This window comes from Puma concolor, chromosome D3 (genome assembly GCF_028749965.1).
Source record: "Puma concolor isolate L17-30 chromosome D3, mPumCon1.1.hap2, whole genome shotgun sequence".
Lineage (NCBI taxonomy): Eukaryota > Metazoa > Chordata > Mammalia > Carnivora > Felidae > Puma > Puma concolor.
Window position 1 is genome coordinate 740,720 of NC_141678.1, and position 138,158 is coordinate 878,877.

Consider the following 138,158-nt stretch of genomic DNA (forward strand, 5'->3'; position numbering starts at 1 on the left):
AAAATTTTAAAAAAGTCACAGGATAAAAGTCAATATGCAGACACGTGTTCATTTCCTATACACTAATAACGAAGCAGAAAATGAAATTAAGAAAAAGATATCATTTGCAACTGCACCAAAAACAATAAATCATCTAGGAATAAATTTAACCAACGTAGTGAAGGATCTGTACTCTGAAAACCGTGAAACACCGATGAAAGAAATTCAATATGATGGAAACACAAGGGAAGACATTCCATGCTCGTGAGTTGCAGGAAAAAAATATTGTTAAAATGTCACTACTACCCAAGGCCATCTACACATTTAATGCAATCCCTATCAAAATACCACCAGCATTCTTCACAGAGCTAGGACAGACAATCCCAAAATTTGTACGGAACCAGAAAAGACCCCGAATTAGCCAAAGCAATCTTGAGAAAGAAAACCACAGCAGGAGGCATCACAATCCCAGACTTCAAGCTGTATTACAAAGCTGTCATCATCAAGACAGTATGGCACTGGCACAAGAAAAAGACACTCCGATCAATGGAACAGAATAGAGGACCCAGAAATGGACCCACAAACGTACGGCCAACTCATCTTTGACAAAGCGGGAAAGAACATCCAATGGAATAAAAAGAGTCTCTTCGGCAAGTGGTGCTGGGAAAACTGGACAGCGACGGGCAGAAAAATGAACTCTGAAAGACTCAAACGTAAGACCTGAAACCATACAAATCCTACAGGAGAACAGAGGCAGGAACTTCTGTCACATGGGCTGCAGCAACTTACTCAACACGTCTCCAGAGGCAAGGGAAACAAAAAAAGCAAAAATAGACTGCTGGAACTACATCAAAATAAAAACTTTCTGCACAGCAAAGAAACAATCGACAAATCTAAAAGGCAGCGTAGGAATTGGAGAAGATATTTGCAAATGACATATGGATGAAGGGTTAGTATCCAAAATCTATAAAGAACTTCTCAAGCCCAACACCCCAAAAATGAATGACATTTTAAAAACTGGACAGAAGACATGAATAGACATTTCTCCAAAGAAGACACACAGATGGCCAACAGACGTGAGATGCTCGGTATCACTCATCGGGGACACACAGATGAAAACCATGACGAGACACCGCCTCGCACCTGCCAGAACGGCTAACGGTAACAACACGAGAAACACAGGTGCTGGCGAGGATGCGAGAAAGGGGACCCTCGTGCACTGTTGCTGGGAATGCAGACAGGTGCGGCCACTCTGGAAAACAGAGTGGAGCTTCGTGCAAAAGTTAAAAATAGAAGTCCCCTATAACTCAGTAACCGCACTACTGGGTATTTACCCCCAAAATACAAAAACACTAATTCAAGGGGATACGTGCGCCCTTTATAGGCGCATTACCTACAACAGCCGAAATACGGCAACGGCCCAAGTGTCCATCAGCTGATGAACCGAGAGGAAGACGGATATGGGCAACGGAATATTACTCGGCAATCAAAAACGAAGTCTGGCCACTTGCAAGGACATGGGTGGAGCTAGAGTGTATTATGCTAAGCAAGATAAGTCAGAGACAGACAAATACCATATGATTTCACTCCCATGTGGAATTTAAGAAACAACATAAAGGGAAAAAAAGGGAAACCAAGAAACAGACTCAACCGTGGAGAACACTCGTGGTTGCGGGCGGGACGTGGGTGGGGGATGAGTGAACTGGGGGAGTGGAATTGACAGCACTTACGATGAGCAGCGGGTGATGGATGGAATAGGTGAATCACCACATTGCACACCGGAAACTAATACAACACTACGTTAACTACTCTGGATTAAAAAAAATTAAAAAAAACATTTTTGATGTTTATTTTTGAAGGAGAGAGGGAGACAGAGCATGAGGGGAGAGGGCCAGAGAGAGAGGGAGACACAGAATCCGAAGCAGGCTCCAGGCCTGAGCTGTCAGCACAGAGCCCGACCCGGAGCTCGAACTCACTGACCGTGAGATCAAGACCTGAGCCGAAGTGGGAGGCTTAACCGACTGAGACACCCAGGCGCCCCTGGAATTTAAAAATATTTTAAATGTATCAAACAACAGCAACAACAAAAAGGCACTGGTGGCGAAGACAATCAGTCTCAGCACCGTTTGTCCCCAAACCCACCAGACTTCAGGGGGCACGTGACACTGGTGCAGGTCAGGGCTTGGCTTTAGGTAGATTCGGGTCCACACAAGCCCGCTACCGTGTCCCGACCTCGCCCCACGCGGCCCTGCTCCAGGCCCTGCTCCCCCCACCCCTACCCGCACCCCCACCCGTGAGGCTCACACATGCACGGTACTCACCCCTTCCGTCCGCCGCCTCGGGAGCCAGGGCCCACCTCCCCCCACCTCTGCATTGCGTCAATTGCGTCAAACACGGAGGGAGCCCGCCCACCTCTGAAATCGCTTTGCAGGCGGCCCGGAAGTGGGTGAGAGGCAGTCCCCAGGTGAGCTCGCTGTTCGGAAGTGCCGGGTCTCTGCAGCAAACAAGGCTCCCAGGTGCCTGTCGTGGAGGGGTACCACGGTGCGCGCGCCGGGCTCGGTGCTTGCGAGGCTTCCAGATCCCTCCGCTCTGCCCTCCGGCAGAAGGGATCCACGCCTTCGTGCGGACTGGCGCTTGCAAACAGGCAGGTGCCACGTCCCCCACCGGGCCACGCCTGCGAACCGGCCTCTCCAGACCCTCGCCTGTGCGGCTGGAGCCTGCTCAGTAGGCGCCCCGTCGGCCCGCGGAGGGCAGCTGGGGGTATCAGCCTGTGGAGCGCGGGGGGGGGGGGGTCTGGGGCCACATGCACGGCCTGCAGGCTGGAGGGGCCACCACCCACACCTCTCTCTTGGATGCCCCTCTCAAGCGGCCAAGCGCAGTCCCAGCTTGGAACGGCCGCCTGAGGCTCCGGGCTTACCCTCCTCAAGGCTCCCAGGTGTCTCTTATCAAAGGACAGCACCGTTCGGGGGCTCAGGGCCACCCGGGCCAGACAGTCCCAGTTCCTCCAGCTCCGGCTGAAAGGGTAGCACACCCAGCTAGGCAGGTTGCACCCACCTGGGGCGCAAGTATGTAGGGCACATGCACCCCCTGCGGCCGAGCCTGGAGACGCGGCCACACCCCACCCTCGCCGCGCCCGCTGTCCTGGGCTCCCCTGACCCGGGCAGCTCGTACAAGCGGGATACACACCCCGGCAGCCAGCGGAGCCCTGGCCCCCGGTGGAAATCCGGAAGAGCCGGAATCACCCAGCAGCCTCCACGATGAAAACAGGCACCCCCTCCACCCAAACACTTTCTCAGGCGACGAAACGCTGCAGTCCGTGCCCCCTGCACCTGGCTGCCTGCCTGAGGGGTCCCGGGGTTACCAGGAATCGAGGCTCCCGGGCGTCTCTGGCTGGAAACCAGCCACCCCGGCCCCTCCGACCGAGGCAGCGTGCTCCCCCGCCTTTACCTTTGGGGTGAAATAGGCACAACTGTGGAGCGGAGGGCGCGGAATCGGGCAGAGGCCTGGGACAGCCGGGCGCCCGCTCCCCTCCCCAGACCTCTCCGCACGTTCGCTCCGTTCTAGGCACCCGCGGGGCTCGCACCTGCGCACCAGGCCCCCCTCCCGCGTGTGTGGAGCCGGGGCCCTCTGCCTGTGGAGCCCCGTCCACACCAGAACCACCCGGACAGCCTTCCAGGAGGAGAGATCCCAACCCGAGAATCTCTCTGAGCCAGCAGCTTGAACGCAGCAGCAGTCAGTCCTCTCCGGCCTGTCTGTGCGATGGGCTCCCCGGCCTCTCCAGCCATCAAGGCTCCCCTCCCCGGGTCTTTGGGGGAGGATTCACTAGGATTCACCAGCCCGCTGGCCCCGCCCAGACCTAGAAAGGTAGTACACTTGCCTCTAGACCGGCCTTCGGGGGGGCACATGTGCCCGAGTGTGAACTAAGTCTCTGAACGAGGCCGACCCAGGCCCCAAGCAGCCTCCTCCTGTGACCTGGCCCCTTCCTACAGCCGCCCTGTTCCAGGTCCCAGGCTGCACCACCCCCGGGGCTCGCACATGCGCACCAGGCCCCTCTCCCCCGTGTGTGGAGCCGGGACCCTCTGCCTGTGGAGCTCCGTCCACACCAGAACCACGTGGACGGCCTTCCAGGGCCGGAGCCCTCCCCCCACAACATGTCTCTGAGGGGGCACTGAGCCCCCAGGGTGGTGGCTGCCTGCCTGAAGGGGCCCGGGCTCCACCTCCTGCCCCCGCTTTGGGGCCCGGGACCCCCTCGCCTCCCGGCAGCCGGAACAAGTGTAGAGGGTCCCCAGTGGGCCTTCGGCTGAGCGTGCCCAGGGGGCCCCTCTCTCTCCTCCCGTGTCCCCCACCCATCTCCCGGCCTGTCGGGCTCAGGTCGGCCCCCAGGTTGTAGAGGGGTCACACCCCCAAATCCTGTCTGAGGCAGAGCTGGAAGCGGGGGACAGCCAGTCCCCTTTACGCTGGATGCCCGGTGGACCCCGGGGCCTCCCGGATCACTGGAGCGCTATCCGGCCTGAGTTGGGGTCAGTCGGGGCCCGGGCTCTCCCTGCGAGTCCCCCGGTTCGGGTCCACGCCTCCCCCGTGGCCGGCGGTCCGCGCACACACAGCCGGCCCCTCGGTGTCGTGGCCCCTGCAGGCCCCTGCCCGCCAGCTCCCTCCCGGCCTGTCATCTTGGGTAGAATTCAGGTCGGAGGGAGCCCGCTGCGCACCCCCTTCCTGAGGCAGCAGCCCTCAGCTGCCCGCGGGCCCTCAGCCTTTCCTCGGGAGGCCCGATGGGCTCCCGGGTGTCTGTTCGCCGCCTGCCCGCAGCAGCCCGGCCCGGTCCGCGGGGCAATCCGAGTCCTCCCGTGGGCTGAGCGCTGGGAACCGAGGATTCCGGGCTCCCCCCGCCAGCCCCTTCTTCCCCCCCGCCCCCCGGCCGGGCCTCGTCAGCCCTGCCCCAGGCCCAGCTCCCCGCCTGCGTGCCCACTCACGCGGCCGTCCTCACTGAGTCTGCCCTCCCTTGGTGCAGGCCCACGCTCGGAAACAGGTGGATGCTGCCACGAACCCCCCCGGCCGTTCCCACTGTCCCCCGGCCTGGCTGGACACGCCCTGTTCTGGGGCCTGGCTCCCCTGACCCCCTCCCCGGGCCCGCCCCCGCACAGTCAGCACCCTGGGAGCTGGCCCCAGGCCCAGCGGGGTCTGGCTTAACCTCCAGGATGCAGGGCCCACACTCCGAACGGCCTTCTGGGCTTCCTCGGACACCAAGGCCTGTCGGTCCCTGTGGGGACTGGGTCCCTCTGTGGGGTCTGGGCGCTTCTTCAGCGGTCGAGGCCTCCGGGAGTCTCTTCTCGGAGGGGACCCCCGACCTCCCATGGGGCCATGCCACGGCCGTCCAGATTCCTCCAGGCGTGCCTTCAGGGCGGACACACACGTTTGTGGAGTTGGAGGCTGGAGCTGGGCAGAAGCCAGCGGCACCCACCTGCCCCCTCCTGGGTCCAGCGCCCCTGCAGCCGCCCCCTCGCGGGTGTCTGGGTCTGCCGGTCCCTGCGGGGCTCTGTCGGGGAGCCTGGGCGGTCCGGGCCTGTGGAGCCAGGGCCCGGCCCCACACCCCACAGAGCCTCAAGTGTGCAGTGACCACACGCAGCTGGCATCTTTCGGGGGGGGGGCAGCTCTCCACCGACGACCGTCACCCCCCATATGCACAGGCTGCCCGAAGGGGTGGACGTCTGTTACCGAGCTCGAGGCTTCCTGTGTCTCCTGGGGCTGGCTGCCCAGGCGCTGAGCCAGCAGGACACTCAAGTCCCCTTGCTCTGCCCTCGGGGGTGACGGGCCTGGCCGTGCTACTAAGGCCCCGGAAGAAGGCAGAGGCTGGTCCCCCCTCACCTGCTTGGGTCTGGCTCCCGACCCTGGCCCCACACCGTCCTCTCCCGGCTCCCGGCTGCCCAGACCGTCCACACCCCGTCATCTGGCGTGGCCTTAGGAAACCCCGCACGCCCGTGGAAACAGGCCTTAACCCAAACGCCTGCACGGCCAAGACCACACCAGCCAAGCCACGCGAGCATGTGCCACATCTGGCGAAGCCACGTCGACCTCGACAACACGGACCGAGGCCACGAGCCGCCGCCACGGGGACCGAGGCCACGAGCCGCCGCCACGGGGACCGAGGCCATGTCAGCCAGCGCCACGAGTACTGAGGCCACCCCGCCCTGGCCTCCGGACCCGGCTGCCCTATTCGGTTTAGACCGAGAGCCCCTCGCAGGAGGGGACCCGCCAGGATCCACCGACACCCGGACCCGGCCGCGAGCGGGAGGCGGCGCTGGGTGGGACGTGTGGGTGTGAGCGAGGGGCTTTGCGGGGAAGGTGGGGCGCGGCCCCCGGCCCCCGTGAAGAGAGGCGGAAGGGGAAAGCTGGCCGCCCTCCGCACAGTGCTGCTGACAGAGGTCGCGCTGGCACGTTCACGTTTCTGTGCTCAACAGCTCCGGCCTGAGCCAAGCGGATCCCGCAACAGACATTCCTGCAGGATGTGAGGCCAGGATGGAAGAAATGGTGGTGGGGGGCGGGCAGGAAGGGACCGCTCCGCTGAGACCGAGACCCCGGCTTGGGAAAGACGTCCCGCTTCTGGGAAGCTGGCGCTAGGGGGGCACAGGGTGTCCCCTCCTCTGCGAGCGCAGGACGGGCGGGGCGGGGTTGGGGGCACGGGCGCTTCCGGGATCTTACTCCACACGGTCTCTCCCCCCAGAATAAACCACTACTAAGAATTAACGAGAGGCATCAGCCCCCTGGTTCGCGTCCCCCAGCGCGGCTATCCCGAGGCGTCCGCTCTGGACCAGCTCGATATGACGTGGTGGGGGGCCCGGACGCTCCGGACACGGGGTGTCACATCAGGAAAGACAAGGGAACCAGAGCTCAGCAGAACCTCCTGGTCCTGCGGGACCCCCACCGGCCCTCGCCAGTGACCCCCCCCTCCCTCTGCAGCCCGGGCTCCTGACGGAGCAGAGGGGACGCTGGGCGGTGAACACGGGGTGACGACAGAGGAGCCTAGGACCAGGGCCTGACCCCCAGGAGACTGGTTCCTGTCGAAACCAGGGCCAGTGCCCGGCCGCACTCGCCCTGCCCTGCTCTCGGCTCTCGGCCTCCTGGGCTTTCGCCAGAGCACACGGCAAGCAGGGGGGCGTCCCCGCGTGTCAAGGCCAGGCCAGGGGAGAACAGCACAGACAGGCTGGCCGCCAGCGTCGGGGGCAAAAGTACGCGGTCCTCAGAAAGGTCGCCAAACAGGCATCGTGTTAAGTAGCCATGTCGACACGGGAGAACTGAGTCCCAGTTTCCCCCTCTGGATTCAGAGACGTGGAGTAACTTGTTTGCTTAAAGTGGTCACGTGCACAACTTGTAAAACCATTTCTTTTTTTTTTTTAACGTTTATTTATTTTTGAGACAGAGACAGAGCATGAACGGGGGAGGGTCAGAGAGAGGGGGACACAGAATCCGAAGCAGCTCCAGGCTCCGAGCTGTCAGCACAGAGCCGACGCGGGGCTCGAACCCACGGACCGCGAGACCATGACCTGAGCCGAAGTCGGACGCTCAACCGACTGAGCCACCCAGGCGCCCCCCTTAAAACCATTTCTAAAGTAAGAGTGCCTGAATCAAGGTAGTGACGTGGTGCCCAAGTGCACCCGAGGTCACTGTGACCGGTGTGGGTCATTTCATAAAAACGTGGACCAGTGAATCCAAGATGGACCGCGTTAGAAGGCTCACGTGTGGGGTCTCAGGTGCTCCCAGACTGAAGGAGGAACGTGCTCCAGCCCCGGACGTCAAAAATGCCGTGAGGCTACACGCCCGTGACTGATTTAAGCCTTTAAAAGGAAGCCAAAAGACAAGAAAAGCTAGTAATTGGGTATCAAGCTCCAGCCACATCTGAACATCGAATACCACCCTTGACCGTGGAGCTGGTCCCCGGCGAGGGACAGGAAGGTCACTGCCCGCTGCCAGTGCTGTCCCGGAGGCCCCGGCTCACACGGCAGCACGGCGAGCACAGCGAGAAGCAGGCGCGGGGCTGTCCCTGTCTGAAGGTGACCTCTTCCCGGGAAGTAAGGAACCGATAGGAGGATTAGTAAACAGGAAAGGTCAGGAGAGGTCAGCTGTGCCGCCCCAATGGAAACCCCAGCCACAGGGGCTCCTGACGGCCAAGGTCACTTCCCGGCCACGCTGCACGCCCAGCGTGGCTCAGCCAACGCTGGGCTGTGCTCCCCTCGCCCACAGCGGCCACCCTTACGGCCCTGGATGCGGAGGCGGGGGACCCACGCCGGTGGCTCGGTGCCTACTTCCACGGCAGATGCACTGACCGGGGTGAGTCCCGCCCCTGGCTGCGAAGGGCCAGGAGTACCGTCTACCGTGCGCCCAAAAGACTGGGGAGCTAGTGCTGATCCGCCACAGCAAGGCGTACCACAAATATATGCGGCCAGGAGCGGTTCGGCGCAATCGTGAAAGCCAGTGCAAACCCACAACTTTATTAGAAGCCTAAAGAACACAGGACTACACGTGGCAAGAAGCTGCAAAACTTGGGGATTTAAAACCTTTACCAAACAACAGAAAAGGAAACCCAGATAAATTAGTGAGTTGCGTGGTGGCTTGGGAGGAATCGATATTTAAAGATGTCTGTTCTCCCCCCAAATTAATCGACGAATCCAGTGCTATTCCAAAATAAAGTTCACAGGGAAAAAACTGAACAAAACCCCGAGAAGCTAACCCTAGAGTTCACGCGGAGAAGGGCCAGCAAGGAGGACGAAGTGCTCGCGGCACGCAGGTTCCCCCAAGACCGTCCGGGCCAGAGTGCTCCCACACCTGCCATGCAGATGTCATCCTGAGTCTCCCCCCCCTCCCCCCCCGCTGCCCTCCTGACCTACGGCCTTTCTGTCGGTTTACGGCCTTTCTCCCACCTGAGTTTTCCTCTAGTAGCTTCCAAAGAAAAGGCACGGGAATAAACAGCACGTCTGAAGATGCCTTTGTTCTTGACTGGCATTTGGCTGGGTGTTCTTCCTACCACTTCTTTTAAATGCCCCAAGTCGTTAGGCCTTTTTTCCTGAACATTCTAAGAGTCGGGGATGGGCATCCCGGGAAAGTCTCTGTCTTATTTTTCCTCAATTTTTCAACTCACTGTCTTTTTGTTTTACCTTCTCGGAGATTTTACAAATTTTATAAACTCTTTTAACTCTTAGAGAGAATGTTTATCTTGAAAACATTTATTTTTATTTTAAACACACTTCCTAGGGAGTGATGCTCCAGTGTGGACCCTGGGTCCCTGGAGTCTGGTGCTGCGTTACAGAGGACAGTCCCTTGTGGGTCACTCAAAGGATTACGGCCTTTGGTGGGGAGTGCTCCCCCAGGAGGTACCCACCAGAGTGCTCCCCAAGAGGTGCCCACCAGAGTGCTCCCAATGGGATGCTTCATCAGAGTGCTCGCCAGGAAGTACCCACCACAGTGCTTCCAGGGGGATGCTTCACCAGAGTGTTCCCAGGAGGTACCCACCACAGTGCTCCTGGGGGGTGCTTCATCAGAGTGCTCCCAGGAAATACCCACCAGTGCTCCAGGGGGATGCTTCATCAGAGTGCTCCCAGGAAGTACCCACTACAGTGCTCCCAGAGGAGTGCTTCACCAGAGTGCCCCCCAGGAAGTACCCACCACAATGCTCCCAGGGGGTGCTTCATCAGAGTGCTCCCAGGAGGTATCCCCTCCCAGGGGGATGCTTCCCAGGGGGATGCTTCCCAGAGGTGCTCCCAGGGGAATGCTTCACCAGAGTGTTCCCAGGAGGTATCCACCACAGTGCTCCCAGGAAGTACCCACCGCAGTGCTCCCAGGGGGTGCTTCATCAGAGTGTTCCCAGGAACTACCCACCACAGTGCTCCCGGGGGGTGCTTCAATCAGAATGCTCCCAGGAGGTACCCACCACAGTGCTCCCAGGGGGACACTTCACCAGAGTGTTCCCAGGAGGTACCCACCACAGTGCTCCTAGGGGGATGCTTCACCAGAGTGTTCCCAGGAGGTACTCACCACAGAGCTCCCAGGGGGATGCTTCACCAGAGTGCTCCCAGGAAGTACCCACCAGTGCTCCAGGGGGATGCTTCACCAGAGTGCTCCCTAAGAGGTGCCCACCAGAGTGCTCCCAATGGGATGCTTCACCAGAGTGTTCCCAGGAAGTACCTACCACAGTGCTCCCGGGGGGTGCTTCACCAGAGTGCTCCCAGGAAGTACCCACCACAATGCTCCCAGGGGGTGCTTCATCAGAGTGCTCCCAGGAGGTATCCACCTCCCAGGGGGATGCTTCCCAGGGGGATGCTTCCCAGAGGTGCTCCCAGGGGAATGCTTCACCAGAGTGTTCCCAGGAGGTATCCACCACAGTGCTCCCAGGGGGTGCTTCATCAGAGTGTTCCCAGGAACTACCCACCACAGTGCTCCCGGGGGGTGCTTCAATCAGAATGCTCCCAGGAGGTACCCACCACAGTGCTCCCAGGGGGACACTTCACCAGAGTGTTCCCAGGAGGTACCCACCACAGTGCTCCTAGGGGGATGCTTCACCAGAGTGTTCCCAGGAGGTACTCACCACAGAGCTCCCAGGGGGATGCTTCACCAGAGTGCTCCCAGGAAGTACCCACCAGTGCTCCAGGGGGATGCTTCACCAGAGTACTCCCTAAGAGGTGCCCACCAGAGTGCTCCCAATGGGATGCTTCACCAGAGTGTTCCCAGGAAGTACCTACCACAGTGCTCCCGGGGGGTGCTTCACCAGAGTGCTCCCAGGAAGTACCCACCACAGTGCTCCCGGGGGGTGCTTCAATCAGAATGCTCCCAGGAGGTACCCACCACAGTGCTCCTGGGGGGTGCTTCATCAGAGTGCTCCCAGGAAATACCCACCAGTGCTCCAGGGGGATGCTTAATCAGAGTGCTCCCAGGAAGTACCCACCACAGTGCTCCCAGGGGGGTGCTTCACCAGAGTGCCCCCCAGGAAGTACCCACCACAACGCTCCCAGGGGGTGCTTCATCAGAGTGCTCCCAGGAGGTATCCACCTCCCAGGGGGATGCTTCCCAGGGGGATGCTGCCCAGGGGTGCTCCCAGGGGGATGCTTCACCAGAGTGTTCCCAGGAGGTATCCACCACAGTGCTCCCAGGAAGTACCCACCACCAGTGCTCCCAGGGGGATGCTTCACCAGAATGCTCCCGGAGTGTATCTACCACAGTGCTCCCCAGGGAGCAGAACCTCACTATGGATTTTGCTCCATCAGGAGTCACCCTCAAGGATAACACACCGTTAGAGAAAGTGACCCCTTGACGATGACATCCCTCAGGGCTGTTACATCCTGCCCCGGTGCAGATACCAACTCTCTCCCGCGGGTGCCATTCCACCAGGGGACCTTACCTGGGACGGGGTGAGCACCAGCCTACTCCCCTCACCCTACGGTTCAGTGCAGACTGTGTTTTGGCTTCTCACGCAAATGCTGCATTTACGTGCCATCCCTGGACCCGCAGGTGGTCCTAGTCAAGGGAAGAGCCTGAAATGCATCTCTGCTCAGACCCACCCATGAGTACGTCCCCAGAGCCCTGGGGGCCGGCGGGCCGGCCGCCCTGTGCATCTTCTCACTGCGCTGCTCGGCCTTGGCGGCGGTGTGGTTTAGCCCGGGCCGCTGGGCACAGCGGGCTCCGTGCGAGGCACCCCCGACTCTCCATGGCGGGGGGGGGGGGGGGGGGGTGCCTCTTAGGCTCAGGGCACTTCCGGTCCTGGCTTCTCACCTAACAGGCAAATCCACTCAGGGGGCTCCGTCCGGGCCCCCACTTCCGGACTTCTGGACCATGGACAGAGCAGGGGAAATGGCCCCCTGCTGTTCTCCCCCAGTGGGTGGAGGTGGCCAGTTCTGCCTCTGCCCCCTTCCCTCCCTGAGCCCTCATTTCTCCACAGAAGGGTCACCCGGCTCTGAATGGTGCTGGGGCAGCGGGAACAAGGCCGGCCCTCCACGGAGGTGAGCCGCCACCCGGTGCGCAGAGAAGACTGAGCAGGCAGAAGGGGCGGGACGGGACAAGGGACAGGCCCCAGGCAAAGGCCGGGAGGGCATCCCACAGCAGGAGCGGCCCTGGGGGAGCCAGTCCAGGTGAAGCCGGAGATGGGAAGGTCTAGAAGCCCACGAGGCACTCCGCCCCTAGGCAGGGGTGACCGGCAACCCCGGGGCTCCGCCCAACGCACCCGGCAAAGACCCCCTACCTTCTCCAATGCCACACAAAACACCCAACCACCTCGTGATCGAAATCAAGACTGTATTTATCTTCATTGATTGACACGAGAACTGAATGTTTAAAGCAACCACAGTCCACAGTGGAAACGGGTTGAAAGTACAGAACGGAGCAAATGGCTGCGGACGTCGAACCGACAAGGCTCAAAAGTGCGGCGGACACACGTGTGGCCGCCGGGGAACAGAAAAGGGCGCTGAGGGCAGGGCGAGGCGGCGTTCGAGAGGTTATGAAAGCAAACCCGAAAGCAAAAGGAAATCATGCCAAGGCCTCGGTCGGGGCAGGGCCACGCTGAGAAACGTTTGCTGACGGCCTTTGCACAGGAGAGAAAACACCAGTTACCGTTTCGTTTTGTGATGAACCTTTACTCTTCACTCCTAAAAGTCTGCTTGTCAGGTACAGATTCCGAAAACGCTGCGCAAACGAAACCAGGATCCACAGAAGTGTCCTGCGGCCAGAGCCGGCCAGTCCCAGGGAGGGCAGGGCCCCGGGGCTGGGGACCGGGGAGGCCGGCGTGGCCGCTCCGAGCCTCGTTCCCCGGATGGCGGCCCAGCCCCACCTCAGAGCGCTTGCATAGTTGAAGGGTCGGTGCTGCAGTTAAACTTGCGCGCGTTTCCAACTGACAGCGAGGGGGTTTTTTTTGTGACCGTGTTAAACAAATAACCAGAGAGGTTTCTAGAAACTTTTTATAAAGTCTACCCAGGTTAAGAATTTAATAACGCCATATATTTATATTAACAGACTATTTACATATTTCATTTTTTTTTAAAAACCGAAAAAAATCCTCTTACGCTTCTGCATAATAAGGCAAAAAAAGTTTTGTACATTATTATTATTATTTTAATATATATCTGTAACTTCGGTTCCCAGTACCAAGGGAGGGCCAGGGCCGGCCCTGAGTGGGGGGCCTCACAGTGCGCTGGACAAAATGACCGTGTTTTCTCCATAAATAAGACAAGATCCTGGGGCTCTAGAGAGGGGTCTGAGGCCTTTACATTGCAAATCCGAACTGAAGGTAAAAAAGCAAAAGTTTCTTGTTTTAAGTGTCTAAAGAGCACAAAATTGAAAAAAATACAAATCTATTAAAAACGCTTCTCACCTGTGGGAAAAGATGTACAAACTCGAATTCTCTTCCAGTGGCCTAACCTCAAGCTCGGAAAACGAAAGATCACCCCCAGCAAGGCTGCGGATGAAACTCCCCGACTCCGCGGGCTTCGAGCGGAAAGCGAATGTCACCCCAGGACTGACGGCGCTGTGCTTAGGTTCTAGAAACGTCCACGTAGAAAAGTTTACAGCAGTGCATTTGTGGGAGGGTCTCTGTACAGGCGGCGCGGGGTCCCGCGGGGACTACCGCGCCTCCACCTCCTGGGGGTTGCGGGACGGGGAGTAGTCGCGCGCCTCGGGCCCATGGCCCCCCAGCGGCGTAGTCCTGCTCCGCGGCGGCGGCCCCGGGGGCGTGGGGGGCCCGCCCGCGGCCACCAGCGGGGGCGGCGCGCCGAGCGCGGCGGCGGCGGCGGCGGCGGGCGGGGTCCGCGCCAGGAGCCCGTTGTGCAGCGCGGCGGCGGCGGCGGCGGGCCCGAGGCGCGGGTAGTGCAGGGCGCCCAGCGCGGGCAGCAGCGCGGCGCCGTCGGGCAGGTGCGGGGCGGCGCCCAGGTGCGCGGCCCGCGCGCGCTCCAGCTCCTCGCGGCGCGCCTCCCGCAGGCGCTCGGGGCTGTAGTCGTGCGGCTCGCGGTCGCGGTAGGGGCGCTCGGGGGGCTCGAACAGGGCGGTCGGGGCCGGGGCGGGGGCGGCGGGCAGGGCGCGCCGGGGCAGCTCCAGGCCGCGGTAGGCGTCGCGCAGGGGCTCCCACGCGAAGCCCAGGCGCTCGCGGCCCGCGGGGCCGGGGCCGAGCTGCAGGGGCGCGGGGGCGGCGCGCGGGCGCTCGGGCGCGGGGTGCGGGCCGGCCCCGGGGGGCTCGGGCGCGTCGCCGTCTTCCCTGCGTTCCTCCTTGACTTTCACGTCGCCCTGGGGCCGCTCGGCCGGCGCCTCGGGCGGCTTCCCCGGCTCTCGGCCCAGGAGGCCGGCCAGGCGCAGGCTGTCGCCCAGGGCCGCCTTGCTGTAGGGAGACGGCGGGCGCGCGGCCGGCTTGGCGCCGTCCTCCCTGGCCGGTGAGCGGCTCTCCTTGACGCGGGGCTCGGCCTCGCGCTCGGCAGGGACCCCGGGCCGGCACGGCTCGCCCTGGCCGCGGAGCAGGAAGCTGCTGACCGGGTAGCCCACCGGAGCTGCGGGCGAGGCCCGGCTCAGCAGGCGCGTCTTCTCCAGGAGGTCCCTGGGAGTGAGGAGACAGACACCTCACTCAGGCTCCGCCCAGGAGGCGCTTTCAAGCTGTTTGCTCCCGAGTTCCCACCCTCTAGGACCTCAAGATCCCTCGGGGTGAGTGTGTGGGGGTGGGAGGTCCCTTTAGCACCCTGTCAACACATGGTAACAAACCCACACCCTCACGAAGGACCCCCAACACCCCACGCCTCCCTCCCCTCGATAAACTGCTGGGAAGCCAGCTTTGCAGAGCTCTTCTCGCATACCCAGGCCGCTAGGCCCGCAGGTAGACCCTCAGTGAGGAAGTCGGGCCCAACCAAAGTCACTGGAAGGGGAGGACCCTGGAGTCCCGTCTTGGCCATGGCTGACCCTAGTTCTCCTTCACGAGGCTGAGTCCGGGGACAGGGAAGAGGTCATGGCTGGGGACGCTTCTCTGGTCTTGTCCCCTCGGCCAGCCGGCCACAGCTCAAAAACCCTCAGATTCCAGACTCTGCTGCTGACTCTGGACTAGGACCCCAGCCTAGTCCTGCTGCCCAGGGGCATCCTCCCGGCCAGAGGATTCCCCCATGGGTGCTCCTCCCAGACCCGGCCCCCACCTGGAAGATGCAGGTGGTTCCGTGGCCCTGCTAACCCGAGCTCCCTGCAGAGGGCCTACTGTGGTCAACAAGCCAAGTGTCCCGGCTGCTCCTTCCAGGGGTGGACCCTCCCCCCTCTGGACGGCCCCTGCCCACCTCCTGCCCCATCTGGGGCTCTCCCCCGGCCTTGCCCAGCCCTGAGGGTGCAGCGAGGGGGGTCGTCAGGGCAGAGCCCTGCAAAGCCGGCAGGAGGCCACAGGAGCCGGCTGGGTGCCACTCACCGCTCCCGCTCCTCCCTGCCCTTGTCTGGCTCCCGGTCGTGGTTGGTCAGGGCTGAGACCCGATCGGGGTCCACAGGCTTAGGCCATGGGGGCGGTGTGGGGAAGGAGGGAGGCGCCCGGTGCAGCCGGTTCCAGGCCTCGTGGGGGCTGGGCAGGCCGTGCAGTGCGGAGCTCTCCTTGGGGGCGAAGATGCCGCTGCCCTGAGCTGGAGGGGGGCGGGGTGTGAGGCCGGGATAGCACTGCACCTCTGCCCAAGGAGCCCCATCCCTGCCCAGGGCACCCCGTGGAACCTCAGGGCTGCTGGGGGGGGGGGGGGAAGCACTCCATTCCCACGTGCTGAAGGTGTACCCCAGGGGGACAGCCAGAGGGGACCAGTCGGCCAGGGGTCAGGGTGTGGCCCAAACCCACGAGGAGCTCCGGCGTGCACGCAAGTGAATGGGGAGCAAGCATGGGGGTCACTCACTCAGTGCGTGGCTCCCCAGGCCTCCGAAGGCGTTGCTGCCCAGGCTCCCCAGGCCCCCGAAGGTGCCTGACCTGCCGAACGGGTCTGTGGGGACAGCAGGGCTCAGGCTTCTGCGTGGCTCATGCCAGAGCTCCCACGTGACTCACGTGCACCAGGGCCTGTGCTGTGACTCCAGCAACTGCTACCTATACGACCTGAGGGTCGCCTCCCCACCCACCGACATCCCCCGCCCCAGCCCTGAGGTCTGCAAAGACCCAGGCCGACTTCAGGGACCCGAGAGCACCTACCTGTCAGGTGACCAGAGGTCAGGAAGCTGCCGGGATGGGCCGAGGGTCCGAATGGGTTGGTGGTGGGGTGGGCTGCACCTGTGGGGCGGGGTGGTGGAAGCCTGATGTACCGGGGCCTGTTTGTGGCTCGTTCCCAAGGCGGGGCCACCCCAGCTTCCTCTGGGGATGTGCACACCTCCCACCGGAAGCACGCCGAAGGGGGCAGGTGGCGGTGGAGCCCCCGGGGAAAGGGGCACAGAGAGCCTTCAAGGCTGCCCCTGAAAACGCAGACGGGAACCTCCAACTAGAAGCTAATGTGTCATCGTAGCCACGCAAGCGTCCTGGTGCACAGCGGCCGGTGTCACGGCTGAAGACGGCAGCCCCTCCCGTGGGGTCCCCCGCCACAGCCCACAGGTGTCTGCTCTGCCACTCATCCGTGGCCCTGCCCTGGCTCTCCTGAGACCCCCGACCCCACCCCAAGGGCAGCAAGTGGGGCGCGGGCTCCGAGAAGGGGCGCTGGGTCAAGGGGCCCGGCCTTGCCGCTAGGGTGGGACACACGGCCTCTTTCTCGAGGGTGGGTTTCCGGCGAAGACCAGTGATGAGGCCACCGGTCTCTCCGGCGTCCCCCGTCTTGGGAGACCCCCACAGGGGAGTGTTTATGTTTTTGCTGGGCTGCCGCAGGCACGGAGCTCCCCCACCAGAAAGCTAAACCCAGTCCTGAATGACCCCCGGGCCAAAGAAATCAAACAGGAAATCAGGAGACGAGAAGTGGCTGGCCCAGGGCTAACGAAGACGAACACCAGCGTGGGGGCGAACTGTCGCCTGGAAAGAGCACAGGCAGCGAGAAAAGGCCACCAAGTCAACGGGCAGGCTTCCAGCTCATGCTGTTTGGCGGGGGGCGGGGGGAGGGCAGGGACAGAGAGGGAATCCCCCAGCCATAGCCTCGGGACGCGTGTCCTGGGCGTGTGGACCGCACAGCAGGGCTGCGGCGGGGCCGAATGGGGAGCCCGGGCTCCTGAGCACACCCAGCTCGCGTCCCGGGGGCTCCAGGGACTGAAGCCCAGACGGGGTCTGCAGAACGCCAGTGCGTTGGAGCCAGGGGCGGAGACGAGCCACCGTGCTTGTGCGGCCAGCCCGGGGGACCCTGCCGCGCCTGTCCACCCAGCCTGCCGACGGGCCCCCCTTCACTGTCCACGCGTGTCCGTGCGACCTGGCTGCGGGTGGAGGTGGGCCTGCGTGAAGACGGGGCGGGGGGGGGTGGGGTGGGTGGAGGAGGGTGTTCAGGGCGGGCTCTCTGGACCGGCTGCCCGTCCCTGAGGAGGCACGAGAACCGCGTGGGAGCGCACACAGCCTGGGCCGAGGCAGCCGACCTCGGAAAGGCCTGCTCGTGAGGCCGGGAGCTCGGGTCCCAGGAGGGAGGTTTCTCTCCTTTCTCGGACAGGAGTCCCTCCTGAACCTCGCTCACTCGTGCAGACCCTGGTTCACACGGAGCACCGCCCTCCTGGGAGTGTGGTTTGGGTGTGTGCGGGCCAAGGTGCCCACAAACACCCTGGGCTCTGGGTCCGTGGGCTCCCCTGTGAAGCACGTGTTGTCCCGGGACCCCACAGGACAGCGAGTCCTGCGCCTGGCTTCCGCTGATCTCGCCCCACATGCCTCTCCCCTTCGCCCACGTGCTGCGTCCCTCCCGTGACACGTGCTAGCTGTGGGGGTGACCTCTACTGAGGTGGAAGGGCTCCTCGTGACCCTCGAACCTAGGGGTGCTCCTGGGGCCCCAGCACAGCAGGCCAGTGCGGGGCGGACGCGAGAATTCTCGGGGCAGGGTCCTGCCGTTCTGAGGAAGGCGGTAGCCCTTCCTGAGAGGGAGGCGGGGCTGGGGGAGGGGCAGTCTGGGTGCCGGGAGGACCCCTGGCCCTCCTGGCCTCAGCAGGGACGAGGGAGAGAGCCTGGGCAAGCGGCAGGGACCGCCGGACGGCAGGGTGGGGCAGACTTGCAGCGTGAGGAAAACAAACGCTGCCGAAGCGTCTAGAGGGGTCCTGCTCCGAGACCGGCCAGAGGGAACAGGCAAAAGCGCCCCTGCCCGCCGGACACCCCCTTTCCTCGTGCTCTGGACGGGGCGCCTTACCCGAGCCGGAGAAGAGGGGCCGGGCCAGCTCCTGCGGGTACTGCAATCCGGCAAACACGCCCGGGGCGGGGGGTCTGCTGGACAAGTCCAGCTTGGCACCCACCTCCAGCTTGTGGGGCTCCAGCTGCACCTGCTGAAAGGGACAGAGCGTGCGCTCGGCCTGTGGCCCGGTCGGCCCCTGACCACCACCAAGCGTGCGACGCTACCTGGGCACTGGTCCCAGTGAGGCCTCGTGACTCAGCACGGAGTGCGGCCGTGACAACGCGTGCCGGGCGCAGGAAGTGTTTCGTGAACTGCTCTTTGGAAGCTGTGTGTTTTACGCTAAAGCAGATCTCGATTTGGATGTTGCCTTTTCGTTGGAAATACTTTACCTGGGTTAAGATTTTGCGAAGCTGAGCTGAAACGTACCTACGTTGTTTTAAACATGCTTAAAAGCTCCCCTGTGACTGAATTTGGCATCACTAGTAACATTTAAATTTGTCTAAGTTAAACAAACCGAGAAAGCCCGCGCCTCGGCGCTGAAGGCCACACGAGGCACGGGGGCCGGGTGAGCGCTTCCTGGTTCCGCTGTGGTCCCGCAGCCCCTGCGGCCCTGCCAGCCTCCGGCTCCCCATCGGGGCAGCGGGGGCACGCTCGGTGTGACGGGGGAGGGAACCCCAGCCCAGGCGGGGACACCCCCACAGTGCTGCTGCGTGTGGAGGTCGCCCCGCCCCTTCCCCGCCCCCAGGGTGACACCAGGACACCTGCGGAGGGCAGCACCCGCGTCTGGTGGCAAGCCCCTGCCGACTTCTCGTAGCCCCCGGGATGTGATGGTATTTGAAAGCCGTGCATGGAGGTGGCGTGTGTGACCAGAGATGTGTGGAGGCGGGGTGGGGATGGGGCGAGGCCCTTGGCTGCCCTGCCCCACCACCCTCCCCCCCCCGCCCCCCCCCCCTGGGTGGGGGCGGGTCCCCCAGCTGGCACCACCCACCCCTCCCTAACCGCAGCCTGGGGTCCTCCTGCGTGGTCCCCAGCCAGACAAGGACGCATCAGGGACGCCCTGGCGCTCTGCCCGTCGGCAGCAGGGGCAGCTGGCGCTCACCTTCATCTTCTGCTGATGGCGATAGATCTGCCAGGCGATCTGCACGTGCATGGCACACCACTTGCCGGGTTTCTGTGACGGGGCGGGCCACACACTCAGCTGCACAGCGGGGACCTCTTCACCCTGCCCCCCCCCCCCACCCCCAGAGTCCTGCCGGCACAGGCACCCCTGTGGCCATGCAGGCGGAACCCAGGATCCTCCCCAGCTGCGAGCTTCCCTGAGGCCCCTTCCTCCCAAGGAGGCGTGCACGTCCACGCAGACGTGTGCCACACACTCACCCTGACTGCTGTCCGGTACGGGTCAGACACCTACCGTTGAGAGAGAACAAAGACTTAGGTCCAGGCTCTGGGGGTGGCTGGGTCCCAGGGCTGGCGGTGGGGGACGGACATGCCCCACAGCAGCCACCCCCTCCCCCAGCGAGGGGCACCCGGCCGGCTGGGGTGACCGCAGGGAGGGTCGGGCACTGTCGCACCTACCCCGGGGGCTTTCTGGAGGAGGGTGTGAACAGCACTGGCTCGACCCGTTACCTCGATTGGGTTTGAAGTCTGAAGGGAGAGAACGGGGTGTGAGACAGCTGCAGACCCCAGGTGCCCAAGTCCATCTTCCACACTGCCCCCCCACCCCCACCCCACAAGGGGAAGCCTGGGTTCCTACATCCTCAGCCCAAGGGCTTCTGCAAAGGTGGGAAGGGCATCCCGACACAGCCATGCCTGGGTTGGGGGGCTGAAACAGCCCGGCTTCAGGGAGGGTCAGAGAAGCAAGCCCAGTCCTGCACGGGGCCTCCTGTGGCACAGACAGCCCCGTAGCGGCCACCCCACACGACCTCACCTCTGCCCCGGTCCTCCTCACCCTGACCTTGAGCATGCCCAGCTGAGGAGTAAGCATGCGTGAAGCATGGCTCCCGCCGTCCCCTGGTGCCCCACCCTGCTGCCGTCTAGACCGGGGGTCCCGCCGCGGGGCTGCACAGACGCATCCCACCCGGAACGCTGGCTCACCCCCACACTAGGATCGCAGCACGTGACTGCGTGGCGGGGCCTCCCGCTGTGCCCTGAACCGTCCCACCCCAGGAGCAGCTGGTACCTTGGGCTGAAAAGCACCCTGTAGGGACCCAAAGGGGCCTGGGTGTGGGAGCAGGGTGGGCAGTCCGGGGATGGCAGAAGAGAAGGATGGGAAAAACTGCAAGAGAAAGACGGGAGCGTTCCGGGGGCCCCGCTAGGAGCACGGACATCCGGGTGGGGGCTGTGGGGCCCGGCCCCCTGCACCCGGCAGAAGGTGCCCTGACAAGGCCTCTGGGTAGGCGTGGCTCCACCCTTCACCCGCCCCCTCCAGCCCATGGACCAGGGCAGTGACCACGAAGGACACTCACGTTGGAATGTCGGAAGTAGGGGCTGTCCAGCTTGGGCGCGTATTTGTCAAACTGGAAGGGAAAGAGGTGGACGTGAGGCCTCCCGAGCCTGCCCACACCCTCCACGGGGCCCAGCACCCGCGCCCCCGTTGGCCAGGCAGTGGCCCGGATGGCTGTCCTGCCTCCTGCAGCTGGTAGTCTGCGGCCAGCTGTCTCCCTGAGGGCATTTCCAACGGCCTTGAACTGGCCTCTTGGGCTCAGCTTCTCAAACTGGGTGGATCTAAGTAAGGGGCCCCTGTTCTAATGGTCCCACTGTGGGAGTTGCAAACTGGCCGGTCTGGACAGTCTGAATCTATTCCTGAAGCCCAGGAGGCGCTGCAGCCATGACGGGGGTCGGGGGGGGGGGGGGGGGGGCAGGGCCAGTGGTCAAGCAGTGAGACGCCCCCAGGCCCCCAGCAAAGCCTGGTGGGGGTAGACTCTGCCCCACACAGCAGCTGGCTCAAGAGAGGAAGCCCCAGGCCCCACGGGAGGGCATCCTGGTTCCCCGGCCCCTCAGCCCTCAGTCTCTGGACCTGCTGCAAACTGAGACTTGCAGACCCTGTGTGGGCACAACTGGCCCCAAGGCCACATCACCTGTGTGGATGTGGGGCACCCGCCCAAGCCCAGGACAGGGAACCTCATGACACGACGTCACCCAGAGGGGGGCCAGAGGGAGGGGCCAGAGGGACAGATGGACGGCAAGGGCCGGCGTCGGCCTGCGTGCGTGCGGAGAGCGTCTGCGTGTGCCTGCTGTGTGTCCCGCCGCCCGGGCCGCCCCCGCCCGCCGGCCCGCGCGCGCGGGGGGGGAGAGCCTACGCACCGGCGGGGGTGCGGCGGGCTGCAGGAGCGGCGTCGGGGGCAGCCCCGCGGGGAAGGGGGCAAATGTGTGTTGGTGCTGGTGTGTGTGCTGGTGTGTGTGTTGGTGCTGGTGGAACTCCGCCCGCAGCAGAGCCCCCGGGCCCAGGGGGGCGCCGGGCCGCTCAGCGCTCTGGACCAGAAAACGCGCGTTCAGCTCTTGCCTGAGCAGCTCGTGATCTACAAGAGAAAAAGAGAGAGAGACGGAGAGGCACGTCGGCCGCGGGCTCCCGGCGGGGCGAGGCGGATAGTCACCTGGCACTCCCGGTTTCGGCAGGCCAAGCCGTGGTGGCCGCTCGCTAGGTGCGGGCCCCAGGGTGGAGGTAAGAGAGGTGCCTGTGACCAAGTACCAATCAGAATCCCCGAATGAGGCTGGCAATACATGATTGGCTGGCTGAATGAGATCAACAGGCTGGCATCTAAAGGCAAGAAAGAACACCGTGAGCCGCCGGGGGGGCCCCCAGAGCCGGCCACAGGGGAGCCCTGCCCCGCCGCCCCCACCCCCACCCCCCAGCCCAGCATCCTGGTCCCATTCCAGGGCACGGAGCTGCCCCAGACCTGAGTTGGGCCGCTCAGAATCATAAAAAGAACTTGGAAACAAGACCCATGGGAAAAGAAGTCTTCAATGACCCAAGGTTCGGCCTTGAAGGGGCGCCCTGCCGGAACCAAACGGGGAGAGAGAGGCCAGACGGCCGCGGTTCACCTGGAGACCCTCCTACTCCAGGACGCGCAGGTCCTGGAAGTCTCTATTGGCAGTGGAGCAGCTCCAGGCGCCCCTCCCCTTCACCGGGCCTGGCCAGGGCTCGGGGCGGAGCCGGGGGCTCCGGTGTGGCCGCGTGCACGACCCAGGTGCAGGCAGGACGCCGCGTCTGTACTGGGCGGTGGGGCCCCCTTGGGAAAGGCAGCCTGCGGGGCCCAGAGCCCTGCCATCTGTCCATGGGGTCCTTCAGCAGGTGCGGGGTGGGGCCTCAGGAGACGGCACCCGTTCCCCGGGGCGAGGCCTCCCCACCTGCCCAGAGGCCAGGATCAGAGTGGAGGGGGACAGCGACCCCCGGCCCCAGCCAGCACCTACCGGCAGGGTGTCCTGGGATGACCAGGCTGTTGGCCGGCAGCGCCGGGGGCGGGGGCAGTGTCGGGGGGGCGGCGAACATGGCCGCCGCGTGGTGCTGGTGCTGGGCCTGCGAGCGGAGCGCCAAGTGTGAGGTAGACAGGTGGGGGCCCGGCCCGAGAGGCGACAGGGACGCGTGCTTCGCGAGCCCGAGGCTGGCGCTGCTGCTGGCGCTGCTGCTCCTGCTGCGGGGACGAGGGCTCAGTGGCTGCGCGCGGGGGCCGCGCGGCCCCGCCCCCCGGCCCGCCCCCGCCCCCGCCCACCTGAGGCTGTGCAGGCCGTTGTGCGCGGCCTGGCCGGGGCCCGCGAAGGCGCCCAGGGGCAGAGGCACGTGCGTCGGGAGCGGGGCGCGGGGCTGCGGGGGCGCTGGCGGCGGCTGCGGGGTGAGGCGGGGCAGGGCGGGGGCTTCCTTCTTGACCGGCGGGCTGGCCGGGGCGTCCGGCGCGGGGCCGGCGGGGGGTGCGGGGCTGCGCACGGCAGGCAGGAAGGGCGGCGGCTCCGCGCTCAGCTCCCGGCTGCGCTCCAGGCCTGAGACCTTGGGCGGCGCCCCGGCCTTGGCCTCGGCCTCCTCGCCCAGCGCGGGGCCTGCGGGAGAGAGAGCGGAGTGAGCTGGGCCCACGCGGCGAGGTCCTGCCCTCGCCCCAGCGCGCGGGGCTGGGGCTGCGGCTGCGGCTGCGGCTGGGGAGGAGGAGGGCTGCCCGCGCAGAGGGCCCGCAGCAATCCCTGCGCGGCCCTCACGACCCCACTTCACGGAAGGGAGACGAAGGGCAGCACAGGATCGGCCCCAGCAGAGCTCCGGCCCCGAACCTGTGCTTCCCGCCTCGGCTGCACCTTCACTTGCGACCGAGCAACACGCATGCTAGTGGCCTTTTTTCTGGAACCACCCGGGTGACCCATAGCCTGAGCCCTCTCTAGGCCCATGACCTGGGGGGAGGAAGCTGCTGCACCCCCCCCCCCCCCAACATCCGCTGTCCCTCATCACCTACCCGGGCAGGTCCACCTGAGTCCGCTCCCTGGGAACCCAGCTTTGTGCTCAGGTGTGCTCATGACCTTGAACTGCCGCCTACTCACTCCAAACCCTCCTTTCCAGGCAGTGTCTCAGGTTACATGCCCCGGGGGCCCGGTAGGTTAAGAAACACCCTAAGCAGGCTAGGCAGAGGGCATGTGTCCAGGCCAGAGGAGGCTTTGCCTCGAGGGGAAGGCAGCCCAGTTTCCCAGGAGTGGAAATCAGGTCGCTGAGTGTGGTCACCCTGTTTGGGCTGCTGGCGGACCTCACGTCCTCCAGGGGCCCATCCGCCCTGCAGCCACATGGCTGTGGGACCCAGGCCAGCAGCAAGACCCGAGGACTCTGCCGGAACTGCTGGGAAGTCTCTTCCCCGGCAGAAACAGGCGGCAGCAGGAAACGGCTCCTCCTGCGTCCTCTACAGTGACATCTCCCTCCGGAGCCACCACCTCATCTGTTTGCTCAGGGGCAGAACCAGGGGGAGGCCACCCCTGCTAGCACTGCCATGAGAAGGGGGAGGGAGCACTGCCGGCTTCAGCCCCACGGGTCACTGACGGCCTCTGCCCACGCACAACAGCCTGCGGGGCCGGCCCCTTGCACGGTGAGAGCAGCCACCGAAGAGGCAGGCCTGGGCCGTGCAGACTGGTGGCCCCAACCCTCCGGCCCTCCTGGAGCCTCTCCCCTCGCTGGGAAAGCATGAGCGACTCTTGATCACCCCTGGTGTGCACCTGCCGAGGCCCCTCAAGGCCTCGACTGGTTTCCTGAGCTCTGCCTGCAGCAGTGAGGGACCTGGCAGTGGGCTGAACTGTGCCAAAAAGCTGTGTCCAAGCTGTAATCCCTACTACCTGTTGATGTGACTGAATTTGGAAAAAGGGTCTTTGCAGATGTCACCAAGCTAAGAATTCTGAGATGACATCAGTCTGGAATGGGGTGGGCTCTAAATCCAGGGATGAGTGCCCTTGTAAGAGAAAAGGAGGCGGCAGCCAGGGAGGTGGGGGGGATACGGCCACAAGCCCAGAGACCCCCAGAAGTCGAAGAGGCAGGAAGGAACCTCAGAGTTTTCAGAGTGTGGCCTTGCCAACACCTTCACCTCAGACTTCTGGTCTCCAAACCTGTTGAGAGGGTGAGTGTCTGTCCGTCTTGAGCCACCCGGTTTGTGATCGTTTGTTGAAAAGGAGACGGTTCTGTGTTACCCCCTGTGTGAAATGCCAGCAGAGTGCCTTTCTCTCCCTGGACCTGTCTGGCATCCCCGACCCTGGATGCTTGGCTGAAATGCTCTGACTCGAGGACGAGCCTTCTCCACTTGAAAGCACGTGGAGGCTGTGCCCTGCTGCATGGGACCTGTTGCTGAGGACGCCCGTCTGCATGTGCCGCAAAGCCCGTCCTGTGCAGTCACATCTGGAGGCAGTCTTCCAAGCAAAAGGGCCCCCTCTCCGTGCTGGGTCCAGTGATCCCCCCGGGCCACAGCTGGTACTGGCAGGCTGGATTACAAAGGCCCCTCCTGGCCTTGAATGGCTGGATGCTGGGGCGTTCACTCTCCGGAGCAGTGCTGCCCAGGACAGCTTTGGGGCACCATGAAATGCTGTGCACCTGTGCCACCCGCATGGGGGCTACGGGCCAGGGGAAGGGCTGCTGTGCAGGGAATCTAGTCACTTCATGTCAGTGTGAGTCACGTACGCAGTGGTGGAGCTGGTGGCCAGCCTACACTGTGGCAGGGGTGCCTCAGCAGGCCCCAAACCATGACCTGCCAGTTGTCCCCAGAACACCTGACCCCATGAGCCTGGGGGAGGGTCTGGGAACGTGCACTACTAACAGTCCCGGGGAAAGGGCAGGAACCCCACTTTGGGAACCACTCTTCCAGTGCTGGCCCTGATCCTGACTTCTGCTTTCCTTGTGGCTTTCGCTGGGGGGCTGTAAATCATAGCACCTAACTCCTGCCTCAGGCTCTGCATCCCCAGAATCCGACCCACAATAGCGCCTAACCTGGAGCCCACTCTCTTGCCCTGAGGGGCCCACTGCCCCCTCCAACGATGACTTCAGGAGTGTGTCCTGTCCCTTCCTAGAGGCCAGGAGGTGAAGCTAAGGAACGTGCTTACCTTTATCGGCTGCTGGGGCAAAGAGCTTCTCGGAGCCCACAGATGCCTGGAAGACAGAGAGGAGGATCAGAAACTAGAGGGGACTGAGGGCCTGGGGTGAACTAGGCTCTTACCCCTGCCCCCAGGAAACAGGTCTGGGCAGGTTTTGTGCCTGCGAGGGCTGGGAAGAATGTGTCCTCCTGTGCCCACAGCCTCCACATAGGAGGGCGAGTATGCCCGGGCCCAGCTTTGAGCAAGTGGGCACACAGGTCACTCAGCCTGTGAACCAAGGACGTCCTGCTCAGCAGAGATGTGGGGGCTCAGGGTGGCCCTGCCAGTGGGGGGCTGGGACCTGGGACTTGGGTGTCTCTTGGCAATGTTAGACCCAGGAACCCGATGACTCCGCCGGGCCTGGGCCTGGAGGAGGGAGCAGAGCCTGGGACCGAATGGGCCGCGGGACAAAATGCGGTCACAGTGTGGCCCAAGTCACAGGTCTGGGGACCATGGCTATGACGAGGTATCGGCCATCCAGGGAGGAGCATTCTACTCCAAGTGGTTTCTGATGGACGCCACCTATGAGCTTCTCCTCCTGGGGAGACACCCACATGCACGCAGGGTTGCAGGATACTGGGGTGAGGACGTGGTCCTGTGTGGAGAACTTTGCCACGGCTCATGGGAAGGAGCTCCATTAAGACTGCCCTGACTAGGGGCGCCTGGGTGGCTCAGTCGGTTGAGCGGCCGACTTCGGCCCAGGTCGCGATCTCGCGGTCCGTGAGTTCAAGCCCCGCGTCGGGCTCTGGGCGGCTGGCTCAGAGCCTGGAGCCTGCTTCCGGTTCTGTGTCTCCCTCTCTCTCTGCCCCTCCCCCGTTCATGCTCTGTCTCTCTCTGTCTCAAAAATAAATAAACGCTAAAAAAAAATTTTTTTTAAAAAAAGACTGCCCTGACTAGACCTTTTTCTGCTACTTGATTTTTTTTACAGATTTTATTTTTTTAAATCACGGATTTATTTATTTTGAGAGAGAGCGAGTGGGGGAGGGGAGAGAGAAAGAATCCCAAACAGGATTCAGCACAGAGCCTGACGTGGGACTCAAACTCCCGAACCGTGAGGTCGTGACCCGAGCCGAAATCAAGAGTCAGATGCTTAACTGACTGAGCCGCCCAGGCGCCCCTAACGATTTTATTTTTAAGTAATCTCTACACCCAACGTGGGACTCGAATTCACAACCCCGAGATCACCAAGAGTCGCATGCTCTTTCAACCAAGCCAGCCAGGCACCCCACTAGTTGCCTTTTTTAAAAAAAAGCTTCACTGGTGGCGCGTCTGGGTGGCTCAGTTGGTTAAATGTCCGCCTCTTGATCTCATCTCGAGTCTCGATTTCAGAGTTAAAAATTAAAATAAAAACAGCTTCACTGAGCTAAAACTCACGTGCCATACAATTTACCTGTCAAAGGTGACAATTCAGCGGTTTTAGTGTATTCACAGCACTGTCCCCTCGGTGAGGCTTAGGACATTTTCATCAGCCCAAAAGGAAACCTTGAGGTCTTCAGCCATCGCCCCAACCCGCGTGCCCCCTGGCTGCAGGACCACTGCCTCTCCAGCGTGCGCAGAGGCCCTGGGCCACACTCCCACCGGCTGCTGTTGGTGGGTGTGGCCGGGTGGTGACACCGGAGGGCACGAAGCCAGCCGCTATGACAACCAGGGAACACCTGGTGCCGGGGAGCAGGTAGAGAAACCAGGACCCCCGCACACTGCTGGGGGGAAAAGGAAAAGGTGCAGCCACCGTAGAGGACGGGACAGAGGCTCCTTGGGAGATGGAACACGGAATTAGCACAGGATACCGCGATCCCACTTCTGGATACGTACTCCCCCAAACCGAGAGCAGTCTTTCACAAATACTTGCACCGAGTATTCACAGCAGCCGACAAACGGCCCGGTGTCCATCAGCAGATGTATGGACACACAGAATGTGGTCCATTTGTGCAACCAGCCCTAAAAAGGCAGGCAGTTCTGACACGTGCAGCAACATGGATGGACCCTGACGACACGATGCTGAGACAGGCCAGTCCAGCACAAACACCGTGGGATCTGCTCAGAGGACGTCAGATCCCGCTTATCCGAAGGGTCAGAGCCGCACGGAGTAACGGGGTTGACGGCGGGGGGGGGTGGGGTGGGGGGGGGCGGGGAGTTCACGTTTAGGAGAGACAGTGTCCGCTTTAAAGGTGACGAGAGTCCTGAGGTGGACGGTGGCGGAGGCCGTGCAGCAGTGTGAATGTGCTTTTAATGCCTCTGAACTGTGCACTTAAAAATGGTGAAGATGCCAAATTTTGTTATGTGTAATAAACACAAAATTTAAAAACCCACTAAGGGAGCTTTCTGGACCGATGAAAACGTTCTCTATCTCACTGTGGTGGTGGAAACATAAACACGTGTATCTGTCAAAGTGCATTAAACTGTACATTTAAAATAGGAGTGCTTTGGGGCGCGTGCAGGGCTCAATCAGTTACGCACCCAACTTCAGCTCAGATCACGATCTCACGGTGTGTGGGTTTGAGCCCCGCAACAGGCCCTGTGCCGACAGCTCAGAGCCTGGAGCCTGCTTCGGTTTGTGTCTCCCTCTCTCTCTGCCCCCTCCCCAACTCGTGCTCTCTCTCTTAAAGAGAAATAAACTTAAAAAAAAATTTTATAACGTTTATTTTTGAGAGAGAGACAGAGCATGAGCAGGGGAGGGGCAGAGAAAGGGGGAGACACAGAATCCGAAGCAGGTTCCAGACTCTGAGCTGTCAGTACAGATCCTGATGCGGGGCTTGAACTCATGGACCGCAAGCCAAAGTTGGACGCTCAGCCGACTGAGCCACCCAGGTGCCCCTCTTTAGTTTTCTTTTTCTTTTGAGAGAGACAGAGTGCAAGTGGGGAAGGGGCAGACACAGGGAGAGAAAGGATCCCAAGCTGTCTCTGTGCTGCTGGAGCCCCACACGGGGCCTGACCTCACGAACCGCGAGATCACGACCTGAGCCAAAATCAAGAGTCGGACGCTCAACCGACTGAGCCACCTGGGCGCCCAAAGAGAAATAAACTTTTCAAAAAAATAAGAGCACCTCATGGCAGGTGAATTATGGTGCCGGACAGTCACAAGATGTGGCACTGACCCAAGAATAGGCCCACTGGTGGACAGAACAGAGACAAGAATCCAAAACAGACCCAGGCCCATGTGGGACCCAGGCCGGACGCTGCTAGTCTGTGGGGAAAGGGCACGTCGTTCAAACGAACGGTGTGTGACGGGAGCTTGCTGCTTGGGAAAAGGGGAAGCCGAGACCCCCGTCTCGCCCCCCCCCCGCCCAGACTGATCAGGGATGTAAACGTGAAACACGGAACCACAGATGCGAGATGAAACGTGTCGGCACGACACTTCACGAGCACACCAGAAGGAGGTTAGCCCTTTCTAATTGTGTCCCGGTACCAGGAAAAAAGAGAGCGGTGAGTGCAGCCCCCACAACACAGGCTGGCATGCCAGGAGCTGGGCCCCTGCACCAGGACGCCTCACACCATGCACTGTCACGGAGCTCGCGGTGACCAGGGAGAAGGCCCCCTGGCAGGTGGGCCCCCAAGGCAGCAGAGTCCCAGACGAGGAAGGTGGGTGCGGCCAGCAGTGCTGGGAAGGGTCCTTCCTGCCCGGCCCGCCAGACCACGGAGGCCGCGTGCGACCTCCTGACCCACTGCCAGCCCGGCGGGACGCGCCGCACTCACGCACGGGGGCACCACAGCCGTGACCTCCTTCCAAGTTTGTTTCCTTGCCAGTGTGCTTTTTCCAGCACATTCTACCTGGTGAGGCGTCCCCATGGGGGTGGGGAGTCCACCAGAGCTGGGGGGGCTGCAGGGGCAAGATGCTGCAGGCCGTCAGCCCTGGTGGGGAGGGGGCAGTGCAGCCCAGGAGACCAGCGGCGCCGGCCCCCAGCCCACCTGGATCCTGGGACGTCTGCAAAGTGACGACGCTCCGGGACCAGGGCGAGGGCGGCTCACGCCAGGCCGCTTTATGGCAGGTGTGGCCCCACCTGCACCTGCGCGTGCAGGTGTGAGGCCAGGTGCCTGATGCAGGGCCTGCCCAAAGACTCCCATTCGTCCTGAACCGGACCTCACCACGACCCAAGGAGGAGGTCCTGTAGGGCCACACAGCAGTGCTGGAGCGACAGCCGTCCCGCTGTGGCCCTTACCAGGGCTTGGGAACATGCTCACAAGCTGATTCCTCACAACTAAGAGCACCTTCTATCATTAAGTCAGCCAGCACAAGTCACTCCCAGACTTCAACACTCAAGCGTCTGCCCCCAACCACACCCTGCAGGGCTGTGGGAGACCTCACCCGGGGCCCCCTCCCTGATCTGGGACCCAACTGGCTGCACCGCCTGCTCTCTTCAGGCTCCAGCGGCGCCCCCTCCGTGGTGCCCAGAGCCAGCACAGGCCGGCTGACCAGGGGTCCCAGCCTGGGGTGGGGGTGGGGGGGTGGAGGAGAGCAAGTTCACTTAAGGCCGCACAGGTTCAGTTCAAGGCCTGGGGCTCGAGTACCCACTCCCAGGGCCAGGAGGTGGCGCACAGGCTCTGGGAAATTCAAGGGGAGCAGAGGAGAGGGGGAGGGGGGAGGGCCTTCCCCACCACTCCCAACCCTGGATGCCAGCCTGGCAGAGGCAGGAAGGGAGGCCACTGTCCTAGGTCCATCCGGTCCCCACACCCCCAACCGCCACAACGGACCCAAGTCAAAGTTTGCTGGGGGAAGTTGAGGGAACTGAGTCCCTGCAGGGATCCTGGGAAGGGGCCTGGACATCTGGCCAGGCACAGCCATGCCCATCTGGGAAGGCTCTAAACAAACATGGCAGGCACGCTGGGCGCTCACAACCTCTGCAGGGCCGTGCCGTGGCCCAGGTTCCAGCCCCCTTCCCAGGGCAGGCAAACAGGCGCGCGCTCCTGCTTGGATCCCACCCAGCACACACTCCCTCCGTTCCTTCCCTTCCAGGAGGAGGGGTCTGGAGCTGGCCAGCTGACCCGAGGCGGGTGGGCAGCCCCCAGAGCCGTGCAAATAACTTCCCAAGGATTATCTACTGGGACGTGACCCAGGCAGCCACATCTTCTCCAAACCTGGCACTGAGCCAGTGTGGGGGTGGAAGGAAGGGGTCACTCAGGGCCACAATACAGGTGGGAGGTCTCCGGGTTGCAGGTTCAGGGTCTCGGCGGAGGGGGCACGCCCGTTAGGGTGAGTGTCAAAACCCGGCACTAACTCCCCCTGGGTGCACAATCCCGGCCGCAGGCGGAGGTCACGGCGCGCTTTGTCTGCGAGGACCCGACCCCGCGGGGCAGCCTCGGCTCAGACACGCGGCACAGCCTCCGCCGGCCGCGCCCCGCCCCAGACAAAGAACTCCAACTCCGGGCAGGTGAGCGCGGAGGGCGCCGGGAACCGGGGTGGCCGGGACCCCGCCGGAGCGCAGACAAAAGCGCGCGTCCCCCACGACGCCCGGCCCCGCCTCCGCCGCGGGCCCCACCAGCCCCCCGCCAGCCAAGGCCCAGGACCCTCTGCGGGGATGCACCCCCTGCCCGCCTGCCGCCACGTGGGCCGCGGAGGCGCCGCCGGAGAGACACGGGGTCTCCGCGCGCCTGGCTCGCGGGAGAGACGGGGTGGGCAGAGCGCCGAGGGCCTCTCCTGGGCCCCTGCGCCTCTAGAGGGGGCGGTCGCTCTCCTGTCCCTGGCCCCCAAAGTCCAGAATCCCTCCCCGGAGCCACCAGCGCGCACTCACCGCGCGGGCGCCCCGGGTCAGAAGCGCTCTGCTGGCAGCTGCCGCTAGTCCTCAGGCCGGAGCCGGAGCCGGAGCCGGGCGGCATGGACGCGGGCGGCGGAGCGCGGGCCCCCGCCGCCTCTGCCCGTCGAGGTGGCCCCTCTCCCGGCGCGCCCTGCCTAGCCGGAGCCCGCGCCGGGGACGCGCATGTCCGCCGCGCCGCCTCGGCGCGCTCCGGGCGGCTCTCGGGGCGCGCTGGGCCCCCGGCGCCGTCGGGCGCGGCGCGGGCCGGAGAAGGCGGCGTTGGCGGCGGCGGCGGGCGCACTGCTGGCGGGCGCGCAGGCGGCGGCGAGAGCGCGGGCGGGCGGGCGGGGCGGGACGGGGGCGGGGCTCGGGTAGGCCCGACTAATCCAGCCCCGAGGCGCGGATCTGCCCGCGCCGGGCCGTAGACCCGTCGGGGCCTCGCCGCTCCCTCTCCGCTTCTGGGTCGGCGCGCGCCGCGCCCGCTCTGCTGCGCACTTTATGGGCCCGACCCCTCCTACCCGCGGCAAGTTCTGCACGGCTTCTAAGCCCAGTTTACAAAGGGGGAAACTGAGTCACTGAGCCGCGAGGAAAGAGGACACAACTCGCACGGCCGTCCACGTGAGCCCCGCCGTCCCTGGGGCTCGGTTTCACCATCCTGCGAAACGGGGATGCACCGCGGGGAAGGATCCAAACCGTTACTTTACGTGCAAACGTCTGCTGCGCAGCACGCGCCGCCGGAGCCGCCTGGCCGCTCGGTGGGAGGAAGCCCACCTGTGATCAAGGCAGAACCACCGCTCCTGGCGACGCCCAGTAGGTGCGGGCCCTGACCCGGGCGCACCGGCGGGGTACAGCTTCCCAGCGCGAAAAGCGCTGTGAGGGAATCCACGCAAACCCACACGCTCGGGGGCACCAGGAGACCAGCTCTGGTGGGACGTCCAAGGACGCCAAGATGCGGCTCAGAACTCGCAAACACCCGGCCCAGGCTGTGAGAATCAGCATCTGAGTCCAGTGAGGGGGAGTGCTGCGTAGCCACTGGGAGACACCCTCGGTCACCAGCTCCAGGATCCTATGCGCTGGGGCCCGAGCTTTCTTTTCAGAAAGCGGCTAAATATCCACAGCGTACACATTTAAATAGGGCGCGGGAAAGCTCCAAGGGTACAGAATAAATGGCTAACAGTGACACTCAGGTGGGGGCCTTAAGTCCTTTTGTTCTGTTTGAGTTATTTACCAAATACATGTACTCCCTTCTCCCCGCAAATTAACGCCATTCCCCCAAAGTCCTGCTGTTCCCTGCCATAAAACCAGCAAACACTGCTGCGGATCAGACATCGTGCTAAATGCCTTGCAACTACGAAATCGCCAGGCCCTCATGCCTATACCCGTTAAGGACACCCTGTCACCCCCATTTTACTGATGAGAAAACTGGGGTAGAGACGTGAGGTGACCCACCCGAAGTCATGCTGCTGTTCGGGGGCAGAGCTGGGGTTTGGACCCCAGCAGTCTGCTTTCCATGGGTGTAGCCAAGACATTCTTTTCCTCTGGGAAGGCAGCAGAGGCCAGACCTGGTGGGAGAGTCAGGGGCGGGGCTCTGCCTCCCAGGTGGGTGTCTGCGGGCTTGTGTGCCTCTCACCTGCAACACCGTGCCCCAGAGAGTCGTGGGCTCCCGCACAGCCCTGGCTCCAAGGCCTCTGGCAGTGGAGTGTCCCAATTTGCCTCTCCGTGTTCAGCAGCTAAAGAGCCCTGAGAGATGTCATGCCCTAACCCCATGAATCTGTGAATAGGTACCCACGTGACAGGGTGGAATTAAGGTTGCTAACCAGCTGACCTTGAGATGGGCAGATGATTTGGGGGTGGCAGTGTAATCACAGGGTCCTTACAAGTGGAGGGAGATGGGAAGATGCCACCCCAGTGGCTGTGAAGACTGAGGCAGGGCCAGGAGCCGGGAGTGTGGGTGCCATCCGCGGCCAGAAGAGGCAGGGAAGGGATCCTTCCCTGGAGCCTGAGGCACAAGCCCAGCCACACCTTGACTTAACCCCGTGACGTGTGTTGGAGTTCCGGTTTCCAGAACTGTGAGATAACCAGTCTGTGGGGTGTTCAGCCCCCAAGTGCAGGTAGCTTGTCCCTGCAGCCACAGGAAACCCTTAGGTTTGCGACCGAGACCCCGATGAGGGGATGGAATGCAGAAAGACGGGCCCTTGGGCCACAGAGAGCTGGTGCCCCCCGCAAGTCTGCATGTAAATGCCCATCGGCAGGCCTGGGTCCTGCTTACAGCCTAGCGGGAGCAGCCGGCAATGCTCAGGGAAAGAGGCAAGATGGTGCACACAGGGTGGGCAGGAAGGGCAAACGGGGCGGGGAGATAGATGGGTGTCCTCCTCCGAGTGGCTGTCAGGGAAGCCCCTGCAATCAGGGGCCTCTGAGCAGAGATGCGGGGGACCAAGCTGAGGGGAACCCTGGGGAAGAGCTCTTCTCGGGCAGCTAACAGCCAGTACTAAGGTCCTGAGGCAGGAACAACCTGGCAGGGCCTTGAGGGAGCAAGAGGAAGTGGTTCCAGGTTTTAGCGGGGGAGAGGGGGACGGGGGGTGGGTGAGCAAGGAGCCCGGCTGGGAGCTGCTGGGACAAGCCAGGTGGTATGGCGGCCAAAGGGAGTGGGTGGTGACGGGACTGTTCCATCAGAGGTGACAGGTGGCAGTGGTGGCAGGAGCGTGGACCTCCGTGGGGCGAGGCTGGCCAGGGGCCTGCGTGGGGCCCTGCCATCACTCTTGTCCACCAGGGGCTTGCTGCCGAGGCCCAGAGAGGCCTGCGTGGAAGCAGGAGGGGGAGGGGATGACAGCGCACACAGGCCTGCGTGGAGTCCCGGCTGAGTCATTTCCTCGGGACCCTGGACAGGCCCCAGCCTCCTGGAGGCAGACATGTGCCAAGTCGGGTACTCCTCGCAGTCTGAGCACGAACCCTCGGGGCCCCCGGAGGTGTGTTCTGCCCTTGTGCCTCCTACAGCGGAGGGACCCGGGTGGCCGGACACCTTACCGCTGGTGGAGTCAGTGGGGGTGCAGAGAGCAGGCGGGGACCACGTGGCACTGTGGGGCCAGTTCAGGCACTGGCAGGAGAGCGGGGAGATGCGCTGTCCGAGGGGGAGCCCCGGGGTCTGGCCATCCGGCCGCTGCTGAGGTCTCAACAAGGCCCCTGCTCCTCTGCCCGGCCTGCCCAGCACAGCCCCAGGCCCCAGGCCCCAGGAGAAACCGGTCTTCCTATAAAATGTGGTCTTCGTTTCAAACATCGCCCCCCAGGCCGCCTCGGGCACTGAGTTATTCTTGAGAGCCCCCACCCCACCCCCTCCAGTCTGGAGGTACAAGCGGCCTGAGAACCCAGGGCAGGTCTGGGTTTAGGAAGGAAGGCAGCTGCGACATGAAAGGTCTGACAAGGGGGGAAGCCTAGAAGGAAACAGAGCGGCAGGTGACGGAGAGGCAGGGAGGCGGCGGCCAGACCTAATCCGACGTAACCCCCTCAGGGCTCACCCGGAGAACAACAAGCAGCATCACACCGGCAGCTGTCGTCACAGGCAGCTCCAGGCAGCTCCAGGATAGGAGTCATGGGAGTTCCTGGAGGGGGCACCGGGAGCCACATCAGCCCCGTGCAGGTGACAGCCACCACCCCCCCCCAGCCCCCCAGGCCACGTCCTGGGGGTAAGTGGCTGCTGAGGCTGCAGATAAAAAGGCGTGGGGCCCGTGACAGGGAGACCAAGGACAGGGCCCTGGCCAGGGCGGGGGGGGGGGGAGGAAGGTCTCAGGGAGGGGGACAGGCTGGCCGGGCCTGAGTGCCCTCTCCTCCCTCCCTGGTCGTCCTGGCCATGTTGGGAGTGTGGCCTAGCACGGGAGAACCCCTGGGGGAGAACTGGCAGACCCCGCTGGGGGCGGGGGTGGCGTCCGGCGTTGGGAGAGAAAGGCCCACAAATCTCACCGACGGGCTGACAGAGGCTGAAATCAGACCCCGCTCAAACAGCGAGCTCTGCCTCCTTACCGACCGGGAGCTACCAGTCCAGTGCCAACAGCCACGGGGGAGTCCAGACGGTGCCAGCGACACGGCGTTTCAAAGAACTGAGACAACCCCCTCGGAAGGCCATGGAGGGCCTGCCAGCACCGGGAGAACGGCCTCCGGGACGCTGCCTGGAGCCACAAGGCTGTGAAGGCACCCGGCCTGGGCACAGGGGGCCTGGGCCGTCCGCTGTCCGAACACCGTGGCCGTGGCAGCCCTGTGGCTCGTGCTGTTCAGGAGGTGGACGCGAGGGACGGGGCAGCCCGCCGCATGGCTGGACAGTGGCCCCATACGATACGCCCACCCAGAGCCTCAGAATGTGACCACGGTGGCATCAGGGTCTCTGCAGGGGTGATTAACATAAGGGTATCGAGATGAAATCTGGATCGGGGCGGCCCTAAATCCAAGGACTCTGTCCCTCCGAGAGGCGAGACAAGGAGAAGCCACGTGACGACGGAGGCAGAGACGGGAGGGTGGAGCGGAGACCCCCGAGGCCGGAGGAGGCAGGAGGGACCCTCCCCTGGAGCCCCGAGGGCGCACATGCCCTGCCCACACCTGGATTCTGGACTTCTGGCCCCAGACCCGTGGGAGAGGGGCTGTTCACTGTCCCCCCACCCCCTCCGCTCCTGCACTGGTCACTGCCCTTGTCACCAGACGGCAGGGAGGCCTGGCTCTTCAGGCCTTCCCCTCTGGGGTTAGGGGGCTACAGGCCCCGGGGGGGGGGGTAGTGCTGGGGGACCCCCAAGGGGCAGAGGACTGTGGTGGGGCCAGGGTGGGCGTGGGAGCTCCGACCACCCGAGGCCCCAGCAGGCGTGGGGCTTGACCCCCCCGCTAACCCGTGCCTCCTCTACCCCTTGGTCTGCAAGCTCTCACTGCCTCTTCCAGTGCCCGGCTGGCTGACTTGCGCCCAGCCCACACCTGGCTCGGAAAGACCCTGGGGTTCCCACCGTGCCCCCACCTGAACTGGAGGTGAGCACCACCCACCCTAAAGCCTTCACCAGGCCTGTGAGGTCAGTGGGGCAGGTGGGGTGTGGAGGGACTATGATCCCTCTGGGCACAGCGGAGAGCAGACCCACAGGGGCAGCGGCCAAACAGACAGATGGCCCCTCTCTCGGCCCCCCACCCCAGGCAGGCCCGGTATGACCCCCGGGATGGGGGGACGTGGGGGGTGCCCCAGGCCCCACACCTCCACGTCCTGCTTAGCTAGTTCTGGAAGGGACAGAGGGACACACAGCCCCCACCATCTGGGCCTGTCACTCCACTGAGTTGGAAGGGGACAGGTTCCAGGCCGGCTCTGCACGCAAGCTGCGTGACCTCGGTACCTCTGCTCTCTGCTGAACGCCATGGGTCCCGGGGTCAGTGCTCGCCCCCGCTTTCTGTCCCCGGAGAGCGGCTCCACATCTGCTGTGTCCTGCCGGCTCCAGCCGGGACCGTGTGTGCACCCACGGAGGGGCCCGGCGGGGCTGTGGGGGCGCGCTCCCTAGCGCTGGGGCCAGGCTGGCCCCGGTGGGGCGGCCCAGGGCGGCTGTCCCAGACCAGCGGGGCCCTGAGGCATCATCTGGCTGCAGGGGAAACCCGTCCTCTTCCCCAGCCTGTTCCCCCCTGGACCCTGTGTCACTCAGGCTCCTGTGAGGTGAGTGTTCGTCACTTGCAACCCAAGGCATCCTGGTCTCCCTCACCTCCCTCACCCTGCCCTGCCTGCTTCTTCTGGGCCCCTGGTCGTAAAAGCACTATCCACCCTGTGCTATGGCCCGAGACCTGGGCATCGTACCCCAGTAGTAGTAGGAGAACGGCGGTCTCTATGACACCCGTGTCCTAATCCTCGGAGCCTGTGAACATGTCGGTCACCCTACACGGCCACGGGGCTTTACACACTGGGTTAAGGAGGATGCAAGCCTGGAGGACCCTGGCGAACCCAACCTGGTCACAAGGGTCCTTACAAGAGGGAGGAGGAGGAGGAGGAGGAGGAGGAGCGTCAGATCCGAGAAGACGTGACAACAGAGGTGGAGACCTGATGTGAAGAACCGGCGGGGAGGCCACATGGCTGGAAAGGAATCGTGTGCTCCCTGGAGCCTCCAGAAGGAGCCGCCTAGGCTGACGCTTCCCTTCTGGCCTCGTGAAACCCATTTCACACTCGCTACCTCCACAACTATAAAGCTTGGGCTGTTTGAAGCCACTGAGTTTGTGACAAGTTGTCACAGCAGGTGCTAAGGTGACCCCCACCGCTGCAGCCAGAGCCCAGGCCACACCACCTCTGCCAGGACACCATGGCCTGACCATCCCGGGGTGGCCTCCAGTCCTGGTGGATCCTCACTCTGGGGGACCCGGGGCATATCACTGAGGCTTTCTGTCCCTCAGATGCCCTGCTCAGAACGGGTAACAGAGGGTTATCTGGGGCCAGGTGAGCTGATGGTCCTTGCTGGGACCTACATGCCACACCCAGTGCCTGCCTGGACCCTCAGTAAGCAAACGGCCCAAGACCCTGCCTTGGACAGACCCAGGAAAGACACTGTGGGCACAGCTCAGAGTAGGGGTTGGCTTCACTGCCCCCGCCCCCACCGCCACAGCATTCCCAGCACCCACATGGGGTGCAGGGGAGCACAGGCTCCCTGCACCGTCATCCCCACGGCAGCTGGCTGGGAGGCAGGACGGCAGGTGAGGGGGACAGGAGGGCCTCCTACGGACTCCTGGGCAGGTGTTCCCGGGAGCGGGTCCAGGAGAGCCACGTGGGGAAGCAGGGAGCTCCGAGGGCCAGGAGGCTTCCTGCAGGAGGGGCTGCAGGTGCTAATTCGGGAGGGGGCTGGCCTGGGGGGCAAGTACAAGCGCCCCGCCCCCACCAGAGGGGGGTGATCCCAGGACACAAGCGGGTGCTGCTCTGAGCACGGGCCCTCCTCCTCCCAGGATCCTTTGGGTTACGGGCCGGAGGGCAGGGGCTCCGCTATTTGGTCCACGGCGCCTTCTCCTTGCAGTTCACGGGGGCCCGGGAGGTGGACTCTGTGAGCCTCATTGCAGAGATAAAGCAGAGGTTCAGAGAGGACCCCAGTCAGGCACAGAGAAGCCTGGTCCAGAGCGTGTGCTCCCTGCAGACAGCACAGAAGGAGCGAGGCTGACCCAGGGGCACAGATGCCCGCTTGGCTCATTTGGGGCAGCCCCCAACGTGCTGTGTACGGGCCAGATGCTCGCACCTATGCCTGGAACGCTCGCCTTCACCCACCCCAGACCACCAGCACCCACTTAGCAGAGAAGAAGTGAAGCCCAGAGGGTGCGGGCCGGCCGTACAGGTGCCGGTGGCCACAGACGACCCCTGCCCCCACCGGCTGGCCAGCTGCTCAGGGGCAGGCAGAGCCTGGCGCTGAGGGTGTGTCCTCACAGGGGATCTGGCAGGCCAGACAGACAGCCTGCCTACGAGGGAGCGCGCGGCCGCGGCCACCTGGGGGGGCCGCTTGGGCAGACGGCAGCCAGTCCAGGCCCAGGAGGCTGCCTGGTGAGCCCCACGCAATTTTTCACCCCATACTTTTCCAATAAAAAAGCGGTTAGACACCACCCACAGCCTTGCGGAGGGGCCATCTGGCAGCCCAGGATGCCTTCCCTGCCAGCAGCCGGCGCCCGCAGTAGGGCCGGGATGGGGTGCTCAGGGGCAGAGCCTGGCCTGTCAGGAGGGGTGGGGGTGGCCACCCGCAGGGGGAGGCGACGGTGGGGGGCGGGGTGACCACCCGCAGGGGGAGGCGACGGGGAGGGGTGGGGGTGGCCACCCGCAGGGGAGGCGACGGGGAGGCCTTCCTCCAGGGATGCTGTTGGGTGGACACAGAGCCCAAGGCCAGGGGTGAAGCGGAGGATGGGTTGACAGCAGCCCAGGGGACCAGTGAGGGAGGGGTGGCGGGGCCGACAGAAGGCGCGGGTGCATCTGACCTCAGACCCCGGCAGGTCTAGGAGGAGCAAACAGGCTGGCAGAGAGGGAGCCTGGCCCGCTCGCTGCCCCGTCCGGGGGGTGACCTCCCTGGGTGCTGCCCACCGGCCATGCTTTCCCGGGCCCAGCGCGCGCATCCTGCCAGCGCGGACAGATCCAGGGCCCGAGCCGCACACCGTTGCCCTCCTTCCCAGGCTGCACGTGCAGCTGCCCCCACCCCCCCAGCCCCAGAGCCGCGTCGGCATCTTCTGCCCGCCACACAGCAAGCAGAGTGACAAGTGGAGCCCGTTGGGACGCTGTGTGGTACACTAGTGCCCCGGGGCTGAGCGAGTGTCTGGGAGGCACCCCGCGGCCAGGCCCCAGGTGGATGGCTCTGTCTCTCACTCCCGTGCTCTTACAGTCCTATAAGATCAGGGCTCTGCCCTTCCAGATATACCGTGGGGACACCTGACCTTCCTCCCCTGACCAGCTCCTCCTGGAAGGGGCGAATGACCTCACCCTGCCGTGCGCCTGGAGACAGGTCGGGGCTGCAGAGGGCAGAGGCCCTTCTCTGGCTCGTCTGGCAGGCGAGCTGGATGGGGGGGTGGGGGGGGTGGGGGAGGAGCTGAGTGTGTGGGTGAGCTGGACCAGGGGTGGGGGGGGGGGAGGAGCATGCACCACACCCTCTGAGCTGCACCTGCCTCTTGACGGGCTGGGAGGAAGTTACCCATCACCCAGAAACCCAGCCTGGGTCAGCAAAGGAAGGCAGAAGGAAGTCGGGTCTCTCTTGCTATCCGAACTCACTACTCACCCCCCTAAACTCCAGAACCAAGCGGTTTTGAGTAAGGGGGTGTCCTTGCCGTGGGGGAAACTAAGGGGTCTGCGCCGCAGGCAACACCCACCGGGCACGGTATCCCCGTGCAGCCCGGAGGGACAGGGACCTCTTGGGACAGTGGTTCCCTCTCAGCTTCCCACTATGATCTACACAACGGGCCCCCGTGAACTCACGCGCTCTCCCTCCCTCTCCCCCTCTGCTCCAGCCCCACCGGACATTCTGCACCAACATTCCCCGCCTCACCACGCAGGAGGCGATCAGTGCGGTGGGAGGCGAGCTGCGGGAGACGTGGCGCCGCGGCCTTCACGGGCAACGGGTCGCTGTGAGGGGGAAAGCCGTATGTGAAGTCTGGCCAGGCCGACAGACAGCAGCCTGCTGAGCACAGACAGCCCACGGCAGCCTGAGGGCCCAGCCTGCACTTTCAGGTGAGAGAGACCAAGTCCTCTATCAAATCACTGTTAACTCCCGTTTCCACTACGGCAGCCACACGCGGGCCCTAACCAACGTGGGCCGTGTGGCTGAGCTGGCACGTGCACCTTGAGCGCCAGGACTGAGGGCTGGGAGGCTCCGGTGTGCGGGCGGTATGGGTCTCTGCGTCGGATGAGGGCAGACTTGGGAGGGGACCAAAGGGCCTGTGCTCCGTCCAGATGCGAGGCAGTGAGGGTGGGGGGAGGCGGGGCTGGACCTCTGCAGCACAGGTACAGTGGCCCAGCCGGTGCCGACCGGGCACGGCCCACCCCAGGGGCAGAGAGGCAGAGATGCAGACACGCATCGGCAGTGGATGGCGAACCATTCCTTGGGGAGCCCTCGCTCCAGGCAGCCTCTCTGGGAAGCAATCCTGCAGCTTTAGGGCCCCGTCCGGGCCCTCACCCGCCCAGCCCGTGCAGAACCAGGGTCAGCTGCGTGGAGTCTCAGCCCTGGCTTGGGCCTCCCTCCCAAGCTGCGCGGGGACGCGGCCTACTGTCACAGACGATCCAGACACTCATGGGAGCGGCGAACCCGGGTGACCAGGGACCAACCTGAGCCCTTTCCCAGGCCCTCCAGCCGAGGGCTTGCTGAAACACGGTGGCTCACTCACTCTGAGTTAACTGACTCAGAGCTTGCCGTGGCCCGAGACAGGTGTCTCTATGACCCTGACGCGTGCGGGGATGCTGGGGCGGGAGACGGGGGAGGCGGGGGGAGGGGGGGGGGAGGGGACGGCCCTGCTTTCTCCTCTGGCCCCAGCCTCCCTGAAGCTGGGGACAAGGGGAGGCATGGCCCGCCACCTGACCTGCGATGGAGCCAGAGGCCGTCACACGCCGGGGCGGGATGTGTGGTCACATCACCCGTGCAGACCACGGCCATGGCTGGGGCCCAGCACGCAGCGGTGGGGGAGGCTGGCCCTGCCCATGGCCACCATCCCCCTTCCTTCCCAGGACCCGCAGCTTCGGGCCCCAGTCACAGCCCGAGGCGGGTCTGGGCCAAGTGACCACACCTCACACGGCAGAGACATGGGCCCCAACACAGACGCCAGCCAGCCCCTCCAGGCAGGGGGCCCTGGAACCCAGACTCTGGCCGTCCTAACACCCTCTAGGGCAGCAGTTTACAAGGGGATCCGCAGGAAGACAAGAACCATCAGCTCTGAGCCCTGCCCTGCTCCCGTCCGCGGTGCACCCCACTGCCCGCCCCGCACCTGCTCTCCCCCGCTCCCCGGCCGGGACCGGCCTGTGGGCTCCCTGCCAGATGTGAGTGCGGAGGAGGCCAAAGCTCCGGCCGCCTGCTACCCTCGGCCGTGGCCTGCCACCCGCTCCAGGACACCGACGGCCACGTCAGCAGTGACCTCTCGTTCCTGGGGCGCGGCCTCCACCTCTTGTAGCAGGGCTGGACTCACAAGCAGAGAACAGGCAGGACCGGGCACGACCAAGGGGCCAGGCCGAGCTCTGGAGGCCCCTAGGGGGCCAGGGTCGGCCCTGTGCTGCCGGAGGGAAGGAGGCAGCGGTTCTAGGAGGCGGGGTACGAACCGCAGCAGCGTCAGGGCTTGGACAGATGGAAGGAACCAGCGTGGGGTAGCGGTTCGGTTTCTTCTGTGGAAACAGGCCAGGGGCCCTAATGGCGGCGGCCGGCGGCCTCTGGAACCCCCTCGAGCAGGCCCTGGCCTCAGAGAGAGCTGCCTGCAGGGTGTTTTTAGATCAAGGACAGGCCGAGGGCGACGTGGTGGCCCAGGCGCATAATCTAACTCACTCAGGAGATCTCGGAACGACTGTTCCCGTGGACGCACGCCCGTCCCACGGCCCATGACAGCCACGGAAGTGCCTCAGGGGACCCCGACGGCGATGGCGTTCTTTCCCAGCTGCCCGGCCTCCGGCCACCTTCCCCCAACCATCCAGACCGCAGGGACAAGCCCACGTGGGACCTCCAGGCTGACTTGCCTCGGATGGCATGCCCTGGGACTCGGCCCTCACCCGTCCGCACCATTCCTCTCTCCACCCCCGCCCCCACCGCCGTGGGGACTCCTGCCCCTTGCTGTCCCCCTCCCAGGCTCCAAGGCTGGTCACCTGGACCCCCAGGGGTCCTCTGCAGGCCTGTCCTGCCAGGCGGCTTTCCAGTCCTTTGCACACTTGCTGACGTATTTGTCTCCCGAGAGGGGCCGTCTGGCTGTCCCCCCGGGACAGGCGGGGACACACCAGGTAAGCGGGAACCAAGGTCACACAGCACACAGACGTCCCGTGGGACGTTACCCCGTGTCATACAACTTGCCTCAGAGCCGGTGTTCAGGGGGCCCTTCGGCCCACCTCCCGAAAAGAGCGCTTGATCGCACCGTCCCCGTGGCCTGGACGTCCGTCCCCCTTACCCGCTCAGCCCCTTGCTGCATGCAGCCTGGTGCACGGCCATCACCTGCAGCCTCATCACCAGCTACGACTCTTCCCAGGTGGGCCGTTCACGTGTCCGAGAGGACTATGCACCCGGCCCGCCTGGGGTCCAGGCGTGTGACCCTTACCCTCCCTCTGCCTCGGTGTCCCCGGGTATCCGTCAGGGAGGCTCGGTGCCCTCCCCCTCTCCCTGGGCTGGGGGAGAGGCCCACAGCGAGTGCAGGAGCCTGGGCCGGTGGGGGCCGGACAGCATCTCTGCCCATAAGGCACCCAGCTGCTGAGCTCAGGGCTCTGGGCGGCCTCTTTCCCTGCTCCCCACAAAACACCCCAGGGCCGGTAGATGACCAGGACCGAGGGCCCTAAGGAGGCCTGCGCTGTGGTTTCTCCAGCTGCATAAATCCTGAGTTAATGGGAATTTCACTGTTCCTGAAAAGGAGGGTAATTATGAGGTGCTAGCACACTGCTATTAACGGAAGTCTCTATTTTCTGGTGACGTTTACAGCCCCCAGCCTGGAAAGCTGCCCTCCCACCCTGCTCTGCCCCTGGCGGTCTCCATCCCAGGGAGCCCTGGTGGAGCCGGGGCCTGGATCTGTGTCCTATGCACCCCTGTGGGTGGAGGTCTCAGGGGGAGGTGGGGGGGGCTTACCTTGTCGTCCCCTTCACTCTCGCTGTCACACTGCGGGGAGAGAGACAGAGGAGAGTCAGAGCCCCGCAGCACCCCTAGGCAGGGCGGGGGGGGGGGCTTGTGGGAGAGGGGGCCTCGGTCAAGGGCTCTGTGGGGCCGGCCAGGCAGACCCTGGGGCCCAGAGTGAGCCGTGAAGCCCCCGGCCACACCTGGAGCAGCATCACCCCCGTCCTGGGACAGAGCTGCTACCCTGAGACCCCCTCAGGCCTCCTCCCACATGCTGGTCTCCAGGCGGGAAGAGCTTGGTCTCCTGGGTGGCGGGCACAGGCCACACCCCACACGCTTCACGAGGCCCACGGATAGGGGTGGGGGCCCGGGGAAGGGATCGGGGATGTCCTCTGGGCAAGGACACGGGAGCCTGGCCCGGCTTGAAGGGGCGGCAGGGAGGGCGAGGGGCTAGCGAGCCCGGACCCCTGGGACAGACAAGGGGGTCAGGACAGGCTGTGGCCACAGCACCGCCTGCGGGAGAGCCGCCACAGACTGGGCATAAACCACTCCACGTGTCAGCTTGGCTGCTTTAAAGGAAGGCTGGCAATCACGCGAACAAATCTTTGTTTTCCGTTTTCAGTACGCAGAGCTTTAAAAAGAAAGACTGCTCCTCTAGAAACCACAGCAATGCCCCCCTGCAAGAACGTAAAGAAAAATAATCCCTTTCCAGCAACTGCAATTACGACACGTCCCGTCAGATGAATTATCCCGCTGAAGAGAAATCTCCGGGGGCCACGCAGGAGGGTGGGAGGGAGTCAGGGGTACGCACTGCTCACGCGGTGCCCTCCACTTGGTTAGTGCAGGGAGGGGGCCGGGGTGAGGGCAGGGGTGCGCTCCACGACAAAGCTCACAGAGTTGCGCACGTGTGCCACTCGCTGTAGCCTAAAGTGACCCTGGGGGCTGGGCACGTTGGGGGGGGTCTTCTGAGGCCACGAGCTTCCCACCCTCAGCCCCACGGACCCCCCTCCCCCCCCGCAGGGCCTGGACAGAGGCCCCCCGACCCCCGGCATCGGGGGAAGGTCCTTTCACAGAAGGCACCGGTGGGCCCACAGTGTGCTGGCCACATGGCCACTAGAGGCCAGGGCAATCCTGCGTGGCCGGGTCCGGGGGTGGGGAGAGGGGAGAGGGGCTGAAACTCAGGAGGCATATGGGAAGGCGAGGAGGGGCTGGAACATTCCAGAACACGTGGAGTGTCACTGTGCAGTCCCAGTGAGCTGGCACTGAACTCTGCTGTGGGAGCCCCGGCCTAGAGACAGGGAAGGCCAGGGTCTCTGTGCTGGCAGAGAAGGGGTGGGGGCCAGAGGGTCGTGGCCTGTGGGAGGGGGCCCTGGAAGGGGGCCCGTGCACAGCTGGCGCAGAACAGCCAAGCTGCTGGCAGAGCTGTGGGAGGCCCCCCGCCGGGCCTCTTCCTGCTCCGTTAGTGGCACCAAGCCCTTGGGCTGGACACCGCGGTCCCTTCACCCTGCCGGGAGGGCTGGGCCTCGTGTGTGGCCAGACCGCGTTGGGGCGCCCGGAACCCCCCAGGCCGGGCCGCCTCACACCTCTCCCCACGGCTTTTGGTGTCGCGATGAGAGCTTAATGGCCCGACAATCAAGGCGGGGTGAGGGTGCGTTGCGGCGAGTGCACGGATCCTATAATTAACCAAACAGCACACCCCTGTCAGCCAGCACAGGCCACGTCGTAAATGAATTCGCGTTATTAAGTCCTACTGAATTAATGTTTAACTGCAATAGAGTCGGAACTGAATGAGGCAATTAATCAGGGCAAGGAGGGAAAAAGAGCCACATCTGTCTTACAGGGGCCGCTTGAGCGAGGTGACCTTCACAGGGTTGGGCCGGGTGGCCCCGGCGTGGGTGGGGGTCCAGGCGGGGAGTCCACGGAGCACAGGACAGATTCCAGGCCCCGAGGAGACGTGCTGGCTATGGCTGGGAGGCCACAAGACGGGCTCCGGAGCAGACGCCCGCTGGGACGCTGTACCACCACCTATGCTGTGCAGGCCTGGGCAAGTCCCTTGACCTCTCTGTGCCTCAGTCTGTGCTTCTGCAAAACACAGACAACGGCGCACCTACAGGGCTGTTGCGCAGGTTCCGTGAGTGAATCCGTGCAGAGCACTAGAACAGTGCTGGGTACGAAGCCAGCATGACATACGGCACGATGGTATCTTTATCACCATCACCACCATCGTCGCATCGTCACCACCAGCATCTTTGCCATCGCTATCATCGGCCTCAGCCTCTTCCCTCACATCACCTGAACAGCCCTTGGAGGCGTCTAGCCCCCCAGAGGGTCTGGGCACAGACACCTCTTACCTGACAGTGCCCTGCTCCCCTACAAGCACCTGCTCAGGAGGTCTGGAGAACTTGGCCTCCATCACCAGGCCTTTCTTCCAGAAACCTGGGCAGCCACTTGCTTGGGTGGGGCTGCTTGTCACCCTCCAGAATCGGGAGACGCAAATCAACACGGTCATTCGACAGCAACAGAAATGTGCCTTTTTCTCATCTCAGTGCGAACGTAATTACCGCCTCACGGCGGAGCTTAGGGGAAGGCCGCTGGCCTTCCATTTCTCAAACAAAGGCATGAAAGATTCATGGGCGGGGAAACTTGACGCTGAGCCCCCGGCTCCCATCAGCTGCTCCAGCACCTGGGCCTGGCCCAGAGGTGCCCACGGGGAGTGGAGAGGAGAGAGGCGGGGAGCCGGGGCAGGGTCTCTCCTGCTCACATGGGGCCCAGAGGCTGTCCTGGGCCCTGTCCTGGATGAGGATGCTGAAAGTCTTCCCCGTTCCAGCTTCCCACTCAGTGCCCCACTCTATCCTGCGAAGCAGGAGGCGTGTGGTGTGGTCCATAGGCTGGGGTACCGCCTCTGGAGGTCCAGCTTGCAGAGCTGCCCGGGGGCAAAGGAGAACCTTACTTCTCACCAGTCTGGCACTCACTCCGGAAGGGCACTGTTGCTCGCAAAGGCCCAAGCAGCTGCAAACCAGAAAAATCAGCAGGGTCCATGGTCTACGTGGGGGTGGAAGGCAACGGAACATTCTATGCAGCTCACTTGAGCGTGGAGGCAGAAACTCAGACTGTCTGAGCTGCTGGACAGTTAGTGCTGACCCCACCTGGACCGGACCCATGCGCCCTGAGGTGTGTCCATGCACTTTCCATGTGCCCTGGGGACACCCGAGGAATCCTCGCTGTGGTCGTTCTCCCTGGGCGCGCCATCATGGCTCACGCGTGCGTGTGCATGTTGCGACGCGTGTCAGGGTGTGCTCTGGGCCTCTGTCACGTGAGCGCCTGGGCATCCTGTCCAATGGGTGTCCCACCGCACGCCACGTGTGCACCTAGGGGACCTGACAGAGCCACCTGTCCCCATGCGTGTGGCCGTGCCAACAGCTCGTCTGTGCTTAGGGCTCTCACCCTCCCGTAGCCCCTCACGGGTCTCACTGTGCCTGCTGGCACTGCTTCTGAAGAACCTGGGGGAGGGAGCGGCTGCCTTTCCGCCTGTGTGGGTGTCCCTCCTCCGTGGAGAAGGACATGAGGGTACTCCCTTCCATCGTGCTGCACGCACTCCACGGGGGTTCAGAACGCACGCCCAGTAAGCAGGGCAAGCTAAACAAGGGGCCGTGGACAGGCTGGGCACTGGGGCTGGGGCGCCCCAGTCATGTGAGTGAGCACCACCAATGCAGGGCCATGCCTCGGGACCCCATGGGCAGGCAAGGGTGCCAGGAGTGGGGTGGGGGCCGCAGTCTCCTCCGGGGCGGCCACAGGACCAGCTGGGTGACCGTCTCAAGTGCTGAATGGCACCGCAAGTGTGGGTCACACGACACAAGGCGGGAGCTGTCCAACCAGTGCTTGCCGTGGTATTAGCCCATTACACGGACAAGAAAGTGGAGGCTCAGAAGCTAAAGGGACTTGCTTGCAGTCGTGTGGCCCAGAGGCAGGAGCCAAGCACTAGGACCTGGGGGTCCGCTGGGCCGGCAGGGCAGGCAGGACAGAGGCGTCCCTGCATCCCAGCAGCGGGAGGCCTGGGACTGTATGGGGGGTGAGGTTGACGGCACATTTGCTCACTGAGGTTACTTCTGTACAACTCAGGTGCCACCACAGCCCCACCTGCGTACAGATGGGGAAACTGAGGCAGAGTAGGTGAGTGGGTGAGGGGGCTCTGGAACCCATGGTCTCCATCTGACCCCTCTGGTCAGGACCCCAAGCCGGGGACGCCCTCATGGCAGCTGGGACAGGGCTGGGTATCACACAGTATCACCCTGCAAAGGGCTCCGGGCCACTGTGGCCCAGAAAGTCACAGTGAGCCTGTGATTAATTATGCACGATAGCTGGATGGGGACCCTGAAAATCCCATTCTTGTTTACTCAGCTAATTCATTTTTATGAGTATTTAGGCTTTAAAGCAAAACAAAGCACTAATTACCCAATTAACGAGCAATTAAGTTACTGCAGCCTAATAGCCCGAGTGCGGACGGCCTCCACGGGCTGATGGTGAGCGAGACCCACTTAGCGGAGACGCGCAGCTGGAGCTGCGCAGGCGCGCGTGGGAGGGGGGAGGCGGGGCCACGTTCCCTGAGCAGGGGGGGTCATCGAAGGCGGGGCTGCCTCCCCTAGGCCGCACCCCTAGGCAGCCCCGCGCGGCCCCTCACAGCCAAGAGCGGTGGGAGGGAGCCCCAGGCTGTTCCCGCCCAGGGAGTCTGCGTCTCGGGTGCAATGGGGAGCTCCGGGCGGCCTCCCATCTGGAGGCCTCCTCACGGGCAGCGGCGGGCAGTGGGCTCTTTGGGGCCCTGAGAGACAAGTGGGCTGGCGTTCTGTCTCCTGCTCCCAGGCCTCCTTGGAGACCTGGCTGGGAGCAGTCACCAAGGTGACAAGTGTGGGGCCTGGTGGCAGCCTGGGACCATCCCTGAGCCCCAAGTCTGAGCTGAGGCAGGAAACGCGGCAGCTTCTGAGCAGCCAACTGCGCGAGCCCACATCAGCGAGGAAAGTCCGGCCACAGGGCGCCAGGCAGATCCAGCACCCGGTCAGAGGGGAAGCCAGACCCCAAGCCTCTGAATCTCAAGAGGACCCGGGGCAACATTCTGATCCTTCCACTGCTTGGCCCATGACCCACCTGCTGCCCCTGGACAGAACCCAGACAGCGCAGGCCTGGAACAAATTCATGGATGGACGGATGCCTGGATGGACGGATGGAAAACTTAGCGTGGTGCACCCAGTACCCACGTGGAGCAGGCAGGGGACAGATGCCCGGATGGACGGATGACTGAACGGAGGCATGACCTGGGCTCTGACCGCTGATGTCTGAACTATCCTGTCCTCCTCCCGCTCCTGATGCAGGGTCTCAAGGGGATGGCACTCCTGAGGGATTCTGGGTTTCCCAGTGGGGGCCAACCTACAACACCACTGTGCAAAACACAAATTACTTTTAATATTCCCTCGTTGCAGTTCCCTAAGATCTCGAGGAGAGCTGGGCGTTGTTTCGTGGGATAGTTTGTCTGAGATCGCCTACCAGGGCAGAGGATGCTCGGGTGGTGCCCCAGGGTGGTGGCAGCATTGGGGACACTGCTGCCTGTACGGACCGAGGCCTGGCGCCCCGGTTGCTGCCTGCTCTTGGTCGCCATCTCCCGTCATAGCCGGGGTGGCCCTGTCCCTCTCGGGAGTCCGAGCCCCAACAGGGCCAAACCTGCCTGCCCGTGCACCCCGCTGCGCCCCGCACTGGGCCCCTCTGTTCCCACCGGCAGCTCCTTCTCCCCACAGGTGTCGAGGGCCCCTTGCTAACCCTGCCTCCCCTACCTGCAGGCCACGTTGTGAGTGTAATAACGCACGTACGCGCGTGCCTGCACACTCACGCTGACACACACACACACACGTCCCCGTGGAACACCCTCCCCCAGTGTGCTCAGTGGCACCTCTGGACCCCGGCCCGACAGCCCCTCCACGTTCTCTCCCCGTCCCGCTGTCCCATGGCCCCCATGAGAGCGGGGGTTCCTGGGCTTCCTCCAATCCCCTGACCACAGGGCCTGGAGCCGCCCCCCGCCCGCACTAAGCGCTCAACAAACACCTGGGATGGCAAACAGCCCCACCTCACGATCAGGTCCCTGCTCACCTCTCCCGAGCCTCAGGGGGATGGCGGGGACCCTCTGCTCCCGCCTCAGGGGCCTTGCCAGTCCCTCAGGTCCGTGTCTTCCTCCGTGCCCACGGCCGGCACAAACCCCCTCTTCCTGTCCCTCGTTAGCGGCTCCCCCGCCAGCCCTCGCGGGGCTGGCATCATTAACGAGCCCGTGTCAGAGGAGAATAAAAGATGGGCCGCAGCCCCGCCGCACACGGCTGACCTTTCGCGGCGTCGACTGTATTAATATATTCTCGTGTTGTCAGACTCAAAGCGCTAACTGTCTCATGAATTATTTATCAACACAAAAAGTCTCAACCAGAACAGCGTTAACATTAATTCCTAACCTCCTGTGCCCTCGCAGCCCCGCGTGTCCCACATAATTGAATCTCCCAGAGGCCCGGCCTGTCGCCCTCCCTCCAGCCACGGCTCCCGCGTGTGTGGCTGCCGCCCGGAGGCGTCCTTGTGGGCCTGTGCAGAGAGTCTGTGTCCGGCCTCTGGGGGCAGGGCTGGGGCCTGGTCACGGGGCAGACGGGAGTCCCAGGACTTGGCACCAAACTGCCCCGGGGCAGTTACGCGCCCAGTGGCTCCGAGCAGGGTCCCGGGCAGAAGGCGGACCCTCCCGGGCACCCGCCTGGAGGCCGGACGCAGGAATGGGGAACCGAAGCGCAGGGCCTGGCAGAGGCGGGAAGCCACGGTGACCTACAGCTGAAGGGAGGGCAGGGGCTGCCCGCACCCCAGGCCAGGCGGGCAGGGAGTGTGCCAGCCTCCCTGCCCCTCTGAGGTGTCCCGCGTGCTGGGGGGCGGGGCACAGGCACGGGGGCTGCAATGGCCCCCACAAGCCTTCCTGGAGTCCACACCATGTGTAGTCCCAGCCAAGAGGACACTGCAGAGTGACCATAGTGTCCGAGGCTCACACTCCCCCGGCCAAATGTCCCCAAGTGGCCCGAGTGGGTGCCCTGGAGTCCACAAGGCAGCGAGGGGACAGCTGGAACATGTGTGGCCCGTGGTGGGGCCTTCCCTACAGAGAGCAGGTAGGAAGATAGACTCTGCGAGGCCTGGAGTTTTTGGGGACGGGGTGCAGGGGACACACGGGATGGCTTCTCCTAGCAGTCCCTGCAAACTGACCGGGGCAGGCTCCAATCCATGGCCCACCCGTGTGCCAGACCCCCACCTGCCCAGTTAGGGGCGTTCTGTCAGCTGCTCCCCGAGGCCGGAGGGCTGGGCACCTGCCCTCAGGCTCTCCCCCTGTAGTGGGGCTGAAGCCTCTTTTATGCGCCTGTTGCCAGTTTGAAATATGACAATGGGGGAGGAAGTTTTAAAGACGGTTGGAAAACGTCACAGAGACAAGCCAGTTTCTCACAAACGTACGCTCTCCCGACACTAAATCCGGCCCTTGCTCTGACAGAAGCACGAGGGCCGTGACACAACTGTGTGACCCCCGAGGCACAGACAACTGTGCTCAGGGTTCCAGGCCCCCAGCTGGAGGGCCCTGATGCCTCCCAGAACCCAGCCCCTCTTGCCGACAGTGCCCCACCCTTCATGGAGCCATGTGCCCAGAGAAGTGCCAATGGGCTGCACGTGTTTGGGCTGCTGGGACAAGCCTTGCCTGAAGCCAGCACCCCTTTTGGCCCCATGAGCCGGCTAGGCCCCCTCAGCTTCCACGTGGCCCTTTCCTTCTAGCTCTCTGTCCGGACCTTGACCTTGCCCCCCGCCTGGCACCCCGTGCTTGCCCCTCTCTGAGTGAGGGTCTCCTACCGGTGGCCAATACTGTGTGAAAGCACCTGTCGGGTCTGCTTTCTCCTGCCGTCTGCCCAGAAGGGCAGGCACCAGAGATCTGCCCTGCTTGCACCCTCGGTGCGGGGGAGCTCCCGGGGCCACCGTCACGGACGCGCAGAGCTCCAGAACCGTGCGCACTCGGAGATGGCATAGGAACAGCAAACACTTTCTCTGTCTCTGTGGCCCTGTAGGGCTCCCGCCCTGGCCCTCTCCCAGAGAACACTGAGGCCCCCAGCCCCAGGGCAGCATCACGCTCCTCCCCTGCAGTGTAGACCCTGGCCTGACCTTACCCAGCTGGCCCTTCCCTCTAGGACAGGGCTCTGTGGCGCTGTGGAGCGCGGGGAGGAATGCGAGCAGGGGCCGTCCCTGTCCCCCATCCCGGCGCGCAGGAGCCACACGTGACCCTTGCAGGCAGCTCTGGCGCAGTCCCAGCAGGACGGCAGGTGCTGATGGCAGGTGCTGCCCACGGCTCCAGGTCCCAGGGCTGGGGGCAGAGGCGCTCATGGCCGTCCTGGGCTGTGCTGCCCTGACCCGACGGTGACCGACCAGCTCAGCACACACGCAGCACTGCTCCGTGAGTGGGGGTGGCGGGCAGAACACTGGCGGTGGTGGGGGTGGACCCTCCAGGGGGACTGTTCCTTCCCACCTCCAGCATCTGGCAGGACAAAGAAGTGGGGGTGGGAAGTTTCTCTGTCCAGCAGGGTGAGTCCCCAGAAACCCGGGAAGGGGAGGGCATGCAACCCTGGTGTGCCTGGGGCACACCCTGCCCTGGCTAGGCTGACCTCACCTGGGACAGCAGAGCAAGGGGACCAGGCCCAGGCTACCTGCAGAAAATGGCCACAGAGAGACGAGGTACAGAAATGTGCCCACGTGACTGTCCAGGCAGGTAGAACCTGTCAGACACACACAGTTACCTTCAGAACCTGCTCGTACAAGATAAAGTCGGAGATTGAGGGCCCTCCCCTCTACCCGGGCACCCCTCCCCCTCTACCCCGGCACCCCCTCTGCCCGTATCTTTCCTAAGACCATTCGCCAGCAACTAAACTACTGGGTAGGTCGCCTGTTCATCATTTCATCCTCTGTCCTGTCCTTGCCCTACCTGGGAGTGCACAGCACTTCACTGCCCTGCCCCCTTCCAGGAACGTCCTGCTACCTGGCTCCGGGAGTGGGGCCTGCAGCCCTGGGGCACAGGAAGGGAGCTCGGGAGCAGAGGCCCCTAAGGCCACGCCCCTCCCGGTGCCCCATCCACAGACTGCACAGCAATAAAGGGCCAGCCTGGCTGTTCTGGGTCAAACCCTCATCAGCTTCCACATCAGGGTCGGCTTCCCCGGGAACACAATCTTGGAGGTACCCTAGGGCCACGTTCGGAATCTCACAACCAGCCTGAGAAAGTGGCCCTGCCCAGCTGGGGCTGATACCCCCTGACCCAGCCGGGCTGAAGCGCGGGGTGACAGGCGCCCGGGACACAGGGGCTCTTCACCCACCCACAGGGAGGGGCCTCCGTGTTCTACCAGCTGGACACACGTGGGCCACGGCTGCACCCCAGGGCCCTAGGCAGTGGGCTGAGTGAATGAAGGGTGGGTAGACAGTGGATCCTCTGAAAAGAGACACCAGGCACTGGCTGGGGCTGCGTCACAGGGAAGGACACTGTGCTTAGTGCACACCCCCACCGTCCCCGCCGTCCCCCGAGCAGCGGCTCAAGGACTGCCCTGTGCTCAGAGGTCGTTAGGAGAATGCAGCTCCCTGACTCCAGGGACAGGCTGACTGGTTTTTATTGCTTTTGTACAAATTACGGCCGCTCAGAAGTGGCCCAAGGAGCAGGGTGATGGATGTCGTAAACCTGCCTCGTAAAGACACAGCCCGCGCTGTTCGGGGGCAGCCACTCCTGGGGAGCGAGCAGGTCTCAGGACGGCTTGGGACACCCCGGGCACCTCTCCGCCAGCTCCCCCAAAGAGGACAGCCGGCCGGAGTTCCGCTGCACGTGTCCGCCCACCCTCCAGCCATCTGACACCTCACTGGGACCCAGGTCCACCCCATCTCATGCTACACCCCACCTTTAACCACAGATGGCCCTGGCTCGAGGAGGCAGAGCCGGTAAGCGGCCTGCATGCACCGGTCAGTTACCTCGAGCTCTGTCCCTGGTCCCCGGGGGGGGGCCACCTGCTTGGCCCCAGCAAGCACAGGGCCCACCTGGACTCAGCACCCGGAAGGCACGACGGAGGGCGGGACACCACCCACAGAGCCAGGAGCTACCACCACTGTCCCGGGAGGAAGTGGTGGCCCAAGGCCACAGGGGGACCCCACGCGTGTGCTGAATCACACACACGTGGCCCTCCGTGTGGCCCTGCTGCTGTTTTGGCCGGAGCTCGGGTCAGCCTCATTCACAGCCACACAGGGCTCGGCACGCTGCAGGCACTCGCAGACGTCGGCTGCAGGCGCTAGCTGCCTCGTGCACGCGCACGCCTGTCTTCGCCGGCACAGACCTGCTGCGCCCCCGCCCCCGGGGAAGGAGAGGCCGGGTCGGAACGGGTGAGGGGTGTGTGTGCCCATCAGCCTGTGTCCGCTCACAAAGCGTGGGCACCCTCCTGCCGAGGAAGGGGGCCTCGGTCCCGCCCCTTGAGTCCAAGTGGCTCTCTGGTGACGAGAGAGGGTGTGGAAGCCACACCGCCTCCCCACACCTCCTCCCGGCTCTCGCTAAGGCGCCCTAATGCCGTGAGGAGGCCGAACCGGCCCACGCGGGGGCCACACAGGGAAGCCCACAGCGGGGGAGCGGAGGCCCAGGCAAGGGAGTGGTCTTTCCACACTGAGCCCCTCCGGGCTTCCTCAGCAACTGACGGGCACCGGCCCGCCACCAGCTGGGGCCCTGCCAGGTGCTCTCAGGTCTGCCCGGCTGCCCAGGCACTGAGGTGAAGAGGACAGCCTGGGGCACAGCACAGTCCGAGGCAGCCTGCCCCCACGGCCCGGCCCGTGGCAGGAGGTGCTGAGACCGGCGGTCCGTAGCCCAACCAAAGTCTTACAGTCAGTTTCCAGAAATCCCCCCAAGGCGATCAGGCCAAGCGGCTAGTTCCACCCTGCGTGAGGGGCTACTGCCCTGGCAGGTCTAGCAGGTGGGGCGCTACTCAACCCAGATGAGCCGGCTCTCCCACACACACCCCTCCCCTCCCGGCTGCCTGGCCTGGCAGACACCCCTTCCTCCCCATCCTGCCCGGAGTCCAATTAGAGCCTCGCCTGGACCCTCCTGCAGGTGGGGACCCCTCCCGCAGCAGCGGCCGCCCCGCGCCTCTTCACACACAGAGGTGGGCCCCTCCCACGGCAGGGCCGTGGCCCCGGGGGCTCCCGGTGCCACTGGCGTGGTGCAGACGCCTCCCCTGCCGCACCACGTTCACCTTCCTACCGCCTTCGCACCGCTGCGCTCACCGCCTCCACCTGGGAGTGGTACTTATCTGCTCTAGTCACTGTCTTCTCTGCGGCACCGTGAGGCCCGCGGGGCAGGGACATTGGCCATTCGGTTCCTTCCCAGCACCAGTGACGGGTGCAGAACAGACTATAAGCGCTCGTCGAGGGGGGACAACGCGCAAGCACCTTTGTGGGCCGGGAGAATCGCCCGAGCCCGAGCCCGAACCGAGGACGGAACAGGCTTGGGAGCCCCAGCGGGCGGGGGGCGGGGCCGGCGAGCGAGGAGCGGGACAAGGTGCCGGGCAGACGGCTCCCTCTTGATGGTGACAGACCAGAGCAGGCCTGGCCGGCCGGCTGCGCTCCGCGTCTCGGCTGGGCCCCTCAGTGGGTACCTGGGGGGGCTCTCTGACCCCCCGCGCCTCAGTGTCCTCACCTGGAGGTTGGGGGGGGGGTCATCGCCATGGCAACAATGTCCACCACGGAGAGACCTGAGACCTGCCTGGCTGATGGCCTCACCTGTCGGGGCTCTGCCAGGCCCCCCATACCTCTGTGAGCACAGACCCCTTCCAGAACATTCTGAGCACCGACCACCACACTCACTCGGGATGCAGAGGGCAGGGCCGGCCTCCCGGCCTCAGTAGCCATCTGGACCCTCGCTGCTCTCTAATAAAGGAAACCCCAAGTCCCTGCTGGGGAGGGAGATGGGTCATCATGCTCTCAGTTGCAAGCAGCCAAATTGAGAGAATTCCTTTCCAACTAATTTCATGGCACTAGCATCTGATGGTGAGCCGGGGAGGCTGCACCAGGCTTTCGGGACAGGAGCTGTTGAGGATGGGCAATAACTGGGGATTCGCTGGGGTAAGAACCTCACAGAATTAAGCCCCTTTAAGTCCAGTCTATAAGCACCTAGTGCAAGGACGCTGTCAGGGATGGGCAAAGACGGACACGAGCCCTGCTGAGGCCTCAACTGCAGACACACCCGAGCGGCAGGGGCCACGGGTCACACACAGGCACGTGCGGCCCGCCTGCAGTCAGCCACACACAAATGGGACGCATCTGTGCCACACCTGGCACTTACACACGGCTCACGGAGAAACACGAGACACCTCTAGGTGCTGGTGTGCACAGCCACACGGAGAGACCACCTGCCAGACACATGTCAACACACAGGGGGACGTGGCACACACCCTCCTCTCACCGAGAGCCACACGGAGCTGCACACAAGGCAAGGGCACGCAGAAGCCACACGACCTACCCACTGAAACGCCACGCACACGCCCGCACACGCACACGCTCAAGGGTCCAGGGTCGTCCCATGACACACACACCCTCACATGTATGCGCTCAAGTGCCCAGGGTCCCATGATGCACACACACAAGCTCAAGAGTCTAGGGTCCCATGGCACACACCCGCACACGCACACGTGTCCAGGGGTCCCATGTTGCTCATGCCCACACACGCACACACTCAAGTGTCCAGGGTCCCATGACGCACACACCCGCACACACACAAGCCTAAGTGTCCAGGCTCCCATGGCGATGCCCGGATCCAGAGGCAGGGCTGCAACCCCTCTGCCCACTCCAGCTGGCCCAGCCCTCACACCCCTGGCGGGCATTGCCAGCACCACAGACGGCCCTGAGGGCCCGAGGCACGCAGAGATCTGGGTGCTGAACTCACTGTGTTTTCCAGGCCTGGGCCTGGCCACCCACCCGCCCCACTCTGCCTGCTCCTACTGGACGAGGGTCACCTGGGTCAGTTCCGGCTCCCCGGGGCCAGAGACACCTCTGCTTCGGGGAGGATGGGGCCAACCACCCACACCCTGCAGGGCCCACAGGCACGTGCCAGGGACCAACACACACACCCACTCACACCAGGGCCTAGTGCACACATCTGCACGTCCCAGGGCCTGGCGTGCACACACAGGAACCCCTACGGCCCCAGCAGCAGGCGGAGCCTGTCCCTGCCGCCACCTGTCACTCCCGTGCAACAGCCGTGCGGGGTTAAGTTGCAAGCAGCTGGCACCTTAATTATGGGTTCTTCTCCAGGAAACATTCAAAAAAGCTCTTTGGGGAGAAGACCGTGAATGACGCACGCAATCTGGGAGCAGAAGGGCTGTCCAGTGGCTTGGCAAGGAAGCTCAGGGCAGGGAGACCCCAGCAGCCCAGGGGGACTTAGACATAGAAGGAGGCTCCAAATGGGGCATCCCTGGGCCTAGCCTCTCTAGGGGGCCCTCTGGGACCAGCCCACATCCCTCACCTCACCTGCTGGTGGGGGTTCTGGTCCCTCACTCTCTCTGATCCCGACCACAGCACGTTACTGCCAGCTGCCCCCATACCACAGGCCCACTGGCCCTGTCCCTCACCGGAGCCCAGTGCCTGCACAGCTCCTGGTCAGAGGCTGCGTGCTCAGCGTGGTCACCTCTGAGAGTGGCTGGGACATGGGGACTGCCCAGGCCCGTGGAAGGAGGAGGCTGTCACCCGTGGCTGTGACTGGGGGCAAGGGAGTCACGGCTGCCTGAGGAGGGCAGGGTTCCCCCAGAGAGACGCCCCTCTGGCGTCTGGATGCGACCACCACCCAGAAGCGTACGGCCCTCATGGGCAAAGCTGGAAAGCACCACACCTGATCCGGGTCGGAACCCGAAGGCATAGCCGCCCGGGCGGCAGACCCTGAGTTGGATGGCCGGGGGTCAAGGGAGGGCCAGGGGTGCGGGGTGGCCCTGCCACACAGCGAGTCAGCGGGTTGATGACACCCTATAAAAAGCCGCTGTGATTTATGTAACCAGCCCAGCAGGCCCTGGAACTCTGGAACTCGCAGTAAATCAGGGGCTGCAGCGATGAGGCGGGCGGAGCCCCGGCCCCGCCCTCCAGTGAGCCCAAATGGCCGTAAATCTGCAGAAATGGCTTTTACGGAGCTCTGGGTTTTATGGTGTCATTAACGTTCCTCCTGACACTTAAGGGGAAATGAAATGAACTCGTGAGGACCGGGCAGGGGCTGCTCCCCTGGACCAGGGGCAGAGTAGGGGTCCCCACACAGCTGGAGCCATTCGGCAAGGCCAGCCCCTCCTGCCCTTGGCCCCGAGCAGAGCTAAGGCCAGAGGGCTGCCTGCCAGCACGGCTGTGGTGCGGGGAGTCGAGTCCCCGGGGGAGGGGGGAGCAGTCACTCAGGCCCCAGGGCCCTTCACTCCAACTGCTTCCTGGCAGGCCTCCAGAGGCAGGGTCTCCCCCGCCCCTATTCCCTGAGGAGGTCTCTCCAGGGCAGGGCCCTGAGCGGGCGTGATGTTCCCTCCCCATCTTGGCGGCTCTGGCCCCACCCCAGCCCGGTACCAAGTTACCCCCAGCCCCGCTGCAGGGCCAGGACCATCCTGACATCTCTCCAGCCCCAGGGGAAGCATTCGGGACAGTCGGGGGCTCCAGGGAGATGTGGCATGCAGGGCACAGACGGCAGAGGAGAGGCGACGGACTTACCGAGTAGCCCCGGCCGGAGACCGCCTGTGCAGAGCTCTGTGCGGAAGGAAGGACAGTCAGTGAGAGGGTCAGGGCCCCAGAACCGCTGCCCACCCCGCCCCCAGGACCACTCCCTCCACCCAGGACCTGAGCCTTCGGAGCCCCCGTCCCTGGGTGCAGATGCTGTGACTCCAAGCTGCAGGGGAGGGTAGAGCAGAGCATCACGGAGCCCCAGGAGCCTGGTGCTGTGCCTGAGCACCGAACTCTCCTCAGGAGACTCGGATTCCCCGCGTGCCCTCAGTGATGGGCTCCGCCCTCCGGCACATGTCCAAGAGGCCCCCCACCCCCTCTCACAGCTTGTAGCCTCGGGAATGCGGGGAGGCAGGCCCCTCCTGGGGCCCAGTCTGCAGCCCCACGACCCTGTGTCCAGGCTGGCCTGGTCCTTACCACCCCCAGCCTCCCAGAGTCCTGGCAAGGGAGCTGGACCGGTAGCCTCGGGGTCAGGGAAGTGAGAGTTCAGGACCAGCTGTGCCTGGAGGCCAGCGGCCACGCAGGGAGATCCCCGGGGGTGACCCCAACAGAACTTGACGGAGCGTGGGGCAGCCGCGTGGGGAGGCGCGTTCCAGGAGTACACAGGCTGGCAGGATGGGGGACAGGGCACAGGAGAGGGCGGGCCGGGGGGACGTGGGGTAGGTGTAGCGCGTGCGCGAGGGGCGCGTGCGCGGCAGGCCAGGCAGGCTGGCTGGAACCCGCACACCAGGGTCCAGAGCGCGCTGCAGGGGACGGGGGACGCGGGGGGGGGGGGGGGGGGGGGACCTGACTGCAGATTCCTCGGGGAGGGTGGGTGAACACGGGGGAAGCGAGGTCCCCTCCTAGTGCAGCCCAGCCTGCACCGCTTTGCACAAAGCAGCCTCGGCTGGGGCTCTGGGACCCTTCCTAGCCCCGGCAGGCCCTTGCCAGGTCCTGGGGGAGGGCCACCCCCAAGCCCCGCTAACGGGGCGGGGGCGGGCGGGGTGCTGTTGACTGCCCTGGAGCCTGTGCCCTCAGGGCCGCCCCTACTGTGCTCAGAATCCGTCTTCACTGGTCCCGCCAGCAATTAGAGTCCGAAGTAGGGCAGCCCTGGGCCCCAGACAATTACCAGCCTATTTTCCCATCTTGTGGCGACAAGCTTCTCAGAGCTGGGCAATTAGGCCCTCCTCCAGGCCTCCCCCTGCTGGCCGCGCCCCCCCACCCCCGCCCCTTTTGAGATGATAATGAGAGAGGCGAACTCCATTCAGTCACCCAGAAACCAGGCCCTGGCCGCCCCGCATCTGCAGCTGAGGGTCCAGGAAGACAAAGGCCTCTGGGAGGGGGAGGGGCTTCCTCCAGGGACCCCCATCCCCCTGTCCCCATCCCAGTTCCTGCTGTGCCCACCCACCCCCTCCTCCAGGTGGCTGTGGCCAGGGAGCCAGGGAGACCCAGGAGGGTGCCCAGACCCCTACTGCCTGCCAAGTCCCAAGTGCAATCTCTGCGTGTGGCCAGGGTCGCCCCCATACTATGCCTGAGGCCCGGGGACCTGTCCTCTGGGACACCGTCTGTCCCCCAGATCAGGCACTGAGTGTGCCTCCGCGGGGCACCGTGCTCCCAGGGGGCCCGAGGCTGCCTCAGCACCAGAAGCATCTCCCACTGCTGTCCCCCCACAGACCCGCCTCCCTGCCCACCACCTGCCCAGCCTCACCCGCGGGAGAGGGCGGCCCCGCGGAAGAGGGGCCTCCCCTGCGGCTCCTGCTGGGGCCTAATCGGCGTTCCTCATTTAAACCCCTCCTAGTGGGGAAGTCCTAATTAGCGAGAAATCACGTTTTAATGAAGGCAAAATGCTAACTGCAAAGGCAAAGCCCTCTCGTGAGCCTCTCGGGGTCCTAAGCACGCAGCCTGCAGCGTCTGCTGAAGGTGGGGGGCACCCAAGAGACTCGGGAGCGAGCGGCTGAGCAAGTGGCTGGGGCACTCACGTCACTGAGCTGGTCCCGAGAACTGCTCCTCCGGGAGCTGGTGGCTTCGTGGAAGCTGTCATCCCCACTGTGGCGGTCGCCCCCTCTGGACGCTGTGGCCTTCATCTGGGGACAGGGAGAGGCAGGCTCAGCAAACACAGACCCACCCTCTGCCTGTGGGCTCCTCACCCCTGTCCTGCCCTGCTCACCCACACAGGGTCCCTGGCCACCACCCAGGGCGAGGGCAGCGGGGACAGAGCTAACCATTTACTACTCAGAATGGAGAGAAACACACAGAAGAGCAAGCGCCAGCCCCGTCCCCTTTCCCGGAAACCGCGGGCCATCCTGCCCCATCTCACTACACCAGGGAGCTGGTCACCGGGCCTCCAGGACAGACCAGGGCAGCTCACCCACCCTCTCTGCGTCCACGCCCACCACGGCGGTCCCAGGGCACCACCAGCTGGGTGTGTGCGGGCCACGCCCCACCGCGGGACCCCGGCCAGGCCTAGACCTCCCTGCGCCTCAGGCAGACAGCACCCCGCGGCAGGACGGCTGCTTTGTCATACGCTGTCCAGCGTCCCGTCCCCCCCCCCCCCCCCCGGCCTGTGGTGCTCAGCTCTCTGCTTCTCCCCCAGAAGCCCTGATGAGACGTTTGTGCCCACTTCACAGACGACCGAACCAAGCCCCGAGAGGTTAAGGAGACCCGGAATTTTCGCTATTTTTTTTTGCTTGGAGATAACGTCAAACCTCACAGAGCCGTGGCAATGAAGACATCACAGCCCCGACCCTGACCTCCTACAGCCCCGAACCATCTGGCCCAGCTTTCCTGGGCTCCTGACTGCCCTCTCAGCCTCCCTGACTCGCTAGCTGGGGTCTGCCGTCCCACCACCTCCCTACCCCTCCAGCCTCCCGGTTCTGGAACATCCCGGCAGCCCTGTCCTCTGTGTCAGTGTGTGGGACACACGCTGACCGCACCTCGTCTGCGTGCCTGGTGGTTCACCATCCGGCCGACCCCTCCCCCTGGTGCTGTTCAAGACCCTGTGGGACAGTGTGGGGACGCCGCAGGGCATGTGAACGTCCTACCCTCCTCTTTGCCTCCAGGCCTCCCAGCCCAGTACCGGCGCCCTCCAGGAGCCCTCAGAACCCGCCTCCCGACCAGGGTCAGGGGGCCCTGGCCAGGATCCAGAGCCTACAGCCGGCCCTCTCGTCTCAAGCACCCTCCAGCCTGGAGACCCCGACTGGGCCAAAGGTCAGGACGGGACTGCAAGGTGCACTGTCTGTGCTCTGAAATATTCCTGAGTCCCAGGGAAGCTCCCTCAGGCCTGGACCCCTCCTCCTGCAGACCCCACGCCAGGCTCAGCCTCTCTCAAGGCTTCTCCTCAGAGCCCTGGCTCCCCAGGGCCACCCCAGGTCCCACGATGGGGGTGCAGCCCCCCAAAGCCACAGGCCCCATGCTGTTGGCCAACAGAGCGTAAATGACAAGATGGAACTAGTATCCACAAGCCACAGCCTGGGGCCCAGGCCCAGGCCCAGGGGAGGCCCAGCCTCGCCAGCAGCCTCCCACCCTCCTTCCCCGAGCCAGGCCGAGGGCAGGGTCCTAGCCCCACCCCAGGCACGAGCCCCCGCCTCCCCTGCTCCATGCTGCTCAGCTGGGCAGTGAATGTACAGACCCTGGGCCAGAATGGCTTCTTCTGACTGTCGGCAAGCCTCAGTTTCCTCACCTGTGAAATGGGGAAGCCAACGGAGTCCCTCACACGTGCGGGGGAGGGTGGGGGTGGAGGGTGTGGGGGGTGGAGGAATCTGTCAGCCTGGGCCCAGGGCCAGCCCTGAGAAGCCACCAGGTGTCACTGTTGTCACCTGCAGGGCTCTAACTGCCCTGGACCCCAGGACAGACAGGGGACCCTCCTTTCTGCCTTGTTTGGGGGAGCCTCTCTAAGAAGCCAAGAGCCATAGTCCAGTGCTTCTCAAAGTGGGGTCCCTGGGCCTGCAGCATCAGCAACACCTGGGAACTCGTCAGGAACGCAAATACACATTTCCAGGTCCCACCCCAGGCTTACTGAATCTGAAATGCAAACCGTGTGCCATCAGGCCCTGTGGGAGACGCTGGTGTGGATCCAGCTGAGACTCATGGCCCTGATCATTAGTAATCACCCCCATGAGCCCAACACTCAATGCTGGGGGATAGCAGTTCAGGTTAGCTCGGGTCAGGGTCCCTGCCCCAGAAGAGAAGAGCTGAACCCTAAGACACTACAGGGACAGGAAAGGACCAACACAGGGCTGCCACGTACAGTTGCGAAGGCTGTTCACTGCACAAGTACAACTGGTTAGGGGAAAAGGGAAGGAGGGCCTATGTTACAACCCATACGCAGCTGAAATTTCAGGAAGGAGGATCCTGAATTCTACTTCATACACTCATACAGACTGTCTCCTCTCTCAGCTGGGCCCTAGAAAGGGTGCCTCAACCAGACTCCTCAGTGGTACCCTGCAGGAGGGGCAGGCTGGGTCTTTCACCCTTCCTCAGGTGGCCAGTTTTAGTTCTGAAAGCCCCATTTCCCAGAAAATCCTGCAAAACTGAGTCCTGCATCCTGGGAACCACCCCAATCCCAGACACAGTGGGATGGCTGGTCACCTACTTGTGTCCCCAGGTCAGGACCCCAAATAGCCCAAGCTGCAGTCTGGCTGTCCTGTAGCCCTGTCTGCTTCCCTAGCTGCTCAGAAACACCACTGGCCAATCATGCTAGGGGGTCAGGGTTGGCACACCTCTGTTTCCACCTGGAGCTGGAGAGATGAGATCAGAGTCCCTGGGCCTTCAAGTCCATGTCCAGGGCCAGAGGGTGCCCTGATTGCCCTGGGAGAGTAGGTGAGAGCCCCTGTGCCTGTGCCCACCACTGGGCCTTGTGGTCCATCCACTCATCCATCCATCCACCCATCAGCCCATCCCCCACCTAACCATCAATGCACCACCCATCTACCCATCCATTCTCCATTCACTTATCCATCCATCCATCCATCCATCCATCCATCCACCCACCCATCCACCCATCCATCTGTCCATCCATCCATCCGTCCGTCCATCCATCCACCCGTCCATCCACTCATCCGTCCACCCATCCATCCACCCGTCCATTACGTCTGTCCGTCCACCCATCCATCCATCCGTCCATCCATCCACCCATCCATCCGTCCATCCGTCCATCCACCCATCCGTCTGTCCGTCCGTCCATCCATCAGTCCATCCCCCATCTAGCCATCAATGCACCACCCGTCTACCCATCCATTCTCCATTTACTCATCCATCCATCCATCCATCCATCCATCCATCCACTCATCTGTCCACCCATCCATCCGTCCATCCGTCCGTCCATCCACCCATCCATCCATCCGTCCGTCCGTCCATCCACCCATCCATCCATCCGTCCGTCCATCCATCTGTCCACCCATCCATCCATCGTCCATCCATCCGTCCACCCATCTGTCCACCCGTCCATCCACCCATCCGTCCGTCCATCCATCCGTCCATCCACCCGCCCACCTACTCATCCATCCATCTACCCATTGATCCACTCATCCATCCACCCACCCACCCGATGCTTACTGGATGCCTAGGAGCTGGCTCTGTTCTGGGCAGTGAACACATCAGGCACACCCCCGCCTCCTGAAGCCTACAAAGTAGAGGGTGGCACATGGCTGGCAAACAGCCACAAGTACCAAAAACACAGCATTTTGAAAAAGGACAGGGTAGCCGGGGAGGGGACACCTGTAAAGGCGTGGAGCTGAGTCAGAAGGCTGATAGGAAAACTACGGGACGGCACCTCCTGGGGGAGGGGAGAGCCCCAACACGGGGCACCCGCAGCTTCTGCGTGTAAACACACCATGGCTGGCTCAGCTGCCAACAGTCTGGAAACTGGCTTGCAAATCTAACAGCCCGCTCCTACACGGTGGTGTGCCACCAGAGCGTGCCCTCGGACTGGTGGGGCTGGGACTCTGCCTTCAGGCTGAGGGATACGTAGAAATAAGGCACTGCCCTCAGCCTGGCAGGGCCAGGTCACGGCTCTCAGAAGGGTGGGGAGAGGACAATTCCCTTAAACTAGCATGTTTAGGTCACTGCCATCAGACTAGCGGGGTGAGGGACACTACTCTCAGACTGGGGCGTACCAGGGGCACCTGGGATCCTGAGCTTTCTGGCAGTAACAACAAGGCCGTGGCCACTCACCCTTCCAAGACACCTCCCAGGCTGCCACCCCATCTTGTGCCCTCCCAGCTGTGTGCCTCCCCTGACCTCTCCCCGACAGGGCCCCCCAGCCCGGGCTCCACTGCACATCCCAGGAGCGAGTGTCCGCCTCCTGGGCCGGACGCAGACAGGCAACATGTGGTTCCACTTGGCGATCAGGCCACAGGCGTGTTAGGGGTGAGGGGTGAGTGGCCAGTCCAGAGGGTGCTGCTGAGAAAGGGCCCAAGGAATAGGACCCAGCAGTGCCACCGGGGAAACAGCAGACTGCCCATGGCTGGTGTGCCCCTCAGTCCCTGGACCTCACTGTCCCAGCTGCAAACCCACAGCTCTGCCCCGGAAGCCCCCTCCAGTGTCTCCAGGCCTGGCTGTCCCCCTGGGCCCCCTACCACTTGCTCGTCTCACCAGCAACAGGTACCCAGCTCCCTGCGGCTCAGTGGGGCCCCCTGACCCCGCAGAACCTGCACCCGCACCTCCCCTGCCATATAACCTGTGTTCCATTCAACGTGCCCACCCTCCAAGCTCCAGGGCCTAAACCCATGCCCAGCAGAGGCCTGTGCTCCCGGCCCAGTTCTTCGGTGAACGAGAAACTGCCAGGGAGCCCCGCCTTGGGGCAAGGTCACAGAGCAAGGCCAGCCCGGGGAGGCACCCTTCATACAGACAGTGCAAGCACACTCGGTGCACGGGGTGGGAGCAGGTGAGCCCTGGGGTGTGCGACCAAGCCCTTCCCCCCACCGACACACACACGCACACGGCTGCCTGCACAGCCTCCACCCCCCCCCCCCCCCACACACACACACACAGCCGCCGGCTCCACTGCTGTGCACCTAAAACAGCCCTCTCAGAACGTGAGAAACGAGTCATGGCTAAGCTTGGGTGTGTTCAGGCTGGTGTCCCCTGGAGGGTGGTCGTGGGGCCGGCCGAGACTCACAGGGGGAGTTCTTGGGGTTGCATGTGGGATCAGATGCAACCTGGTGCCTCCGCTGGCTATCACCTACTCGGGTGATAAGCTTGAGCCCTGCTTCTTCCAGAAATCCTTCCCAATACTCTGTCCGCTCCTGCATCAACCAGGCTGGGTGAGGGACCGTAAAGGCCCCAAGTGTCCCTCTGAAAGTGAAGCAGGACCACGGCTGCCCTGTCTGTCTCCCTGCATCATGCTGTGAGTGTTCAGTGGGAAAGGTTGTCCTCTGTCCCCGATGACCACGCCCGGGGTCCGGCGCAGGGAAGGGGGCTCGGGCAGTGCAAGTGTCCCCATGCCCAGTGCCAGGGAGCAGGCTGCCGCTATCTGAGGCTGGTCACCCCTTCCGCTGTGCCAGGTTCTTCCACTGAGACTTGGGTGGGTAGATGGGTGGGTGATGGATGGGCCAACAGATGGACAGATAGGTAAGATGCACAACAGATTATAAGGGATGCTGCTGAGGCCAACTCCCAGGTGACGTGTGGCCAGGAGGCCCTGGGGGACACAAGCTGCCTGTGAGCCCCGTCTGTGCCTGGGCGTGGTCTCCCTTGCCAGAGGGACAAGATGGGCAGCCATGTCTGGCCCCCAGAATGTATCAGAGTGGGTTCAGGAGTGGTGCCCCCAAGCTGGAGTGGGGTTCTCTGGGCTCTTTTTGGCTGGGCCACTGAGCCACTCGGATGTCGTCCCCATCACCTGAAAGACTAAGGACTTGATTCAAGCCACCCAGAGCTTCCTGCACCTGCAGAAACCTGCTACCCATCCACTGCCCACTGGGGGCAGTACATCAGCTCGTGCCCTGAGCTGCTCACAACCCCCGGAGCCCCTCTGCAGGACAGCCGGGCACTTGGGCCCTCCCCGGGCGGGCTGGGAGAGGCTCCCTGATCCCTGCTCTACAGGGGCCCCTTCTCCCTTTGCGGGCAGACACGTCGGCACATCGGAATCCCTCCGCCTGTTCCACACCTGTCTTCCCAACTGGAATGTAAGCTTCGTGAAGGTAGGGACCGTCTTCTGTCACGTTCACTGCTACCCCCGATCCACCCCCCACACAGGGAGTGACAAGGGAGCTCACGCCGAATGCTGAACCCTTCCCTCTGACGCAGGGCCAGGTGGGTCTGGGCGGGCCGGGTGCCTGCCACCCCGGGCCCCCTGTGTCCCCTCTTCTGAGCTCACAGGAGCCCAGGGCTTGCGGCAGCCCCGCCCCAGCCTGCTGCTCCTGGGGAGGGACCCGAGAGGGTCCAGCAAGGAGGCCACAGAAGCCTTCTGTAAGAAAACCAGGCCAGCAGCAAAGACAGACCCAGCACGCGGCAGGCGTACAGACTTGCTTGCCGTCTCGCGTGCACGTGAGGCGCGTAGGGTTGCTGGCACCTCACCTTACAGAGGAGGAAACGGGCCCAGAGGCAGGGGCAGGCGGGGCTGGGGGTTGAGAAGGGTGACGGGGGGGGGGGGGGGGAGAGCGCTGAGCCCCCGCCGAGGGGCCGCACCTGTGGGATGACATGCCGACGGCGGCACAGCCCAGCCTGGGGACCGCGAGCGCCCCTGAGCCGCAAGCCAGCTGTGAGAATGAGTCGGGTGGGAACAACTATTTCCCCGAGTAGGAATCAGCCGTTCCCATCGGCTCGGGACCCGGCGCTGTTCTCAGACTTCACTGAATTAGGGCTCCGCTCCCGACCACCCTGAGGAAGCAGTGTCCTTACCCCACCACACGGGCGAGGAGACCCAGGCACCGAGGGGCGGAGTCAGCTGCCCAGAGTGCCAAGGAGGCCCCTGCCAGGACGCCAGCCCCCTGGCATGCAGTACTGACGTGACACGGACATGGGGAACAGCACAGACGGCCCATGTGGGGCATCCAGAACCCGCCTCCCTGAGCGCCTGCCTCTGCCAGGCTCGGGGTCACGGGGCCTGGCTGTGAGCTGAGGACAGGTGCACAGGGCACGAGGGGCCTGGAGGGGCCTGGAGCGGCAGGGAGGGCTCGCAGGGTGGACAGTGCAGGAGCTGAATGTGGATGGCAGTCAGTCAGAAACTAGGCAAGTCAGGGGAGGAGGGTGACTCAGGTCACCAGGAGTAGAGGGAACCTTCCAGAACACTCTCGGCAGGGGAAGGACATGCTCAGATGGGCTGCAGACGGCAGGGCGACAGGAGCCTGGGAACCCAGCAGTTGCCACCGCCGCGGTCTTGCAGAGGAGGGTCAAGGTCAAGGACACAGACTCCAGGGACGGAGTTGCCTGGGCTCCAACCCTGGCTGCCTGCTGTCCTGTTCGTCCTGGGCGCGTTAGCTGTTGCTTCTGGGGTCTGGCCTCAGCATATTCGTCTGAGACGCGAGGACAGCAACGCCCGCTACCTCCCAGGTGTGGCGAGCTATGTCAGCGGGTCAGGGGTGTTGGGCCTGGACGGCGGGGAGGCCAGCTTCTGTCAGGTGCCCAGGGGCCGTGGTGGCGGGCGGGGCGCGGTGACACCCGTGTTACGGACACGAGACCATTCAGCTCGTCGGCTTCGCCGTGGGTCCGCCGGGGAAGCCGTACGTTTCGGGAAGCGCGCACCTCCCCCCTGCTGACGACTCCCTAGGATGAGCGGTCCCTGTGCGTCCCTGGCGTGTCGGGGTCTCCTGTCTCAGGCCCGATCCTGGATGAGTCTGGGGTTCTTCATTCCTCATCAGTCCAGATCGGGGTCACTTCGGTGGCGCTTCCGGCCTGGTCATTCTCTCTGTTGTTCCCTGCGTCACTCCCCTCCTCACACCCACCCTCTCCAGCTCCTCGTGGCCACCGGTCTCGGGCCCATCTCGTCCTCCAGCACAAGCACCGGGTCGCTCCGACACCGCTTAGTGCATGCTCCCTGGCTGATGATGCATCCTGACAGCCGTTCGCTTTGAATTATTTTCTAATGAAATCTCATCGACAGACATTCGGAAGGTAGAAGCAAGGACCGGCCTTGGGTGGGGGTGAGCGGCACAGGACGGCTCTCGCGCAGACGCCAGCTCACCCCTGGGACAGGGGGAGGTTCAGAGCTCGCGGGGAGGCTCTGGGCTGTCGCGCCAAGTGCCGGGGATTCAAACCATGGGCTGGCTGAGCGTGAGCAATCCAGCAAGAGTCACGAGGGTGAGGAGAGAGACTCGGGGAGACAGGTCCCTGGGGACCCTCCCAGGCCAGGCCGCCCTCCACTCCCCCCAGGCCGGAAGCCACACGGTTACGGAGCGTGTGAACGCACCCGTCTGACCCGCGGAGGTCTATACCGGCAAGACCCACACCCCCTTCCCGAGACTTGCTACAGAGAGAGAGAAACATCCCGCTGATAGTTTCGTTGATTGCACGTTGAAAAGATACCACTGAGAACACACCACGTTAAAATACGTTATTTAGATGCATTTTGTCCCTTCTCGAATTTTGACGTGGCCACCAGAGTGTTCACGGCTGCGTGGTCTGGCCAGGACCCCATCACGCAACGCTGCCGGCAGGCTCCACCCGCAGGACCAGACTTGCCTTTGAACAAGGCCGGGGCCCCCTCAAGTGTTGGGGCCCCAACCCAGGCCTGGGGCAGGCTTCTTGCCGAATCCCCCCAGGCCAAGTGGGCAGCGGGACACGGACGCCACCTTCCTCAAGCTCCCTGGGTTCGGCAAGCTGCCCGGATGGGTGGTGGTCCCCACAGCCTCAGGCCAGGGCAGGGGCAGCCTGGATGCACGCCGGCCCCTTCTAACCCAGTGAGTGACTGAGCCACGGGCCGCCCGGCTAGATCTGAGCTCCAGGGGGCAGGGCTGGTCTGCGTCGGACGGACGCCTCTTCAGGGCCCGGAGCAGCACCTGGTAATGGAGGTGCTGGTGCAATCCTCACTCATCGAGTGGCGGGCCGGCCCAGGGCTCCTCCTCCCTGGGCGTCTGCGTGATGGGGCAGGACATGTCGGGAGGGCTCGGGCATCCACCTGAGCTGGGAGCCCGCTGGGAGAGCACCGCCACACTCAGACGGGGACACGGACAGACACACACACGCGCACAGATGCGCGCGTGGGGCAGACGAGCTCTTCCAGGGGGCCCTGGACCGGGGCGACCCGGGCAAGCGTGGATGAGGCCCACCAGGGGGTCCCCGTGCTCAGGAGGGCCCTCCCCTCCCTGCGAACCACCACCCCAGCCCCACCACCGCTGCCCTTGCTCCCCGGGGCACAGCAGGGATGGGGTATGGTCTCCTCCCCAGGGCCCCATCCGCTGAGGCTGACGGGGAGGTGCGGGCTTGCAAGAGGCGGGCTGTGGGGCTTGGAGGAAGACCCCCGCAAAGCACAGCGCCCAGCTCCGGTCCCCATACGAGGGGTCCCCTGGAACCCACGGCACCCGAGGCCTCGTTCCACCCCCCAAACGCCAGGCAGAGCTGCCCCACTCTCCCCACAACAGGGCGGGCCACACTTCTGGCCCTGGGGCCACATTCCGCTGGAGCCCAAGCCTCTCTCTACCCCAGGCCACGCAGGGGCCCGTGCAGGTGTGTCCTTTGGCCAACGAGTGGTTCCTAACATTAGAATGAGCTGCCAGTTCACGATCTCCAAACCCACAGAAAGACCCAGATTACCAGCTGCCAGACACATCCAAGGTGTGGCCACACAGGACCCTCATTTCCTCAGGGCGACGAGGGTGCCAACAGCCCCCCGCCCCAGGACACAGCCCACGTGGTGCAGCCCCCTCCCCCCCAGCATGTGGTCGTCTCCCCAGAATGCACTCCCCTCGGGGACCCGTCACTTTGAACCCAAAGCCGGCTGCGGCCACGGTGTGGGGTGGGGTCCCCTAGGGCCTTGCAGGGGCCCCTCTGGGTTCTCACGGGACAAGAGCTGCTTCCTCAGCACGTCCTCAGGCAAAGAAGAGCATGGGTCCGAGGGCGCCGTGGGTCACCCATGGCGGCGTCGCTCCAGAGGGGAAGAAGTGGGCCCAGCCTAGGGGAGCTGTGGTTGCCTACCCTCTCCTGTGGACCAGCACCGTTTCCCCCACATAGGCACTCAAGTGCCAGGGCCAACACTCCCAGAGCGGAAAGGCCTAGAAGGTGGCGGCGGCACGGTTCACACCTGCCTGACCCCACCCACGAGCCTGCACAGAACCAACAGGGAAGATTCCAGCACTGCGGCCCTCAGGTCAGCAGGGCTCCGGGGCGGGGCGAGGGAGGGGTCGTACAGTCCACGACAAGCCTCCGAGGCCTCTTCTGCAGCCCCGAGAGAAAGACCCCTTCTAGAGCAGGGACTCCGAGGAACACGAAATGGTGTGAGGGCCGGGCCGGCCACGGAGGCCTGGACAGCAATTAAGGCGAGCGCAGTGCCCCCCCTCCCCCCCCCCCCCCCCCACCGAACACACATCACACAGCATGGCGAGCCGTGTCCAGGCCCTGCACCCTTCCCCGGGCAGCCCCTCCCCGGGCACCTCCTCCCCAGGCTGCTCTCCTGGTGCTCAGCAGGTGTGCAGTAAAGGGAGGCAAGTCCAGATGTGCAGAAAACCACTTGTGGGAATAAGTCAGTTCACGTATGACACACACTCACTGATGCTGTTATAAAAATAATGGCACGGCACTTTTTATTTTCTTTAATCAGAAAAATAAGCCCCGCGTTTCTGGGAGGGAGACCCGGGTGAGGACCAGATGCCTGAGGGCCCTGCTCTGGGCGGACCCCACACCCAGCCAGCCAGGACCCCAAAGGGCAAGAGGGGTGGGGTGGGGCACCTCCGAGGCCTTCGCAAACAGGATCAGCACGCGAGTGGCCGTCGCAGCCCCGTGAGACTGGGCACAGAGAAGGCTGGTGGGAGCACAGCCGGGCCACCCTCAGGTGGCTGATGCTCTCCAGAGAGGGCTGCGGTCCCCTCTCCCAGAGACCCTCAAATCCCGGAGAGTCAGAGCCGAGCCCTCGCCTCAAGCCCAGGACTCCGGGAGCACCAGTGTGGGACTGCCCCGAGCCAGGGGTCTGGGGTGAGGAATGGGCGACCCCTGAGCACAGGTGTGGGGTGGGCGGAGGGCAGGCAAAGCCCTGTAGTGTGAGGTCTGTCCCAAGAGGGAAGACCCTGGGGGGCCGGCAGCTGACGGCTGCACAGGCTGAGTGGGAGGCCGGGAGGAGGCGCTCCGAGAACAGCCTGGGGCCCTCCTGGTCCAGAGCTGGGGGGGATGGGACACTCTGCCTCTGCTTCAGTGCTTGGCCTCCTTCAGTGGAGGCGGGGCGGGGGGGGGGGGGCCCTCCTTGTCACCACCAGTTCCTAAGTGGCCACAGACAGCCTGAGCGCCCTTGCGTCCGTCCCCTCCCTGCATTCACAGAACCCGGGAGGTGGACACACATCCCCACCCTGGGCTAGAGGGGAGGCGAGTGGGACCTGTGGCTGGGCCCCAGAGGAGCCCGCTTCCGGCCTAGGGGTGGGGGATGCGCGCTGGCCAGCTGGGTTGGGGCCCAAGGAGCGCCAGGCCTGCAGCTGGCAAGCCCCACGGCACGTATGCACACACACCACGTACATGCACGCACACGCTGCACACAAACACTTGAGGGGCAGCACACACCTGGGGCGGGTGTGCACAAAGACTCCGACACACAAGGACACGTGGGCACTTCGGAGGCACAGAGGCACCGAGACCCCCTGCGAGAAGCCTGAGCCCTCGGGGGGCAGCCGTGTTCGCTCTCTTAGGGGCGTGTACATCACAGGGTAGCGGGCACGATGGGGGCGGGTGGGAAGATGCTGGGGGTCCTCTCCCCTCCTCCTGGTGCAGGTGGGCCTCAGCCCAGTGGCGGCTCTGCAGGGGGCTGCCTCTGCTGAAACCTCAGTTTGCAACCACGAACGGCCCGGCCTGTCTGGCGAAGGCCTCTGGCCAGTCTTGGCAACATAGGTGCCCAGCACAGCCACACCCAGGGTGGTACAGAAACCGGGCATCAGGCTCCAGGGCTCACAGATGGGGCCTGGCGGGCCACCGCAGGGGTGGAGGACCGAGTCCGTCGTGACCTCAGGGGCCTGCAGGGCCGGCCCGCTGCCAGGAGTGAGAGCTGGGGCTGATGGGCCCGCACCAGGTCCAGCAGGGAGCGCCGCGGCTGGCTCAGGGGCCCCAGGAGGGGCCGGCGGGGCGGAGCAGGCCGGCCCAGGAGTGACGGGGGCTCAGGGATGGGGAGTAAAGGCTGGGGTTTGCAGGGCTGGCCGGGGCCCAGAAGTGACTGCAGGGGCTGGCACGGCTGCTTTGGGCCCAGGAGTGGCCGCTTTCGTCGGCAGGGCTGTTCTGGGCCCAGGAGTGGCCGCTTGGGCAGACGAGGCTGTTCTGGGCCCATGAGTGGCCGCTTTTGTTGGCACGGCTGTCCGGGGCCCAGCAGCGAAGGTTTCGGGGGGCCGGGGTGCTCTGGGGCCTCAACTAACTGCTGGGGCTGACTGAGGCCCAGCAGTGACCCCTGGGGGCGGCTGGGCTGGCCCAGGAGGGACCTCCGGGGCTGGCACGGGGCTAGGAGCACCCGCCGGGGGCAGCAGCACTGGCCCGCAAGTGAGGCGGCGGGCCGGCGGCGTGGACGCAGCAGGAGGAGTGACTGTGGGGGCCGGCCCCGCTGTCCTGAGGACGCCCGGCTGGGCTGGCCGCGGAGACAGGGAGCCACCCATGACCGCAGGGGCCGGCAGCGGTGCCAGAGGGCCAGGAGGGACCGCAGCGGCCGGCAGAGGTGGCACGGGGCCAGCAGGGACCGCAGGGGCCGGCAGAGGTGGCACGGGGCCAGCAGGGACCGCAGGGGCCGACAGCGTTGCCTGGGGCTTAGGAGCCCCCAGCGCGGCCGGCAGGGCTGAGCCAGGAGTGACCGCTGGGGCCGGCAGTGCTCATCTGGGGCTGGAAGCAGCCGCTGGGGCCGGCAGGGCTGACCTGGGCCCAGAAGTGACCGCCGGGGCCGGCAGGGCTGTCTTGGGCCCAGAAGTGACCGCTGGGGCCAGCTGCGCTGACCCGGGAGTGGCGGCTGGGGCCGGCAGGGCTGCCCGGGGTCCGGGAGAGCCCGACGGGGCTGGCAGCGCTGACACGGGGCTGGGGGTGACCCCTGGGGCTGGCTGGGCTGGAGCTGCTGCTGGAGCTGGGCCGGGCCGTTCTGGTCCCAGTGGCTGGCTGGGAGCGGCCCCCCTTCTGGGGAGCACACCTGCTGGAAGAAAGAGCACGTGTCCACCCGGGCAGGCGTGCCTGCACACCCCCCGACCAGCCCGGGGCCCGGAGACATGCTGCCCCTCACCAGCAGCCCAATCCCCAAGGGAGCTGAAGGGGAGCGTGGAACAGCGAGAAGAACCCCTCTCTGAAAAGAAGGCGCAAACCAGCGAGTCCCCGAGGAGGAGAGCAGCTGCAGGACCGAGCCGGCAGCCGGGACACAGCCCCTGGTCCCAGGCTCCCCGTCCCATCCCGGCTGGGCTCTGGGGACAGCGAGGACGGCCCCTCCCGCCATGGGGGGAGGCCCCTGGGCGGGAGGGGCTCCGGAGGGGCTGCTCCCCGCACCTGGACCCCTGACCGCGAAGTCACGTGGCCCCCCCCTCCCCCCACAGGTACGCTGCGCTCCACAGACGTCCGGCAGGCGGAGAGCACCCAGCACTGAACCTGGCCCCCCGCGCATTACAGACACGCCGGACACCCCGTGGTCGGCGGAGCCTGACAGACGCGATGGGGAAACGGGGCCGGCCTAGCAGCGGGTGCGCCCTCCTGCCCCGAGTGCACGCTCCCCCACCCCCAGTGCCTGCGCTCCCAGCCCGGCCTCTCCGGCTGGGACCCACCGGGGGCGGGTCTTCCGTCTGCTCGGGCCCCAGGCTCACGGTGAGCAGCTGCCTGGGGCCCCAGCCCACGTGTGCCCCGCACCCCCTGCCCAACAACGATGGAGCACGTTGCCAGGCGGGCCCGATGCCGACGGTGGTGTCCAGGTGCTGGTGTGGCCCCGAGGGCACAGAGACCACGGTTCTGAGTGGGGGCGGGGCCCGGGGCTCACCTGCTTGGTGGGCTGCAGGGGGACCTTCTTCTTCCCCCGGTCGCAGGCAGGCTCCAGGTCCTGCTCAGGGCTGCCCATCTCCAGGGGCCGCCCGTTCTCGCTTGGTTCTGCAGACGGGCAGTTTTCTGACTCACGGGGCTTCTTGGCAAGGCGACGCTCCCATTTCTCCTTCCGCTCGTGTGGCTTCAGGGCCATGTCCTTCTGCGAGTGAAGAAGGACAAGGCCGGTTAATTGGCAGTGTCATCCCTCCAGTGACACCGTGTCAGGCCATGCTGTGCTGAGGGCGGGCCCGGGGTGTGTGACCGCACCCACCTGAAGGCGCCAGGCCCCCCTGCTGGGATCACAGCTCAGGAGGAGGGGCGGACGGGGCGGGGGGCGGGGGGGGGGGGGGGGGGGGGACTTGGGTGGGCCTGTCAGGACAGGTGGGGGGCAGGGGGAGCTGCAACAAAGCTGCATAAGGGAGCAGGCTTCCCAAGGGGCACCACCTGGTCACAGGGGGCCCTGATCCTTGGCCCAGAACTGGGCGGGTGCCGGGACCGATGGCTGCACCGGCCCTGGTGAGGCGCAGCCCCCGCCTAGGGTGCCCTGGGTTCCGGAACTGCAGGCCGTGCCCACAGCACATGATGACCGGCCCCTGGGGCAACCCGGGGATCTACCTGCCCACCCAGCTGCACGCAGCCTGGCACCCTGATATCACGGAGGCCCGTCTTAGGAAATCAGTCCCAGACTCGGCCAGGTGTGCAGACCTCCAGGGACCCCAGGCCCCTCCCTAGAATGGGGACTTGTGCCCATCTCGTTCGTAGCTGCACCTGGTGCCCAAGGCAGGGCCCGGCACGCAGCGGGTATTTACTGAGCATGTGCCGTGCAGATGCCAACAACAGCAGCCGGCTCTCATGCCCCGCGGGGTCCCCGCACCACCGTGCACTGCTCCTGCTCTGCAAAGGTGGTCCCGCACCCAGCACACCTGCAGTCCGGCCAGTGAGCCCAGAGCCCAGGAGGGCCTGGCATTGCTTGGTGGTGGGCAGGTAGAGTGTCACCCGCCACCCTCCTGCTTGGGTCCGTGGGGTGGGGTGGGAGGCACCGTCCCCACTGGGCTGCCGAAGAAGAGGGAGGGAACCGCAAAAAGGGACCCGGAGGGTTCTGAAAGCATTCACCCCAGGGGGAAGGGAAGAGGGCCCGGATGATAGTGATGCCCATGGCGGAGAGGCTCTCCCACATCCCAGGTGACACCCTCACGTCCCCACAGGAAATGCTTCCTGAGGCCTCTGCTCTCGGGTGGGCACCCGGCCACCGCCAGGCCTCAGGGGCCTCAGCCCACCCGGGTAGGTGGCAGCAAGAACCAAATTCCCAGTCTGTTGCGGTGCCCTGGCCTGGCGACGGAGACAGGGACACGCTGTTCCTCGTCCGGCGAGGTCCTCCGACCCAGTGCCAGCGGCCCCACCAGGCTGGCCGGACTAGAACCGTCTGTCCGGGCACGGAAGCTCCCGTGACTGTCCCGCCCCATGTGACTCCACAGCTTGGGCCGGGAGCAACCACGCACATGTGGGGGCGGCAGACTCCCCCTCACGTAGGGTGGGACGCCCCACGCCCCCAGGACTCTCCTGAGGGGCCCGAAATCACAGTCACACGGACGGAGGACAGCCCCTCAAAGCCTCTCACCTCTGAACTGACGCTAAAGGCCGAGCGTGCACCCTCCTGCGCCCCTCCCCGCTCCCTAGGGCCAAGGGGCAACAAACGGGAAGGGACAGGGAGACCAAGCTGGCACCCGTCCTGGGACACCTCTTGGTCAGGGACTGTCCCTCGCTGAAGCTCTGCCCTAAGTCTGATGCCCACCTTTGCCCAGGCTATAGGGCTCTGCCCAGAGCTCTGCGGGCTTGTGACACAGCAGCGGGTGGACCCTCACTTCCCAGATGGGACAGACCCTTTCCCACGCCCGCCCTCTGGAATCTCAGACCCCAGGGACACCGCGGGTCGCTGGCGTGTCTATAGCCTGTCCTGGAGTCCTGGTCACAAGTCCTCGTGCCCCTCTGAAGCTCTTGGCGCCCCTGCTTATCTCAGCACACAGGGGCCACTCCCCCACACCCCAACATGGCGGCCCTGCTCACACCGAGACCTCCGCGCTCCCTCCCTATCCGTGGGTATCAGGCGGACTCTGGACTCCGTGGCCCCCCCCCCCACATCTGCATACACAAAGCCGGTGCTCAGCACTGACTATGCCAGTCCAGGCACCGGTGACCAGCTCAGAAGGGAGTTGGCCCAAAGGGACAGGAGGGCAACCCAAGCAGGGGAGCTGAAGGGAAGGGCCCACTTGAGAGCTGCTTAGGGAGGACCCATGGGAGCCGCCCAGAGAGGAGCAGCCAGTGCAAAGGCCCTGAGGTGGCAAGGAGCTCCATGCTCCCTCTCTCAGGCCTGCCTCCCTGGCTCATACAGCCACAGGCGTCCCTGGGGAGGACAACCGAGGCAGTCCCTCCAGGGACGGGAAGGTCTCGGTAAAGACCACAGCCCGCTCTCCGCGTGCAAGGCTCTGAATAGTCATGGGCTCCTGGTGCCCCCACAACACACGAGTGCCATGCCTCCTTCCAGATAGTCTCGCTCCAACTCATAGCTTTCAGCCTCCTGCCCTGGGTCGCCGTTGCTGCTAACAGGCCGTTCCCTCCCACACAGGCCCTAGAGAACAGCGAGGCCCCCACCGGATGCTGCCAGTCAACTGCAGGGTGCCAGAGCCTCAGAACCTCACCGCCCCTGCCTCGGACACCCTGCCCGGCCCCAGCCTCCCATCGCGGGACGGAGGGTGGGCCCAGCAGGCTGTGTCAGAGCCCGCGATGCTGTAGGGGCGTATCGGCCAGGGCTTTCCGGAGAAAGAGAGCGGCAGGGCACGTGTATGTGGGGAGCCTCACTAGGGGGAGCCAGCTACACAATTGTGGGGGCCCGGATGCCCCGAGGTCTGGTGTGGATTCCCGCCCCGGGGCCAGAGAAAACCCCTGTCCCGGCTCAAGGCAGCAGGAAAAGCCGGGCCTTTCTGTTCTGTTCAGGCCCTCGGTCGATCAGATGGGACGCACACACACGGGGCAGGGTTCACAGATGTACATGCTAGCCTCGTCCAGAGACACCCTCACCGAACGTCTGGGCCCCTGGGGGACGCTGACCACGTCAGGGCAGATGCGGACACAACCCCAAGTGTGTGTGGACACGACGAGGAGGGCGGGAGTCAGAGGCATACCACCACGCATGCACACGCGCAATGCTCACACAGGTGCACACTCGCACAGTCCGGGGGAGTCCCCGAGCAGGACGGGGGGGGGGGGGGTCTCTGCCAGGCCCGCCCTGTGCCGTAGCCCCACTGGATGGGCTCCGGGGCCCCACCCCAGGCTCTCCGTGCCCGGGTGTGCGCACACCACGCGCCCGCCATGCGCCACCCACACCTCCGTACCGCCTCAGAGAGCAGCCAGCCCCCCCCCCACCCCCGCCCCAGATTCCTGGGGGCCGCCGCCTCCTGCGAGAAGTGGGCATCCTCCCACTGCGTGACTCCACACGGCCACACGGCGCGCTCCTGAGTCACGGTGAGGTGAGTCCCCCGCAGCCGCTTGTTCTGACGGAAGGAGCAGGAACGGCTTCTAGGACCTTCCTAGAAGGTCTAGGTAAGCCCACAGACACGGTTTCTGGCCCGGGAGCCAGCCTCTGAAGCTCCCCCCTCCCCCCGCCCCCCGTCGGAGCCCTGGGGGGATAACATGCCGGCCGCGGGGCACGCCATCGGCAGGAGCAGAGCCCAGCACGCGTTAACGTCTCACTACGGACCACGGAACCCGTGGGAACAGCCTGCCCCTCGGGGACACTGGGCTGGGCTGGGATCCGTCTTTCCAAGGAGCACTTGTAATCAAAACAGACACAACGGGATAGATGGACGGAAGGGCAGACGCGCTGCAGAGCACGTGTGGTGAGCCGTCAACCGCAGAGCGGGCCGTGGGCTCCACGAAGGCCTCCGTCTAGGCCCTGCCTCCGCCCCTCTGTGGGTTCCGGAATGGCCTCGGGGCAACTCCAGGCCACCTCTCCAGACACACCCAGTCACCACATCTCTCGCGCGTCCGGTCAGCCACAAGCCATTCAACGCCTCACACCTTCTGTAAACCCGCTATGACACTGCTTGTGTCTTCTGAACAACAAACCGGGAAACTAAACTGTCCGAACCCTTGAAGTATCAGTGACGGCCCCCCCCCCCCCCCCGCCTGGACTTGGTCCAGCTCCATCCCGCCCACAGCCGGACACCCTCGCTTTCCTGGGCTGGAGGCCGCGGGCCAGTGGGGGCAGGTGAGGCCCTCGGGCAGGAGCTCCCGTGTCTGGAAGAGCAGGGGAGCCGGGAAGGCGCCTGGCCGGGGCCCCGCAGAGGGCGAGCCGGCAGGCGGCAGGCCCCGGCGACACCACAGGCTCCCTCCTGGCTCCAGCAGGCAAGAGGCCCGGTGCCGCACCGGGATCCAGAGGCGGCCGCCCCCCACCCAGCCACTGCCCTGAGAGTGGCCCCAGGCATCTCTGAGCTGTGCGTCCTGGGGGCTCCCGGCCACAGGACTCAATAGACCCTGCCTCGGGGCACTGCTGCGACGTCTGGCTGGCCCTTTCCCGGCACCGCCAGGCCGGGGCTGGCCCTCCCTCGTTATGCTGACCCCGACCCCGCGCGAGGCAGGGCCAGTTCTGGAGGCTCGCCCAAGCCCAGGTGCACGCTGCCAGAGTTCTGCGCCCTCTGAGCCTGCTCTGGCGGTAGTGCTGCCCCTGGTCCCAATCGCGGGGCCCCCCTCATCACCCGACTGGGGCAGCTGTGCCCAGACTGTGCCGACCGCCCTGGGCGGGGCCAAGCCGTCACAGCAACGACGGCCCCACCAAGGGCCAGGGCACGTCCGCAAGCAGAGAGACCCTCTGGAGAGATCCGCAGGGAGGGAGGCCAAGGCGAGCAGTGGGCTGGCGTCTGAGCCACGGGACACGCGGTGCGCTGCTCGGGGACCCACGCCACGCACCCGGAGGAGCGGAGCGCGCGCCCTGCCGAGGCCGCAGCGATGGTGTGGGGCGAGCCGGGACCACCTCCAGCGGTCAGGGTCAGGGCCGGGTCATGTGTTCACGGGCTGCCTTCTGCCCACAGACCCGTCTGTGAGCCGCACGGACAGAAGGGCAGAAGCGGCCAAACACGGCGGTCCCCCCACCCTCGAGGCCTGAGGCGACGGCCCCACGGCGATGCTCCCAGAGCCCCAGCAGCAGCGAGGCCCCCGGTCCCCCCGGGGCCACGAGGGGGTAGGGGTGCTCGGTGACGTGAGACCAGTGATTAGATTTTCGTGTAGCAATTTTATGGGACTGTTTTCAGTTCCCCTGACTGTTCTCACTATGCAGTACCCATAAGATCTCTGACTGCACTTCGGTAAACCGACAGCGCACAGACACGAGTCGTTATAGCCGGCAAACACAGACCCAGATTCTCTCTCACCGAGGGCTGAGGCTGCCAGTTCCTACGTGGGCCGGGCCCCTCCAGCTCCCAGACCCAGCAGGCAAAGGCATGGTGCCGCAGCCAGGTGGGCACCCCTTGCGCTCCCGGAGCTGCGCTGGGGCCTCTCCCCCGGCACCTGGGTCTGAGCCCCCAGGGTCACAGAGAACCCACCCTTCATTGCCAAGCACGGGCACCCCCTCGGTGGAGTGGAAGGCCTGGCCCACCTAGGACTCACCCTCCCCGGCCCACCTCCCCACCCTGCCTGGCCGAGGCTGCTGGTCTCCCAGAACCTCTGGGACTCAGGGCCTCCAGCAGACCTTGCTGGCTCACAGTTCTGTCAGCAGCTCTTCCTTGTTCCAAAAGCTCAGGCCGAATTCCACCCACTGCTCACCTGGCAGGCCGTCATCCCTAACCTGGAAGCCCTTCGGCACACATGCACCCCAGGGCCTTGGCACAGCTGTTCCGTCCACCCTGGCATCTATGTGGCTCACTCTCCCTCACCTGTTAAGTTCTGAATCAAACTTCTCCACCCGCCCGCAAGTAAAACCCACGCCCTGCCTGCTTTCGGCGCCATGAGTCCCCCTCCCTGGCCCCAGGGCAGAGACCACAGTACAGGTGTCTCCTTCCATGCGGTCAAGAGAGCGCATGGTTCAGTGCAGGGTCTCTACCCAAGAAGGACCACCTTCCTCCCCCACCTCGGCTACCAAGGAGGCAGCTTGTCTACTGCCCCCGCCCCCCGCCCCGCGCCCCCCCCCCCCCCCCGAGTTGACCAACCATCCCTGTTGTCTGGGACCGAGAGGGTTCCCTGGATGTGGGACTCACAGTGCTAAAACCGGGGCGGTCCCAAAGAAACGGGAGGCCCCGTGAACCAGAACAGCAGCACCCTCCTATTACAGACCACCTTCAGCAGAGTCACAAAGAACTGGAAGACAGGAGGGGATGACAGGGTCCCTCTGCCGGGCCCACCGTCCCGCCCCGGGCCCCCCACGTCCAGGTGCAGCAAGGCCTGGGGCACCGCTGACACCCGCTGCTGACCACCGTCCAGACTCAAAGGCCGACGGAGATGGCCTGGAAGTCCCTGCGGGCAGCGGCCTCCACCCTGGCATGGGGACCTCGGGCTCTGATGCTGGGACGGCACGCCTCCCTGACCCGTCCCCTCCTCGGTGCACACCCACACCAGATGGACAGCGCTCCCTGCCTGAGAGGCCCCTCAACCCACCGGTGCCGTGGCTACTCGAGTGTAACCCTGCCCTCGAGGACCGTCCCCTGCAGGCCTCACAGACACCTCGGCTGCTCCAGAACCTTCCAGAGCCTGCCTCGTGAGCCTTGGTCCCTCTGGGTCAGTCTCCTGCTAGCTCACAGCACTCCTCCTCGGCACCCTGCTTCCAGGCGCCGCTCACAGGGTGTCCTACACGCTGGGACACCCGGCGAGGCACAGAGCCGGGAGCTGGGAGTCGGGCCAGCAGGGGCAGGACAGCTGCCCGCAGAACCACTGCAGCCTGCCCTGCACTCTAGTGGGGACCCCCCACCTCAGGCTCTGTGAAAACACTCAGTCCTTCCCATGTCTGTCCAGCGCCCATCAGCCATCACACACTGCGTGGTTGTTGGGGCAGAGGAGACCCACCCCGTGGCCAGGGACAAGTGGATCAGATGCTGACGGCGACAGGCACTCTGAATCAAGGCATGGAGGTGGAGGAGGGTGGCGGGCACAGAGCCCGAAGCAAAGAGGGACCCGGATAACGGACAGGCAGACCCCGCTCCGGGCCACCCGCCCAGGTCTGCACCTGAACACCACAAGACGCACCCTCCCACGGCCCCGCACGCACACCCTGCTGCAACCCCACACTGTGACCCTGTGCCGACCCCCCAGGCCGCCATCTAACCCACATTCGACTGATTTTTGTGTTCACAACCGCTGTCCCGGCAACCGGGTTTGGAGGGCAGTCTCTGGCCAAGCTCCCCCCCAGCCCTCCACACACAGACAGCACGCCGTGCACCAGCCCACGACTGCCGGAGCCGGCCCCAGGCTCTCTGCCTTGCGAGCCCCCCTCAGTCTCTGGGACCTGCTCAGCTGCCACACATGGTGGGGGCTGCCCAGGGAGGCCAAAGCCAGGGCCACTGTTGCTGAAGTGTCTCCTGCCTCTGTTTTGTCCTGTGGTGGGGGACAAAGAGAACAGACCTCAGGGGCAGCTCAGAGAAGGGCTCTGGAGAGGGGACAGGGAGGGGCTCAGGACCATATGGGAAAAACTTTTAGCTCATCACCCCCACTTTCCAGATGAGGAAAACAAGGCCCAGAGCAGGCAGGGGGCTACCTAGGGGCCACATGGTGAGAAAGAGAAGTGAATTTAAACCGGGCATCTTGGGGCGCCTGGGTGGCGCAGTCGGTTAAGCGTCCGACTTCAGCCAGGTCACGATCTCGCGGTCCGTGAGTTCGAGCCCCGCGTCAGGCTCTGGGCTGATGGCTCAGAGCCTGGAGCCTGTTTCCGACTCTGTGTCTCCCTCTCTCTCTGCCCCTCCCCCGTTCATGCTCTGTCTCTCTCTGTCCCAAAAATAAATAAACGTTGGAAAAAATAAAAAAATAAAAATTAAAAAAAAAAAAAATAAACCGGGCATCTGGAGTGGGCTCACTCAGTGGGTGGGGGACAGGGGAGGAGTCAGAGGAAGCACCCTGAACTTGCTCCTGGGAGATGGGCCCGAGCATAGCATGTGCAAAGGCCCTGAGGCAGAAGTGTGTGGGGCCCCAGGTGAGGGGGTGGGCAGGGCCGAGCCTCAAGGAGAATGTGGGTTCATTCCATGGATGACAGACAGGGGCCTGCCCTCAGAGGATCTGGGACAGGCAGAGAGATGACCTCAGGAGCAAGGGGCCCCTGGCTTTATCCAGGAGACGATCTACATGAATTCCTGACAGATCCCCACTGGGGCTACAGATGGAACCAGGTGCTGAGGGGGAGGCATGCAGCGTGTGGAACAGCACTGACTGAGGGCTAGCCAGAGGCCTGTCAGGGTCTGACAGCCAGTACGTGGGTCTGGGGCAAGGGGCCAGAGGGGACAGCTGCAATGGGTAAGGTCAGAGAGCTGATGGGTCATGGCAGATCCCAAGGGTCCCTGTGGGGGCTCTAGGTCTGAGGGGTGGGAGCCCTAGGGCCACATGAACAGCCTTCCCCAAGGCTGGGGAGTGTTTGCGGGGGGGGGGGGGGAGCGGCAGGTGCTGGCCACCCAAGGCAGCACGGCACCCGTAGCCTCCAACCCCAGCCCCCCTGAGGTGCACACACCCGTGCCCCATGCCTGGTTTCAATCCCATGCCGGCTGCAGACTGACTCCCCTTGCCTCAGCGCCCTTGTCTATACAGCGGCGACAGCACGGCTCCTGCTGGAGGAGCTGCCGGGAGGTGAAATGAGCGAACGCCTCATCTGGTGCAGAGGAGACACGGCACTCTGCCCTGACCTCGGCCCTGGTCACCGTCCTCCTGACCCTCGTGACTTTCAGCATGGCTGCACCTCAGGCTGGGCTCTGGCCTCCTGCTCCTCCCTGGCAACGGGGTACAGGCGGCAGCCTTCCGGCAGGGCCACCCACGTGCCCACACAATGGCTGCCCTGCCTCTCCGACCACCTGCTGACACCCCGCTCTCACCAGAGCCCCCACCTTCGTCCAGGGCCCACGGGCACCTGCAGCTCGGCCAGCCGCGTGGAGTCCAGGGAGCGGCCCGCCCCGAACAGCTGCTCCGAGAAAACAGCAGAGCCGGGGCCCCCGCAGCGCCTCGCTCGGCTGGAGTCTACGCTGGGCTGCCGGGAGGGTGTGGGGAGGGACGTGGATGTGCCCCCCTGGCCTTTCTGCAGGGGCATCCTTCTCCCCACGCACACACCACTCACGTGCTGGGCTGGGCAGCAGGGTCCTGGTACACAGTCCTGGGGGGCTGAACAAGGCCGGTAACTCGCTGGTCAGTTTCCTTTCTTTAGCTGCTCGGGTGAACCAGGGCACCAGAACAGGCTCCACGTGGAACCAGATGCCACACCTGCCCAGAGTCCCCGGAGCACTCAATTCCATGTGGGTTTCAGATTCCGGATCCCAAGGGAGAAAGTGCCTCGGGTGCCCTTGGGACCCCAGCCCGGCCGCCCCATCAAGCTTCTCTAGGCATCCCAACCTGGTTGTGACTACGTCAGGGCACCCTGGTCAGGCCTGTGCCCGACGCTACTCTACTCTGTGCCTGACGCAGTTACTCTTCCACCAGGGGCCATAAACACAAGCCTGGTGCCTCAGTTTCCCCCTCAGTTTCCCTAAAGGGCCGACCACGGCCCCCGCCTCTGGGAGCTCCGTGAAGGGCATGCGAACCACAGCGGTCAAGGCCGGGATGATGGTGGCTCCCGTGTACGCCCTGCCCAGTCACTGTGCAGCTGCTGCTCTCGGGCTGCCCCAAGAACATGCCAATGCCCAAGCCCACGGTGGGAGCAGTTTCCGGACTCTGGTGTCCTTCCTCCAGAAAGCAGCCACTGCCCTCCCGAACAGAATGCAGGGGGACAGGGCCTGAGGTCTCACACCTGCCAGCTCACAGGCAGCCCTTCTCAGGAGCTCCTGTCCCATGCCAGCCTGCTCCGGGGGTTGGGGGTGGAGTGCCCTGCTGACCCTGTTTCCAGCAAGCTGGTCCCACAGAGCCCTTACCCGTCACCTGCTTCCCCATCCCAAAGGGAGCTGACACGGGTCTCGAACCAGCCACCAGCAAATGAGGCAGGAAAGCTGGGACCCCAAGTGTTCTTTCCAGGTGTGGGATGAGTTGATGATTCTCATGCCACTCTGTTCCAGAGCACAAGGCAAGATGCAGCGGGCACGAGACCACATGGCAAGGCACTCAGGGACAGCCTGCTGTCACGGGGCCAGAGAAGGAACACAATCATCACACAGAAGGGTGAGTACAGCACACGGATCACTTCTGGTGTGAGCGCAGACCCCTCCCAGGCGGGACACAGCAGCCACACGGAGTCCAGGGGAAGCAGGAGCCCAGCCGGAAAGGACGGGGCTCCCACGCGGTGCCGTGGAGGTGCTGACAGACGCCACAGGGCAGGAAGGGAGATAGCAGGGATGGCTGCCTCAGTGGCCAACGGGAAACCTAGACGCTCTGCCGGGAAACTGTCAGAACCGAGAAGGAAATTCTACAAAGTGCCCAGGTACAAACACTGAAGCAGCCAATCAGAAAACAGAACAACCCAGGCCCGAGGCAGGACAAGTCAGCAAATGCACAGACCCTCCGCAGGAAGAGGCCCGTACCACGGTCAAGGACAACGGCCTCCCACATATCAAAATGAACAGAGCACCGCCACAGCCCCCGCCCCCGCCCCCCGCCCCAGGTCTAGGAGCTTCTCTCGGGAAACAAGCACACAGGAGGTTCTGGGTGGGGGACACCTGAGTCTGCAGGGTGGGGTGGGGGGGGGGGAAACAGACGGTAAGCCGGGAGGGGCTGGGGCAGCCTGGACGCAGGAGTTGAAGACTCCCTGCCAGGGAAGGGGGTATGTGATCGGACAGTGAGTCACCCTGACAATTGGGGAAAGAATCTTCTGGGCAGGGGACAGAGAAGACAACAAAGGCCAGAAGTGTGCCAATGTGTGTGTCTGAGGATTCTCGGGGGGGGGGGGGGAGGGAAGGGGGGTCAGGAGTGAGGGGCTGGCTGGGGTGGGGTGTGGAGGGGCCCCAGTAGGGGCAAGGTTACTGAATTAGAAGTTTACAGCAGAGAAGCTGATGGGCCCAAGAGGCCAGGGGGGGCGGTGGGGACAGGGGCCAGCTCTGTGAGCTCATGAGCATCTGCTGCCCGCTGGGGCGGGGGTCGGGGTGACCATCTTGCAGCAGGCCCAGGACAATGGATGGAGGGGGTGAGGCCCTTTCCTGGAGCTCCAGGACGGGGTTTCCCTACGTGTAGGCCTGTCCTCTGCTCTGTCCACGCCACAGAGCTGCTGCCCCAGACGGGGTCTGGAGCACACAGACGTGCACAGGGATTTACACATGTGCACAGGGATTTACACATGTGCCCAGGCAAAGACACACCCCAGATGTGTGTATCCACATGTGCGCGTGCACATACACAAATATACCTCGGACGTGGACACACCACACACACGCACGTGCCATGGACCTGAAACTCTGTCTAGAAGCTCAGAGCGAGGGCAGAGGGAAAGTGGGCTGTGGCCTGCCGCAGGGGTGCCCCCACGGCCCGTGCTGCCCCTCCCGGCCAAGCCCACTGGCTGGAAGGGGAGGCTCCACCTCCCGGTGTAGCGCGGCTTCTTCCGGGCACTCGAGGTCAGCCGCCTCTGCCGCCATCGGTCCCGTGCGGGGCCACAGTGTGGGCAGGACAGGGAAACTGAGGCCCAAGACCCTCACCTGTGCCCAGGGGTGGCAGGGACAGCGAGCTACACAGGGCCACCACGTGTCAGGAGGACCACGGCCACCTCCACCGCGCTGTGCCACCGTGCGTGAGCGTTCACCCTATGGCCTCACCGCCCACGACAGGAGTGCGGCGAGGAGTGGACCCCTCCCAGCCCGTGCGTAGTCAAAGGCTCTGCAGACCGTCGAAGCCCACGGAGCTCAGATGGGGCAGCCCTTCCCCAGAGGTCAGGCAGCGGACCCAGGGCGGCGCGGGCACCTACTGCCACTCCTGCAGCCCGGAAAGGCCATCCCTTTAGAAGTCACGCAGACCACTGCCCTCTCTGCTCAAGCTCAGATTCATCCCAAAGAACATCTAGAAGACCCAACACAAGTTTCAGTCGAGACTCAGGAGGTGTCTGTGGTCTGGTGCTATGCTGGGCAGATCCCAGATGAGAGCTCGGCCACCCTGGGCTTCAGTCTCCGCATCTACGGAGGGCTGTGTGAGGACAGCGCCCTCGGCCGTCCGCGTCCCCGCTGCTCCCGTGACACACCTTCCCACAACAGGGCGCTGACCCACAGGACAGGAGAGCCCAGTCCACGCTCCCACCCCACACCCAGCACACTGCTGCTGTCCAGGCAAGGCAGCGGGTGTCCACGCGGGCAGAGCAGGCCACGCCACGGCTCCACTTCCACCCAGCCGGGGGGGGGGGGGGGTCCCACCTTGGCGGGAGCAGCCCCTCCTCCACAGCAGTGGCCCTCAGGAGGACGGGGGAGCAACCCAATGCTGGCCCAAGCAGGTCCCGGGCTCGGGGCTGTGCCTGTGTCCCATGACTGCAGGCAAAATGCTCCCCCTGTCTGGGCCTCGGTTTCCCCATCTGGAGAGTAGGAGGCAGCCTGGAGGAGGTGCTCTGGCTGGTGGGCATGGACACTCCTCTCAGCACCAACTCTCCTTTGTCCCCCTTATTGGAGGGACGGGCCGGGCGCGGCACATGGCCCCCTAGATCAAGGCCCCACCTGCGGGACCAACAGCATGGGCTTTTGCACATGGACAGCGGGGCCACATCCTGACCCCCCGCACTCCTGGCCCTTAGCAACCAGACCTAGCATGACTGTGTGCCCCTCGCCCCGGGGGACACTGAACCCAGCTTGCAGAGAGATCACTACCACGGAGCCCCCTGCACGTGGCCTAGGGGAGTTCTGGCACACCGCACACCCCTCCCACGGGGCCACCGCCCATCAGGACTGAGGCAGCCTCCCCCGCCCGCCTCGAAGCCAGTGGCCCCAGCATCCTAAGGCTGGGAGAACTTGGTTATTTCTGGCAGAAATGCACAGCACACCCCTGGACAGCACTGGGAGCCGGGCAACCAGGCCAGGACCACCTGCCCGCACAGCCATTCACCTGCTGATCTGGCCACAGGGAGGCCGGGGCAGGGTTTCTCAGCACAGCTCTGTGTACGGCTGGTCGGGTTACCTAGACAAGGCGTAGTGATCGGTAGGGGAAACAATTAGAGAGAGGAAGTCACCTGTTAACCACAGCTAGAACTTCGGGTGTTTTCCTCTTCATCTTTACTCTCAGGTACGTACCTCTTAGACACACACGCAGGAGTGGTGAATAACCCTTTCTGTCTAGCAAAACGGGAGGGATGTAAGAGTACACATCTGTGTGGGTACATCTACACAACATGCTCTGGAAAGGCCAGGAGCTGGTGAGAATAATTACTGCGGACGTCCTGGCCGGGGCTGAGAATTTTCTCAGGACAACCCCTTTCACTGATACCGACCTTTGAACCAGGGGCAAGTGTCTTGCTGTCTGAAATCACATTAACAAAGAATTACACAGGTGCCAAACCAGAAGGGTGGTTTCCGCCGGGTGCCAGTGGTACACGGCTTTCTCAAGAGCTGGGCACCGACAGGGTGTGGAGGGAAGGGCCAGCACACAGGCACCCCGAGGAAGGTGCTGGCAGGCGCACGGCAGGTCTGCAAAGTGAATCTCCCAGGGGACCTAGGGGCTGGTACCACCTGACCTGTGGCCTAAGGGTTGCCTTTTGCATTAGGGAGGAAGACCAGGCAGAGCGTTTCAATTCTGCCCTGGCCTGTCTGTCCTCCAAGGGCCTTCCCATCACCTCTGGAGACAGAGATGTCACAGGAACCAGGATGGCAGGAAACATCTATCTGTCCCCAATGTTCCTGGCTGGTGAGAGCAAAGACAGCTTCTGTCCCGCTACCAAACCACAAGACCCCTGTTCCACCACCACCTGCTTCCTGCTCCCACTCTGTTAAACAGAGAATCAGAAAGTTGACGAAGGACGAGGGCTCAGGAGTGCACACCCTGGACTCGGACACCGAGCTCCGGCCATCCAGCCCCAGACTCCTGTGGGGACAACACCGTGAGCCAGACGGGACCCGGGAGCCCTCTCCTCAGCCAACAACACTACTGCCCCACGCGTGTGGCCACGGCATCTCACAGAAGTGGCTTACGATCCTCAGCCACACGGGGCAAGGACTCGTCCTCCCTTAGGGGCAAACACGGGTGTGTACGGGGGGGGGGGGGGGGTGGTGGTGCTGGAAGGGTGGGGCCAGGGGCTTGGCTGGGGCTTGCGGGGGCAGGGTAGGCCGCACCCTCAGGACAAAGGAAAGGAGGACTCCTGGACATTGGCACTCTCCAAACGTCCTGGGCAGGTCTACCCGACATTTGGTCGTTCCTGCCCCGGGGGTTGGCAGCTTGACATTCACGGCACTGGGCCTCAGCGTCCCCAACTGTACCATGGGGTTCGGGGACAGACTCAGAACGGTGTCCGCTTGGATACGTGTTCGCTGTGTGCTAGTCACTCAATGTGCTTATGAGTTATCTGAACTCTGGGGAAAACCACTACGCTTTAGCAAGAAAAGAGCCCGAACAACAGAACCCATCTAGAAGTTGTGACTCGTGCAGAAGCCCCGTACTTTCCAAGGCAGGCGGATCCCTCCCTGGCTCAGCAGGGCAGAAAAAGGGGCCTGCTGATGTGGCTGTATGAACGCCAAGCCGAAAGCAGACTCAGGCCCTCTGTGACCTGACCGGGACGGGTCTGAGCCCCCAAACCCGCGGCTACACTTCCAGTGTTCCTGATGCCAGAGGGTAGGAACAGCCAAAGCCGCCGCGGGCAGCGCGTGCAACCGGCGGGCTTATGTCAGCGGGGTGCAGGGGGGCCTCTGGCGCAGCCTTCCTGAACAGCGGTGTCTGCTCTCGCTCCTTCACTCCGCAACATGCACGGGGCAGGGGAACTCACGAACGACACACAAGACACACGTGCTGCCTGCTCTCTTCCAGCCTACAAGTTCTGGTGGGGAGAGAGCCAACACGGAGAGCGAGTAAATCACCGGATGGCTTCAGACAGAGAGTGGCCACTGAAGGAAGGAAAGTGGGAGATCGACAGGGCAGAGGCGGGGAAGGAGGGATGCCCCTTCAGAAGGTCGGTGGGGGGGGGGGGGGAGGTCTCTCTAGGTGACATCTACGCTGAGACATGAAGGCTCCTGAAGACCTCAGCAGAGGGGACAGCAGGAACGGGGGCCCCGAGGCAGCAGAACCTCACAGGGGCTAACAAGCTGGTTCGAGAGGACGTCGGGTGGGAGAGGCCAACTGGATGGTTGCGGAGCCTTGGGGACCAGTTAGGGTTTTGCTTGTTCCCCACCTGGCGGGGCAGGTACATGTGCAGAAGGTGGCTGGCGTGAGCACTCTCAGAAACCATAGGACACAACTTGGCCACCCCTTCTCAGTTCGGAGCTGTGGCATGTGCCACCCCCCCAAAAAGCGTCTTAGCTGGGGACCCCTTGATCCGGGAATGATGTCAGGCCCCCTAGGGATGCAGGGGTAGGGGGGTGCTGCGTGGTGGGTGTAAATGCCCCGCCTTTGTGCATCCACCTGCCCAGACAGAAAGCAGCAAACCTGTCCCTGGGCCACCTCTCCTTGGCCGCCAGCCTCTGACACTCAGACTGTCCACAGACCTGGAGGACCTTAGGGACAGGGTGCGCTGCAGGGGCCTGCAAGGTAGGCCTGTCCCCTCTCCCAAAGCTCAGCCTCTGACTGGGGATCCCAGGCCACTGGCCCCAAGGCCCAGGAAAAGGAAGGGGGCTGTGAACTGAGCCATCTCTGGGACCCCAAACGCAGCAGATGCCGGCCTTTCCAAATAAGAGCTGCATGGGGCCCCTGCAGGGTGTGGGGCTGGCCAGCACGCCTACATCGCTCTAGGAGACAGGGGCTCCCCACTCGCCCCACTCGCCAGATCTCTAACAGTCAGCATTCATGTCCTTCTCCACTCACCTGGGTCCATGCAAGAAGGGCAGTATTTGCTGAACAAATAACTCCGAGGATAACTCGGCCATACAAGCAATATTTTTTGCCACCCTATTTACCAGCCGGTGAAGACACAACCGGGAGGGAGGTCTTAGATATTACCCCTCCCCCTCCGTCTAAACAAACACCTCCAGGAGGACGAAAGGAACAGGAAGAACCTCAAAGTATCCATTCCACGACTGCCTTCACCACCGCCAGCAGCGCTCCCCTCCCCGGCACGTCCTGAGCCGGATGAAGTGAGATTTTTGGAAAAAGAAACAGCTGAAAACAGGCGAGTGTGCAACCAGACGGCCTTCGGTTTGGACAATGTAATTTAGACACTCTTCTCGCTCGCAGCTCCAGACACCAACACCCGATGCATCCACCGCAGGCTGCCGGGCCCTCCCGGAGCCACCTGCGAGGCGCGCGGGCCCCGGGCGGCCCCGCGGGGTGGGTGTGCCGCCGCCCCAGGCGCGCCCGCCCGCCGCCCCACCTACCTCCAAGGCCTCCAGCGTGCTGAAGCTGGCGATGGCGAAGCCGTCGATGACCTCCTCCTCCTGCGAGCTGGACTCGCGGCGGCGGCGGCGCGGGGGGCGCACGGCGGCGGCGCGGGGCGGGGGCGCGCGGGGCAGGCCCGCGTTCTCCTTGCCAGGCCCGGGCTCGGTCTCGTCGCCCGACGACGCGCTCTGGTCACGGGCGTCGCGGGCCGCCTCCCGGCGCCGGCCGCGGTCCCGCTGCGCGCGCGAGCGCCGGCTCTGGCGGACCTTGGCCTCCATGGTGCGCGGTGACCTTGCGGCCGCGCCGTCGGGCTCCCGCTGCCGCTGCCGCTGCGCTACGCGGCGCCGCCGGGCTCGGTGCGGGCCGCGCGGGCTCGGGCCCTGGGCGGCGGCGGGCGGCGGGCCGGGCCGGGCATGCCGCGCGGGGTTCCTCAGCCCCGGGCCCGGCGCGGCCTGGGAGCCCCGGCGCGGGCGGCCGCGCGCATCGGCGGGGCGGCCGGCGCTCAGCGGCCCTCGGCCGCGGCCCCGGGGGCGCGCCTCATGCGCGGCGGGCGGCGACGGCGGCGGGCGGAGCGCGGGCGGGGCGGGTCCCGAGCTGAGGCGCCGTGGCTCGTGAGGCTGAGGCGGCGGCGGCGGCGGCGGCGGCGGCAGCGGCAGCGGCGGCGGAGCCTGGAGCAGATAACAACTGACGTACTTCCGCCCGGCAGCCAGCGCCAGAGGAAGTGGGCGCTCCGGCGGAGCCCAGAGCCGGCCCCGCCCAGGCCCCGCCCCGACCGCGCCCCGGCCCCGCCCCCCTCCGGCGCGCCGCGGGCCCTACCGCGCCAAGGCTCCGCCCCGGGCGCCGTCCGCCCCGCCCAGGCCGGCCCCGCCCCGCCCCCTTCGCCCGAGGCCCCGCCCCGCCCTTTCAGGCTCCGCCTCTCGGGGAGGGAGCTGGGAGGCCCCGCCTCTTCCCGCCCCTATGCCTGCACCTGGACTGGCGCGTCTTCACGTGGGAGGTGCCGGGTCCAGGGGGTCTCTGCGCCTTTCCAGGCTGGGTCTCATGCCGGAAAAGTGGGGCCTCTCCAGCCAAACCAGACACGTGGGCCGATGGGGCAAGCTCACCGTCACACCCGGGCTGGGGGCTGTGGTGGGGTGCGAAGCATGGGGCTTCTTAGTCCCCGCTCCCGATGGGGAGGGCATCATCAATGCCACTGCTGATATGGGGGCGGGGGTGGGGTATTACTGGAGGAGTTCTCGCAGACCCTAGAAGTCCTGCCCACGTGTGTAGGGATGTGCGTGGAAGGGGAAGGGACCGCCGCGGCCCAGAGAGCGAGTGTGTGAAGGCCCAGTGCACGTTTCCCAGCCTTCCACTACTCCGTCCCCCAGTCTAAGCCGTCTCTCCGTGTGCCCCCTGCCCCTCTCCCTGGGGGTCTCCTGCAGGCTCTCAGCTCCAGGCAGCCTCCAGTGCTCCCCGCCCAGGTGGAGCCCTGACTTCCTGTTGCGGTTCTAGGTCAGGCTGCTCAGACTTTACAGTAAGGCGGCTCTCCCAAGGCCAGAGGAACCCAGAATGTACCCGTAGAGACTGCCTCACTGATGCCACAGGGCTGCCTGGTTTGCATAGAGATAGCAGTTTGGGCCGCAGGGGTTGAGTGCTACAGCGGAGCAGGAACTGAGGGGAAGGGACGGCTGAAGAGTTGAAAGCTACATAGAACGGTGAGCTTCCTCTTTCCCCAACAAGAGACCGCCTGGGGTAAGGAGGGACACGCAGGTGGGGAGAGGCCGTCCGTTTTCTTCAATCGTAAGCTCATTAATTCATTCAGCACATATTTACCAAATGCACTACGTCCAGTCCAGGCACCAGCACCGTCTGTGATGCTGTGACGGAGGAGACAGATGGCCCTTTCAGAAGTGGGAGGGAACATGAGCACCGAGCCAAATAAGATAATATCTGATGATAACATGAAGAAAACTGAATAGGGAGCTGTCATAGGAAGTGAGTATTGGGTGGTCCCAGAATGCCTCCGAGTGAGGATCTGAGCTGAGACCTGCAAGATGGGAAGGAGCTGACTGGCCGTGCACAGAACTGGGGAACCCTGTTTCCCTGCAGAGAGCACAGCCTCTGCAAAGGCACTGAGGCGGGGAAGCATTTGCTGGTGTGCGTGGAGAGTGAAGGAAACACAATGGATGAGCTCTGGAAGGTGCCATTTTGCTTGATGAGGAAGCACTGCCCTGGGCAAGGCTGGAGGGATGTTCTACTGTCCTCCCGTACAGGAGCTTGGGCTTTTAGTCTGTATGATCCCGACATGGCAGGGAGGGGCAGGGAGGTGTGTGGTTTGGGGGCCCTGTTGGCCGGGCTGTCCCTGGGGGCAGTTGGGAAGGCAGCTCCACATACTCTGGGTGCAGGGTCAGGACTCTCAGGCCCCTGAACTGCCAGCCTCCAACCCACCCCGGCCCCTCCCCTCCCCCCTCCTAACCTTCCTAGGGTGGGGGCAGGGCTCCCCTTCCCTTCTTCGCATTCCGGGTTTTGTTATGAAAACTCTGAATTCCGTCAGCATCATCCCTAGTGATTTGTAAGAACCTCATCAGGAAGACAGAAATGGAACCCGAACGTCTCTGTTTCTTCTTCCCGAAGACAGAAGACAGAAGACCCCCCCCCCGAAGACAGAAGACCAGAAAATGTGGGTGTGGGAGGGTGTCCCAGGATAGCGCTTCAGGATTTCATTTGGATACAGGCTTTGGGTCCATGGCCTGTTCCAAGGGCTCCATACCTGCTCTGGAGGGTACAGAAACCCACCTACACCCAGCCTGGCGCTTTCTATGGGACCTCTCCCGTCTCCCCTTCCCCACCCTCCTAGAATGAGGCTGCGCTGGGCAGGGCAGGCCTAGAAGCAGACTGGGTGAACAATCTCACTCCTCTGGCCCGGGGTCCCTGCTCTGAACAGGGCGGGCGGTGATGACCCTGCTCCCTGCAGCGGGTTGTCTGCGGGTTCAGAGAGCTCCCCAGCTCTGAAGCTGTCAACCACGTGGGCCTGGGAGACTCATGGGCATACATCTCCGGGCCCCGGAGTTCCGGGGTCATCCGGTCCCACGTGGGGCTTGAGAATCTGCAGTGGGCAGGTCTGGGGAGCACACTTGGGGAAACACAGGTTTCCGCACCACCGCAGCACCTGGCACATAGTAGGGCTTGCACATGAGTGCCGCCCCTTGTTCATGTGAAGCCGCCCACGTCCCTGAGGACGGGATCCTGGAACTCACCCCCTGCCCCCACCTCTGCCAGGCCATCCCCACCAGGGCCGGGCTCTTGATGACCGTGATAGCCTGCATCTTCTTTCTGCCCTAGTTCTGGGCATCTCACTGGCTCCCTCCCAGGCCCCTGGGGCTTGGCTTCTGCCCTACTGCCAGCCCAGGTCCCTGCTGTCCCTTCGTCGCATCCCTGAGGACCGTCCTTCCCAGTGCAATAAGGGCAGAGGGGTCCTCCCCTCCCCACAGGCAGGAACGCTGTCTCCACCGCCACCACCCCTCCACCCCTCCACCCCCTCTGCCCTAGGAGCGCTGGCCCAGCACTGCGGCCCCGAAGCCCAGCCCTCACCTGGTCACTGCACGTGGCACTGCGCCCTCCCCAGCAGAGCTCCGGGAGGCATTGCCGACAAGTAGCTCCTTCCAGGACAGCCCGGCCGCGTCAGCCCCATCAATCTTCGCGGTTGGGTTTTGCTTCAGAGTCACTGCTCCTCTGTAAGGCTGGGAGCAAACTTAATTGACATGAAATTGTATTCAAAATTCAATTTGCTCTCACAGATCCGATTCAGGCCCTATAAATCACCAGAGCCAGCTGCTCCTTTGGGGTTCAGACATGCTTTTTGCTTGCAGGGTGACAGCTGGAAAACGTGTTCTGGCTAACAGGCTGGCCCCTGGTGCCGCATCTGTGAACCAGAGGTTTGGTCCACCCTGCAGAGCCTTCCTGGTATGCGTCCCACCTCCTTCAGGTCATGGCACGTCAGTGTATTTGAGACCATTTCTGTGGCTGCAGTCTTGGTTGCGGGGGGGGGGGGGGGGGATTAGCTCATTGAGATGCTCCTCGTCCCCTAGCCATTCCCCTCTGTCCCCTAGCCGTCCCCTAGCCAAGGGTGGGCAGATACGACAGCTCCTGGGAGAAAAGCTTAGAACACACACTGCTCAGAAAGCCCTAGGACTTGAAAACATCAACATGTTTTTCTTGCTCCCAGGGCTGTAGGTTGACCTGAGGGGCTCTGCTCCAGGCCGTGGGTCGGGTTCAGACCCCCAAGTGTCTCTCTCCTCTCCCTGTCTCTCTCTCTCTCTCTCTCTGGGACCCAGGTGGCAAGAGATGAGCTACATGGGTCATTCTCTTTGCCAAACCCGCAGGGCCAAGCAAACCACACAGATACCCTGAAAGCCTCTTCTCTAAGCCTGGCATCTTGTCTGTTCATATACGATGCCAAGCAAGTCAGGTGGCCGAGACCGTCCCACACGGTCGGTCGGAAGCCCGTGCCTGCCACTGAGGGGGGGGCGGGGGGGGGCTGGTAATGCAGAGTCACGTGGCAGGGAATGGGTGTGGCTCTGTGACAGAGGAAGTAAACATGTGGGGACTATTTTCCCATTTGTCACAGCCTGTTCCTGGAATCCCAATCTGTCTTGAGCCCTGTATTCAAGAGACTGAACTTTGGGGTGCACCCATCCCAAATGCTCCCCTTCCCCTAATTCCTGCTCCTCAGGACCTGCTCTGTGGTCAGTTTCTGAGGCTGCTCCTGCCCTGGGGGCTCCCCACATCCTGCCCCTCCCCCCCCCCCCATCCACACCCTCCATCATCGGTCCTGACACCGCATTCCCTCCCGGAGGCCAGTGGCTGGCTTCCTGCTGAGCAGGGAGCCCCGCATGAGAAACCACCGGCATGTCCTGACAGGCAGACGTGAAAGCAGGGCCGATTCACCCCAGAGGGCCTGCAAGGCACCCAGGTTTGCCCCAGTCGCACACGGAGCTGGGATCCATGGTGCCCTGCCCCCAAGCTGGCCAGGGCAGCTCCAGGCCTGCAGCCAGAGGGCTCCCGTCCACCTCCTGCCACCTCCCGGTCCCCATGAGGTGAGGGCTCTGTGGGGTAGTTGTCATGTGGGTGGAGGCGGCTTGGGTTTGTCTGGAGTATTTTCACAGCAGCTGCCGGCCACCCTGGAGACAGGCCCATGCCCAGCCTCCTGTCCCCACCGCCTGGTCCCTCTGTCATAGCAGGCCAGGAACCCAGTCCCACAGACGGTACCCCCGAGACCTCTCCAGCACGAGTGCCCTCTCCTGCTCTCCTCTGTGAGCGCGTCTGTTCCAGAAGAGCAGCCTTGGGCCCGACTCGGTGCCAGCGCACAGAGGGGGGCGTAAGCAAAGTGTGCTTTGAGCGGTCATCGAGGCTCTCTGGCTGTCCTTGGACGGTGCTTTCCAGCCGGCCTTGCCCCGGGCCAGGAGAGGGAGGTTGCTGCGAGGAAGCAGTGTCTGCAGGGCAGGGAGGTCCAGGCCTGCGTGGTCTGAGTGGTGCTGACAGCAGGCTGGGCCTGTGAGAGGCAGGAGAGGGACAGACGCCCTGGACTCACCGGGCTCTGACCGTGGAAGTCGACAGAAAACCCAAACCCGAACTGGCTGAGTCCACAGTGGTGCTTCAGAGTATACCTGGGCCATAAGTAGGACCGGCTCAAGAGACTGGCTTTGCCTGGGGAGGTGAGGGCTGCCGTGGCGTCGGCCTGCCAAGTTCAAGGTCAATGGTCACAGTTTTTTCAGACCCTTCAGAGGGAGCCCGGCCTGGCTGACACCTTGATCTAGGACCTCCATCTCCAGAACTGTGACAGAGCAGGTGTCTCTCGTTCTAAGCCACCCAGTCTGTGGCCACGGGAGATGACCGCAGGCTTGTACCTGCCTGGCGCCCCCACCTGGGCCTGGCCACGCCTTGCCTTGGTCCATGGCAGGGATAGAAGCAGCTGTGTGCCCACTCTGAGCCCAGACTTGAGAGACCTTGTGTTCCTGCCTGTTGTCCTGTGCCTCTGCCACAGCCTTGAGGAGGGTGTGACCAGGCTGGCCCGCTGGTCCCAGACACCAGGGACTAATGCTGTGGTCACGGTGCCCAGGCCTCACCCTGGAATGAGTCCAGTTGACATGAATGGGCACAGCCCACCTTCAGAAATATGAACCATAGACATGGGTTGTCCAAAGCTGCCAGGATCCTGGGGTGCTTGTTTCTCAGCACTTTTGTGGGCTTGCTGACAGGTGCAGGTGGGGGTGAGGCATGGAGGGGCCAGGCAGCCATGTGGGGAAAGGCCTTGAGTAGCTCCTCCAAGGTGGCTGGGTGCCTTTGGGCATAGACTGTGCTGAGCCCACCTCTCGGGGACCGAAACGTTTCTGCTCTGTCAGCCTAGGCTATAGGGACAAGCAAGCCATGGGCGACTTTCGGAACATCTATGTTGTGCCGGGGAGGGAGTGGTGATCTCAAGAGAGGCAGACCTGGCCCCCCAGGCCCTGCGATTGGCCGAGGCAAGTACTTAGCAGATCATTGCACTCCAAGTTACCGATTCCTTTCATCTTTCAGTTTCCGCAGGGCAGAGGTGACAAAGCCACCTTTGACTTTGTGGAAGTGAGCGAGGAAGCACAAACCCCTCTTCCAGGGAGTGTGACCGTGAGGGAGAACATGACGGAGAACATGACGTGGACGGTAGCTGGGCGGGAATGTGGGGCCGTGTGGCCGTGTGACAATAATGACGCTGATAATACTGACGGCTATCAGTTGCTGGGAACTTATTATTATCAGATATGATTCCAAACACTTCCTCATGTTAACTCTTTTAACCTTTACGAGACTTTTAGTTGGTAGGTCGTGGTGTTAACTGATTCTTAATAGCAATTCTTCATAGTCTCCTACCAGAAAAGTGTTGCATGTTACCCACGCAACAAGCAAGAAACAGAACATTGCTCCCGGCACTGGCTTTGCTTTTCTTACTTGCTGCTTTACGGATACAACATGGCTGCTGCAGCACCAGTCGTCATGTCCGCACTCCAAAGGCCTACGCAGAGAGGAAAGCAAACTGGGTGCCAGTCCCAGGAGTTCTCATGGATCAGAACGTAGTCTCGTGGACATTAATTGTTGTAAAGGGGGCTGGGAAAATGAAAATCTGGCAAGGGGCGGGGTGGGGGAGGACTTTACTATGTCTGCCTTAAACCAAGTGTGATTCGTCATAAGGCCAAAGGAAGACGGCCATCTTTCCTGTGGTCAAGGGGTTTCTGCCTCTGAGGGAACACATGGGGCTAGGGGAGCAGGGGAGCAGGGTGTGTATGGCTGTTTGGGGACAGGGCGCGCTGCCCCATCATGCTGATTTGGTAACAGCGCCCTCATTTTCCTCTGGCGTCACTCTCTCCTATACCCATTTGGTGAAATTAGGGGGGTGTTAATTCCATCCCTGGCTCCAGGTGTAAGCTCATCAGTCAGTTTTGCCAATGGAAAAATCCCATTTCCTTGTCCCCGGTGATGGGTCCAGGCGTGGGTGGCCATCCTCGGAAGGGACGATCACTCTTTCCGTCAGGGTTTGGAGGCAGGTGGGTGTCAGCTGGGGCTAATGGCTGCCACGTTGCCATCGCGAGGCGAGGAGTGCCTACTCCGGAAGGGATCCCACACGGAGCACAGCTGAGCAAGGAGACGGAACTACGTCCTGAAGACGCTTTTAACTTCTGGATCCCGCTGTGCCTGAGGCCAGAACGTCCCATGGACTTTACAGACACACGATTCAATACATTCCCTTTTCGTTCAGGCCAGTTTATGTTGAGTTTTCCGCCACAAGCACAGCAGAGTGCTGTCTGAGACGACCCTGTCACCCGTCAGAAGCCCGTGCAAGCCACAGGGCCCGGGGGGGGGGGGGGGGCCGGGTTTTCTAGTCCCTGTGCCTCGAGGCGTGATCCTCCTCCCCAGGCCCCTGACTGCCCTCAGGCAGGGCTGCTGCTCTGGCCGGCAGTGGCCCCAGGGAGTGGGCACCTGCAGCTGTCAGGCACCAGGCTGGCTTTTGTGTCTTTGTTTATCCGGCAAATGCTTCCTGAGCTCTGTGGGGCTTCTGAGGTCCGGCAGGACAGCATTTGTATTTGCCAGCTCTTTTTTTCCCAGACGCCCAGCCTCGGCGTGGGTGAGGGACGTGGGTGTGAGGGCACCTCGGGCTGCCGGCATCAGTGCTCCTTGCTAGCTGTTTCCTGCTTCACGGCTCACCTAATGCAGCTGCGAGGGGCCGGGCTACGCCGTGGCCACCTGCTCTGGTTGCCTGGGTAACTGTGTACCCCTCGCCTGGCGGGGGCGGGGGGTGAGGAGGCGATGGGGCTCTGCTCCACGCGGTGATTCAGGGGTCCGGGAACATGGAGCGTCTGCCATGGCCCCAGCTGTGAAAGGGAGCCCAGAGGGAGCCCCCCGATGTGCGATGCCTGGTCCCCTAGGTGACACGTGACAGAGCAGCCACAGGAGCCCCCCAGATACAAGAGGAAGCCGGGAACTGGGGGGCCAGCGGCTACCTCTGCAGCAGCGGGTAACGGTGCTGGTGTGTGGACGGCCCCGATGCACACCGGCTGCTGCTCCTGTCTTTGTAAATTGCCAGACTCACACTCGGAGGCTCTGTTTTCTGGGGCCTCGGAGATCAGGCAAGGTCTGAGTTTCAGGGTGGTTCAGGTCAGCGTTCCCCCTGAGCACCCCCTCTGCGCTGGGCCCTCTGTGGGAGACACCAGACACCGTCCCCGCCTGGGACACGGAGTCTCCGTTTCAAAGCTTCCGAACCTGATCTGATTTCCGCCGCAGGCTCGCCTGTTTGGTGGGAGGGGGTCGCTCGCCAAGGTGCTTGAACACCCGCGGGCAGATGGGACCTTCCTCTGCCGCAGTCCCCACCCCTCCCTCTTCCCTTCCCCCCCGTGTGCCTGGCCTGCCTGTCTCCTGTCCATCTGCACAGGCGTCTGTGGTGCTGGATCCCTTACCTGCCTGTTCAGTTTACTCTCCAGGCCTCGTTTCAGGTATTTCCAGAGAGTTCCCCAAACCATGACTTAGCCTGCTCCGAGATGACCTTTAGAGATTCAGGCTGAGGATCGTCACTCCGGATACAGGCTGGAGCCTAAGTGCTCGGCATGCCTGGAGCTGTGCAGAGCACCACCAGCGTGGGCGCGATGCTGGCCCCGCTCAGGAGCCTGGCCACCGCGTGACCACCCGGTGCCAGCCCCCCCCTTTTACCTCACTCTTCAGGCCTTGCCTGGCTCAGCTTTCCCAGTCTTACCTGCCCTCTGTAGAGGCTCGTGGCAATTGCATAGGGCCCTTCCTGTTGGGAAGGACATAAACCCAACTCAACCAGCTTAGGTAACAGGGAGAGACTTGATTCCTGTGGCTGTAGAGCGTAAACCCAGCCTGACCCAGGGGTTCAAATGGTGCCAGCAGGACCCCGCCCGCCTCCATCCGTCCTACTGTCCTCTGTGTCGGCCCTGTTCTTAGCCAGGCTCACACCTGGGGTGGCAACGCGGCCCTCACCCAAAGCTCCAGGATCACACTCTGTCAGCAAGACAGTCCTACTAAAATCCCAGGGTTCACTCTGATTGGACTGACTTGGGCTTCGTGCCCGTCCTGGATCAAACACTGATAGGGAGATGATGATGATAACAGTAACAGTTAGCAGTTTTTAGTGTTTATCAAGTGCAAAGGTACCATGTTTCTATCTAGACGTTTGTCACAACAGCCCAATTACATCAATTTTTTTAATCCTCGTTTTCTACATGAAGAAACTGGTGCAAATGAGTTCGAATAACTTGACCAGTCACCTAACTTTTATTCATGAACCAGAATTTGAACCTAGGCATTATGGATCCCAAATCACCACCATCACCACCATCCTGAGGGTGGAAGTGGAGTCGGAGGTAATGAAGTGTGAGGCTGCAGGGAAGATTCCTCCTCCACACGGGCCTCCAGCCCAGATGTCAAGTAACCGTGCTGTACCGCCCGGGGAGAGTCAGAGGAGCACGTTGGAAACATGAGAGCTAGGACGAGCCCTTGCTGGGGGATCCGTATGTTGGCTTCAGGCTCACCTACTCTAGAGTATCACTTCTCCTGATGTCACGCGATGTGGGGACCGGAGGACTTGGCTCACATAAGGCAGTTGGGGGCGGTGGTAGAATTTTCCTCCAACAGGGCAAACTGGATATGGAGCAGCCCCTTCCCCGTCCCTTGAGCGCCCCCTCCGGACGCCCGCGCCAGAGGAGGAAGTGCTGAGGTGTGGGAGAGCCCCTAGCCAGGCTCCCAGACCGTCTCCCACATGAGTCTCCCACAGGCTGGGCCCAGGCAGAAGCCAGCCCGGGAAACTCCACGGCAGGGTCAGGACGAGGCGAGGAGTGAATTCCGGGGCAGACAGCTGGGCCGAGATGGAGCGTGAGGGTGGTCACCGCGAAGAACTTCCCGGCGGGTTACGTACGGAGACGGCGCCGTTCTCGCCCGGGCGGGGCGGGAGGCTCAGACTTGTGCTAAACAGGTAGGTGTTCAGCCCTCCTTGGTCATCTGTGCGTCCTGCCACTTTTCTAAGGTGAAGAGAGGCTGGCGTCACAAGGAAGGACTTTCGAGGTCCTGACAGCCCGGAAGTGGAGAACACTCAGAGTAGGGGCGTTGCGGCATCAGTCCCCATGGCAAAGGAGACCAAGGCCCCCAGGGGGTCACTTATTCAGAGTCTCCCAGGGCGGCGAAGGCGGGGGGCGGGGCGTGGATCCAGGATACAGCTCACCTGCACGGATCTTTTTGGAGCCAAAGGGCATTAGTGAGGACTCGGTGAAAAACCCAAGCCCATCAGATGTGAGTGAAAACGGAACTATGTTAGCTAGCACAGGCAAATGGGAATGTCAGGGAGGCTGGCTTCAGGTATGGCTTAATCCAGAGGTCAGCCTGGGCCAACATGTCTGGATCTCCCTGGCTCTGTGCTCAGCTGTTCCTTCCTGATTGTTTGCACTGACCCGGGGGCATTGCTGGCTTGACTAAGGTTACCTGCCCGTACCTGGGCCATCCAGGTCATGAATGGGGGAGACACAGGCGCCCACTGACTTACCAGACCTGGCTTTGGCCATGGTGAGGGTAGGGCCCCTGAGACTGTACTTACGGGGGGGTGGGGGTGCTCCTCAAAGCGGGCTGAGGGGCCTTTAGCAAATGCGGGAGGGAGGCAGCAGGCAGAAAGAGCCCCTGTCCCCCACAAAGAGGCTACGTGCCCCCATCAAACGCAGGGAGGGAGCCCCGTCTGCCCCTCCCAGGGGAGGCTCCTGGCCGGAGCGGGTTCCCTGCCGCACGCACGCCCTGGGGGCTGGGCCAGCAGCCCGGCCTGGCCGCAGGGGGGGTCAGGCTGCCAGACAGCCCCCGCGCCCCGAACTTTTCCACGGCAACGGCTGCACCAGCCGACCACTCGGTTCAGCAGTCACTTTATGAGCCTCTTGGAGGAGGCCACACCCCACGTCCCGGAGAGGACAGCGGGCACCAGGCCGGGGGCGCGTCCATGGTGACTCCACGGAGGGCCGGGCAGGGCTGGGACAGGCTGAAGCTCGTTCCTCGCGGACACCTAGGTTCTCCCCGGAGGCCGAGCACGGCTGAGGTCAGGCCTGACGTTTTGCGGGTGGATGACCTCAAGCACTAGCGGTCTGGGTGTTGGGCTCCTCATCTGTAGAACACGAAGAATCACGCCCACGCCCTAGGGTGAGGGACACGGCCAGGTGTGGCGATGGAAGCATCGTCGGGCTCCTCCACTGGGCACCTTGAGGACAGGCAGGAAGATGCGGGCGCCGGGAGACGACTGAAGTCAGGGACTTGGGTCTAAGAGAGGAGGCGTGTTGGGGAGAAGCAAACCAAACCGAGTCCTCGCTTCTTCCTAATTGATCCAGCAGATCTCGGTCTCCTCGGGACGGAGCCGGGAGCACCGACCCGGGTGAGTGCAGCTGTGGGTGCGTGAGCGACACCAGGTCACGGGCCGGGGGCAGGGAGGGACTCCTGACGGTTGTCGAAGATGTGGCACTGCCGGCGGGACCCCTACAGGTTACCGGCAGTGGGCCCGGATTCGTTGTAAAGGCACGTGGCAAACTCTAGGCTGACCACCAAAAATTTTTTCCAAGAGATGTTGTTGATACGCTTGAAAGGGATACAGGTGTGTTTGGGGTGCCGGGGGCCCCAGGGTGGCGCCACCCTGGGGGGCCTGGCACACAAGAGACAGGGCCGTGGACGCTGGAGCAGAGACACGGGAGCAGGGAGGGAAGGACGGGGAGACGGGGCTGCAGTCGGTCCAGGGAACAAACACCTTCTGTCTCTGTCCTGCCAGCCCTGCCACCAGGGCAGGGGCCCCCGACTCAGCTCGTCAGCTCTGGGGCCGAGCAGGACGGTGAGGCTGGAGGCTGGGACGTCCAGACAGAAGTTCCAGGACAAGTACAGGCGAGTGGCCTGCGCCTGTCCTGAGCCCTCGGGGAGGCTGGACCTGTCCTTGGAGGCTGTTCTCTGGGTCTGGGTCTAGCCCCCGGGGTGTTCAGTTACCGCCCTTGTAACCGCCTTGGACAGATTATCTGCCCGCCCCCCCCTCCAGCAGCGTTGTGCTCTGTCTCCCACCCCTACCCCCGGGGGGAACGATGGTGTGCTCTGTCCCGTCCCCCACCCCCACCCCGCCCCCGCCCTGGGAACGGTGGTGTGCAAACAGCCAGCCCCGAAAATTTAATAAAATTTACGAACCGATGTTACTCACCTGAAAACTCCAATCGCTCTCCATCCACGACGGCCTTGGGCCGACAGACGGCAGGCCCGCTGCCCTGGGCCCCTCCGGGGGCTGTGGGCGGTGCTGGGGTGACTCCTGGCACCAGTGGCTACGGCAGTCGGGCCCAAGGGCCTGCGCCGATTCCCGGTCCCAGGTGCCCCTCGGAGGCTGACAGAGGGTGAATCCAGGGAGCACTTGCCTGCTGCTCCAGCAAGAGCGGTTTTGGAATGGCCCTGGGGGCCCGGGGGGGTTGTGTACCCTCACAGTTTACGTGGGTGGCCTGGGCTGCTTAAGGGTTTCACAGGCTGTGTCCTTCCAGGCGCTCTGGGGGTGGGGGGGGGGGCGCGCTGTGGCCAGAGAGGGACATCAGTCGGCTGGCGGAGGGGCTTGTAGAGCAAGTGCTGTGCGGCTCCATGAAGGGTGGCCGCTGGGGGATGGGCGCATGGTGGGATCAGGCTGGACCGTAGGGGGCAGAGCTCTGAAGTGCAGGGCACGGTGTTGGGACCTGAGGGAACGGACTGTGTGAGGTGAGGCGTGTAGAGAGCATGAGTGATAGTATGTGGGGAGGGTATGGCAGACGTGGAAGGTATGGGTGGACAGTCCAGCGCCCCGTGTGATCTGAGTCAAGGTCAGACCCACGTGTGACGGGGCCCTCAGCCCCTCAGAGGCCCCCTGCCACATGCTCGGGATCCAGACGAAGCAGAAGCAGGGTGTCCCTGCGGCCTGGGGGGGACCCGATGTCTGCACAGACCTGACGAAATGTGACATCTGGCTCACACCCGTGACAAAAGCTTTTCTGGGGGGGGGGGTTGGGCACGGGCAGAGCGTGTTCAGCCCAGCTCCAGCCTTGCTCTCTGTTGTTGAGACCTGACAGCTTTCCTAGAATCTGGAAGGCCCCGCCCCCCCCCGTTTCTCTCCTACCCTCACATCCAACCAGGCCACTCACTGAACGGTCCGTGCTCCGGGCCAGGGTGGGGACCGGGGAGCACATGGTGTGGGGCCTCCTGATGCCCCAGGGCTGTGCTGCATCCTCACTGGTTGCCCAGACATGGCTGGAGCCCCTGCCGAAGGCCCGCGTTCTGGGCCCGGGACGCAGCTGCACCAGCTGGCCTGCTGGATGCCACGTCAGGTGCCACGGAGAGAAATAAGGCGGGAGGGGTAGGGGGCGAGCGTGCAGGGAAGGGCCCGCTGGGAGGCACCTCGCCTGGAGCAGGTGAGGCCGTGAGCTGGGGCGCCTCGTGTCTGCTGCTCTGCGCCGGGACCGCGGTTACCCCGGCCGTCCTAGAACTCGGCCTGCATCGCGGCACAGACTTGCCCAGGCCTCCCACGCGCAGACGGCCGGCCGGCCGGGGGCTGCTGAGTCTCCAGCGTGGAGGGAACCAAGTCCTATAGACAAGCAAAGGCAAGAGGCCCGGTGGGAAGCCGGTGCCCGCCCAGAGGGGAGGCGTGGTCGGAGACCCGTCCTTGACCTGCCGTGCACATCGGCACCCCCCTCCAGGCGAGGCGCTGGCCTTTGCCGCTGAGCTGGCTGTGGACCAGAGGACAGACGCGCAGGAAGGCCTTAAGGGTTTCCTATTGGCCTAAGCTACCCGGAAGGACTGGCCAGTTCTCAAGCCGGGGGCGCCGGGGGAGAGGCGGGTTTGGGGTGCTACGTTTGTGTCCTGGGGCCGCAGTAACAAAGCGCCACCAGCCGCGTGGCTTCAAACAGGAGACATGTCGTGTCTCAGTTCTGGAGACCAGACATCGGAGATCAATGTGTCCTCAGGGCCGGGCTCCCTCCGGAGAGCCCCGGGGAGGGTCCTTCTTGCCCCGTCCAACTTCTGTCGTATCCCCCGGGTCTCTGACCTGCGCCCAGCTCAGCTTCCTCTTCCATGCAGCCCTGTGGCCCCCCCACCCCCACCTCCCGAGGGATCACAGGCTCTGGAGTGTGTCTGTGGTGTGGCCGTCCCCGGGTTTGAATAGGAGGGTTAAGGCCACCTCCGCCCCCACATGGACTTTGTTCAGGAGGAAATGTCTAACACCACGTGGTCACTGGAGTAACAATGACAGTCTCTGCGGCTCGCGCACCCTGGGCGCCTTATCCAGTTACCTCCCTGGGGCGCGAGACCACCAAGGAGGCGTCACCATGCCCGGCTTCCCGTGAAAGCGGACGTTCGGAGCCCGGATCACTCAGCTGCAAGTCATGCTGCTGAGGTTCAGCAGCCCGTGCTCCCCCTTCCAGGCCATTCTGCACGAAGACGGAACAGCAGCCAGAGCGGCACTTGGCAGAGGCCGCGGGCTCTGAGGGCGGGGGCAGGAGGCCAGCCGCCCTGGGTCGCGTCGACTGTGGCTTCCAGCCACACCAGCTGTGGCGTGAAGAGAGGGCAGTGGCACTTCCTCTGCCCGCGACGGGGCTTGTCTACATGGCCATGAGGAGGCCTGGGCACCACAGCCGCCTGAGGCCAGGTCACCTGCTCATCTGTGCGTCCGCTCATGAGCGAGGGTGACGGTGCGTGTGCTGTGGGTCGGGCCCCGTTCTGGGCGCTGGTAACCATCAGAGGCCAAGACGTGAGGGGCCCTGCCCGGCGTGGGGCTTTCACAGGCGGCCTCTGGAGCGACTGTCTCCAAGAATGTCCAGCCGGACACATCAGAGGGAGACACAGGGCCCCCTGCTGAGGCTTCGCAAGGCCAGGGACACTGCAGCCTCTGTGGGAGATGCGATGGGGCCAGGCGGGGCTGGGGTGCAGGCCCCCAGGAGCTCCTTCACCTGGGCACCCGGGGGCTGGGAGCGAGAGAGGAAGGCGAGGCTGAGGGCAGACAGGGGAGGGGCTGGGGAGCACAGGCTGCAGGGGACAGTCTGGTGGCCTGGATTCCGCCCGCTGGTGGGGCCCCGGCCGTCCGGGCAAGAACTTAGCTGCCCTCACGCTGCAGACTTTCGACATCCGTTCAGGTTCCACTGATCGGCGGGGGAGCGGGAGAGTTTTATTTTTTCCCAACACTTCGTCATGAAAGCTTTCAAACACAGAAGCCGAAGGAACGTCCGGGGCAGATCGGCGTGCCCGCCACCCACGCCCCCTCCCTCCGGGCAGCCGGGACAGGCGGCCCAGACAAGTGTCCACAGCCCCGGGGGCGAAGAGCCCAGGAGTTTCCTTCCCCTCCTTGTTCCGGGGCCGGAAGCTGAGATCCTGGTGTCACAGGCCGCTGCCCCCCCCCACCCCCCCCGCCGGCCGCTGGCATCCTTGTCCCGTGGCCACGGCCCACCTCTGCCTCAACGTCAGGTGCCCTCCGCCTCTGTGTCCCTGGATTTGGGGCCCACCCTAATCTGGGCTCATAACATAATTGCATCACAAAGACCCTTTTTCCAGATGAAGTCCATGCGCCCCATGGACACCTCTTTTGGGGCCACCAAACGGTCAGCAAGGGCTGGGCCCGGGGGAGGCGGGGCCCTTAGCCCACGAGTAATGACTCACTAAACACCGAGCCTGCCGGGAGGCGCCGGTGCATGCCGGGCTTTAGGCGCACACTGGTCACCGCTGCAAATCAAGACGTGGGCCTTAGGACGTGCAGGGGTAGGCCGAGGGCTGCGGATGTCGGGGCGACCCGGTGCTCGCCTTGCTCCTCGGCACCACTCATTTCCGAGCACACACATACGCGGACGATGAAGGTAATTAAACGAAGATGAAAACTTAATTTAAAGCCTGACCTACAAACAAGAGAGGCCTGGTGTCCCCCGAAAGTCAGTCCTGGGGGGCGGCTGGGGGCAGGTGCAGGAGGCGCTGAGGAGGCGGTTCTCTGTGGCGGGGCTCCCCGGGTTTGCCGTGTGGGGCGCTGGGCCCCAGAAGGGCCGGGATTGAGGGCTGGCTCTGCCTTTGCCTCCCTGATTCCTTCTCGTCCCAGCCGCTACCTCTGACCAGGGGGTGCCAGGCGGCTCCCCAGCTCTCTGGACGGACACGGCCCCGTATGTCCCCGAACGGTGAGGGCGAACCTTGGGCCCGGGCTGTCCACGTGCCCCCCCACCCCCACCCCAGCAGAGCCAGCAGGGCTCTTGGCTGGGGAGACAAGGCTGGGGACACAGAGAAAACCAAGGGAGGTTCCCGTGTCCACGAGGGCACAGGGCATGGAGCCCACGGACCACTGGGACACGGGCCTCAGGCGACGTTCTCACCCGAAACGATGCTCCGGGGAACGGAGAGAGGGAGCAGTCACCGTCCCTGCTGCCTACCTAATCAGCACGGACTTGTGGCTCGGAGCGGCGCGTCTGGGGTCAGACGTCCGAGGCCCACGCGTGGGCCAGGCTGGTCCCTCCGGAGGCTCTGGGCGGAGCGCACCCCCCGCCCCGTGTGCTTTCTGGATGCTGCCCTCATCCTCGGCTCTGCGTCACCCCGGCCTCTGCTGCGGCCTCGACCCCTTCCGGGCCTCACCCTCCCACCTCCGACGGTAAGGGCCCTCTGGGTGACTGGGCCCCTCCCCCGGTCATCCAGGACAGTCTCCCGCTGAGGAACCTTAGTTTAACAATCTCTTCAAAGGCCCTTTGCCTGACAATCTGACGTATTCACGTTATAAGCACACAGAGCAGGACCTGGTGTCCCTGGGACTCTCCTGCCCACCACACCTGAGTGACACAGAGCCTCACTGGACATTGAAACACGTGCATTTTAGGGGCGCCTGGGCGGCTCGGTCGGTTGAGCCTCCAACTTCGGCTCAGGCCATGATCTCGTGGTTTGTGAGTTCGAGCCCCATGTCGGGCTCTGTGCTGACGGCTCAGAGCCTGGAGCCTGCCTCGGATTCTGTGTCTCCCTCTCTCTCTGCCCCTCCCCTGCTCATGCTCTGTCTTTCTCTGTCTCAAAAATAAATAAAAACATTTTTTTAAAAAAAGAAAAAAACCACGTGCATTTTAGCAGTATGTTTGGCAGACTTTCGACGTGTTCTGGGGTGAGCTGCAGCCGCTGAGGCCGGCGGGAGGGAGGCGTGGCCCCGCCCTGTGCCAATCATTAAGGCGGTGGGGGGGGGGGTCCCCCAGAGAGAGACCCAAGGGCCGTGCCAACAACGTCGTTTCCCACCTTGAGGACAGGGGGTGCCGTGCTGCGCGTGGCCTCGGATGAGTTAGTGACCGCCCTGTGTCCCCGATTCCTCACCAGGAACAGTCTGCCTCGGAAGGGGAGCGAGGGCTGAGGCAGGGTGACACTGGCACGGCAGGTGCCCCTCCAGGCACGCCGACAGAGCCCCCCCACCCGTGTGCTCTCCTCCCGTCCGCGTGCAGTGGAACCTGGCGGGCTCGTGCCCTGGCCACAGCGGCCCCGCGACGCCTCCTCTCCCAGGACATCCATGCTCAGGGCCAGCCACCCTGCTGAGAGGAAGCCCCAGCAGCCCACGTGGGGAGAGGCCACAGGGGTGGGGGAGGAACCAAGCCCTCGGCCCCCAGCCACTCACCGCGGACGTGCACCCTCAGCCTGGCCAAGCTCCTCTGGTGACCGAGTCCCGGGCAGAGACGTGCGGGTTCACGAGCGAAAGAAATGAGTGTGGCGGACTGAGCCGCCGGGTTTCGGGGTGGCTGGTCTAGCGGTGGCAGAAAAGCAACGCACCACGGAGCACCGAGCACGGTGTGAGCACGAGGTCAGTGCTCGCAAACGTTGGCCGCTCTGGTCGGGAGGCCCGGGGTCACTACCGTCCCAGGGGTCCCGTGACACCACACGACGCTTCCTGGAGGCGGGAGCAAGCGCCGCCTGCCGCCAACGTCCTGGGGGTCCTGGACCGGGCGAAGGCGTGCAGAGGCGCCTCCAACACGCGGACCCGGGGGGTTCGAGGGACGTTGTCTTCCTGGCGCCGTGTCTCCCTTCTGCGACGGTCTACTCTCCCCGCCCCCCAGGGCCCTCGGATGGAGGGGAGAAGGGCTTCCTGTGGCCCCCGCCTCTGCAGCAGAGCCCCACACGGCCCTGGGCCTGTGGATGGCGTGGACACCCGCCAGCACGTCAGATCGGTGCAGGGGTCTCTCCGGGGGTGACCGTGCCTCCAGGGACACTTTGGTTTTCACATCAGGCGTCTTTCTCCCCCTCTGGGCTCCTCTGCCTCCCCGACAGGCCTCTTGCGAAGACAGTGGTCCCACCCGCTCATCCGGGATAACCCTATTTTAAGGTCAGCTGATTATCGGCTTTAATTCCATCTGCAGCCTTAATCCCCCTGCCGTGTAACCTAATATATTCATAAATTCTGGGATCAGTGTGGCAGCCAGGCCTCGGCTTAACTTGATCACATCAGCAGAGACTTCTTCCAAATAAGGTTGCATTCAGGTGCTGGGGGTGAGGGCTTGGGCACATTGTTTTGGGGGCTGTCCCCCCCCCCCCCGACGAGAGCTTAGGTGAGCGTGTGACACGCCGTGAGCTCAGTGTGCGCTGGGTGGCCCGGCGGGGCACGGGCAGGGGCCTGGGGCCAGCCTCCTCACCCTCCGAGAGCCACCTCACCTGTCTCTGTTGTCTCTGCACGGACCTGGAAGGAAGCCTCCCAGCATGACGGCTGTAAGCCTGACCCGGCTGCCAGCTCACAGCCGTCGAGGGGCCCCTCCCGCCCCCGCCGTCTCTTGCTCTCCAGCCCGCTAACCCGATGGCTTCTGCGGCAGCCGCCTCTGGGCTCCCCAAGGACAGGAGGGTTGTTGAGGCCCCTGAGATCTGGGCCAGGAGCTCGTGTGGCATCCCTCCCCACATCCTAATGGTCAAGGCTGGACACAAGGCGGGCCCTGATCTGGGCTGGGGCACGTGGACCCCAGCTGACGGGGAGACGGCAAAGTTGCACTGGGAGGGGGCCTGAGCCCAGGGGACAGCGGGGCCTGGCGGGCCTCGCCTCGCCCCACACCCAGCAGGGCATGCGTGTGGGCCCTTGTTCTGAACTTCAGGAAGCTGTGCTCCTGGCTGACCTCATAGCCCACCCCAGTCTGCTGGGTGTGCGCCTGCACACGCGTGCTCACGCACTCACACACAGACCCAGGATTTTCCTTATAAAGCTGTAACCCTAAGACTTCAAACACCCATGTTTATTCCAAATACAGGGCTCTCCTGCCCAGGCCATCTGCCTGCGTGCTGGTGTAATGCTCAGGGCAGCAAGTCTTCAGCAACCCTCCTGGTGCCCCCTTCATGCCTGGCCCCTGGGGATCCCTGGTCTCTGCAGGGGGCCCGTGGGCATCCTGGGTCTTCTCAGGGGACCCCTGGACACCCCTGGTCTCAGCCGGGGGCCCCTGGGCATCCTGGGTATCCGCCGGGCCCCTGGACACCCCTGGTCTCCGCCGAGGGGCCCTGGGCATCCCGGGCCTCTGCCGGGGGCCCCTGGACACCCCTGGTCTCCGCCGAGGGGCCCTGGGCATCCCGGGTCTCTGCCGGGGCCCCCTGGACACCCCTGGTCTCCGCCGAGGGGCCCTGGGCATCCTGGGCCTCTGCCGGGGGCCCCTGGACACCCCTGGTCTCCGCCGAGGGGCCCTGGGCATCCCGGGCCTCTGCCGGGGGCCCCTGGACACCCCTGGTCTCCGCCGAGGGGCCCTGGGCATCCCGGGTCTCTGCCGGGGGCCCCTGGACACCCCTGGTCTCCGCTGGGGGCCCCTGGGCATCCCGGGTCTCCGCCGGGGACCCCTGGACATCCCTGGTCTCCGTTGGGGCCCCTGGGCATCCCGGGTCTCTTCCGGGGGGCCCTGGGCATCCCAGGTCTCTGCCGGGGCCCCCTGAACACCCCTGGTCTCCGCCGGGGGCTCCTGGGCATCCTGGGTCTCTGCTGGGGGCCCCTGGACACGCCTGGTCTCTGCCGGGGGGCCCTGGGCATCCCAGGTCTCTGCTGGGGCCCCCTGGACACCCCTGGTCTCCGCCGGGGGTCCCTGGGCATCCCGGGTCTCCGCCGGGGGCCCCTGGACATCCCTGGTCTCTGCCAGGGGGCCCTGGGCATCCCGGGTCTCTGCCAGGGGCTCCTGGACACCCCTCGTCTCCGCCGGGGGGCCCTGGCCATCCCGGGTCTCTGCCGGGGCCCCTGGGCATTCCTGGTCTCTGCTGGGGGCCCCTGGGCACCCCTGGTCTCTACAGGGGGCCCCTGGGCATCCCTGGCCTCTTCCCTGTGGCCTTGGAGCAGAGAGAAGGCAGGGCCCTACACCAATCAGCAACTCTCCTCTCTGAGCAGCCCCAGGCCCCTGGAGACCCCTGCCCCATCTGCTCCCCGAGGCAGCGCTGCCCAGACCCTAGTCTCCCACCACCGGCCTCTGCTGTCACGAAGGGGCCAGGGTCTCCGGCTTCCCCAGGGACCCTTCCGGGACACTGGCCACCCATCTGCAGCTAGCGCTCTCCTGGCCCTGCAGACACCTGTATCTGCGGGGAGGAGCCCTGGGTGGCCTCAGCCCTCTCCCACTGTCCCTGTGAAGCTGGGCTTTCCAGACCCGCTTCCGCCTCAGGCTCCTCACCCCTGTCCCTCAGAGAAGGGTAAATGCCTTCAGGGGCAGGCAGGGGTGAGGAGGGGGCTCCCTGGCAGTGGGAAGGAAGCAGAGATCGGGGGTGGGTCGTGGGTCCCGTGCAGATCTGCGGGCCCGGCCGAGCGGGGGGTCCAAGTAGCAGGCAGCTCTGGGGACCCCTTCACACCGCACACCGTCTCCCAGAAGAAAAGCCGCGGTCCTCAGGAACGTCTCTGGAGGCCCGCCCCCGGGCACCGGGCCCCCACGCTGTGGGCCGGATGTCTCCTTAACCCTTCCCACGCAGGCCAAGGATGGGGGCCCCTGACCACCGGGGCTGGGCGCCCGCTCGCCCTCACCGGGGCCGCTGCCTGCAGGCTGGGGGCAGGGCCAGGCCAGGTGGGGCGCCCCCACGGCTGGCCGTCCAGGGCCCTTGGCGAACTGGCCCCGGGTCTCCCTGGCTTCACCAAACCCCCCTTTGGGGGAGTAACAGGGCCTGCTCAGCTCAGCCCCACTCATTGAAGATGAACGCACTTCCTGAGTCACCGCGGGGATTCCGGGACTCAGTTCAGTGCCCGTGCTCTTGCTGCTGGCTGGTGAGAGGCCGGTCGGTCGGGAACCTGGCTGCTGGGGCCAGCCCTCCCTGGAGCCCCCAGCCCTCCACACAGGACCCCGAGGTGTCGGTGGGGCACACGGTTGGCCCCACCGTGCCAGGATCTGGGCCCACGCAAGAGATGAGGCTGTCCCTCAGGGGTTATGACCCAGGCGGAGGCCACCGTCGGCAAGATGGGGTCTCGTGGCCCGGGGGAGCCAAGCTGTGTGTCGTGTGGTGGCTGGTGCCTCGTTAGGGGCCTGAGGAGAGCCAGGAGGACTGGCCTGCGAGGCTTCAGGGGTGAGCAGGGGAGGTGACCAGGGAAGGATTCCTGGGGGAGGGGCCGTGTTAGGACTGGGGGCTGAGGAGCAGCCTGAGGCCAGGGGCCGGAAGTGGGTCTTCGCAGATGCCAGTTAAGATGAGGTCGTATGGGATCAGTGTGGGCCCTGAATCCAGGCACCGGGGTCTTTGTAAGGGGAGGAGGGACACAACGAGGCTGCGAGAAGAGGGCCCTCCGGAGTCCCCACACGGTTACCGAGCCCACAGGTGAAAACTTAAGTGAGTCAGGGCGCCTTCCATGGAGACGACAAGCAGGTGTCCGTCCCGTGCAAGAGTGTGCCGTGTAGCTCTCGTGGAGGAGTGGCTGGGGGTGACCCCTCAGAGGCGGCGCTGGGGACCCCGAGCCCGGGCCTCGGTCCCTCACTCCATGCTCCGTACCTGTTCCCCGAGGGCCTCAGTAGCTGGGGGGCTGCAGCCCTGGAAACATTTTCCGGGGACCCGAGGGTCTCGGGGAGGGGCTGGAGAGACCGGCGGCCGTGGACATCTTGTCTGGGGACCCCTGGGCCTGACCTCCAAAGCCGTCCATCTGTCCTCCGTGTGCCTTGGGCTGCCCAGGTGGTCCTGCCTGGCCTCTGCCTGTCCCTGGGGGCCAGCGTGCTCAGTGGCCCAGCGCCCCGAGGATGATCCCACCCTGCTCCCTGCCTTCACTGATGTCACAGGGTCACCGGGTGGGGGAGGGGCGGGTGTGCAGCGGCCTGTAGGCTCCCCCTGCCACGTTCATTCCCCTCCCACTACCCTGGCCCATGGCTTTCTCAGTCCCTCCCATTTAAGAGTATGTTCAGGCTGCATGCCGTAGAAAATCAATGAAATCCTGTAGAAACCCCCAGAGACCACACACTGGGAAATGCTCTCTATTCAGACACTTGGAGACCAGGGAGCGGATGTGGTCCTGGGGCCAGGAGGGGTAGGGCAGGCCCCGGAGCCTCCCAGGGAGGGGCAGCCATGGCCCTGCAGGCTGGCCCCAGGGCGAGGTCAGGATGCCTCCCTGCCCCCGCTACCCACCCCCCAGGTTCACCCTCCTCCCCTCTGGCCCCAGGGCGAGGTCAGGATGCACCCCCCCCCAGTCTCACTCTCCTCCCCACTGGCCTCTTGGGGGGGGGAGACACAGGCCTTGGGGGCTGGGCTCCCAGGGGCAATGAGGCCTGGCCCAGCTCCTGGGGGCCTCCCCCCCGGGGTGGTCTGATTACCCCCGCACTGCAGGCCTTCGGTACCCTCCCTGCCAGGAGGTGTCCAGGCAGTGGGGTGGGGGCTCAGAACCTTTTACATCAGCCCATTCAGGTGGCCTGCTTTGAAAACCCAGCCTTCCTGGTGGCTAGTTGTCTCTCCTGGGGGGTACTGGTGCTGCTCCAAGCTGGGTAGACGCAGGTCGTGTGTACTTTGGGCGTCTTGCCCGGTGTTTGATCGATGCGTGCTCAGCAGCGGACGCCGAGAGGGAGCCTCGTGGCCTCTGACGCCAGGCTCCGCTGCTCCCACGCAGGCCGGTCTGCCTTCCTGGCCACCCCTGCCCTCTGGGGCCAGCAGCGTGTGGTGGATGCCAGGGTGCCGGAACGTCGCCAGGGCAGATGGGGCACCCCACGTCCAGCGGGGCTGAGCAGCTGGGCCAGCGGTTTCAGGCGTCTCCAGGAGGAGATCAGTCCCTCTGGGGCTCTGGCGGACCGTACTTGTCCTGGGGGGTTTAGGACAAGAGGAGCGTTTATTGGCTGTTTCTAGGGCCTGTGGCTCTGGGTGGTGGGTGGGCCGACTGCATGAGCACCTGCAGGGAGACCCAGTCTGTGCCCTTCTGTGCGCTGTGGCTGTGAGACAGGAGTGTGATGGCTGGGGACTCGGTGAGCGTTCAAGGACCCTGTATGGGAGCCACCGCTGGGATTCCACGTCAGTCTGCAGGGCCATGCAGAACCCTCTGGGGTTCAGAGGGACCTGGTACCACGGGCAGAGGGCACCCTGTCTGGGGATGGGCAGGGGATGGGGGGGCACTGAGCATGTTGGTGGGCATGCAGGGGGGGACTGGCAGGGGACGGGGGGGCACTGAGGGTGTTGGTGGGCATTCAGGGGGCACGGTTCGCTGACAGGACTCACCACCCCCTGCTGTGCCTCCCAGTGTGCAGGGCCATCCTGACAGCCACCCAGCAGGCTCCAGTGTCCGCTGGGGACAACAGCGCAGCAGGTTTGACCGGGGCCCTCATGGGCTGGGGGGGCCATATCTTGCTGTCTTCTCCCTACCCGCCTCCCTCCCTAGGAGCAGCTGTCTATGGCCTCAGATCCTGACCCACCGGACACGGGCCAGCCCCTGGGACAGCCTGAAGTCCCATGCGTGGCTCACCCGTCAGTGCCCGGCCCGGTATGGGTCGGTGGCCAAGGGGTGCCCGGACGACAAGACTGAGCCAGGATGCCAGCCAGGACTTCTGCAGACCCCCGGTGATGGGGTGCGGGCTTGTCACCTGCTGAGCCCTCCACCTCTCCAGCTCCTCACATGCCCCCCACAAAGCCCACAAATGGCCCTCTGCAGACAGGACAGCAGCACAGAGCCTGGGGGATCCCCACCCACGGAGGCAGCCGATTTCGCACCCGAGACAGACAGCGAAGCGAATGCATATTTCACACGAGTCAGAAATGGAGTGGTCCTGGTGACCCCCCCAACTTTGCAGGTGACAGGGAAGGAATTATGCTGTCTCCTCCGGGTGCGCACCAGGATCAGGTCAGTGGAGGCACCGAGGTCGCGGATATGGGGTCTGCGCTTGCCCTGTTCTGACCCCAGGAGGGCCTGGGGAGTGTCTGGGCTCTGGGGACGCCCTACCCCCACCGTTTCTGCACCGTCAGCACGGGCAGCAGCAGCCTGTTCCGCAGACCCCTACGGGCCAGGAGACAGGACCTCCCTGGTAGAATGGGCAGGAGCAGGGCAGCCCCTGTGTCCCCAACAATGATTAGTGTCATGAGGTGTGGCCAGACGGGGCCTGGAGCAGCCTCCCCGAGCTGGGCTCCCGCTCGCCTGGGCACCTCCCACGGGGCACAGCTCCCAGGTCCCCACTCCCCCGTGTGCAGGGGGCAGCCCCCATTGGTCCTATTTCAGTGTCGACGGTGGTGACCCTCCGGCATCCTCTGGGTCCCTCGACACCTGTTTCAAGCACCCGCCTGGATCACGGGTCCCGCGGCCACGAATGACCCTCGCCTCCTGTCCCCAGGCCGCACCCCGTCGGCCTGGCCTCGGGGCTCCTGCTCCGGCTTGCTGCCGCTCCTGTGTCCTGACACCCTGCGTCTGCTTTGCTGAAAATCGGCGACTCTGGTTAAACCCAGGTCTCTTTCTGTTCTTGGCCTCTTTCGGCTGAGTCACTGCGGGGAAACAGGAGGGCGTGATGTGCCAACTGGTCTCCCTTCAGGCTCACGGCCACAGAGCTCCAGGCAGCTCTCTGGGCTGCGGGCTGTGTTGGAGGCCGGCTCTCCTCTTCCCTGACCCCCCCCACCCCCCGCCCCCGCCGACTTGAGACCTCGCTTCCTGTTTCACAAGAGCAGAAGCTGCTGGAAGAGGGCTTTCCCAGCCCTGCAGCCAACGGCCTTGTGACCTGTGCCCGTGAACCCCGGCCCCTTGGGGGGATGGGCTGGCAGCAGCCCCGGGAGGCCCTGGCCCCCACACCCCCCCTCCAGCTGCCGCGCGTTTCCTGGTCGAGGTGCCCCTGTGGTCTCCTGCCGCGGCCTCTCAGGGCACAGCCTCCCCTCGCTCACTCCCCTGCGACCACAGGGTCTTTGCGCTGCCGTTCCTTGCCTCCATCCTTGATCCAAACCCTCTCTCCGAAGCCGCGGCCCGAGAGCCCTGCACCGGCACCAGCCTGTCCCGAAGGGGAGCTCGCCGTACTTGAACGCTCCCTGGCCGAAGTCGTGACAACCGCAGCGATTTTCTCCTGGGGTTTGCTTTGTGACGAGGTCGATGGGACAGAGGAGTGTGTGCCCAGCCTCCCCGGCACAGGCTCTCCACCACCATCTCCCCTGCCAGACCCTGGCTGGCCGCCCCAACGGGGGCCTGGGCGAGGGCAGAGGGGTCAGGGCAAGGGTCAGGGTCAGGGCTGGGGGCTCCCCCTGCAGGGCAGGGTGTCAGCAGGAGGTTGTGACTTGGTGCCGGATTCGGGAACCACACGTGTCCCGGTGCGGAGATTTAATTCCTTAAGGGTCACCCGCCCGTTCTGGGTGGTGGTGTGGGTCTGTGGGGGAGATGCCTAATCCGACTCCCCCTATTCCTGCCCCAGCCATCAGGCTCTCGGGGCACCTGGCGATTGTCCGGTCCCAGGGCTGGCCCACGTTGAAAGGGCTGGGCTCTGGGTGCCCGGGAGGGGCCACGCGGGTCCCACAGAAACCCCCAGGCCTGGGACTCTCCCTCTCGTCAGCTGGGCACCGGGGGCCTCGCTGTCCTGAGGGTGGAGGGACCGTCCTCCTGGACTAGCCGATTCCCAGGGGCAGCAGACAGCCTGCCCGAGGGGCTCCCTTGGCGTGCAAACCACCCGGCCCAGGACAGCCTCCGGCCCAGCCTCCTCCACCCTGGCCTCCTGGCCTCCTGGCCCCGAATGCCCCCCCGTGGCCTGGCTGCCCCACCTCTGGGCCCCCGAGGAACACACTCTTCTCAACGGCAGCCGGGCCCTGACCTGCCGGCCTGGCCCAACCTCACATTTCCTATCAAATCTCGCTGTTTGGCAACAGCCCCCAGAGAGCATCCTGACAACAGGCTCCAAGCTTTGGGGGACCCGTTCCTCCTGTGACTTTCCCTGGACGGGTGTGTGCTTTCCCTGTGGCAGGTCGAGGCACCCTCGGGGACCAGCCGCACGACGCGAAGCACGCGGTTTCGGTGACGCCGGCTGTGAATCACAGGCTCTGTCGCGTGCATTTGAAACTGGCGTCACAGGGTGTAACGGAACAGCACAGTTCGTGCTTATAATTTCGATTTTTTATTTAGTTAGAACGGCATCAAATACCGAGTGGAAAACCCTCTGTGAGCAGAAAGGGACGGAGGGAGGAAGGCTGTGGGAGAAAAAAAAACCCTCTCATTTGGTGCCTGTAACGGCACCGTTTCCACGTTTTGAGTTTTGCACCGGGCCCCACAGATTACACGGCCAGTCCACGGCACTGCGTTCGGTGCCCGGTGGGCGTTGCCGTGGTGATGGTGCGGCTTCCGTGTGGGCCCTGGGTGCTGTTGCCAATGGCACGGCGTGGGCGGTGCTGAGCAGAGCCGGTGTCTGAGGGGGTTTCAGGGGAAGGACTCGGGAGGACCTCTCGCCTCTGGCCCGTGTGCGTCTGGGCTCACGGCTGTCTTCAGGGGCCGTGGCGAGGTCCCTCTCGCTTCCTGCCGCTGTATCTGCCAGGCTACCAGCAGGAAACAGGCTTCACATAAGGGAATCTCATACACGAAAATTTGCAGACGTGCGGGCAAGGCTGACGGACCCCCAGAGACAGGCAAGAGCCGGGAGCCTCGCCTCTCCTGAAGCGACAGGCAGGGAGCACTCCTTCCTCCAGCCCCCCTGTGGGCTGGGGACCCGGGAGGGGACGCCCGCCAAGACTGGGCGGTCAGCACAGGAGCCGGCGGGCAGGGGGGCCGGGAGATGCGGCCGTAAAGCGTTTCCTGAACAGCAAGGTGGCCTAAGGTGGAGAAGGGCTTGGGCAGTAGGGTGGGTCCCGTGTTGACCAGCCACATGCCAGCCCATCCAGGAAGGACCCATCCCGGCATCTCTCCACAGCCTGCAGCTTTGGGGGCAAAACCTGGAATACGTCGGGGGGAAGATACCCTCAGAAAGTGCTCTCCGAATACCCCAACCACAGCACTGGATCCTATCTGCCTTCGGGGGAGTTGGGGTCACCGCTTGGGAGGAGGGCAGACAGAGGTGCCCCACGTCCTCAGGTCAGCTTCCGGGAGTCCCCCGCCTGATGCCTTGCCAGCTTGGAGCTGGGCCCCCGCCCTGAGACCTCAGGAAGCCACACCCCCCCCCCCCATCTCGTGCCACCAGGCTGAGGACTGTTAATCACTCCGTTAATGACTCAGCCCTCAGGGTTCCCCCGGCTCCGCCAGCCCCTCCCCAAGCCAGGACCACAGCTCAGCAGCGTAACGCGAAAAATGTGGCAAATCACTATTGTTCGCGATGGTAAACCCATCCCTGCCGTGACAGTGCAGGTTATCAAGTTACTCCGAAGGGCAGCACATAGTGGGGAGTGTTTGCTGGTGAACAGGGCTGCTGTCACCGCCATCCGGGGGCTGGGGCAGGACGCAGGGATCGATCTGGAGGCTGCGGACAGGACAAGGGAGCCCTCTGGAAGATGCTGTAACCCGCACGTGCTCCGGAGGGTTCTCTATTTCCTCTCCTTCTCTCCTCCAGCCAGAGCTTCCCCGTAGAGGCAGATGCCTCTGGAGGCGGGGAGGCCAGGGAAGCTGTGGGGGGGGGGGGGGGGGAACCTGTGCAGGGGGACTTGTGGGTTCTGGCAGGCACTGGGGGCAGCACAGATTGGCCACCCCTCCCCCACCCCGGGAGAAGCCTCCGCCCGGACTCTAGGAGCCCGCAGGACCGGACCTGCCCCGACCCTGGACCTCGGAAGACCCGCCCCAGGCAGGCCTTCCTCTTGTGCACACGAGCGTGCCCACATGCGGGTAATGTGCCCGAGCGCACGGCTGCACACACGCGGGGCCCGCCCCCCGGCTGCCGCGGGGCTCTGTCTGGGCCCAGACTGAACAACCGTACTCTGTTCAGTGGAGGTGGGGGCAGGTCGCGAGGCGGGGCCTCCTCTTAAATGCCTTTGGCGAGGCGCCCAACAGCAGGGAGGAAGTGAGGCTCTGAGGCTCTGAGGCCTTGCTCTGGAAGAAAAGCCCCCAAACAGCTGCAGCCCAGCCCCCTGGGCCCCACTTGGCAACGTCTCCCGGCGGGTGGGGGGCGGCCTCTGAGCTGCTGGCTCTGGAAACGCAGGTGGCGGCCGAGGGCCCTCCGTGCGCCCGGGAATCGGAGGCCCCGGGGGCCGCCTGCCCGAGGGGCCGAGCCTCCCCGCTGGGACTCAGGCTCCGTGTAGGGCACCGGGCAGCCTGCGCCCCACGCGCTGGTCTGGGGTGTGGCTCCCCCACTGGTGGTGGGACCCAGGCGCCGTGCCCACCGGCACGAGAACAGCTCCATCTACCCCACCCCCACCCCACCCGAGGACGAAGGTGCTTTCACAGCAGCAGGTGGGACTGTCTGTCGTTGCTGCTTCAAAGTCCACATTTTCGTCTTGCCGGAGTCGAGTGGCAGGGTCCTCGTGGGCACGGGACGAGTGGCAGAGCAGGCTCACGAGGCCCCTCTTACTGGTGTGCGCATCCCGGCCGCCGCTCTGGAGCCAGAGCCCCAAATCAAGGGCTCGCTCTCTCTGGAGGCTCCGGGACAGTTGTTCCCATCCCTCCCGGCTCCCGGCGCTACGGTGGCCTTGCTGTCCCCCGCGTGTAGACGCCTCCCTCCACCTCTGCCTCTGGCTTCGTGCGGTGGCTCCTCTGTGCTTCTGTTTCCTCCTCCGGTAAGACGCCGCTCGCTCGCTCGCTCGTCGCATTCAGGGCCCACCCTCATCCGGATGACCTCATCTTAACCAGTCGCATCTGCAAAATCTCCCAGATAATGTCACGGTCTGGGACCCCAGGGGACACGCATGTTGGGGAGACACCATCCGACCCGACTCAGGACACACATCCATACTTACCCGCGCGGCGCTCCGTGGGACGGGCGCAGACGTGGAAGACGTGCGCAGAGGGGCAGCGACTTGCCCAAGGCCCCTCGGGGGCAGACACTCTCCCGTTACCCCCGGCTGCACCACAAACCACCAAGCTGGTGGCGCAGAACCACGAGCACGCTGACTTGTATCATGAACTTGGGCCGGGCCGGCGGGGGGCGGGAAGCTGCTGCGTGCTGGGGTCAAGCTCCTCTCTCGGGGGCAGCTGGCTGTCAGAGCGGCCTCAGCAGGACGCTGGCCTCTCCCCATGGAGAGGCGGTTCCCAGCACAAGCGTCTGTGGCACAGAGAGAAAAGCAGGTGGAGACTGGCCGTTGTTCCGGCTGCGCCCAGGTGTGAGCAGGTGTGCTGGGTGCCAGGCCCAGGAATACGTGGACGTCAGCCTGTCTTGCCTCAGGCCCCTGCTGCCCGAAGTCTGGTGTGGGAGGTCTCTAACCAAGCTCCTGGGTGGCGCAGGGCTCAGAGGCGGGGGTGGGCGGGACGGTCCCACACTGCCACCTGGTGGTCACCGCCCCAGCACAGGGGGATTCCAGGTCCCCGGTCCAGAGCACGCCTGTGGCTTCTCCAGGCCCAGGGTGTGGACTGGACAAGCCCTGCTCTGGGGGTCTCAGGACCCCCCAGGCTCCTTCACTTTCCGTTTCCTCCTGTGCTGGGCACTGTCACCCAGGAGCTGTAGGGAAGAATTCGGGAGCCTCTGTAGGCACCCAGACCCCCAAACAGGGAAGAAGCCCCACAGAGGAAGGGCTGACGTCCCTGCTGCCACAGCTCGGGGGCTCCCCGCCTCTCCAGGCCACCTTTCCCTTCCTGACGGGCGGTGGATGGGCCGACTCTTCACGCAGGGTACAGAGGTCAGCAGCTGCTTGCCAACAGGACAGACCAGGGGCCAGGCCGGGCGGGTCAGGGTGGGCGGCTGGGCATGCGTCCATGAACAGGTGCTAATGGCTTCAGGATGCGTTTCCAACCTTGCCCAGCAGGAGTTTCCTGCCACACTCGACCTCCTCGACCTCCTCCCGTCATGACCCCACATGCCCCCCACACCCCCATTCACTCCCATCCTGGGAGTCGGGACGTGACTGGCACACAGGCCAGTCTCCCCCCGGGACTTTCACTCTGGGGAGGGAGAGGCTCATTACAAGTCAGTCTGGGGGCAAGTGCTCTGAGACGTGACCGGGAGGCTTTGGGCGGGCGGTCCAGGAAGGAGGTGACCAGTGAGGGAGAGCAGGCCTGCAGAAGGTGGGGAGGGGCCGGGGGGCACACAGGCGCCAAGGACAAAAGGCTTTCCTCCTGGGTGACGGCCCTCAGGGACTGCTGCTCCGGCCGAGGGCTGCTTCTGCTTTTCTGGGTCTCCGGAGAACAGAGAGGTGCTGTGGTGCCTCAGTTTCCCTGCAATCTCGTCTTTGGAGTCAGGTGTTTGTGTCTCTACTTGGCGCTCAGTCCGGGACTATTTTGCAAGGAAGGTACGGAAGGAAGCCAGTTGTCGGCCCCAGATCCCCTCTCGGTTACGGTCACGGTCACGGGCAGAGCAGGATAGCCGCCGTGTCCGGGTGAACAGAGGGCAGGGACCTAGTCTCTGGCACCCCACCCCCACCATTGCCCTGAGCAGTGGGATATTGTCCCTCACCTGATTACTGGCCCTGCCACTGCCTCCAGTCTTAAAGAGGATTAAATGGGAGGGTTGGCGGGTTCAGGGACCCGGGCGCCTCCGAGGCAAAGCGGCTGCAATCATGCAGCGATTGGCTAGTTTAGTTGCAGGGACTGTGGCCTGGAGGTCAGGGACAGGTCAGGGACGGCTTGCAGTTAACAGGCATTCGGTGGGCGTCTGCCCTGAGGTGTCTGTGCTGGGGGCTCTGGGTCTTGGGTTTTTACCCCCTCCCTCCTCACCTCCCTCTTCTGCTGAGGGGCCCCATGTGGGTGGGGCTGGTCAGCCCCATCTGAGGTCGGCATGGCCCCATCACTAGGCCGAAAACCAAGGCGTCTCTCTTGGTCCCTTGACCCAAAGATCCTGTTTTTTCCAGCATTTTCTTTTTCTTTTTTTTTTTTTCTTCATTTTTTCAACGTTTATTTATTTTGGGGACAGAGAGACAGAGCATGAACGGGGGAGGGGCAGAGAGAGAGGGAGACACAGAATCGGAAGCAGGCTCCAGGCTCCGAGCCATCAGCCCAGAGCCCGATGCGGGGCTCGAACTCACGGACCGCGAGATCGTGACCTGAGCTGAAGTCGGACGCTTAACCGACTGCGCCACCCAGGCGCCCCCAGCATTGTCAAAAAGTGTGCAAATCCAGGGGCATCTGGGTGGTTCAGTCGGTTAAGCATCCACACTCTTGGTTTGGGCTCAGGTCGTGATCTCTCAGTTCGTGCGTGGGTTTGAGCCCCGCACCAGGCCCTGCACCGTCAGCACAGTCTGCTTGGGATTCTCTCTCCGTCTCTGTCAAAAATAAATAAACATTAAAAAGAGAAAAGGGGGGCAGGGGCGCCTGCGTGGCTCCGTCGGTGGAGCTTCTGACTTCAGCTCAGGTCGTGATCTCACAGTCCGTGAGTCCCAGCCCCGCGTTTGGCTCTGCGCCCACACCTCGGAGCCTGGAGCTGCTTCGGATTCTGTGTCTCCCTCTCTCTGCTGCTCCCCCGCTCACACCCTCTCTCTCTCTCTAAAAATGAATAAATATAGGGGCGCCTGGGTGGCGCAGTCGGTTAAGCGTCCGACTTCAGCCAGGTCACGATCTCGCGGTCCGGGAGTTCGAGCCCCGCGTCGGGCTCTGGGCTGATGGCTCGGAGCCTGGAGCCTGTTTCCGATTCTGTGTCTCCCTCTCTCTCTGCCCCTCGCCCGTTCATGCTCTGTCTCTCTCTGTCCCAAAAATAAATAAACGAAAAAAAATAAAAAAATAAAAATGAATAAATATTAAAAAAAAAAAAGTGTGCAAATCCAGCCTCTTCCCAGGACACCCACCGGCCCCCAGGCTCCTGCTGCCTGGGCCTGGCTGGTGCTGGTCCCTGAGTGGGGCTGGGACTCGCCTCCGATGACCAGAAGGCAAACGCGATGGGAGTCACTTAAGGGTATGAAGACTCTGGCTTCTGTCTGTCTGTCCCTCCTGCTCTGCTTCCTCCGTCTGATGGAGCCAGCAGCCGCCGCCTTGACAGAGGCCCCCGGGAGAGGCCCTCAGACAGGGGACCGAGGATGGTGTCCGGCTGAATCCTGCTTCGAGGCCTGTGCGTAAGCTCGCATGGGGGTCCCTCCCCCGGGGAGTCTTCAGACGGGCCTCGGCCCCGCCGACGCCAGCTGCGGCCCGTGGGGGACCCTGAGCCAGAGGACCCGGTAGTCCCAACAGATACAGGCATGGGAGCTGTTGGTCTGAGGTCACCTGCTACACGGCAATGGGCAGCTTCCAGACACGACTACTCACTTCTCACACAGCCCAGTGCCCGTTCAGACCCCAGCAGAGTCCTTCCTGCCGCCGTCTCTGGCTTGCTTGCCCCCCGGTGCCCCTTCCCCTCCAGCCGCGCCATGCCTTCTGGTTTTTCGACCTTCCAAGTGCTTCTGTCTCAGGGCCTTGGCACTGGCTGTTCCCTCTGCCTGGGATGCTTTTCCCTCGAGATGTGCGAGTAGCTGGCTCCCTCTCCCCCTCCGGGCCATCACCACCTTCCTTCCCCTGCGTATTGGTCCCCATGGCATCCGTCGGCACCCGCACTGCCTTCTGCCTCCCTGCCCTGTGCCGGAATGGCAGGCGGTTCTCCGTGCGTGCCCAGTCCCCCCGCGGCTGCACCCGACCAGGGTCAGCAGACGCTCAGTAAATGTCTGTTGAATGAACAGGGAGACAGAGGCTGAATCCAGTCAGCCCAGCAGAAACCAACTTCTGGGGCTCAGCTGACATCAGGTGTTCCACATGCATTTATTTTTTATCTTGAGAGAAAGAAAGAGAGAGAGGGAGAAGGAGAGAGAGAGAGAGAAAATCTCTGCTGTCAGCACAGAGCCTGATGCAGGGCTCGAACCCTCGACCCTGGGACACGACCTGAGCCTAAATCAAGAGTAGGACGCTCAACCGAGCCACCCAAGGCGCCCGCACACGTATTTATTGGGTTCAGTCTCCGTGTCCTACGGGATGCAGACAGGGGTTCGAAATTCTGAGCATATTGGAGGAAACTTAATCCACAGGCCTACCCTGCGTGTTTCTGTTCCCATGACGTCCCGGGGAGGAATCGGAAGGAAGGAGGGGGCCGGACCCAGTGGCACCTGGACACCCACACCAACTGGGTGGTCGGAGCCCTTGCAGCCTGTGACCGCGGGGCCGAGGCGGCCGCCTCCCGGCGGGTCTTCTGCCTCCCTCGCGCTGTCCTGTGCGGAAGGGAGCCCTTTGCAACAAGCATCCCAGCCCTCCCTCCCTACCTTCTCCGCAGAAAATCACGATGTGCTGACAGGAGCGGCTGCCTGCCTGGCCCCTGAGCGCACGAGCCCCCCAGGGCCCACCGTGCTAGAGTGAGAAGCAGCCCCTGCCGTGCCAGGTCACCTATGTGTGGGGGTCACTCGGTGCCGCGGGGCGCAGGCCGCCCTGCCCGCCGCGAGAACCGCGTGGCAGGGGCCCACGTGCAGGGAGGAAGCCAGGCCGCAGGCCCGGCACGACGGCAGCCCTTGGGAAAAGCGGGGAGGAAGGTGCCCGCGGCCGTCGCCTGCGTTGGCCAAGATGCGAGGAGGAGCCAGACCAGACGGGAGCTGCCAGTGTGGAGCGAGAGCGAGAGAGGACGAGGCTCCAAACGTTGTCCCGCCCGACGCCGGGACGCTGGCAGATTTCCAGATTCCCCGAGTCCGGCCAGATCCGACAGGGCGTGGGTGGCCCCCTGGACATCGCGGCTGGCCCACGTGCATTCTGGGACGCTGGAGGCGCCAGCAGCACGTTGCGGGTGACACGGAGCGGGCGGAGGAATCCATCTCAGATGAGAGGGGTCCCTCGTAGGCCCGGAAAGGGGCCTCCCGAGCAGGCGTCCCCCAGAGGCCCCAGCTCGGTAGGGCTGAAATACGGGGCCGACCCGCCAGGGAGACAGGAGGGAGGGTGAGCAGAATTAAGCGATCCGGAAGGCACACCTGTGAGCCTTCCCAGCCGTGCACAGAGAACCTGGCCTCCTGTTCCAGACCCGCTTTAGCCAGTGACCTTTAAAGGCCATTTCGCGGGGTTTCCTGTGCTGGTGGCCGAGAGGTATGTCTGCCGGGGTTCCCAGTGCCCCCCCCCCCCCCGTGAACTCTGCCGCCCCACCCTGGACACACAGGGAGTGAGGGTGCACCTTTGACGTGTGGGATCATGGTGGCGGTGGCTTGAGGCACAGCCCAGCCCAGCGGGACTGGGGCGCTTCCCAAGCGTGAGTGGGGTCGGCCTCTCGAGACTGCTTTGGAGACAGTGGGCACAGGGCTGTTTCTCGGGAAGGCTCAGAACTCCTACATCCGTCAGACACAACGAGAGGCAGATGGGGCCTGGGGGATGGGCACAGGGGATCGGGGCGGGACCCGGCGGAGGGGGTTTGACGGGACGGGGCAAGACGGGGCAGGGTGGGGCGGGGAGAGGCAGGAGCGAGGGTTCCAGGTTGCGAGAGTCCCCTGGGCTCTGTCCCGAGGGAGAAGCAAGTCCTCTTTTGAGCCTGTCCTGGGTCCAGGCCGATGAATGCGGAGACTTGAAGCACTCCCCCCAACCCCCCGCCCCCGACTCCCCGCCCCAGGCTGGGGGAGGTGAGACCCCGCAGCCCACCAGCCGCCCGGGACCGGCAGCCCAAGGGCCTGCTTCCGGAGCCCCCAGAAGCCCCAGTGACCCCACGCTTGGAGACGTTGCCGGGAGCCTCGATTCTGCTTACATTACAAGCGCAAGGTGTTTATGATGTTACTAGGAACAACGATGCCGTTTTGCGTGCGCGGAGGAAGCCTGCGCCCCAGGATGGTTCACCGGTCTGTTCGCACACAATTTCCACACACCTCTAAAGATAACCATTTTAACAGCTTCTGGTATAGACAGCAAGAGGCAGTTACATTCAACGGGGCACAAATCCAATTCCCTCTGCGCTCAATTTTACCGGGCTGCAGAATCAATTTGAGCCTGTCAGGGTCTTATTCCGGAGTCTACCCATGCTGGCTCTTCCCCTCATCTCCCTGCCTGTCTCTCCTCTCTCAGGAACTGGGTCCTGCAGAGGAAGATGTGCTGATACAAAGTAACAGCCTTTATCTCTTTACAACGAAATCTAATTAGGTGTAAAGGGGACACCGAGCTGGGACCAGCAGGCCTGAGGCCTGGAGGATGCTCCTGGGGGCTGCCCACCCCAGGCCACTGCCACCTCTCCAGCCGCCCCAGTCAGGAGGAGGTCTCTCCGGGGTCTTCTGGGGGTCAGCAGCGTCTGAGGCCTCGGCCCCCCGGATCTGCCACGTGGATTTTTGTCCTTGGTCCGAGGAAGCTTCTGCTGTAGTGCTAATGACACAGAGGCACAGCCACACATCCCCGAGATGTATGTATGTCATTGCCCCCATTTTACCTATGGGAAACGGGCACAGAGAGGGTAAGTAACTTGCCCCGGGTCACACAGCGAGCGTCAAAGCCGAGCGGTGCTCACCCAGAGGCAGTTTGGAGTCTCGTTAGCTCCTGGGGGCACCATGCCGTCCTGTCTCGTGCTGTGGCCCATGGACAGCCCTTGCATTTACCTGGCCGTATCTGTCCTGTCTTCTGCTAACAGCTCCAGTGTCCCCATTTAGAGCCATCTCTGCCCTCTGGGCCAGCCATGACGGGAGGGGACGCACCCTGGTCCTGCTCTGCTGACTGGGTCGCGCCTCAGAGCTGGCGGCCGCCCTCCCCTGTCTGGAGCCCACGATCCAAGCGGCAGCAACCAAAGTCGGGCCTGGGGCTCTGGCTGGGGCTGACAGGAGGGGCCCTTGGGCAGCAGGCAGGGGGGATTGGTGTGGCGGGGGGGGCTGCCCGGGGTCCCCCGTGTAACTCCTGCTTCAGCACCTGCATGACTTAGTGCTTCACAGCCTGCTACTCTGTGCACATGCCAGTGTGGGTGCATGTGTGTGCATGTATGTGTGCACCAGTGTCTGGGTGCAAGTGGGGCTGGGTGGGCAGGACGTTTGGGGTGGGTCCTTCACGTGCGCCCACCAGACTGTGCACGGAGCTGGAGCGCTCCGAGTGATCACCTCTGAGTTAGCCCCCGATAGAGCCGCTCCGGGAAGACCCCAGGGCGGCCGTCTGCAGCACCCCACCGCCCGCCCACCCAGGCTCCTGAGATGTCTCGCCAGTCTCCCACTTAGGATCTGGCCAGAGTCGAGGGTGCTGAGGGACCCCTTAGGAGATGTGGTTGCACTCACCTCCCTGAGCCCGTTGATTTCCTCCCTCGTGTCTGTTTACAGGAAAGCTGAGCCAGAAGGAGCTTCCTGGCGAGTACCCGTGTCTGGAAAGCTAGCCAAACAGAACCCAGCCCTCCGGAAGCCCGGTCGGTCGTGTTACCGCCGCATCCCAGGCATGTAGGGAAAACCTGTGAGTCTAGGGGAGGGACAGTGGGGAGGGTTCGAGGTCAGTCTGGGGCCCTGGGTCCTGGCACGTTCAGCCTCTCAGGACACAGTCCCCTAAACAAAGGAAGGTGCGGGAGTGACACTGTGGCAGCTCAGAAGGTCTGGCAGCTTCCATGCCTACCCTCTTGGGAGCCCTGAATTGGCATGTAAGAAGTTCAGCTGCCCAGACTATGGTGAGGCAGGTGGGGCACCACGTGGAGGGGCCACGTGGGGAGGCCATGGTAGGCAGGCCAAGAGGGGCTGCCTCTTGCTTTGTTTGGGACCCTCGGCAGAGAACCAGCCAGAGGCTGGGGGCAAGCCGACCAGGAGGGGAGCCGGGCAGGCCCACTCTCTCCTGGGCGCTGTTCCAAAAAGCTCGGTGGTTCACAGAGGCCGCCCGGAGTTGGGCACAGCTAGTGAGCTCGGGGCCACAGGCGGGTCCGGACCCCCGGCCAGGGGCGTCCACGCGCGGACCGCGGCAGCCGGAGACCGGGCGGCCCTCTGCCCCCACTAACTGCGACTTCACAAAGTTATTTAATTTTCGGGGGCTGTTCCTCTTCTGCGAAGTGGAGAGAACGACGGGACCCCCTCGTCGGCCTCTCCGCCTGCACACTTAACCCCGGGCACACGGGCCAGACTCAGGAGGTGTCAGCTGCTACTCCCGTCACTGGGAAAGACCATCGTCCCGGTGCAGGAGGGTAACGATGTGTCCCCAGAACGGGACAGGGGACGGACCTTCTTGTACTGAAGAGTCCTTAGTGATTTTATAACACGTGTGGGTTTTATTCCTGATGTTTCACGCGGCGGGGAGCTGCTGGGACACTGGGGCCTCGGTGGACACTGCCCCACCAGAGACGCGCAGTGTGCCAATGGGGCGGCGGGGCGGCGTTCCCGTGCGGGGCGGGGCCTGGGAGGGGCGGGGCGGCACAGAGTCCCCGGAAGGAGGCTTGCTTGTTCCTGGCCGGGCGGAGGCCCACGTGTCGCGCGACCTCCTCGGCTTTCCGCCTGGGGTCAGCTTCCGGTGGGGTTGCATTAACCGTCCCCCCAACCCCCCAGCCCGAGTCGTCCCAGCGGCCGGCTCTGTGCAGCCACGTCAAGACCCATTGATGTACTGTCCCCGTCGCTTCCCGTCTGTCCTCTCCCAGCGCTTCAGACCACGCGGTTGCCACGGCGGTGACATGCCCCATAATAGTCCCTGCCTCCTCCAGTAAATGAAGGAAGGGACAGAGGTTTCCCACGGAGCAGTCAGGTGAGGGAGGGGCGGGGAGAGAGCGCCACCAGCCTCACGACCCCCGTCAGGGGAGCGCAGCCCCCCTGCGGCCACCTCACCTCAGTCTGCACGCTGCTCCCACGTCCGCGTCCGCTGCTGCGAAACGTGGGCGGCACACAGTTTGCGGGTACGAGATGCAGAAGTCTCGCGGGAAGGCCGCTCTGCCAGCGGGTTCTCCAGACGCTCATTGTGACCGCCGTGCAGCCCCATCAGCTGGGACGGGCGGTGGCTGTGCTGCCAGCGCGCGCTCGGCGGCGCTTCTGTTCCAGTTAGGGGGCGAGAAGGCGGGGGTCACGGCGCAGCGCTCACGCGCTCACACGCGTGGCACCGGGGAGGCCTCTCCTTTCCCTGATGGCCCTCGAGGGAGGGCAGCACGAGGGCCGAGGAGGCCGGCTTAGCCCTCGTGCCGTCTCTCTCCTTCCCGCTCTCCGGCTCTGGCTCTTGTCCCCTGCCTCCATTTCAGGATGGGGGTGCCCCGGCCTCGGTACCGGCCGCCTGTGCTCCTCCGCGACTGATGGGGCTTTAGGACCCAGGACGAGGTCAACCAGAGGTCGCCGCCCGCTCCCCAAGGTCGGGCAGGGCCCTGGGAGGGAGTCACTGCCCGAGGCCATGACCAGTGAGGCTCAGGTGTACTGACGGGAATCCGAGGTGGACAAGAGCTGAGAGAGGCAGACCCTCGGACCATCTGGGCCTCTTGGTGCAGGACTGTGGGGAGTCCTCCCAGGGCAGTGGGGAGGGCGTGGGGACCGCAGGATTGGGAAGGGGCCAGAACCCAGGCAGAGAGCAGGAGGCGGTGACACCTGGTGGCGTGTATGCCCCATGGGGCAGTGGGGGGCAGTGGGGGCAGCTCGAGGGGCTCAGGGGCAGAGCGAGCAGGAGGGAGGCTGCAGGGAAGGTCAGGAGCCTAGACGGCCCCTCACCTGCTGCCAAGGACTGTCCCTCTCCTGGCTCGGGGGTCACAGACCACGTCTCTTCCTGCCTGTGGGGTCAGCAAGCAGGATGGGGACCGTGGAGGGGGGCCAGCCTCCTGTCACTGTGGCCCGACCTCTTGGGCTGGACTCTGCTTGTGTACGGACAGTGACCTGCTGCTCCCGGAGGGTGTCCTGGACCCCCACCTTCCTCGCCGTGCCCGCAGCCTGGCCCACTTCCTATCTCAGGGCTTCCACTCTCCCCGGGGTGTCCCCGCTGTGAGGGGTCCTCTCCTGTCTCTACCCACACTGCCCTTTCTCCGGGAAGGCCAGATGCAGCCTTGCCTCCTACAGGCAGTATTCCAGGACTGCCCCAATTGTTGCCTTCTCTCCTTCCTTCTCTTCTAGGACACCTGCTCAGGCCCGGCTGACCGCACGCTTCCTGTGGGACCCGGCTGGACTCTCCATTGCAAGGGTGCTGCGGTGGGCTGAATAGCATACCCCCAAATTCATGTCACCTGGAACCTCAGAAGATGGTTTTAGTTGGAAATAGGTCTTTGCAGATGCAATTAGTTAAGATGGAATGGGCCCTGATTCAATGACTGGGTCCTTGCAAGAAAAGACCCACAGACAGGACACATGGGGAGCGGGCCACATGGCAATGGAGGCAGAGAGGGGAGGGACACCAAGGATGGGCCACAACAGGGGCTGAGAGAGGCTGGGAGCAGGTGAGAGGGTGTGAGGGGCTGGGAGCGGGTGGGAGGGTGGGAACCGGCTGGAAGCGAGGGGGGGATGCTGGGAGGGGCTGGGAGCGATTGGGAGGAGCTGGGAACGGGTGGGAGGGGCTGGGAGCGATTGGGAGGAGCTGGGAGCGGGTGGGAGGGGCTGGGAGCGATTGGGAGGAGCTGGGAGCGGGTGGGAGGGGCTGGGAGCGGGTGGGAGGACAAGGAGGGGCTGGAAGCGGGGCGGGGAATGCCGGGAGGGGCTGGAAGCAGGTGGGAAGGTGGCGACGGGCTGGAAGCGAGGGGGGTTGCCTGGGAGGGGCCGAAAGGGGCTGGGAGGTCTGGGAGGGTCGGGAGGGGACCGAGCTTCCATCAGAGCTCCAGAAGGAGCGAGCCCTGCCGGCGCTTTGATGTTGGGCTCTGTAGTCTCTGCCCCACAAGGCACTTGTCCCAGCCCAGCGAGACTGCACAGATTAGGCGAGCCGGTTGGGGCCGCGCGTGGTGAAGTGCTGGCTCCCCGGGAACCGTGGGGACAATGACCCCTCCCCCCCCCCGCGCGCGCGCGCAGGCTCGGCTAGCGCCGGCTGCGGCTTTCTCCTCCCTGGTGGTCCTGCGAGCGCGGACCATGCAGTGCGGGCACGAGGGTCGCTGGCACTGCGGTAGGTAGGGTGTTGGGGGGTGAAAAGAAAGTCTTAGGTCTTTTTAAATGTATATCCATTCTACTTGGAACTCGAGCTCAGTTTTAAACTTTTACTACTTTTTAAATTTACAAGTTTTTTTTTTTTTTTTTTTTTTTAATTTCAGAGAGAGCGTGTGCAAGCAGGGGAGAGGCAGAAAATCACAAGGAGGCACCACGTTCACCTCGGAGCCGACGCGGGGCTCAACCCCACAACCCTGGGATCATGACCTCAGCTGAAACCAAGAGTCAGAGGCTCTGGACTCCTGGGTGACTCGGCTGAGGAACAGACTCTTGATTTCCGCTCAGGTTATGATCTCGTGGTTCATGAGATCGAGCCCCATTCGAGCTCAGCTCTGCTGAGTGTGGAGCCTGCTTAGGATTCTCTCTCTCCCTTTCTGTCTGCCTCTCCCCTGCTTGTGTGCTCTCTCTCTTTCTCTCAAAATAAACAAACAAAAAAAAAGACTCAGTTGACTGAGCCACGCAGGAGCCCCTGGGAATGGGTTTTTAAAATATGGAGGAATGCGTTCCTTTCATGTTGTTCGCGAAATGCAAGGCAAGGATTCTGTTCTGTTAATTTTGCTGTGCCATTGAACAGAGTGGGTCCTGAAGGATGGTGGTCAGCAGGCCAGGCGCTTCCATCACCCGTTCCGGGCCCTCCCTGGTGTGGCCCCTTCCACTGAGGCGGTTGTGAGGCAGCTCTGTGTTTCCACTTTACATCAGCGTCCCCGCTGCTCTTGCAAACACGAGCTCAGCGCTCGCGGTCTTAACACACCCCGGACCGAGCTCCTGCACATCCCTCAGAACCCCTTGCTCCCCACCCTCCCCATCTCAGGAAATGGCTCCCCAAGGTGTGGGTTGGGTCATCCTTGATTCTGTCTTGTCTCACCTTCTGTGTCTCATCGTCAGAAAATCCTGTCGGGTCTATTTGCAAAATATACTCAGAGCCAGACCAAGTGGCACCCCTCCACTATGGCCCCTTGGTGATGAGAGGGAGGGGAGGCGGGCTGGGAGGGGGAAGGGAAGGGGCAGGCCAGTGGGACGTCTGTCTGTGCTCCTCTCCTGCCTCCCGTGTCTCCTCCCCATGTCCGGTCCCCAGTGCTGGCCTGGATGCAGCCACAGCCCTGCACACCTAGCACAGCGACGTGCCCTGCAAACCCCCAGGGGTGAAGCAATCCGGCCGGGAACCTCCCCCACCTGCTGGCAGGCATCCAGCTTCACCAGCTTACGTGACTAGATCACCCTGGATGTTATCTGACCCGGTGTCAGCCAGCGGTCGAGGGTCATGGCCTCCGGGACATGTGGGCGGGCTGCCTGCTCCTGGCCCGTAGTGTTCCTCCCCTCCCTGAGGTCACCTGCCCACCCTACAGGCCGAGAGGGCATTCCTGGAATGGGCTGCAGGCTGGGAGGGGACAGGAGCGGGCTGCTAAGGGTCACCCAAGGTTCACGGTCAGAACAGGAGCAGGGAGTTCTTGCCGCAAGCGCTTATTAAGCACCTACTGTGTGCCAGGCACTGTTCTTGGTGCCCTCTGCCGTAGATTCCAGGCGGGAGCAAATGTGAAAACGAGATAACCCATCATCGGAAAGTGTCACTGGGCCCAACGCCCAGATGGCTACTCCCTGGGCTGACGGCTGGGAGCTCCTCGGGGCCTGGCTTCAGGGGGGCACCTTCACGTGGAAGGGTCATCCCAGCCGCCCTAGGTTGCCCCTAAGTTGTCGGGCTGCTCTGACCTTTTAGAGGGCAGACCAAACGCACACCCCAGCCAGCGTGCAGACGGGCTTTGCAGCCGTGGCTTGGACCTGGCCCCAGAGGGGGCACAGTGTGAGCTGTCCGCCCTCTTCACGGCCCCTAGGCTGCCTTGATGACGTCCTCTTGAAAATGCAGTACCTAGACTTGGTTTGAAACATTTTCTTTAAAGCAATACAAAAGAGGAAACGATGAAAATAGCCCGTTTTCCCTGCCGATGCCTGGCCCTCTGCATGGAGATGACCACCATGTCCAGATTCACAAGGACAGTGGACCTTTTGCAGCCCACACCAGGTCCACGTGGAACGTCTACCCCCTCGTGGGCTTCGGGAGGCTTGCGGGTGACGGGGCCTGGCAGGTGCTTGCAGAGGCTTCTGCCCTCCCCCGGCTCCTCCCCGAGGCTCCCGTGGCTCCAGGGCTGCGAGGGTGTGGACTCATCGCAGGGCCTGTGGTGTAGATGCCACCGGCCCCTGCCCGCAGAGGAGGTCGCGGGGCCGGAGCAGCTGATGAGCCCCCATGGTCACGCAGCCCGCGGGAGGCAGAGCAGGGATGTGAGGGTCTGCAGCCCCCGGGGAGGCTCTGGCTCCAGACACTCCCCGGGTGCACGTCGGATGCTCTGCGGGCTGGGGCTCTCTCGCCTGCTGTGCCCAGACACAGACGACGCACCTGCTGGCCAGCAGCTCACGGGTCCTGCCCCCTGGCCTCCTCTGCCCGCCCAGGGCTGCCCCAGAGCACCTGCCTCTGTCCTTGTCTCTCCTCTGCGGGCTGCGAGGACAGGCCTGCGGGTTGGCAAACTCGGAGCGTGGGCCCGGTTCACGGCCTGGGCACCTGGCGGGCGCCAGTGGACGCCAGTGCTCAGTGGGCCCACAGCACCCAGTTTTCACGCCTGGTCCCGACTGGATTAACAGAGGGAACCGGGGCTCCCCCTCCCATGTCCACCTGACAAGGCGCACCCGACTGGGCTCCAGTCTGAACGGCTCACTTCACTAGGACGGCGCAGGTAGCCCACGGGGCTTCGGTGAGCAGACAGCCTGCCCCACAGGAAGAGCTTGCTGACAGCGTAGGGCCCGTGTGCCCCTGGAGGCGGGGCCCGTCAGACCTCCAGCTCCAGGCCAGCAGTAACCAAGCCCAGCGGGTGCGCCCCTGCGGGCGCCCGACGCGGTTCCTGCCCCCGGGGCGCCAGCACACCGCACGGCCAAGCGTGACACCTAGCGGACAGACGGGACATGGCTCCTAGTGCTCTGGCAGGCTGGGCTGAGCCTCAATCCTGGGAGGAGCCTCAGCCTGGGAGGAGCCTCAGCCTGGGAGGAGCCTTAGTCCTGGGAGGAGCCTCAGCCTGGGAGGAACCTCAGTCCTGGCAGGAGACACAGTTCTGGGAGGACCCTCAGCCTGGGAGGACCCTAAGCCTGGGAGGAGCCTCAGCCTGGGAGGAGCTCAGTCCTGGGAGGAGCCTCAGCCTGGGAGGAGCCTCAGCCTGGGAGGAGCCTCAGTCCTGGCAGGAGACACAGTCCTGGGAGGACCCTCAGCCTGGGAGGAACCTTAGTCCTGGGAGGAGCCTCAGCCTGGGAGGAGCCTCAGCCTGGCGGAGCCTCACTCCTGGGAGGAGCCTCAGCCTGGGAGGACCCTTAGTCCTGGGAGGAGCCTCAGCCTGGCGGAGCCTCACTCCTGGGAGGAGCCTCAGCCTGGGAGGAACCTTAGTCCTGGGAGGAGCCTCAGCCTGGGAGGAGCCTCAGTACTGGCAGGAGACACAGTCCTGGGAGGACCCTCAGCCTGGGAGGATTCTCAGCCTGGGAGGAGCCTCAGCCTGGGAGGACCCTCGGTCCTGGGAGGAGCCTCAGCCTGGGAGGAACCTTAGTCCTGGGAGGACCCTCAGTCTGGGAGGAGCCTCAGCCTGGGAGGAGCCTCAGCCTGGGAGGACCCTCGGTCCTGGGAGGAGACAGAGTCCTGGGAGGACCCTCAGCCTGGGAGGACTCTCAGTCCTGGGAGGAGCCTCAGTCCTGGCAGGAGACACAGTCCTGGGAGGACCCTCAGCCTGGGAGGACCCTCAGTCCTGGCAGGAGACACAGTCCTGGGAGGACCCTCAGCCTGGGAGGACCCTCAGTCCTGGGAGGACCCCCAGACTGGGAAGACCCTCAGTCCCGGGAGGAGCATTCAGCCTGGGAGGAGCCTCAATCCTGGGTGGACCCTCAGTCTGGGAGGAGCTTCAGCCTGACCATGTCCAAGAGTTCATGCCTCTCACAGAACCATCTATTTATTGGGGGATGAGACATGGGAAGATAGGCTGCATATGTTAGAAGCAACCACCACAGGCTTCGGGATTCACCTTTCCTTGGGGAGAAATCGTGGAAGCCTGGCCACTTGGGAGACTGAGTCCTGTCCCCAGACCCACGGGCACTCGGCTGCGCTCTTCACCCAGGGTGTGCGTGCCCTGGCCTGCAGATGGGGGGTTGAGACCCTCACCCAGGGTGTGGGGGCTGTTCCAGGGGTTCATCCAGGTGGGTCAGGGCTGGCAGGAGGGGCATCCCCAGGCTGGGATGCATGGCTTGCTCTGTGTTGCCAGGAGGTGTCTGAGGAGACTTTCCCAGCCTCCAGCCCCAGACGGGCTCCCGCTCAGGTCATCGCCAGACACCGGCAGCCTGTTCTTCCCCTTCTCGCCTGGTCTGTTCCTGTTTCCACCCGGGTCTTGAATGGATGTGTCAGAGCTGCGTTCAGCCCACCCTGTGCCTTCTCCAGGTGATGCACCTGTGGGGTGGAGAGCCACCTTCTCACTGCAGCTCTGGGACCCGGGTGAGCTACCAGCCCCTTTGGAGGCCCTACGGCCGCCACGCCCCTTTGGAGGCGCAGCGGGGGTCATGGGCCCTGTGAAGGCCCTGGAGTCACAGCCCTCAGCCCCTCCACTTGAGTGTGGGCTGACTGGGTGAGTCACTTCTGACAGAAGAGGAGGCCTAGCCCTGGGGTCAAGGTCACGTTGTCAGCATCCCCCAGTGAGAAGGTGCTTTAGTTCTGCTCAGTTATCCCCAAATGCACACCGCAGAGAATCACGAGGGAGCATTGGAGCAGCCCAAATAGACTGAGGGTGGTCCGGAAATGCCTGGCCAGTATTGTTCAAAGCTGTCAAGGTGAGGGCACAGCACGGGACCTGAGCCTGGGTGTGAGGGGGTGCACTGGGCCCTGGGCACAGGACGGGCGTGGAGATGTGGCCTCCACTCTAGGGAACAGCAGTCACCGCTGTCACTTACTGTTTTGACCATGAACTGTGGGAAGTGAGGTGTGAACCTACACACAGGTAAGGCGTCCAAAAGAGGCAGGCGGGGTTCCAGGTCCTGCAGAGCAGGGGCGGGGCTCCCAGGGCCTGCAGAACCACACATGCCCACTAGATGGCAACAGCGCCCCACAGCCTGGACTACCTCCCAGCCATGACCTTGCCCGCAGGTCAGGGCCCGGTGGGGTGGCGGGCTGGCCTGCCCTCCATGCCACACACAGCGGGTCGGGCGACTGTGAAGGGCAGGCTTTGATCTGGAGTGCAGCGGGAGGCACCGGGAGGGCCTCTTCATACGAAAACCTGTGCTTTGCAGGGTCAGCGGCACAGGCCATTCTGTCTCTGTGTATCTCCCTGTCTCTGTCTCACTGTCTCACTGTCTCTCTGTCTCTGTCTCTGTCTCTTGATCTCCTGACCCCCTTTTCCAGACCGGGGTCAGACTGGGTTCGAGCCCCAGGTCCCCCACTTTGGGCCCTGGGTCCTTGTCTCCAAGCTCAGTGTCGGGATGTGCCGGGCACTGCCCTCAGCCCCGACTCCGATCAGACTCCTCCTTGACTAGATGAGACAGCAGGCTAACCTCCCTCCCGATGCCCCCTGACCTCCTGCCTGATGTTCCCCAACCTCCTGCCCGATGCCCCTGATCTCCCTCCTGATGTCCCCTGACCTCCCACCAATGCTCCCTGACCTCTAGCCTGATGCCCTCTGACCTCCAGCTCGATGCCGCCTGACCTCCTGCCCAATGCCCCCTGACCTCTGGCTGACAAAGTCAGCCAGCGAAGCCCAGGTCCTGACCAGGTGGTCTTCCCAGCAGAGCTGACACCCTCGTCCACACCAGCTTCCCACAAAGCTGGATGCCAGTCTGCGGGCAGATCTGGGCACCCCATCCTGATCCAGGAGCAGCGGGCTCTGGGCAGCCCTTTCATTTTGTTTGTAATTGAAGCTGCTGTCTTAAAATTACTGGCCTCTTCCCCCTCATAGGCAGAGATTATCTTAAAGTGGATTTTTTTCCCCTGAGAGGTCTCTTGGTTTGCTGTGTATGTGTGTAGGTGTGCATGTGTATGTATGTGTATATGCATGTGTACCAGGCACACACGTGTTTGTGTGTACATTTGTGTGTGCATGCGT

The 138,158-nt window shown here is 63.9% G+C and overlaps 1 protein-coding gene and 3 long non-coding RNA genes across 14 annotated transcripts; 1 reads left to right on the forward strand and 3 right to left on the reverse strand.

Annotated features, from left to right (window-relative positions):
• Positions 1-12,235: 12,235 nt before the first annotated feature.
• FBRSL1 (fibrosin like 1) lies at positions 12,236-91,668 on the reverse strand. Of its 11 annotated transcripts, XR_015242139.1 has the most exons (21): positions 91,182-91,618; positions 74,564-74,764; positions 60,486-60,590; positions 58,519-58,554; positions 43,759-43,788; positions 25,755-25,800; positions 22,919-23,240; positions 22,620-22,840; positions 21,898-21,966; positions 21,513-21,727; positions 20,675-20,725; positions 20,389-20,484; positions 19,785-19,853; positions 19,587-19,616; positions 19,309-19,380; positions 18,228-18,360; positions 16,127-16,204; positions 15,840-15,923; positions 15,377-15,581; positions 13,325-14,533; positions 12,236-13,234 (listed from the first exon to the last, which is right to left on the reverse strand). XR_015242139.1 is itself a non-coding variant. In XM_086681365.1 (20 exons), the coding sequence occupies exons 1-20, from the start codon at positions 91,458-91,460 to the stop codon at positions 13,573-13,575; spliced, it is 3,300 nt and encodes a 1,099-aa protein (XP_086537491.1). In that variant the 5' UTR covers positions 91,461-91,619; the 3' UTR covers positions 12,236-13,572. The 11 variants fall into 11 exon arrangements, 10 of the variants coding, with proteins under 10 accessions (XP_086537491.1, XP_086537490.1, XP_086537489.1 ...); XM_086681365.1 differs by having other exon boundaries at positions 12,236-14,533; positions 18,228-18,357; positions 91,182-91,619; XM_086681364.1 differs by having other exon boundaries at positions 12,236-14,533; positions 22,620-22,837.
• A 9,152-nt stretch (positions 91,669-100,820) lies between these two features.
• On the reverse strand, positions 100,821-104,702 carry LOC147575215 (uncharacterized). The gene is made up of 3 exons (XR_015242140.1): positions 103,904-104,702; positions 101,107-102,990; positions 100,821-100,974 (listed from the first exon to the last, which is right to left on the reverse strand). It is a non-coding gene; the product is annotated as an uncharacterized LOC147575215 (long non-coding RNA).
• Positions 104,703-126,894: 22,192 nt separating this feature from the next.
• LOC147575216 (uncharacterized) lies at positions 126,895-129,978 on the reverse strand. Its single transcript, XR_015242141.1, has 3 exons — positions 129,781-129,978; positions 128,269-128,443; positions 126,895-127,442 (listed from the first exon to the last, which is right to left on the reverse strand). It is a non-coding gene; the product is annotated as an uncharacterized LOC147575216 (long non-coding RNA).
• LOC147575217 (uncharacterized) lies at positions 129,403-132,493 on the forward strand. The gene is made up of 2 exons (XR_015242142.1): positions 129,403-129,700; positions 132,156-132,493. It is a non-coding gene; the product is annotated as an uncharacterized LOC147575217 (long non-coding RNA).
• Positions 132,494-138,158: the final 5,665 nt, after the last annotated feature.

What these genes read in the sequence shown, in the direction of transcription:
- FBRSL1 (XM_086681363.1), bottom strand. Translation starts at nt 91,460, where the DNA reads ATGGAGGCCAAGGTCCGCCAGAGCCGGCGCTCGCGCGCGCAGCGGGAC. An exon ending in CCTACTTCCGACATTCCAAC is followed by an intron (nt 20,485 to 20,674) that starts GTGAGTGTCCTT and finishes TTTCTCTTGCAG; the next exon opens with TTTTTCCCATCCTTCTCTTC. An exon ending in AGGGTGCTTTTCAGCCCAAG is followed by an intron (nt 19,854 to 20,388) that starts GTACCAGCTGCT and finishes CTCTCCCTTCAG; the next exon opens with ACTTCAAACCCAATCGAGGT.